Source organism: Hoplias malabaricus, chromosome 12 (genome assembly GCF_029633855.1).
Source record: "Hoplias malabaricus isolate fHopMal1 chromosome 12, fHopMal1.hap1, whole genome shotgun sequence".
NCBI classification, from domain to species: domain Eukaryota; kingdom Metazoa; phylum Chordata; class Actinopteri; order Characiformes; family Erythrinidae; genus Hoplias; species Hoplias malabaricus.
Genome location: NC_089811.1, coordinates 6,291,881 through 6,419,628, shown reverse-complemented (window position 1 = coordinate 6,419,628; position 127,748 = coordinate 6,291,881). Strand labels below are relative to the sequence as shown.

General features: G+C 41.0%; 5 protein-coding genes across 7 annotated transcripts in view; 3 read left to right on the top strand and 2 right to left on the bottom strand.

Annotated features, from left to right (window-relative positions):
- Positions 1 to 6,809: 6,809 nt before the first annotated feature.
- mstnb (myostatin b) lies at positions 6,810 to 10,015 on the bottom strand. The gene is made up of 3 exons (XM_066686693.1): positions 9,518 to 10,015; positions 8,698 to 9,068; positions 6,810 to 8,252 (listed from the first exon to the last, which is right to left on the bottom strand). Exons 1-3 carry the CDS (start codon positions 9,912 to 9,914, stop codon positions 7,872 to 7,874), a joined length of 1,149 nt encoding a protein of 382 aa, XP_066542790.1. The 5' UTR covers positions 9,915 to 10,015; the 3' UTR covers positions 6,810 to 7,871.
- Positions 10,016 to 14,177: 4,162 nt separating this feature from the next.
- Positions 14,178 to 20,988, top strand: LOC136710849 (small membrane A-kinase anchor protein-like). Of its 2 annotated transcripts, none has more exons than XM_066686695.1 (2): positions 14,178 to 14,482; positions 17,466 to 20,988. In XM_066686695.1, the coding sequence occupies exon 2, from the start codon at positions 17,598 to 17,600 to the stop codon at positions 17,868 to 17,870; it is 273 nt and encodes a 90-aa protein (XP_066542792.1). In that variant the 5' UTR covers positions 14,178 to 14,482; positions 17,466 to 17,597; the 3' UTR covers positions 17,871 to 20,988. The 2 variants fall into 2 exon arrangements, with proteins under 2 accessions (XP_066542792.1, XP_066542791.1); XM_066686694.1 differs by having other exon boundaries at positions 14,178 to 14,668.
- A 757-nt stretch (positions 20,989 to 21,745) lies between these two features.
- Positions 21,746 to 63,918, bottom strand: hibch (3-hydroxyisobutyryl-CoA hydrolase). The gene is made up of 14 exons (XM_066686692.1): positions 63,698 to 63,918; positions 62,978 to 63,020; positions 62,723 to 62,854; positions 58,867 to 58,951; positions 58,576 to 58,656; positions 58,440 to 58,492; positions 46,493 to 46,571; positions 35,887 to 36,032; positions 34,658 to 34,744; positions 31,828 to 31,886; positions 24,722 to 24,803; positions 23,278 to 23,397; positions 23,109 to 23,142; positions 21,746 to 22,435 (listed from the first exon to the last, which is right to left on the bottom strand). The coding sequence occupies exons 1-14, from the start codon at positions 63,727 to 63,729 to the stop codon at positions 22,320 to 22,322; spliced, it is 1,149 nt and encodes a 382-aa protein (XP_066542789.1). The 5' UTR covers positions 63,730 to 63,918; the 3' UTR covers positions 21,746 to 22,319.
- On the top strand, positions 58,921 to 75,426 carry pofut2 (protein O-fucosyltransferase 2). Of its 2 annotated transcripts, none has more exons than XM_066686691.1 (9): positions 58,921 to 58,971; positions 65,221 to 65,471; positions 65,755 to 65,899; positions 66,434 to 66,544; positions 66,744 to 66,810; positions 68,136 to 68,261; positions 68,476 to 68,656; positions 69,525 to 69,648; positions 71,544 to 75,426. In XM_066686691.1, the coding sequence occupies exons 2-9, from the start codon at positions 65,285 to 65,287 to the stop codon at positions 71,695 to 71,697; spliced, it is 1,095 nt and encodes a 364-aa protein (XP_066542788.1). In that variant the 5' UTR covers positions 58,921 to 58,971; positions 65,221 to 65,284; the 3' UTR covers positions 71,698 to 75,426. The 2 variants fall into 2 exon arrangements, with proteins under 2 accessions (XP_066542788.1, XP_066542787.1); XM_066686690.1 differs by lacking the exon at positions 58,921 to 58,971 and adding an exon at positions 64,631 to 64,830.
- A 34,131-nt stretch (positions 75,427 to 109,557) lies between these two features.
- The window catches only part of abca12 (ATP-binding cassette, sub-family A (ABC1), member 12), a 62,244-nt gene continuing 44,053 nt past the window's right edge, over positions 109,558 to 127,748 (top strand). The window contains exons 1-21 of the mRNA XM_066685853.1: positions 109,558 to 110,281; positions 110,693 to 110,802; positions 110,940 to 110,995; positions 111,563 to 111,705; positions 111,815 to 111,945; positions 112,103 to 112,227; positions 112,926 to 113,078; positions 113,888 to 114,099; positions 115,072 to 117,444; positions 117,789 to 117,892; positions 119,343 to 119,449; positions 120,601 to 120,809; positions 121,125 to 121,201; positions 121,548 to 121,678; positions 122,584 to 122,754; positions 123,314 to 123,478; positions 124,287 to 124,482; positions 124,976 to 125,115; positions 126,310 to 126,429; positions 126,539 to 126,629; positions 127,388 to 127,567. Coding sequence (XP_066541950.1) covers positions 109,626 to 110,281; positions 110,693 to 110,802; positions 110,940 to 110,995; positions 111,563 to 111,705; positions 111,815 to 111,945; positions 112,103 to 112,227; positions 112,926 to 113,078; positions 113,888 to 114,099; positions 115,072 to 117,444; positions 117,789 to 117,892; positions 119,343 to 119,449; positions 120,601 to 120,809; positions 121,125 to 121,201; positions 121,548 to 121,678; positions 122,584 to 122,754; positions 123,314 to 123,478; positions 124,287 to 124,482; positions 124,976 to 125,115; positions 126,310 to 126,429; positions 126,539 to 126,629; positions 127,388 to 127,567 — 5,650 coding nt within the window. The 5' untranslated portion in view covers positions 109,558 to 109,625. The remainder of the gene's footprint in view (positions 110,282 to 110,692; positions 110,803 to 110,939; positions 110,996 to 111,562; positions 111,706 to 111,814; positions 111,946 to 112,102; positions 112,228 to 112,925; positions 113,079 to 113,887; positions 114,100 to 115,071; positions 117,445 to 117,788; positions 117,893 to 119,342; positions 119,450 to 120,600; positions 120,810 to 121,124; positions 121,202 to 121,547; positions 121,679 to 122,583; positions 122,755 to 123,313; positions 123,479 to 124,286; positions 124,483 to 124,975; positions 125,116 to 126,309; positions 126,430 to 126,538; positions 126,630 to 127,387; positions 127,568 to 127,748) is intronic.

Sequence of the window (127,748 nt, the reverse complement as noted above, 5' to 3'; positions counted from 1 at the left end):
AAGCTGGCGTTTGTAAAATGCATTGTACAAATAAGATTGAATTGTACTGTTATATGCATTGACATAAGGTAAACTGGCCTCCTTCGTGTGCCTACTTCAACAGCTGCTCCCATGGAAGGCCTATTTTATCTCATTCACCATAATGCTCTCTGCGTGAGGCCTGAGGGACTTGGCAGTGCTCTGTGTATGTAAATTGACTGTGTTTCACATGCTTTCAATTGAGTCTGAGTCAGCATTAGGTTCATATGCTATAAGAGTGAATTTGCCATTCATTTGTCCTTGTAAGATAAATAAAGGGTAAGGTCTGTGTAGATCAAGTGCAATGTTTTGTTTGAATTAAATATCGTAATTCAATATTTTAAATTAAAAGTCAGTATACTGCGTAAAAGATATTAAGCAGACGTGTGGTCTGAGGAACACTGATAGTGCGCTAGCCTTGTTCAGCTGTGTCAGCTGGACCTCTGACCAGCAAATATGATAGGCCCAACGGGCCCTGTTTGGTATCAGTGTAAACTTATTCTGCTCAGTAACTGACTCTCCAAGGATCTATGTCTTGATTCAACTGGTGTCCAGTTTACTTAAACGTCAGTGACCATCTTTGGGTTTCACTCATATGTAAGGCATCAGAATTGGTTTTACCTGTTTTGGACAAGGAAACTCGACGTTTCGAAGTCAGATGAGCTTGTGCAAGACAGGACAAGCTGAGCTCTGATAGCATCCATCAAGGTCTGATCCACGTCATTCATAATTTGTTACCTATGTATATTGCTGAGTGCCTTGCTGTCCCTCTGCTGCTGCAACACTGTACATTTCCCTGCTCTAGGACTATTAAAGGATTATCTTATCTAGCCTTGGTTTATCTTACCTTACCTTATCTTCTCTTATAATTCCACAACAACATGCAGTGAATCCTAAAACGACACACATCCAAATTTAAAAACAAATTATTCATCATCTTAATGGTTACAGCCCTTAAATGCATAAACCCCCACAACAATATAAATGCCTTGATTCTTCATTTTAATTTCCCATAATGCAACAACGACTGTTTCTCCATATGACAAGACACTTTACATTCCTGCATATCCAGCTGTCTGACAGGCATAGTGATGACACAGGTGGGGACAGGTTTTCCTTTTTCCAAATGATCCAGGCATCTCTCCATCTCCTCCGAGGAGCATCTATCCTCCATCACTGTCAGTCATTGGCCCAGTGGGACGCTTGTGGTTTATTGCTGTGGACCTTTTCCACTTCAGTCATTAACAAGCCTTGTAAATGAACTTAAGCTTATGGACAAAAAAAATGGTTTGAAATGAGTCATTCCAAACCCTAATGCAGTCTCGAGTTACATATCACTAAACCAGGACACCTAGCTGTCCCTGGCCACAAACATCCGGAAGCTTTACGATGTAATTCATCAAGTGGTGGTTCCACAAGGGTCAATACTGTTTTGGAAGGGGAGGGGGTTGCACCGATTTCTCAACTAAGTGAAAAAGCAAGTGGTGCTTAAGGCAGAACCCGGTGTGGATGCACTGGATAAATCCATCAAGAGTACTGACAGCCAGCCATCAGCAGGTACACATCTGCGTCCTGTGGCCTGGGGCTCATGGCTTTTTATTGCTTTTCATTGCTTACTTTGGATCGGAGTGGACTTACTACTACAGGAGTACACCTGGCTCTTAAATCACATATTCTTTAGTTAGGGAGGTGATTACTACATTGCAAAAGGTATGTTATGTCTGTGATTAAGTGGCATGGCGAAAGAGAATGCAGAGCACCTGCCTTCGCTCTGAATTCATCTAAAACAAAATCTATTTGCCGTGTGGAATATGGTTCAAAATCTCAAACACATCCAATACATTCTTTTTCTTCTTTCTTTTAAGTTAAAATGTGTGTGTACTTTACTTAATTGCACACTTGTCAGGTAAGATGCCCCTCAGTGCAAAGAGGATCCTTTTACTCCCTTACTCTTTATGAATGAGCCATACCTTTAACTCATTAGAGCAAACAAATGCTTCTCCAGGTGTCTACAGTCTCTCTCAGTGCATGTGAGTGTTAGCTTGAGGCTGCAGATGTCTGGGAGCAACTGGCATCTGTCCTTCTGCCTCTTTTTCATGGTGTTTTCCCTAATCCTCTAACCCAGGTCCCCTGCAGACAGCACGGATTTGGGGAATCCTGCAGGCTGAGATGAGCTTTGTGTATATCCCCATGGACCGTGCTGTGCTCCGGAGGAGCTTCCCATTTTCTCACACTCACTTCCTCACCTGTCAGCCTTGGAATGTGCTGGCAGTGGTAGGCGCTAGCAAGATGCAAATGCCTCTTTCCATGCGACAGATGTAACAGCGCTCAACGCGTCGCTGCTGTTCCTGTTTATCGCGCCCCGCTCGTCTTTAACTGGCACAAAAGTGAGTGAGGAAAGTCAAACGTACAAGAAAACAAATCAATCATGTTGATGCTGGACATGATTCATTCTATGGGCCCACAAGAGGAGGATTAAGTTAAATGCATAATTTTGAGATGTCCCTTTGTGTAATGCACGGATGTCCTGTTCCAGTCCTTGAGGGCCAGGTTCCAGCACACTGTGCTGATTTCTGAGCACTAACACATCAACTAAAATTAGGAATGAACTGATTGGTTTAAACATTGGGATGTTTTAGCAGGTGGCGGCACGGTGGTGCAGCAGGTTAGTGTCGCAGTCACACAGCTCCAGGGACCTGGAGGTTGTGGGTTCGAGTCCTGCTCCGGGTGACTGTCTGTGAGGAGTGTGGTGTGTTCTCCCTGTGTCTGCGTGGGTTTCCTCCGGGTGACTGTCTGTGAGGAGTGTGGTGTGTTCTCCCTGTGTCTGCGTGGGTTTCCTCCGGGTGACTGTCTGTGAGGAGTGTGGTGTGTTCTCCCTGTGTCTGCGTGGGTTTCCTCCGGGTGACTGTCTGTGAGGAGTGTGGTGTGTTCTCCCTGTGTCAGCGTGGGTTTCCTCCGCGTGACTGTCTGTGAGGAGTGTGGTGTGTTCTCCCTGTGTCTGCGTGGGTTTCCTCCGGGTGACTGTCTGTGAGGAGTTTGGTGTGTTCTCCCTGTGTCTGCGTGGGTTTCCTCCGCGTGACTGTCTGTGAGGAGTGTGGTGTGTTCTCCCTGTGTCTGCGTGGGTTTCCTCCGGGTGACTGTCTGTGAGGAGTGTGGTGTGTTCTCCCTGTGTCTGCGTGGGTTTCCTCCGGGTGACTGTCTGTGAGGAGTGTGGTGTGTTCTCCCTGTGTCTGCGTGGGTTTCCTCCGGGTGACTGTCTGTGAGGAGTGTGGTGTGTTCTCCCTGTGTCAGCGTGGGTTTCCTCCGCGTGACTGTCTGTGAGGAGTGTGGTGTGTTCTCCCTGTGTCTGCGTGGGTTTCCTCCGGGTGACTGTCTGTGAGGAGTGTGGTGTGTTCTCCCTGTGTCTGCGTGGGTTTCCTCCAGGTGACTGTCTGTGAGGAGTTTGGTGTGTTCTCCCTGTGTCTGCGTGGGTTTCCTCTAGGTGACTGTCTGGGCATGTCTAGTGTCGTCATAATGATCCCTGAAACAAGCTTTCAGTACTCTTGCATATATTTTGTGAATTAGTACATAGGACTATCCCTCCAGAAGTTGCTCTTGGTTTGTGAGCTATCCCTGGTGTTCAGGCTTAATCCACAAGTTGTAAATGACAAAGAACGTTAAGACTAAAGGTCCATTGGCCAGGTTTTCAACAGGAAAACAGAAGAACAATTCTCATTGGCTGTTATGCTCATTCAGGCATCTATGATTGAACGGCAGAGTTTATTGTATACCAGACTTGTTCTGTATTTTGTGAAGATAACTGGCTAGTGTGGTTTCACTGTGAATGGCAGTGAATGGAATAAATCTGATGGGATGTGTTTGCTTCTCACAATGATAACATTGATTCTCAAATCCAGTTCAGGGTACTCACTGCTGTACCCTAATCCAATGAATTGGAGTTGAGTTTGAGTTTGGCAGTTACCTGCTGAGCTGGATTAGGTGTTTTGGGGCACTTGGAACTGTGGAAGGATTTGGGTACCCAGACATGGGTTTAACCCTCCTGAAAGTTACAGAAACAAACCTTGCCTCAGCTTTTAGATGTGATATCATCCTCTGTAACACTGTTACACTGGGTAATGCAGCTTGTAAAACGAGGTATATAACATCTACAGGAACTTTATAACATTCCAGTCCAATTGATAAATTCACTCATTTGCAGCTATAACAGTTTAAAAGGGAAGGCTTTCTACGCGATTTTGAAGTGTGGAAATTGTGCCCATTCATTCACAATGCCATTTTTGAAGTCAGCTACTGGATGAGAGGCCTGGCTTGCAATATCTGTTTGGTGAGGTTGAGGTCAGGGTCCTGTGCGAACCACTTATGTTCCTTGACACCAAACTCACCCAGCCATGCCTGTATGGAACTTGCTTTGTGCACTGGGGCACAGTCATGGTGGATCAGAAAAGGGCCTTCCCAAACTGTTCCTACAAAGTTGCAAGAATACGATTTTTCAAAATGTCTTGGTTTGGTGAAGAATTAAAATGTATGTATCACTTGAACTAAGTGGCCTAAGCCAACCATTGAACAACATCCCCAAACATTACCCCGTCACCACCAAACTTTACATTTGGCACAATGCAGTCAGGCAGGTGACTTTCTCCTGTCATTTCGCTAAACCAATGTACACTTTCATGCAGCTGCTCCTGTTGCACATTTTTTGTGCTAATGTTAATGCCAGAGGAGGTTTGGGACACTGCAGTTTATGAGTCTGCACAGCATTAGTGCCTTTTGCTGTAGGACTCTGCAACCCCTCTCTGTAAATTTACTTGGTCTGCCAGTTTGTTCTGTCATTCCTAAAACCTCCTAATTTTTAATAATGTCATTTACAGTTGATCATGGAATATCTAGTAAGGAAGAAACTGTTTTTCTCTATTATAGTATCATGCTAAAATTCAGTGAGTTCCTAGGAATGACTTATTCATTCATTCATTCATTCATTCATTCATTCATTCATTATCTGTAACCCTTATCCAGTTCAGAGTTGCGGTGGGTCCAGAGCCTAGTCCTTCACAGGGCAATACACACACACACACATTCACTCACACATGGACTATGGACACTTTTAAGTTGCCAATCCACTTACCAACGTGTGTTTTTGGACTGTGGGAGGAAACCGGCGCACCTGGAGGAAACCCACGCGGACACCAGGAGAACACACCACACTCCTCACAGACAGTCACCCGGAGGAAACCCATGCGGACACAGGGAGAACACACCACACTCCTCACAGACAGTCACCCGGAGGAAACCCACGCGGACACAGGGAGAACACACCACACTCCTCACAGACAGTCACCCGGAGGAAACCCACGTGGACACAGGGAGAACACACCACACTCCTCACAGACAGTCACCTGGAGGAGACCCACACAGACACAGGGAGAACACACCACACTCCTCACAGACAGTCACCCGGAGGAAACCCACACAGACACAGAGAGAACACACCACACACCTCACAGTCACCCGGAGGAAACCCACACGGACACAGGGAGAACACACCACACTCCTCACAGACAGTCACCCGGAGGAAACCCACGCGGACACAGGGAGAACACACCACACTCCTCACAATCAGTCACCCGGAGGAAACCCACGCGGACACAGGGAGAACACACCACACTCCTCACAGACAGTCACCCGGAGTGGGAATCTAACCCACAACCTCCAGGTCCCTGGAGCTGTGTGACTGCGACACTACCTGATGTCACAAATGTTTGTAAAGGGAGACTGCATATCTAGGTGCTTGATTTTATTCGCCCGTGGCAATGAGACTGAATGATGCACCTGATTTCAGTAATGAGGAGGTGTGTCCCAATACTTATAGCTTAGGGACCCTAAACTATGAAATACCTCCACCTCAACTGGGGGCATCAAACAATACAATGTTGCATGAGCTTGTACTTAAAACTGATGCATTTGTACTACATTTTCACAGGAGAATACGAGTTGATATCCCAACATGTTTTTGATACCCAGTGTTCAATGTCAGCAGAATAGGGAAAGCAATGTTATTGCTCCAGGATCTTTAATCTCCCACAATGCTGTTCATTTCTGTGCATGTCCCACCTGGTTGCCATGGCTGCTCTCCAGCTCACAGCAGGAAAGGAAGTGTATCTCTGCAGTTCTCATTTCGCCCTCTTCTGGCCGGAAGTGAGGACCCGTTCCAATTAGCCATGCTGTCAAAACATTCATGTGCTAGTTCTTATTCCAAATCTGTGCTGTAAAGGTATTTGTTGGTTGTGCTGATCTGGGCTTTTTTTTAATTTTTTAAATTGGTCTTACATAACACCGCTTCTCACTCCAATAATGAGGATGGAACACTTGGTTTCTAATGGGAGCTAAGATTAAAAAACAAACAAACAAACAAACAAAAACAATGAATGTTTCCAGATAAAACTGAGATTATCCAAGTAAAAGAAAGTAGCAGTATCTATCTTTAGTCTGAGCTCAATCTAAAACCCTTCAGCTGTGAAAATGTTGGTTGCTCATAATTTGTATACCAAGATTTTTGTTGTTTCCAGGCCAAAGACTGATGTGAAGCAGCTTTAATCCCAAGCCCCTCACATATAAACAAAAGCAGGATACCCTTTACTGAACATTGACAGTGATCTCCCAGCATGCCATGGGCTGACATAACAACCTGAACAAGTCAGAACATCAGAATCCGCATGGCTTAAATGCTTGACCTTTGAATTTACATGGGATTACGAGAAATAATGCAGCTAAACATATAAAGCAAGCACCTTTATTTGTTTTAACAGATACATAGATTTGATATTGTACATTTTTTGCTAATGTGCCATCTTATACACGAACTAACAGAGGTTAAAAAAGGCGACTGTTAATGGAAACAATGGCAAGTATACAATGCAATTAGCAAACATATCAAAATCAGTTTTTACAATATTTTTTAGCAACCAATTCTTTCTATTGGTCTGCCATAGTGCAAACTGTATGGTTTGAAGACAGAGACTTAAGTGACGCGGTATTAACATTCATACTTATTTTCAATAGTTCTCTGTCTTTAACACATTTCAACGTAGAGACTGCATTCAAAAGTGCCAATGGTTCAAGTCCTCCTGTCCAGTAATACTGATTTTCAATAACAGTTCAAGTGTATAGGGCAGCTCGAACAGTTGAGTAATGAGAAGAGCTACACGATTAACAATTAAATCAGATTGTGCAGTGTGTTCTGTGGTTTGCTCTGTTGTACACAAAGGCTTGTTTCAGGTTGCCTAACTCTTCAGACGAGATTTCAAGCTTCCTTTTCTTGTTTTAAGAGTCCTTGAGTCCCTCTCTGTTGCTCTTGGATACATTTTCTTAAACAAGCTCACTGATATTGTCACACAGCTGTTGTAGCAAGAAGAAAACTAAATGGATATTGTGGAGAATGTTTGTGTAATACACTATTTGTTTGCGTCGGTGACTGTTCTGAGAGAGAAAGAGAGAGAACATATAAAACACAGCTCCTAACATCAAACAGGTGAATGCTTGTCAGAGAATGCCTTCATTGAAGCTCGATGTCCGTTCCCAAGTCCAACCGGCGTGACATTCCTCCAGTACATCCATGTGACCTCTGACCCCTGTTGCCGACATGTAACGATTGAGGGTAAAGAAGAATGGATAGAAGTCAGTGAAAGTGAAGCGGAGCTCTGTGAACGGATGAGCATCCTTGCTGCTATTCTGGTTCTATTGCACAGTGTTCTTTTCTTTTGCCAAAAGCACTGATAATGGTGGTCTGGTGTTGTGGTGGGACGTCCAAGGGGAAAGGGTTTTGTTCTTTTGAGACGGAGTCCTGCCCGGGGAAGGCCTCATGAACAGCCACAGCGGTCCACCACCATGGAGGGGATCTTGCCATAGATGATCTGCTCTTTGCCATTGAAGTATAACATATTGATGGGGGACATCTTGGTGGGAGTGCAGCAGGGGCCGGCGGTGCCACGAGGGTTGGCCTTGTTCACCAGGTGGGTGTGTGGATACTTCTGCAGGTGCATGTAGTCACACTCCCCTGAGCAGTAGTTGGCCTTATAGCGCTTCGGAGCGATAATCCAGTCCCAGCCAAAGTCTTCAAAGTCCACCGTGAGGGGGTACCGGCAACAGCGGGACTCTGATGAGTTCTCGTCACAGTCCAGACCTGACTCTCTCCTGGAACGCTTAGGACCCTCTGAAATTTTTACTTCCATGAAGGGTAGCTGTCATTGAAAAAGCAAAGGTTTGATTTTTGAAGGAGATTGACTGATCTTTTATAGAAAATAAAAGACAGGACTTGTGTTCCCCTCAGAAATAAGTCTTTTAATCCCGTATTTTTTGTTGAACTTAAAGCAGTCTATTCAAACTATCGATGGGTGTAACAACAAATCGACCCATACATTCAAATTAGATTTGCTCCAGTGGCGCTTAACACATAGCGTCATTACTCAGTTATTATTCTTAGTACGGTTCATAAAGCACATTGTCCATTAACCACTGTATCGTACAGCAACTACTTGGATAGTAGTTATAAGAAATGTACTTATGAGAGTAAGTAGTGCAAAGGTTTATGACAAAAATGAAATATCACACTGCTTTATGTTCATATACATGCTTTTACTTACTCTAGATTTAAATGACCTTGAGAGGGAAGCCATAGAAACTCACCAGCCCCTCTTCGCCGACCTCTGCTGAGGTGACAGCCAAGTCATTTCCTTTTGTGTCGTAGGCGTTTATCTCGATCCCCCAGTTCGTCTCTGGCTGCCTCAGCCACACGGTGAGCACCTGCTTGACGTCGATGCTCTGCCAAGACGTGACTCCCGCATTCACGTCGATCTTCAGCGACCTTATTCTTATATGTCTCCTTCCATCTGCGACAGGCATCAGGCGTGAGATCTGCAGGAAGACTGTGGTGGCTTCCTCTGCTGCGCGCAGGTGTACCCACAGCTGCGCCCTCACGATGCGACTTGCCTGGATCTTGGAGCTGAAGGAGAAGAAACAGCATTTGGGTTTTCGGTCTACTTGAACGATGGGATCAGCTAGAAATGAGAGAGAGAGAGAGAGAGAGAGAAAAGATAGTGGTTAGGCAAGTTGCAGACAGCTTGATTGTTTCAGAAACAACACTACTGTGTTATTATAATCACACTTCCAGGGCATTCAGAGCTGTACTCTGTTCGGTACCACAACTGAGCCATTATTAGCTATTACTATACTGAAGCTCTCCATGTGGGTCCCACAATTCAAAGGGAAGCTGTCATCAGGGGAGCCGGTGCGCTTTTACGCACCGCAGGGCCACCATGCGTTGAGCTTCGGTACACGGACTTTCCACTCACCTGGCATTACATATAAAACCCAGTCTTATTAAACGTCCCTATAGTCTTTGTGTTGCTTTAGGTCTGCGGTTTAATGCATGGAAACACCTCCTGGTTCCAAATGCGCGCCAAAGGCACGACGACTCATTTGGACTCAAAAAACAAAGCGCACTCACGCTCTGCGGCCATGGTCATGATTGTCTCCGTGGTGGCGTGGTCATCGTCGTCGTCGTCCTCGATCACGCCGTCCTTGCTGTCGTCCCCGAGCACGTCGTACTGGTCCAGCAGTTGTTGCAGAGGTGGCGCTTTGGGCAGTAGCTGCTTGACCACGTCGCGGCTGATGTTGGGCGCCTGTTTGAGGCGCAGCTTGCTGAGGATTTGGGTCTTGATGGCGTGGAGGCGCAATATCTTGCTGTGCTGCCTGAACTCGCAGGTGGAGCAGTGTGTCTCGCTCTCCTCCTCGGCCGGCGGCTGCTGCTGTGGCTGCTGTTGCGCTGGAGAGAGCTCGCTCTCCACTACAGCGCCCAGAGCCGCCACGAAGCCCAGAGCGAGCAATACCTGCCCCAGATGCATGATTCAAACTGTGGAGTGGAGTGGATATCTTTGTCCGCTTGCTTTTTTTTTCCGTTTCTTGCTTCTCTTTTTTGCAGCGAGCGCGGGCTGCGCCATGCACCGGGGGCACCAGGCAGGTAGGTGGCATGCTTTTTAAACGCGCCAGGCCTTTTTATACCGCTCCCGTCCGCCGCTGCCATTGGCTGAGCCCGGAGACCGGCACCCCACTAAATCTAATGGACGGGAGCTGGACCTTTCTAAAAAAAAAAAAAAAAAAAAAAAAAAAAAGAAAAAAAAAATCCTTAAAGACACAGAATCAATTGTGATCATAGGAACACGTGCGCGGTGTTTGTTGCGCCTTTTATTGCACCAGTCATGGTTGCTGAGCATTTGCATGTAGGCAGTAAGTGGCAGTGTCTATACCACAATGCATTTATACAGTTTTATAATGTTTTTTTCCCGGGTACTTTTATAAATGCACTTTTTTAGACCCATGCGTTCCGTATAAAACCCCATGGTGAACTGTTTCTTCAGATTAATTGAGTAAGTGCAATATATCCCAGTAAACAAGGAACGTCCCTGGACGTTCAAAATAGGTTTAAAAGTAGTCTGTTAGTCAAGGACATGTTTTAAACGTCAATGGACGTCCAAAATCCATCTTAATAAGTTAGTTAAGTGGTGACCAATCGATAACGTCAGTGGACGTCCAAAACGCGTTTTATACAAGTAATTTATTTCGGGACCAATTAATAACGTCAATGGACGTCCAACATACGTCTAATAGTCGTCTTTTCAATGTCTGTGTTTGGACGTTTTTTTCATTTTCAACCTTAAGAGAACGTTGATTAGACGGCAGTCATTACGTTATTTCAACGTTGAATCAACGGCTAAATGTTTACTGGGATGGTGTGCAGCAGAACAGAGAGGGCTATTTTACTGCAACAAGCTGGATATTGCTACAATAGAAGAATCATTTTTGGTGTTCTGTAGAACTTTTTTATTCTATTATTATATTTAATGAAGCTGCTACTTAGAATCATATACAACACACTTCCCTTCATTATTAAGAATAGGCTCACTATGCTAATCTTTACATATAAACCTCATAGAACCATTTAAGAAGCCTGTTTTTAGGAGTTTACATTTGTCTTTTCAGTCCAGATATTAGCAGCACACTACAGACACAATGTGTAAAAAAAGATTTAAAAAGAACCAAACGTTTGGACGCCTCTGGTGAATGACAGTTGTCTGTTTGTTCACTGAAAGGTGTTGAACCGGAAATAATAAAAACGTACATTTTTACCTTATTTATTTCTAGTTATACATTTATACTACTATGAGTATAGTATAATTAGAGTTATTTACACCATTTGCGTTTATTACATAAACAATTGTGCATTACAACATAAGACATTAGAGGATATGTTGACTTTCATTTAGAAAATCAACAAAACACACAATGTACGGTACCATACGGTACGTAGTTTAAGCAAATACAACCCCTACGTCATTGCTGTAACAAATGCACATGATGTGGTGAAGAAATCTGGAGTCTTTGTAAATGTCGAATGAAAGCAGAGGATGTTCAGTTCTGACTTCACTATAAGATCACTGTTTGGTGTGGCATGCGTCATTTTACGTTTGCACACGACACATGAGACACGTTTATGGGACTGTTTTGTACTGATTATGTTACGAGGTTTTATAACACAAGGCAGGCTGCCATCTACTGGTTACAGCAAGAGGAGCAAGCAGAGAGCGAGGGAGTATACAGCTGATCTGGAGCTGAATGAATTTCATATTCAGATGCAGGACAAATAGAGCAGAAGGTTCTTTCATTCATTCATTCATTATCTGTAACCCTTATCCAGTTCAGCGCCGCTGTGGGTCCAGAGCCTACCTGGAATCATTGGGGACACCCTGGAGGGGGCAGAGCAGAAGATTGTAAGACTTATATTTATATCACATACTCTTTGTTTTGATGTGAAAAGTCAAAACTATGTGCAATGATAAGAACTATATACCTATAGAGGTTAATGCCTCTATAAATACATCACATTATTTTTAATTAAATTAAATTGAAGGGCAACCAAGTCCTGTGATGGACCGGCTCCCTGCTCCCGATGATTAAAGGTAGGCTCCGGGCCCATGATGAATGAATGAGTGAGTGAGTGAATTAATGAATGAATGAAGGAATAAAGGGTTATATATTTTCTCCTCTGACATTTCTTCTTAAGTCTGTGGTATTAATGTGTATCTTTGTTGCAGAAACAGCCTGTTCTCTTTCGTGTGATTAGTACTGGATCACAAATGCCACTCCAACTCATCACAAGAGTACTGAACACATCAGCATTGGGTGGACCATTATATTATGTCCAAACACCTTTAGGACATATATTGTATGTTGCCTGAGGGAAGGAACATGCAGAGGGTTGTATAGAAAAACAACCATAGCAGGATTGTTCACTAGAAATGTTCCTCAGCTCTTTTTCTATTGGAAAGGGTTAAATATGGGCTTAATTATCTGGCTGAAGTGAGAAATCGTGCTATGTTAACTGTTTATTATCTAAAATAAGACTGCATATAACCTGAGCATGGATGTTCAACCATAAGTCGTTCTTGTGTTACTGCCGTTATCACTGTAAGTGCCGGCCTGGTCATAATGACCTTGTTGACCTGTAAGTGGAATATAAGGTCACCTGGGCAATTAAAAGTCATGCAGTTAGACCTAGTAATAGATGACTCCTCATAATTAGTGAATTCCTTTGCACACATCTTATATAACCTCTACAGAATAGCACTGCAACACAATGGGACTATGGTGAGAAGCTGCACATGAGCCTAAAGTTACAATGCTCCATAACAAATATGGGCTAGACGGATATAAAACCCCAAGGAATTGGACTGTGGTGCCCTGCAGTAACGGAGTGGTGTAGAAGTGTTGTTTGTGATTCTGAACTAATCACCCAAAATGAGTACCTGACCTCCCTAAATTTGTCATGGATAAATATCATCAAAAACCTCATGCGATATTCCAAAATCAAGTCTAAAGCATTCCTAGAATATTAGAGGCTTTTACTGGAAGGGGGTAAACTAGCTTTACTCTTGATTTTAGATTAAATGATGGCAGCCTTTGGGCTAAACATAGTACAATAAACAATGGCCTATTGTGGTTTAGAACAATTCATCCAAACACATTTTGTCCCTGAATAAACAAACAAATAAACAAACAAGCATTCTAATGTTTGATTTTGACGGCTTCATTCTTCGCTGCAAAGTTTCAAGAAAAATCACAGACTCTCAAGCTAAATGCAAATAGGATTTGTACACAGAGGTGCATTCAATGTGTCAGGGAAAGTAAACAAAACCTCTTTTGGTGGGTGCTCTTTTTTGTACATTCACCTGCTTCTAGTGAAATGTGCAACTTGTTTTTTTTTTTCTATCAACATTTTACTCTTACTTTACCCTTGTCCCAAATTTTTTAAGTGTGTGACACTCATCAAATTACACAGTACCAGTCAAAAGTTTGGACACACCTTCTCATTAGTCATTGGTGGAATAGGGATGTTCACTACCAGCCCCTACCTCTGCACAACACAAGATACGGACTCGAACACAGTAAGAAGGGAGCGGTTCTACAGATTAACCCTCGACGAGGCCACAGCTGTTCACTGAGAGCCGTTCCAGGTGACGACCTCATGAATACGACTGAGAGAACATCAAACAAAATCTAAATATTCTGGATTGTTTAACACTTTTTTTGATTACTATATAACGCCATATGTGTTCCTTCATAGTTTTAATGTCTTCCACATTCATTTACAGTGTAGAAAATAACAAAAAAACAAAGATAAACTATTGAATGAGAAGCTGTGTCCAAATTTTGACTGGTGCTGTACATTCACAACGCTTGTTTTTACTGTATTTAAGCAGAATACAATACGCAACCTTTTTATTTTAGGGAATTTTGTATTTAAATCCCAAACAAACAAAATTACTACGTTATATTATATCCTGTATGACTCCCAGAACGTGAAAGAAGTGTCACATTTAATCCAGTCTAGTCTTCATGGTGAGTAATAAACAGCATGTCATCCATTACACAGATTTACACCCACCACATACTGCATGAGCTGGCTGTGTTTTTTAATGGACTCTAACATGATCCTCAGTTCACCTGGAATTACCTCGTTACGGCAGTGCCTCGGGTAGGCCGCCAGGCGGCGCTGTTCACTAAATAACGCTCCACCGTCTGGAGCAGGGACCGTGGACGTTGCAGTAACCCAGTTTTCCAAACGCGGTTCGCCTCTCAAATACTCGTTTAGACTGAAAGACTACTGGTGTCTGCTCTTCAGGCGCGCGCACTGTCCGCTTCAGTACGCGGCGCGTGTCTTTAGGAGACTACACCGAGTTGAACTGAACTGAAGGGTGTAAACTGCGCGTGGAGGACCTGGCAGAAAGCACGCTCTCAGAGGCGAGACGTGGAAACAGAAGGATGATCTCCGGGATGCTGTGAGTGCCGCAGGAACTTTGGAGAGGCTGAGGGCCAAAGTGCGCCTTGAAATCAGAGCGAGGATCTCGGCGCTGCTGTAAGTTTCTAAAAGAGATCTGAAGCTTTCACGTGAGAGCGAGGAGATCCCCACTGTGCTGCTGATAAGGACTAGAAAACACAATACCCCTCCGATGAGTGTTTACACGTGAACGGAGCCCGATAAGGCGGGGACGGGACGGTGGTATGTTTGTGTATTGCCGTCCTCCTGCGTGTCAGTCAGCAGGTAGGTACCCAGTCTGACCATTAAACATGAGATCAGGTCCAGTCTGATTCATGTCTCGCTCTGTGTTCTTGACTAATGCGGATTACGCTGTATATGGAAGGTCTAAACGCGCACTGTTTTTGTGCGTAACGCTGACCTTGAAGCTCTAATCGCACGTGCTCCAGTCTGCGCACTTCGCTACATGAACGTCGCGGGTTCTCGCGCACGTTGACTCCACCAGTCCAGGTCCAAACACCACCAGGTACTGCAGGCATGTCCGTCATTTCAGAGGTTCACCTGTTACCGCTTTAAACGTGTGGAGAGGACAGGTGTCTGACGTAAACAGCACGACCCCTGGGCAGCGTTGTTAAGTATTGTCTGTATTAGGAAACACGGAGGACTCAGTAAAGCAACACGAGGATGTCTGCAGTTCAGTAAAGTCACTAAATAATCCATTCTTTTACCTGATTGAACACTGATCATTAGGATCTCCACTCTATGTAAGGTCCAGTTTATTACTGAGGCTGTGCCGTGTTCAGTGAATCACTAAAAGGCAGTAGGATGTACAGTGAAGTACTGACATGACAATGTTAAGGTCTACAGCATTCAGTAACTGTCCCACTTTAAGCACACCATAGTTCATGACTCCTTCCCTTTATCTACACAGTGCCACATGCACACTGCAAGGTCAACTGATAAGAGATATGCACACAACCTGTGCTCTGGAGTTTCAGTTTCTCACCTGTAGCTGTGGATGTGTTTTAGTCGTAAACATCAGAGCAGCTGACGTGGCCTCATACATAGATCAGAAAGTTATTAAACCTGGTCACATGACTATAGAGTCAAAGGTATTTGAAGGCTATCTATATTTGTCAATTATTGACCACAGTTCTTCATGCCATTATAAGATATTTTATCAAGCTGTAAGTGCACTCTGGTCATCAACACTCTAAACCATTCTAGTCCATAAGGAATATGCATCCCAGTAACACTGGGAGTCTACGCAGAGAAGCCAGCTTTCAGTAAAGTGTAAGTGGCACAGTGTCTTGTTTCAGTTCACTCTGTGGTGGTTTAGGCAACAGAGTTTTATAGTTACAGTCATACAATCCCAGTTATTGCTATACTTGATGGTCCACATTTCCATCAATTATCACTTTCATCACTCTGATACATGTCTCTTTGAATGGGCAGACGTGCAATGTACTACGACCACATTGATAAGTGCTTGTAAAATGAAGAGTGATTTTGACGCAAAAAGAATGTATATCAGACATGTTGTCGGTTCACAGATATATATATAATTTCATTTAGGAATGCATATGAAAATCTGATCTATGATGGAGGTGGTCGGGGATGAAAACATGCTGAGGTGTGCCATTGTGGTCATCTCCTATTCTGTTCGTTTACAAGTTACATTAGCAATCCCATTGGACTAACAGGCCTTACCCAGTAAACAAGGAACGTCCCTGGACGTTCAAAACAGGTCTAAAAGTAGTCTGTCCGTCAAGGACATATTTTAAACGTCAATGGACGTCCAAAATCCATCTTAATAAGTTAGTTAAGTGGTGACCAATCGATAACGTCAGTGGACGTCCAAAATGCGTTTTATACAAGTAATTTATTTCGGGACCAATTAATAACGTCAATGGACGTCCAAAAATACGTCTAATAGTCGTCTTTTCAATGTCTGTGTTTGGACGTCTTTTCAACTTCAACCTTAAGAGAACCTACACTTTCAACCTTAAGAGAACGTTGATTAGACGGCAGTCATTACGTTATTTCAACGTTGAATCAACGGCTAATTGTTTACTGGGTATTTTCATTTGAACTGTTTAGTTCTTTAATTATGAAATCAAGTCAGTTCTGATTTGAAAAGATCCAATTTGAGTTCACATTGCTCTGAACAAACCACTTCTGTTGTTGTGATGGTCAAAATGAATGTGTTAACTCAGGTTAACGCAACACAGGAGTTAACGCATTACACGTTAACTCCTGTTAGCAATGTAAACCCTGTGTCGCTAATGCTGACTTCAGAAGGTAGAATACATATTTTTTTGTTTATGCCAGAATATTTATTAAATATAATAATGCAGTCCCAGACACACACACAAACACAGAGCTTTTTAGCTTTACGCTAACGTTATTAATTCCATTGTACTGATCATAGATTAATTTGTTTATTTTACATTTAAATATCCATTACCCAAAGTGGTTACCCAAACCACTTCTGTTTAGTGATGTTCAAAATTAATGTGTTAACTCAGGTTAAAGAACACAGGAGTTAATGCATTACACGTTAACTCCTGTTAGCAATGTTAACCCTGTGTTGCTAATGCTAACTTCAGAAGGTAGAATACATATTTTTCTGTTTATGCCAGAATATGTATTAAATATAATAATGCAGTCCCAGACACACAAACACAGAGCTTTTTAGCTTTATGCTAATGCTAACATTAATTTCATTGTACTGATCATAGATTGATTTGTTTATTTTACATTTAAATATCCATTACCCAAAGCTTCAGTCTTAAAGAAGGTACAGTGCATTTAATCCTGATTAATTGCAGCAAACTGTGTGATTAATAAGTTAATTTATTTTAATCAAATTAAATCTGTACAAAAATGAATACACAAAATATCTTAGCGTTACCTCATCATCATCTGGTGTAACACTGGATTTACCACAGCAACAAGGACAGAGGGGCCAATATGTTCAAATGAATGGCCACCCTCAAATAGGTCCAATGGTGAAGCATGTGTTTACTTAGTCAAGGGAAGATTGCTAAAATCAATCACTGAAAGTCTTCATCTTCTTCAGGCAGGGAGAAGACGCCTGTGAGTGAGTTTCATGGATCATTACTTGGAGTGCTTTGACGACTACTGCTAACCACAACATCTCTCACTGTCTTGCCCATCCCTGCTCTCTACCCAATGCTACATTATTCATATCATGGGATGTGTCAAATCCAAGAACAGGGATCCCACTCAGAACTCCGGCTCGTCGGAGAGGGTGGACGTCAGGCCGGGCAGGAAGAGAGGAGACAAGGCCGTGCTGGTTTATGCAGAGACCGCGCCGGCCGAGGACTCGCCTCGGGTCAACCCAGTCCTACTGGACTATGCCCAAAGGCTGTCCGAGGAGATTGTGGCACGGGCCGTGCAGCAATGGGCAGAAGTGGACAGCCGCTACAGCGACATACCCTACATCGAATGTGATGTCCCGTAAAGGCCGCTAACGGCGGCACTTAAACACACGGCTTTCCCATGGTCAGGAGAACTGCTTGGCTTCAGACGCAGGCAAGTGGAGTAAACTTTCAAGAAGGACCCCTGTTGGGTGACAGGACACCCTTTTGAAAACATATCATTCATACAACCATCTGCCTGGGAAATGTCAAGGTGGCATTATTCTGGCCTGGTCAGCTGTTCTTTCAATAGAACTGCTTTCAAAGCACCAGTATGCCTCTGTATTTTTGTCTTTTCTAATTCTTTTCTTTATCAGTGCATCGTGTCATATCCAGAGCGTGGTCTTTTAATTGGTGAGTCTAGGCAAATGTGCAGAGGCCAAAATGATGCTTCTCCCAGGGATGCTATTAATAGGCCTTTCTCTTTGGTCCCTTGCTTTCATCATAGTCTGTGTGTTTGCTTGGAACTGCAGGAACCCGATGAAGTAATGCATTACATTTATTTGATCCCGATGTGTTTGCAGTTTGTATGTGAATAAAATATATTACATCAACGTGATTATTTCTACTAAATGTGTGCTGAGGTAATATATTATATTCATGGAGACATGCACAGTACTAAGCAAAGGTTGGAGACCACACTTTATTTCCAGTCAAAAAGGCCATTGTGCACAAGGTTTTCATTTTTCTGTATCAGAAAAAAAGGCCAAAAGATGTATATCAGAAATCCTATAAGTCTAATATATCCAATGTATCAGGAGTTAGGGTTTTTGTTCTTGTAACAACTTCCGTTATTTCTAGTTTGTAAACTCAGGCTCTGAGGCTGATAGTTCATTGTCCACAGCGTTCTTTTTTATACATTTCTCTTTCTTACCCATTGTGAGATCACCATATCCTTTCAGACCCATGGCGTTGAGTTGCCTTCTCACAGTGAAAGGATGGAATGAAACACCTGTGGGTTTTCTCAGATATGAAGCTTTTGTGTGAGGTTTCTCCAGTCACTTTAGATGCTGATTATACGACTGGGACAGCTTTGGAGGTCTAACATGTCTTGCAATGTTGTTTGAAGCCTCATTTGCTCCACTTTTTATTAAATCATTATTATTTTGAACTACTATTTTTCTTACAACTGTTTTTCATTGATTACTTATTACTTGAATTTTCCCCTTATCTTTATTGATGTTAAATATTTTATTAATTTTACATATTCTTATAAATATCTCTTGAAAAATGAACACTTTTTACTAATAGCTGTTTTGACTGGAAATAACACCAATGAAAGTTGGTTTCTTTTGGATGGTGCTGTACATTTGGATTCGTTCCATTATTTAATTGGATAAATTTAATGCATCACTTATTCAGTGTGTTGCTATTACGCAACATCTATGATAAAGCCGGGGACATTCGCCAAACCTTGACTAAGAAGACACAAATAACACTAGTGAATTGGAGCATGGGGATAGTTAATTAAGGATCTCATGAAAACTGAGACCAAATACTCTAAAGGGAGAATTGCTACAGCAGTATTAATGTAAGCCATTAGGTACAGGACCTGCCCGGTGCTTGTACACCATGATGTAATTGTTTTATAAGAAACCAACTTTTAAATATATTACTGTTATTAGATATATTCACCCTTGTGTCTTGACATTTTACCGGGTGTCTAGACCAAATAAAGCTGATGGCTGGTGGAGGAATCTACTGCTGTAATGCACAGATTGCTGCCGCTCAAAATATGCAAACCTCAGAAGCCATGGCATGTCAGAGGAGAATTCATGCCAACTTAAAAATAGCGTTGTGCTATTAAGACTGCCGAACTACTAGCTGACATCCTTTAGATATGGGACCACACCGAGCCAGTGTCCTTAAGAAGGGTAATACAAGCACAACCTGCTCTTGTGAGTGGGATTTTTGGCACGTTCTTAACAGAGTATGCCATGATGAGTACACCAAGACCTTCAGTAACCAATTTCCCTTTAAATGCAAATGATGTCTACACAAACTGTGAGTGTTTTGAATCAGTAGAGGGCTGGGATTCGCTTAAGAGTACTTTAACAGAATTATGCACATATCCAAATATTTACAAATCCCTATTTACCAGAATAATCACAAAAACTCTATCCTCACTGTTTCTAAAGCAGTATTAAAATGTAAATAAGTGGCCTTTGGGCGCAGCAGACCAACAACCGAAGTTCTACCCACCCTTCCATAGGACACTTCTAGTCAAAACAACCCCACAGAGATGAGCTGGGATCCAGGTCTAAGCAGTGCAAGAGCACAGTTTCGTTCTGATCCCGGTTAATCTCCTGGGGGTATTTAACAAACAGGTTTTCTTAGTTTAGCTTGATAACTTAAGCCAACCTTGTGAGTTATCTAGTAGAAGTGCCCCTTACCCTCTGTCATTCAGCTAACTGACAATTCCTGTCTCATTCACAAAACCTATGTAAACCTTCTACAAGTAATAAGCTGTATGGATTCGCTTAAGTTTTTTTTTTGGGGTGGAATATTCATAACAACAAACCATCAAGAAACAGCCCAACTGTTCATGTCTAATTTTTGGTTTTCCATTCACATTATATCAGTATGCAGGTAAAAAGCCTTCAGTCTGAATATTAAAGAGAAAATCTCCAGATTTTTCAAAATCCCTGCATAAATCTGTTGAAATGTGGGAAAAAAAATAATTACGAAGTTTATGTTCAATGTTCCATTAAAAAAGAAACTTGCCAAACCTTGTTTTTTTGTACAGTGATAAGAACATGGAGTAATGATATGTGTGATACATACATTTATTTATTAACATCCACCATTGAACCTATAACTGGTAATGAATAAGAGTAAAATCATGGTTAATTTGAAATAATATCTTCTTATCTCATAAATATAAAGGAATGTCATGTCTGGCAGCATATTTCTTATGATTTCATATGTTCATGGCTAAATTCACCACTGTAAGCTCATGTAGAACAGTGCATTTCACACCACTATGAGCAGCATTGCATACATTATGCATTTCATTATGCAGAATCTTTAAAAACAAAGTGGCTCTCCCTTTAAATCCCAGCTTCCTGCATTGAACTGTGAGCTTTCATCTACCTGATCAACAGTACATTTACTGGTGCTTTTGCAAGTGTGTTAAATTAAGACTGAAACAGTTTACAAACCCAAACCCTATCTGTTGTATCTGTGGTTAATGGTGAACTTTGTAAATAATGCAAAGAGATAAGGAAACAAAGGAGAAAATGACACTGATGGATAAAGCCATTGCAAAACCATATGATACCAATAAATTAAGTCAATGCCTTGAGGTGTGGTTGTCAGCCTCCTGTTTCGTAATTGTTTTGCTGATTCGTTTGCTGCCTTTAACTCAACTAGACACAGAGGGACAAGCTATAATCAGGTGGTGAAGAAATCTCTACTAGAAAGAATTAAAGCAGTGCCCTGCATTTTAAACATGGCATTTGTAAAAGTCAAAAAAGTGCCTGTTTTGCAGCCCTTACTTGGGTGTGTTAGGTTAGCCCTGGCCACAGTGGACAGCAGACCTCTGTGCTGGTAAATCAGTCATTAGATTAGCAGCTCTGTTGCCTGCCAGAGGAGACGTCTAATTGACTCTGTGGAGCAATTCATTTCTAAGCTGTTTGTAGACACGGGATTGGTATAGCATAGCAGATAACACGCTTGTTCTCCACATGTCAGGCTAGGGTTTGAGTCCCAGCTTGGGCAGCAGCACCACAATACACAAATAATGCTAACACGGTGTTAGCCTAGCTCTGTAACATGGTGGAGTCATCACTATGGACGAGGAGTGGGTTACAAATGTAAGGATTCATGGCAAGGGGAGTATTATTTTCTACACAGAATTTACAAAAGAACATTTGAAAATAAACATGTTAAAATATTTAATAACAAACATTTAATCGCATTATTTTTCAATCAAATCAAAAAGGCATTAATCAAAGGCATTTTTAAAAAAAAGAAAAACTATGTGGTAAATGTGATGTAATGAATATTCTGTTATTTATCTAATGTTCCTAATATTAATGGCTCTTTGGCCAGTTACAGGAGACAAACATAACCACTAACATTAACACAGTAAATCACCATGTCAAGGTTAGACTGTTCGGATATAAATAACATTTTTTTTTGCATTAGTGCTGTGTTTTTGCCAGGAATAAAGTAGTGGGTGAAAATTATGATTGTACTGAACAATTACAAAAGAGGCCACAATATGTGAGAAAGGACCAACTGCCATAGATTTAGTTTATTATTATTATCCCCACACAAAACCCACACAGTCCTCAAACACTTCAAGAAATCAGCATTATTCTTTTAAATCCTAGCTCAGCGAATCTTTACCTTGTCTCAGAGGAGAGGTTGTGTTGGCTGTAAAGGCCCGCCTGACATTTATTGCGCATATCAGCTCTTTCTATTCTGAAAATCTACAAAAACAGGACCGCTCAGATTTTGAAGAGAACTTTAAATGTCTGGTTTATTGTTCACAATTTGAGATCTCTCTCTCCCAGAGATCTGAAGCTTTCTTCCACCAGCTGCTCAGTGACTTCCGCAAGAGTCGATGGCTTCCACTTTGGATTCTGGTCCTTATCAATTAACACTGTAATCAAATGAGAAGAGGTCCTTATTGACACAAATGCACAGTGCCCCATAAAGTTAGAATCTAAGTAGGATTCTGTAATACCCCCAGTCTGTGGAATACTTCTAAATGAAACCAAGCCAAATAATGTAGGTGGGGCAATAGGACGGGGTAAAACATTATTCATTCATTCATTCATCACCTGTAACCATTTTTACAGATCAGGGATGTGGTGAGTACACAGTGATACAGCATAAACACACATTTTCAAGGCAGGGAAAAGTTGTAATAAAAGATTACAGAGTATTATTATCTTAATAAATTGTAAAATATGTTTCAGCAGGATCAGGGAAAGGACATTTTGATTTCATTCATTCATTCATTATCTGTAAGCTGGAATCATTGGGCGCAAGGCGGGAATACACCCTGGAGGGGGCACCAGTCCTTCACAGGGCAACACACACACACTCACACCTACGGACACTTTTGAGTTGCCAATCCACCTACCAACGTGTGTTTTTGGACTGTGGGAGGAAACCGGAGCACCTGGAGCACCTGGAGCAGGAATCGAACCCACAACCCACAACCTCCAGGTCCCTGGAGCTGTGTGAGTGCGACACCTGCTGCACCACCGTGCCGCCCCATTTTGATTTCAATTACATTTATTTTATTGTTGAAGGAATGGGTTTCTTACCAGCTCTCACTCCCTCATAGAAGTCATGTCCTCTCTACAAAACAACAACAACAAAACTAAATTGTTTCGTAAAGTATTGACATTTGCATAAATGAGAACAAAACAACAATCTGTATTTTACAGCCGCATTTGGTCAAATATAGAGGAAATATTCTGTCTTTGTACACACCATACAGGACTGGCTCAGTCTGTACTCCATCACGAAAACCTCCTGAAGGCTCAGACTGGCTCCGGCCTGCAGCTGTCTGAAGGTCAGCTTCAGCGAGGTTGGAGACATCTTAGCCAAGGTCTACGACATCAGAAAACATCAAGAAATCAACAACACGTCCTTTAAGGTCTTAATAAATGTGTTCTTACTCCAAAATAAGTCTGACGTTCTTCCATAATTTGAATGTGCTTTATATTGCGTAAAAAAATCATAATAAATGGACCAATAGAAACGTTCTGAATCCAATTGGAATTAATTATTTAAAAGCTTGCTATACATGAATTGGCCTTTGTAAACTCACTGTAAACTAGCCTCAATCTCTTTTCTTTAGCCTAGATGCTCATTCACACAAATGAAATCACTGTCACATGTGCCTCTGATGCATTTTTAATTGAAGCTGGAAGAAAAGGAATTTCTCTCAATTATTTATGAGGCCATAGGACAAACACAGAAGGAGTGTCTGACTGAAAACCTGCCACAGAACATCCTGAAAGCCGTCTCCAGTTTGACAAGTTCGCGCAATAAAAGCGCTTTGAGATGCAGGACACATCAGCTTGTCCAGATGAGGAACACAACGTCCCTGTAATACTGACTGACCTCTAATGCAATTGAAGAGCCATTACGCAATGAGTGTTTACACACAACAAAGGGCTTTCGATTGAAATAGGAGCCCACACCCATTTCCAATAAATAAAACTGTCATGGTCATAATCATAATTATCACAGCCATTCTCACTGCCCTCATCAGCGTTGTTATGATTATACATTAAACAGAGTCATCAATGTGATGATCACCGTCATCCATTTCATTCATTATCATCATCATCCTCATTATCAGAATCATCACAATGATTTTATAACTCCTGTGTAGCTGTAGGAGAAAATGCCAGTAGAATAAGTCTAACCTGCTTAAAGGCTTATGTGCTGCTATGACTCTTGTAGTGAGACTCAAAGACATCACACCCACACACTCTTCAGTGGTTTAGACTCACATTTGCTAATCATTTGCTAAAGTGGCTGTGTTTGGTGGATGAATGCAGTCCAAATTGGAATCGAAAGGAACTGGCTTGATGTGATTGATTTTTGTCAGAACAAAGCTTAATGGAAACACTGAGTGAAAACTCATTCGTAACGAAGGTACAGTAATTGCAGCGGAGCATATTACACCAAATAACACTAAAGTGCTGTACTTTACGCTGTAAAACATTAAATGCACGACAGAAAATATTAAAGTGTTGTTAGACTCTTGGTTTTCATCTTAATATCAAGATTAAAACGAAAGCAGTGATTCTGATCACATGTAGCAGTTGGTGGAGTGGACAAAGATCGATGTGAGACAAACTATTTTCACGGGGCCTTTCACTACTGAACATGAAGATAAATGAAAGTCTGCCTTTAAACCTACCTCTAACTGTTTCTGTGCAAAAGCAGAGCCATCCTTCTGCAGGTTCTCCAGGATCCCCTCAACACTGTCGGCTTTAAAGAGCCTGAAACAGAGACCATGCCAATGAAGAGTAGGAATTGATTTTAGAATATTTAATGATTATCCTATTTACTACAGTAACCGTTGTATAATTATTTCCCAGTGGAAGTGAACAACTCATTCTAAAGCCTCACTGCACAAGTTACAGTGGGAGAACATGTGGAGATATAGCTGTAATCAGAGCGATCTATCCATCCATCCATTATCTGTAACCTTATCCAGTTCAAGGTCACGGTGGGTCCAGAGCCTACCTGGAATCATTGGGCGCAAGGTGGGAATACACCCTGGAGGGGGCGCCAGTCCTTCACTGGGTAACACACACACACACACACTCACACGTTCACTCACACCTACGGACACTTCTGAGTCACCAATCAACTTACCAATGTGTGTTTTTGGACTGTGGGAGGAAACCGGAGCACTCGGAGGAACCCCACGCGGACACGGGGAGAACACATCACACTCCTCACAGACAGTCACCCGGAGGAAGCCCACGCAGACACAGGGAGAACACACCACACTCCTCACAGACAGTCACCCAGAGGAAACCCACGCAGACACAGAGAGAACACATCACACTCCTCACAGACAGTCACCCAGAGGAAACCCACGCAGACACAGAGAGAACACATCACACTCCTCACAGACAGTCACCCGGAGGAAACCCAGCAGACACAGAGAGAACACACCACACTCCTCACAGACAGTCACCCAGAGGAAACCCAGCAGACACAGAGAGAACACACCATACTCCTCACAGACAGTCACCCGGAGGAAACCCACGCAGACACAGGGAGAACACATCACACTCCTCACAGACAGTCACCCAGAGGAAACCCACGCAGACACAGAGAGAACACATCACACTCCTCACAGACAGTCACCCGGAGGAAACCCAGCAGACACAGAGAGAACACACCACACTCCTCACAGACAGTCACCCAGAGGAAACCCAGCAGACACAGATAGAACACACCATACTCCTCACAGACAGTCACCCGGAGGAAACCCACGCAGACAAAGGGAGAACATATCACACTCCTCACAGACAGTCACCCAGAGGAAACCCACGCAGACACAGGGAGAACACACCATTCTCCTCACAGACAGTCACCCAGAGGAAACCCACGCAGACACAGAGAGAACACATCACACTCCTCACAGACAGTCACCCAGAGGAAACCCACGCAGACACAGGGAGAACACACCACTCTCCTCACAGTCACCCAGAGGAAACCCACGCAGACACAGAGAGAACACACCACACTCCTCACAGACAGTCACCCAGAGGAAACCCACGCAGACACAGGGAGAACAGACCACTCTCCTCACAGACAGTCACCCAGAGGAAACCCACGCAGACACAGGGAGAACAGACCACTCTCCTCACAGACAGTCACCCAGAGGAAACCCATGCAGACACAGAGAACACACCACTCTCCTCACAGACAGTCACCCAGAGGAAACCCACGCAGACACAGAGAGAACACATCACAGTCCTCACAGACAGTCACCCAGAGGAAACCCACGCAGACACAGGGAGAACACACCACTCTCCTCAAAGTCACCCAGAGGAAACCCACGCAGACACAGAGAGAACACACCACACTCCTCACAAATAGTCACCCAGAGGAAACCCACGCAGACACAGGGAGAACAGACCACTCTCCTCACAGACAGTCACCCAGAGGAAACCCATGCAGACACAGAGAACACACCACTCTCCTCACAGACAGTCACCCAGAGGAAACCCACGCAGACACAGGGAGAACAGACCACTCTCCTCACAGACAGTCACCCAGAGGAAACCCACGCAGACACAGGGAGAACAGACCACTCTCCTCACAGACAGTCACCCAGAGGAAACCCACGCAGACACAGAGAGAACACATCACACTCCTCACAGACAGTCACCCAGAGGAAACCCACGCAGACACAGAGAGAACACACCATACTCCTCACAGACAGTCACCCGGAGGAAACCCACGCAGACACAGGGAGAACACATCACACTCCTCACAGACAGTTACCCAGAGGAAACCCATGCAGACACAGAGTACACACCACTCTCCTCACAGACAGTCACCCAGAGGAAACCCACACAGACACAGGGAGAACAGACCATTCTCCTCACAGACAGTCACCCAGAGGAAACCCACGCAGACACAGAGAGAACACATCACACTCCTCACAGACAGTCACCCAGAGGAAACCCACGCAGACACAGAGAGAACACACCATACTCCTCACAGACAGTCACCCAGAGGAAACCCATGCAGACACAGAGAACACACCACTCTCCTCACAGACAGTCACCCAGAGGAAACCCACGCAGACACAGGGAGAACAGACCACTCTCCTCACAGACAGTCACCCAGAGGAAACCCATGCAGACACAGAGAACACACCATTCTCCTCACAGACAGTCACCCAGAGGAAACCCACGCAGACACAGGGAGAACACATCACACTCCTCACAGACAGTCACCCAGAGGAAACCCACGCAGACACAGAGAGAACACATCACACTCCTCACAGACAGTCACCCAGAGGAAACCCACGCAGACACAGGGAGAACACATCACACTCCTCACAGACAGTTACCCAGAGGAAACCCATGCAGACACAGAGTACACACCACTCTCCTCACAGACAGTCACCCAGAGGAAACCCACACAGACACAGGGAGAACAGACCATTCTCCTCACAGACAGTCACCCGGAGGAAACCCACGCAGACACAGAGAGAACACATCACACTCCTCACAGACAGTCACCCAGAGGAAACCCACGCAGACACAGAGAGAACACATCACACTCCTCACAGACAGTCACCCGGAGGAAACCCAGCAGACACAGAGAGAACACACCACACTCCTCACAGACAGTCACCCAGAGGAAACCCAGCAGACACAGAGAGAACACACCATACTCCTCACAGACAGTCACCCGGAGGAAACCCACGCAGACACAGGGAGAACACATCACACTCCTCACAGACAGTCACCCAGAGGAAACCCACGCAGACACAGAGAGAACACATCACACTCCTCACAGACAGTCACCCGGAGGAAACCCAGCAGACACAGAGAGAACACACCACACTCCTCACAGACAGTCACCCAGAGGAAACCCAGCAGACACAGATAGAACACACCATACTCCTCACAGACAGTCACCCGGAGGAAACCCACGCAGACAAAGGGAGAACATATCACACTCCTCACAGACAGTCACCCAGAGGAAACCCACGCAGACACAGGGAGAACACACCATTCTCCTCACAGACAGTCACCCAGAGGAAACCCACGCAGACACAGAGAGAACACATCACACTCCTCACAGACAGTCACCCAGAGGAAACCCACGCAGACACAGGGAGAACACACCACTCTCCTCACAGTCACCCAGAGGAAACCCACGCAGACACAGAGAGAACACACCACACTCCTCACAGACAGTCACCCAGAGGAAACCCACGCAGACACAGGGAGAACAGACCACTCTCCTCACAGACAGTCACCCAGAGGAAACCCATGCAGACACAGAGAACACACCACTCTCCTCACAGACAGTCACCCAGAGGAAACCCACGCAGACACAGGGAGAATAGACCACTCTCCTCACAGACAGTCACCCAGAGGAAACCCACGCAGACACAGGGAGAACAGACCACTCTCCTCACAGACAGTCACCCAGAGGAAACCCATGCAGACACAGAGAACACACCACTCTCCTCACAGACAGTCACCCAGAGGAAACCCACGCAGACACAGAGAGAACACATCACAGTCCTCACAGACAGTCACCCAGAGGAAACCCACGCAGACACAGGGAGAACACACCACTCTCCTCAAAGTCACCCAGAGGAAACCCACGCAGACACAGAGAGAACACACCACACTCCTCACAAATAGTCACCCAGAGGAAACCCACGCAGACACAGGGAGAACAGACCACTCTCCTCACAGACAGTCACCCAGAGGAAACCCATGCAGACACAGAGAACACACCACTCTCCTCACAGACAGTCACCCAGAGGAAACCCACGCAGACACAGGGAGAACAGACCACTCTCCTCACAGACAGTCACCCAGAGGAAACCCACGCAGACACAGGGAGAACAGACCACTCTCCTCACAGACAGTCACCCAGAGGAAACCCACGCAGACACAGAGAGAACACATCACACTCCTCACAGACAGTCACCCAGAGGAAACCCACGCAGACACAGAGAGAACACACCATACTCCTCACAGACAGTCACCCGGAGGAAACCCACGCAGACACAGGGAGAACACATCACACTCCTCACAGACAGTTACCCAGAGGAAACCCATGCAGACACAGAGTACACACCACTCTCCTCACAGACAGTCACCCAGAGGAAACCCACACAGACACAGGGAGAACAGACCATTCTCCTCACAGACAGTCACCCAGAGGAAACCCACGCAGACACAGAGAGAACACATCACACTCCTCACAGACAGTCACCCAGAGGAAACCCACGCAGACACAGAGAGAACACACCATACTCCTCACAGACAGTCACCCAGAGGAAACCCATGCAGACACAGAGAACACACCACTCTCCTCACAGACAGTCACCCAGAGGAAACCCACGCAGACACAGGGAGAACAGACCACTCTCCTCACAGACAGTCACCCAGAGGAAACCCATGCAGACACAGAGAACACACCATTCTCCTCACAGACAGTCACCCAGAGGAAACCCACGCAGACACAGAGAGAACACATCACACTCCTCACAGACAGTCACCCAGAGGAAACCCACGCAGACACAGAGAGAACACACCATACTCCTCACAGACAGTCACCCGGAGGAAACCCACGCAGACACAGGGAGAACACATCACACTCCTCACAGACAGTCACCCAGAGGAAACCCACGCAGACACAGAGAGAACACATCACACTCCTCACAGACAGTCACCCAGAGGAAACCCACGCAGACACAGGGAGAACACACCACTCTCCTCACAGATAGTCACCCAGAGGAAACCCACGCAGACACAGGGAGAACAGACCACTCTCCTCACAGACAGTCACCCAGAGGAAACCCATGCAGACACAGAGAACACACCACTCTCCTCACAGACAGTCACCCAGAGGAAACCCACGCAGACACAGGGAGAACACACCACACTCCTCACAGACAGTCACCCGGAGGAAACCCACGCAGACCCACATAAGTAATATATCAGATGTGAGTCAGTGACAGAAATCAAGAGAGCCCATAACCTTGAGTAAAAAAGCCTACTACGAAACCACAATTTTTCCTGACCAATATGCAACTGTGATTTAAATTTCATTAACTAAACCCCAAGATGTTGTTCTTTGCCAAGAAGACAAGCACATACATCTACAGGGGTTGGACAATGAAAGTGAAACACCTGGTTTTAGACCACAATAATTTATTAGTGCGGTGTAGGGCCTCCTTTTGCGGCCGATACAGCGTCAGTTCGTCTTGGGAATGACATGTACAAGTCCTGCACAGTGGTCAGAGGGATTTGAAGCCATTCTTCTTGCAGGATAGTGGCCAGGTCTCTACGTGATGCTGGTGGAGGAAAACGTTTCCTGACTTGCTCCTCCAAAACACCCCAAAGTGTCTCAATAATATTTATATCTGGTGACTGTGCAGGCCATGGGAGATGTTCAACTTCACTTTCATGTTCATCAAACCAATCTTTCACCAGTCTTGCTGTGTGTATTGGTGCATTGTCGTCCTGATACACGTCTTCATACATTGTCTACCCCGTGTATATAGGGATTTATAATGCAATAATAATGAAAGCTCATGATAAAAAAACACAACAGCAGTGATATGAATATTAAACTCAGTAGTTCAGCCCCACTATGAAACAAATCAGTGGAAGCATGCACCAATGACCAATGCAGCTGTTCACTTTGACCTCTGTGCCCTGTGGTAGACAAAACGAACATATGGAGCGGAATTATTCATCCCACTCACGCAGTGCAGTGTCTCCCTAATGCATCATCGTCGCTCCTTATATAACACTCTGCATGGGTCGGAGCCAAACAGGTAAATCTGGAGTTTGTTTGCTCATTAATAGTTTGTTCCGCAAAATGCAGGGAAGCCCCCGAAGCAGAGATGTTGTGATTGTTGGGCAGTGAAACAGAACTGGGTTCTGGAGCTATGCTCTCCAATCAGATGGAGCTGTAGTGAGCTGATTGCTGTGCCTTTGATCAGATCATGAGCTGGAGACTAGTGCTGCCTCCAGGAGGAATTAACTCCATCTTTTATGACTGAATCATTTCCATCATGTGTCTCGGTTTAACCCTTAAAACCTACAAACGTCACAGCCGCGATTACTCAAAGACTCCTCTCTCACAGATCACTGAAAACATCAATTCAATATTTCTTCTGAAATGTTTTCTGACCTCCTCTGCTGCAGCAAGAGTCTGTACTTTCCACTAGATGTTGGAGCAGTCCTCTGAAGATTTGTATGAAATCAGATCAGCCATAAGAGCATTAGTGAAGTCAGGTACCAATGGTGGATGATTACTTCTAAATCACAGAAATCGACTAATCACTTAAGCTCAATCGCAGCTAATCCACAGCATGCCGTTTTGTGTCACGTTCTTCTATAGAGGCTGTCCAAAATCTGTGTTCACAAACAAACATGTGTACAGTGGGTGCACCTTTAAACTGTAGTTTCTACCAATGTTCTGACACATAGGGCACTGTCAACTGAAGTATTAATACGTATAAGAGGAGATATACTATGATTAACGAAGCGAATCTCCACTGGGTTCCCCCCAACTCACGTGAATCTTTAAAAGCTTCTAAAACATCTTGTTATACAACGAAGAGATTCACGTCTCATCATTTCCATTTGTAAAGGTGCATTATTATTACATTATTAAAAGCTGCTCTTTGGTTTCTCTGCTATTTTGGTGCAGCAACATAAGAAGTAGACAGTGCGATTTATTGGAAGGGTTCAAGCGGGGACGTGTTGAGGTTAGGTGAGGGTTTAACTTTACCGGTCAATGGCTTCTGTGTGCTGCTGCAGGGAAAATGACTTCTCAGCATCCAGGGTACTCTGAGGACAGGACACAATAGTCTCTGTTAAAGCCAAACTCAATTACACACAGGAATGTACTTAAGGACAAGGTTCCACAGTAAATGCCTCCCAATTTTTCAGTGCCTCACTGAGCATATAAGCTTGTGTGTGTGTGTGCAAGTGTGTGTTTTCCTTCTGTCCTCTTTGTCCTCTTGGGGAATATTTAACACTCCATTCAGCAGTTCTTGATCTTAGTGCGAGGATGACAGACTGACCCAAACATGATCTTTGCCAAAGCTGTCAGAGAGTGTCATGCGGAATAGAAAAAAAGCTTCCTGTAGTCAGTCTCGCTCGTGCTATGTGCTTGTCTTTGCATATTGAAGGCATCTTGATCTAAATGTGTTTGTAAAATGCACAATAAAACAAGCTTATTTTCTTCTCTCTCTATCTTTTATACCCATTTTTTTTTACATTTTCAATTCTCTTTCTCTCTCTCGACAGAACCAACTCACAAACTTCTGTTCTCACTGAGACAGACAGTGTGATAGCCATACTTCATATGTGTAACTGAGGGTACTGCCATTTATAAACCAAGACAACACAAGCACAAATTACAGACAAATACTTTACAAGAGGATTTACAAGGAAATAGCTTATTAACTTCTAATGGAAATCAGGGTAAAACTGTTTAATCCCAAGTCAATTTAGAGAATTTCTATTTGCTCATTCACCATGATATTTTCACACAACATGAAGGAGGACAGCTGCTGTGTACAAATGAAGAATTAAAAAATAAAATGTACATACAATTTTTAATTTGCAATGTTTTTCAAAGTCAAAGATCATGACTGAGATCAGGTCCTGACGACACTATAGACACTGGATAGTGCTCCAGAGGACACAGTTCCATGCTTCATAGCTCAGTCCTGGGGCATTTTTTAGCCCTCTAGCCAATGCATCGTGTGTGGGTCGTCTAAAACATATAAGGGCTGTCCAAAAATATATGGACATGACATACCGCAAATCATATATCTTTCCAAACCATAAATGTATTAGTTATTGGTATTGTTTGTTGATACTGTGTTTGAGGTGGTCATGTAATGGCTGTCAAATTTAAGCATACAACTTTTTCACAGTAATATCTTTTATGAGGTACCTGCTACTTAGAGTTATTCATATTTTTATCACATAAATATTAACTTACAAATGCTTGAAAAATACTTGGGAATCTGCTCACCATATATTCCTTCACTACTCAAAGATATCAAACAACATAGGTGCTAAATAAAGTCCTCCCTCAGAACAGAAGCAGGGCTGGAAATATGATAAAAGTGTATCATGTTTAATTCTAATTCTGGAAGATTCTGAGCTGGTAAGGAGACTGTCTGCATCAGCGAAATGACGCAGTACGTGTGTGAATGCTAATGTGTTTATAGTGAGTATGAAAGCCCTCATTTCCCCTGCCAGCTCTTCTGATGGACATTTCTGGAAAGCTGTATTACGTAGGAGACGTTATGACTCAGAATAGTCCCCACTCTGCATCTCCTACTCTTCTATACACATACGTACCAATGCAACACGCACTAACACACCACCACCACCATGTGAGTGTCACTGCAGGGCAGTAATTTGTGCTAAGAAAAAGGAAGACAAGAGTCCTGCTGTCGGTTGGATATTTTTGATTGGTGGACTATTCTAAGTTCAGCAGTGACACATGGGGCTTTAAAAACTCTAGAAGCCCTGCTGTGTCTGATCCACTTGTACCAGCACACTCTCACACACCACCACCACCACCACAACAGTGTCACTGCAGCGCTGAGAATGATCCACCACCCGAATCACACCGGCTCTGCGATGGTTGTAGGTTCTCTGAGGAACAGGCTGAAAGAAGGCAAAGTATACAGCGCAACCGATGGGCTACAGTCTGTAACTGTATCAGTGGGGCTAAGTTAATAGTGCTAACAGCGAACTTGCCCTGCCCTAGACACACACCATAAGAAAACCAGTAAAAACAAACGGCTGTACTTTGAGCCTTCAAACAACTAAAACAAATCACACTGAGAAGTTAAACAGATACAGTCAAAGAAGCACATTTACACTCTGAATACTATACATTCAAACTGCATTGGTTCACGATTACAGTGATTCTCCATTGATGCTTCTACTCTGTAGATTTATTAGATTGAACAGTGTGGAAAATTCCATAAAGTCTGAGAGTGCTCCCGAACACAGAGAATGAAGGTGAAATTAAATTGACATCTACAATGCCTTGCTTTTGAGAAGCAGAAGTTAATGTCCAGGAAGAAACATTTAATTAATTACTATAAAAAATGATTAATTTTGATTGGTTAGCATTTTATTTTTACATTATTAACCATTAAAACCATTAACCATCTTGTTCAGCTGTTCATTACGTAGCCACAGCTTACGCATTTTATCTGCTTTCAAAAGGCGCAATATTTTTCAAATGTAAAAAAATTAATAAATTGAGTAATCTCATGTGATAACTGGACCACGTAACAAGTTCAGCTCATTCCTTCTACTTGAACAAGGAACATGGGTTGAAACAGAAGCTATTCTGTTGTTGTCTTGGGTCTCTGAGGCACTGGCAAAATAATGTTAAATTATATAATTGTCAAACATAACCTGACATTTCCAGTTAAAGGGGAGTGGTCCCTAAAGCTCTGTCAGTGATTGTACTTTAGTATCACAGCTCTGGGTGGAATGTGGCATTGAAATCACAGCTGGTGATGCACAGAATTTAGATGTGATCTGTTTAGGAAGTAAACAATTGAGCCTCTGTTCTGTACCTGCTGCTGATAGGAATCCAGGACCTGAGCCACGTCACTGACTGAGGGAGACCTCAGGTCCACCAGGTCCTTCTCAAGGGCAACAATCTGCAAGCAGAGACACAGTGAATAAACAGTTCATATCCGGACAAAACCAAGAACAGATATGGCAGCCTACAGGTTATATATAAATATGTACCGCAAACCTACTGAACAGACTAAGGATGAATAACACTTCACCACCAAAATTTAGTGCTATATACACATCGAAACTGAGTTTTTATAGGGGCAAACTTCAAATGAAGGCCTATGTATGTTTTGTGCATCACCAGAAAGATGATAACAAATAAAACCACAAATTATACACTGTTTTGGGATGTGACATAGTGTTTAATTGCTTTTATGCTGTGGTTTATAAATGATTTTATAACCTGAGGTGATATTTTTATCTGTGTTCCCTCTCCTACTGGTCAGTGGAGAGCTGTACTGGAGGCGTTGTCATGCACCTCTCTCTCTCTGCAATGCTTCAGCTGGTTCACAAGCCAGAACAAGGCTACCTCCTGCTGCCCCACCCACGGCCCACAGACTGACCAGAAAACACGTTGCATCAGGGGCCCCTCCCTTTTCTGTTCCCATTTGCCCAGCAGGAACTAACTGAAGGCCAAAATCTGAAGGGGATGAGGTGGTCCTTTAAAGGCAACTCAACTATCCCACAGATAACTAGTGTATATCTTTGTTTCGTCTTTCTGTACACTATAAACTTGTTTTACTTGTTTACTTCCATTAAATTATAATAATATTTTCATTTACTATTATATAATTAATTGCAATGTCGTGTCCATTGATTCTGGGTGGGCTCCGGACCCACCGCGACCCTGAATTGGATACGCAGTTACAGACAGTGAATGAATGAATAATGGCAATGTCACTTACATGACATTGGTTTGGATGTCGAAAATCAACCAACCTTATGGTGAGGTTGTCAATGGACTAGCAGAGCATCAATAAAAGTGTTACCAAGATATCAAAATTTAATTCTAATAACAATAAACTATTGTCTATTCTACTTATGAATACAAATGTAAAGCTTAATATCTGTACTTTCCTCATAAATATATTGGCTTGTTTCAATAACTTATGAGTAAAAATGAAAAATTAAACAACTGCAATGTCTAAGGGCTGTAATATTTTTTCTCAATCTCCATGTGAATATCCCTAACAACACCACACCTATTGTCTATTATGTATACCTTCTCGGATTGAACAAAGTGTGTGGCCACCCCTGCTTTCTGAACATCTCTGCCTTTGAGCCGAAAGCCAGTTAGGGCCAGGAAAAGCCCCAGCTTTCCTTGCAGCCTTGGGAGGAAGTAGCCACCACCAACATCAGGGACCAAACCTTGAACACAGAAAGAGAAAGAGAAAGTTCATGTTCATCATGCAGTTGAGCTGTGTATTCAGCTGTGCTTCTTCCTCACTTCCAATGCTTTGAGAAGCCTCTATAAACACAGTGGATATCACTACGGATACTATTTATTCGGCATAATACACACAAAGACCAGAAATACTTGTCCTCGTCGACTGGGTGTTTATAATCAGTGTACACAAGCTCTCCCTCAGTCGCCACTTTTGGACCATGCCCAGGGAGCCAACTCCTAGACTAGACAACACACTTCCCATACACATTTCCCATAATACGGAAATTAGGATTCATTTCCTCTCTCGAGTGTCTTGCACTTTTGGTTAAAAGCACAGAGAGACAAATCAATCCAATTAAAGGCAGGAAAAGACTATTCCAATACGACATAGAGCTACAGTTTTAATCAGAACTATTTTTCTCACTTTAATCAATTTCGTTAAATAATTTATTTGAGTTTTTATCAGAGAGTAGCATTTGATTTACACAATTCCCAAGCATTTCCAAATAACAGAATCCTGCCTTTGTAATACTTCATCATAGCATTTCTAAGGTGTCATACGGCATATGAAATTCCTTATGTCTGAATGAATAATATACAGTTGTTGTATAAAATGTTATATGTCATAATGCATATTAAACACAGCATGCTTTTTTTTCTCTGTTAAATATTACCAGTCAAATATATAACCTCATGTGTCACAGAGCTGTGTTTTCTAAGCAGTAGTGGCTGTAAAAATGGCATTCACTCCCTTTCACAGCATGAAAACCAAAGCAGACTCTAGATCCCCCCCCCCCCCCCGTTGGGATTAGACCTGACCTCATTTCAGGCTGCAAATGTGAAATCATAAACGCAGATTGTTGGCGTAGTTCAATCATTTCCTTCGTCTCACACATGCATGGTTTACAGACACAAATACCCTTTAATCCTCAGTTGGGTGGGCAGTTATGGGTTAAGTTGTTGGGGGTAGGTTAAGGTTACCTTGGCTTTGGGGGAAGGGGAGGGGGAGGACTTGTCCTTTTCAAATGTCCAAGACTGAGACAGCTTTGCTTACCATAACTTTGGGGTGGGCAATATGCCAATTTGTTATTATTATCATCATCATGATAATCTGCCAGAGTGTGTTTTTCTATTTTTATATTCTGGTTATTATCAGTGTTTCTACAACTCCAAACAAATGCAGCATAATATATATCCAGTTCAGGGTCGTGGTGGGTCCAGAGCCTACCTGGAATCACTGGGCGCAAGGCAGGAACACACCCTGGAGGGGGCTTAGATTACTTTGTTTCACTTATTAGATTTCTCCTCTTTATTAAATATTTTCACAAGCCGTAAGTAAAAGAAAATGGCTGGGGTATTACATTCCAATTATATCTAAAATCTGAAGCTCATACCTTCAGCTGAAACATCTGAGTCAGAGCTATATTTGTAAAATTCTGGACACGGTGCAGAATATATTGGCGAGATCAGACAGAGTTATTATTTGAATTCCTTTTTTGCGAGTGCTCCGAGTACAGTTAAGAGGCGACAGATATCTGGAGGCACGGGAGACATCAGCAAGTATGTTTAGGGGGAGTAAGACGAGCTGAGACTGAAGGGTGGATGAAACTGAGAGCAGTGGGTGGCTCACATTCTTTGCGTTTCATTACGTCACATGTTAACATTTGGCTAGTGCTGAATATCTCATGACCTGGAACCACATGACATTTCACCGGTCTTTCACTATCACTGTGCAGTTAACTACAGCTGAAAGCTAAGGGCTGAGGGAAACATGCCTCTCTGAGTAATTAGAGATTACCCTAATGCCCTCCCCCACATTTGGTTTGGTGTAAGATTCAGGACAGACATAAGGACCCACTGCCTTATCCAGCCACATCATATATAATCCCACTTATATACTCAATAATCAATCCATCCATCCATCCATCCATACTTTTCAATGTGTACCACCTACATAATGTTATGGCTGAAGGATAACTGCATGTTAACATCTTAACGTCATGAAGGCAAAACCATAACAGTCAGCTCAGAGCTGAACCTTGCAGTGAACCTGACCACAACCAAAGAGGATTAGTACTCCAGGCAAGCCCTGCACACACATCTTAATAGCATTAACAGCTTATGGACTTTGGGCATTCAGACTGCATACAATCACTTGCTCGCCCATGCACAAGCACACAGAATTATTGTCGCTGTCAAATTGTCATAACAACATATATAATACCATTCTATACCTCTGAAATCTTAATAACACAACTGTATTGTAATATAGTAATGAATACTGTGTAAAATACCAGTTGGTCTCAGCACGGCCCAATACGTCAACTCAAAGTCACACAGCATAACTGTGTGGAAAACACAGGTGATTTCTTTTTCATTAAAAGGCAGTTGTACAAAGGGATGGTCTTCATTGCAATTAAGCAGAAGCACAGCGGATTCTACTTCTTTAGTTAATTAGTCTCAGACCACATCTACTCTGAGATTTTGCTCCCTACATTTTTAAAAATATCCCCTACCAGAAAAATATAAACAAAATCAAAACACCAGGAAGCATGAGGGAAACGGGTTTAATCCCAAATCACTCCATACCCCCTATGGTTTTAAATAAAAATGCCCATATGGCCTGATGTGGTATGGTCTCATATCTGGGGGCTATTCCCATGCACATCCTATACTACACACTCATACACTCAGACCCAGGCATGCATGCAATAAAAAAAAATTTAAATTATTGTATTATTTAATTCCAATAACAATGCTGTCAAAACCAACACACAAATGGAAATAAGTAAATACACACCCCACAACTCTCAGTCTGTACCAAGATGCTTAAACTGTTCGAAATGATTAATACAAGGAAGGTGTCAACCAACTTATTTTTTTCCAGACCACAATAGAACATGACAATTTTAAGCCATGGAAAATGTGAGGGGGTTGATGAGCGAGGACCTCCAACCCAGCACAATCCTTCTCTTAGGGCTGGGACTCCAAACATAGCAAACAGTGGATAAGGATTCTTATTGCAATCAAAAATTTCTGACCAAAATCTGTCTAGCTTTGGACAAACCAAAACATAAGAAAAAGGGGCTGTTCCAGCACCAACAAGGACAGGTTCTCTAATCTGGAATTGCTCACGTATGCTCTATGGGGGTCAAACTTTTCTAATGAAAACAAGCACTGTAGGCAATAATCATATGACATATGTTATATTTCGACCTATTAAGTTAGCGATATAAGATGTAGGCCTATAGATGTGTGCCGTACATACAGGCTTCATTCAAAACACATTCGAAGAGCAGCAGCACTTCCTGCTGCTCTGTGCTCCTCAGGGAGCTCTTGCCCACTTCCTGAAGTGAAGGACACTCACTGCTGCCTGGTTGAGAACACCACAAGGCCTTTCATTAAGACACAGCAGTGCATTCAGCTGCTATAACATAACTGTGTGTGTGTGTGTGTGTGTGTGTGCAGAATTGTGGTGGAAATGGAATACTCTGTCTCAAGGTTCAGCTTTCTGAGAAAAGTGCAAAGTAAACTGAAGAAAAAAGAAAAAAGGAAAAAGAAAAAAAAAAAAAGACAGGATTTGCTCTCAGGAAGACGTTACTTTACAAGGTAGAAAGTAAGTCACTGTGGTAGTATCCTCAAGAACTATCTTTGATTGGGAAGAACAATTTTACCATATTCCATTGTGATCATTTTTAAAGTTGTGCTGAGTCCATAAATTTTACAATGTATATTTATATATACAGGGGTTGGACAATGAAACTGAAACACCTGTCATTTTAGTGTGGGAGGTTTCATGGCTAAATTGGAGCAGCCTGGTGGCCAATCTTCATTAACTGCACATTGCACCAGTAAGAGCAGAGTGTGAAGGGTTAATTAGCAGAGGGTAAGAGCACAGTTTTGCTCAAAATATTGCAATGCACACAACATTATGGGTGACATACCAGAGTTCAAAAGAGAACACATTGTTGGTGCACGTCTTGCTGGCGCATTGTGACCAAGACAGTAAGTCTTTGCGATGTATCAAGAGCCACGGTATCCAGGATAATGTCGGCATACCACCAAGAAGGACGAAATGCATCCAACAGGATTAACTGTGGACGCGAGAGGACGCTGTCTGAAAGGGATGTTCGGGTGCTGACCGGGATTGTATCCAAAAAACATTAAATCACAACTCTCCTGTTTCCACCAGAACTGTCCGTCAGGAGCTCCACAGGGTCAATATACACGGCCGGGCTGCTGTAGCCAAACCTTTGGTCACTCATGCCAATGCCAAATGTCAGTTTCAATGGTGCAAGGAGCGCAAATCTTGGGCTGTGGACAATGTGAAACATGTATTGTTCTCTGATGAGTCCACCTTTACTGTTTTCCCAACATCAGGGAGAGTTACGGTGTGGAGAAGCCCCAAAGAAGCGTACCACCCAGACTGGTGCATGCCCAGAGTGAAGCATGGGGTTGGATCAGTGATGGTTTGGGCTGCCATATCATGGCATTCCCTTGGCCCAATACTTGTGCTGGATGGGCGCGTCACTTCCAAGGACTACCGAACCATTCTGGAGGACCATGTGCATCCAATGGTTCAAACACTGTGTCCTGAAGGCGGTGCCGTGTATCAGGACGACAATGCACCAATACACACAGCGAGACCGGTGAAAGATTGGTTTGATGAACATGAAAGTGAAGTTGAACATCTCCCATGGCCTGCACAGTCACCAGATCTAAATATTATTGAGCCACTTTGGGGTGTTTTGGAGGAGCGTGTCAGGAAACGTTTTCCTCCACCAGCATCACGTAGAGACCTGGCCACTATCCTGCAAGAAGAATGGCTTAAAATCCCTCTGACCACTGTGCAGGACTTGTATATGTCATTCCCAAGACGAATTGATGCTGCATTGGCCGCAAAAGGAGGCCATACACCATACTAATAAACTATGGTGGTCTAAAACCAGGTGTTTCAGTTTTTTTGTCAAACTCCTGTATATATATATATATATATATGAGATGGTTGTGGTAGTCTACCTGGTCTCGCACAGCTGCTGAAGACTTGTCTGTGGATTTCAGTGAAAGGAAAACTGCAAAACTGCTTTTCAACATTTGGAACAATCTTTTGCAGGTCCTCAAAAGCCTACTGGGATTCACCAGAGTTTATGAATAATACAAGAGTGCATTGGCAGACACTGTTACTTCTCCCTAAATGGTCCTAACAATTATGAGGTGCTTACAGAACAGGCTCTTTAAAAGCCAGTATCCATCATACATGTATTTTCACCCATCATATACAGCCATATACTCCTGTCCTACTCAGCTAGAGGACACTGCAGCTGCCCAGTAAAGACTACAAAACTGTTCATTATATTTCATAATTCAACCGATATTCAGTTTTATTATTCAAATTTCTGCATAATTAACATGTTACAAAGTAATCAAGTCATTTAAAATGGAAAATTACTCCAATACAGAGGAACTAGCTTACTCAATTTACATTTGTGGAGTAATCCAATTTCTGCGAAGTAGAAAAAATATATTTTTTAATTTATTTAACGCATATTTGGACTTTTAAAACCCTCCAATACATTAAATCATTCATTGTCTGTAACCGTTTATCCAGTTCAGGGTCGCGGCGGGTCTTAAGCCTACCCGGAATCACTGGGTACAAGGCAGGAACACACTGTGGAGGGCAGGGCAACACACAACATTCATTCACACCTATGCACACTTTTGAGTAGCCAATCCACCTACCAACATGTGATATTTGGACCGTGGGAGGAAACCAGAGCATCCAGAGGAAACCCACAAGGACACAGGGAGAACACACCAAATTTCTCACAGACAGTCACCTGGGGCTTGAACCCACAACCCCATGACCCCATTTCGCGGGGGATGCGTTCCAAGACCACCCGCAAAAAACGAGGGATCACTGTATAGCTAAAAACATTGGTACTATTATTAACATTTCATATAAATCTCAGAAAACACACATAGATTAACTGGTGCTTTTGGATAATACATAAACTGACAATATTTATATATACAATGACTGTAAAGAAACTGATATCTTGGGTAAGTTTATCAATTATTTCACCTAAAACCAATACAAATAACTGCTTCCATCTCATTAATTTAACTAGGTAAACATTTTCCAAAGATCCTAATGAGGGAACGCATAATACAGAGGGAGTCATACAATGCCATCTTAAAAACATGGATCTTAGCTTGTCTTCATTACAATTAATTTATTTTTGTGCATTTTGCAGAACAAGGACTGATTTACTGCTGATATAGCAGCTGAAAACCAAAGAGCACGATGGTTACCTCACAATGTTTGCTTCTTTTGTAACTTATCTCTAGTTCTGTTGTGTCATGCACTACAGTAATGTCCTATTTGAACAGACTAGAATGGTTCATTGCAGTTATTTTGTCGTTGTTGTACTTGTGCGTTTTCTAACAATCAAAGAACACATCCTGCAGTGATTCGATGTTCTGTTCAGCAAGCAGATCGCATCATTGTTTTACACTCCTAGTCATGGCACATTTAACACTTTATAATATAGTGTTAGTCCAAGATGCTCTGCCCCCTTGAAGTATACAGACTAGACTATCAGTTGAAATGAATGGATGGTGCTGTTATTTGTCATTTTACAATGTACAACAAATATGTCTTCTGCATTTAACCCATTTGTGGTAGTGAACACACACACACAAACACTAGTGTACTAGGGGCTGTGATCACACACCCAGAGCAGTGGGAAGCCATCCCCGGTGCCTAGGGAGCAGTTGTGGGTTCGGTGCCTTGCTCAAGGGCACCTTAGCCGTGGTTTGAGGGAGGAGGACAATGCCATTCCTTCACTCCCTTTGCCCCCAATCGCCGCTCATGGGAATCAAACCAGAAAAGGCCTACATTTATTAAGCTCAATGCTATTTTCCCGTTAGCCAGCTTTGCATATCCTGACACAGCGACATTTCTGATGAAGTCATATCAGCTAGAAAACATTTGTGAAGCTTTCAGCTTTTAAAGATTATACAAGGGTTTAATCTGAAGACTTATTTCTGCTATTAATTTAGTTCCATCCATTCATTCATTCATTATCTGTAACCCTTATCCAGTTCAGGGTTGCAGTGGGTCCAGAGCCTACCTAGAATCATTGGGTGCAAGGCGGGAACACACCCTGGAGGGGGTGCCAGTCCTTCACAGGGCAACACAGACACAGACACATTCACTCACACACTCACACCTACGGTGACTTTGGAGTCGCCAATCCACCTACCAACGTGTGTTTTTGGACTGTGGGAGGAAACCGGAGCACCCGGAGGAAAGCCACGCAGACACAGGGAGAACACACCACACCCCTCACAGACAGTCACCCAGAGGAAACCCACACAGACACAGAGAGAACACACCACACTCCTCACAGACAGTCACCCAGAGGAAACCCACACAGACACAGAGAGAACACACCACGCTCCTCACAGACAGTCACCCGGAGGAAACCCACGTAGACACGGGTAGAACAGACCACACTCCTCACAGACAGTCACCCGGAGGAAACCCACGCAGACACAGAGAGAACACACCACACTCGTCACAGACAGTCACCCGGAGGAAACCCACGTAGACACGGGTAGAACAGACCACACTCCTCACAGACAGTCACCCGGAGGAAACTCACACAGACACGGGGAGAACACACCACACTCCTCATAGACAGTCACCCGGAGGAAACCCACGCAGACACAGGGAGAACACACCAAACTCCTCACAGACAGTCACCCGGAGCGGGAATCAAACCCACAACCTCCAGGTCCCTGGAGCTGTCTGCTGCACCACCGTGCCACCTATTAATTTAGCTGAAAGTCATTAATAAACTAGTAAATTAGACCATGTGTGATTATGAAGAACGTACAAGCTGTTTTCGTTTGACCACTGTATTGACATCACACAAGTGCTAAAAATAAAATCTGTGGGTTATCAATACGAATGTCAGTAACATCATCCATTCTTGTCAATGCAGATAAACGGGGTGATGAAATTAACCAGAATCTCTGGTGATAGCCAAAAGTCTGGCGTGTGAGACTAATGCACCATCAAGTACTAAAATACGGCAGGGCATCATGCTGAATTGTATGCCACTGAGCATTTCTGAGCAGCTGGAAGCTGTGAGTGCTGAGAGCTTTGCGTAACTGACCCCAGCTGACAGGTCCTGAAAGGAAAGCACGCTGAGCAGCCGTCTGAGGGGATGGATTGGCAAAGGGCTCGGCTTCCCGCACCTTTTAACGCTGGATTGATTTGCTGCGGAGCGCACATGGCACATTCCTTCCACACACAGAAGGAGCCTGCTGCTGCCGGCTATGGGCTGTTTTTAGCATGCCACACTTTTCCAAACAAGCATAGCCAGCTGACATGTGCCCCCTCCTCCCCAACTACACCCCCTCTGTACAGTTTCCACATAAAACTGGGCTGAGATAAATAGGCAGCAGGGGAAGGGGGCTTATGAAGAATCACTGTACTAAAGAAAGAGGACAGTGAAAACAGGGCTGGCAAAGTTGTATTAACGCCATTACACAATTTAGGAAGCACCACTAATTGATTTCATTCATCCCGGGCTGAAAGCCATCTGTAGGTTTTGGTAAATTACCTACAGGGAAGGATTTGCTGATGTTTTCGTGAGAAATCCTGATTGCCCATCAATTGTCAAACCTTGTTTGCGTAAAGGCCCAATGATCCTGAGTTTAAAGAATGTAAAGACGGCTAAAATAGGTCCTAAGACCTAGAAAATAAACACTTTTCAGCCTCCCTGTTGGCACAGCTGTAAAATTTGGCTCAATTAAAGTGCTCATGAGCACACACACACAAATTAGTACACTAGGGGTATTGTACACACACCCCAAGAGCAGGAGACACACATCCCTTGTGCCCAGGGAACAGTTGGGGGTGAGGTGTTCAAGGGTGTTTTGAGGCCGTGGATTGAGGGAGAAATCTTAACAACTGTGGGAATCTACACCAGCAACCTTCCAGACACAAGCCTGATTCTATAATCTGCCTGAGACTGCCTTTAAAACCTGGTGATGCCCCATGCATCCACGGCTGAACGTCCAAGAGACTCTGTTTAATTTACATCAATGTAGTCGAAGGAGTGAATGAACAGTGCTGTCCTTCTCCCTCAATCCATCCAAGGAACCTAACCCTCAACAGTTCTCTGGGCATCAGCGATGGCTATGTGTGTGTGTTTTGTTGTATTTTTGCAATATCAAATAAATTCATTCATTTATTCTCTGTAACCCTTATCCAATTCAGGGTCGTGGTGGGTCCAGAACCTACCTGGAATCATTGGGCGCAAGGCGGGAATACACCCTGGAGGGGGTGCCAGTCCTTCACAGGGCAACACACACACACACACACACATTCACTCACACCTACGGACACTTTTGAGTCGCCAGTCCACCAACCAACGTGTTTTTGGACTGTGGGAGGAAACCGGAGCACCCAGAGGAAACCCATGCAGACACAGGGAGAACACACCACACTCCTCACAGACAATCCCCCGGAGCGGGAATCGAACCCACAACCTCCAGGACCCTGGAGCTGTGTGACTGCGACACCTACCTGCTGCACCACCGTGCCGCCCTATATCAAATAAATGCACATTAAAAAAAAATAAAAACAGATAGCAACTTAATAGAAAGGTAAATGCTGACTTTGGTGGTGTGTTAGCGTGTATTGGGCTGGTATGAGTGGATCAGACACAGCAGCGCTGCTGGAGTTTTTAAACTAGTCCACCAAACAAAAACATCCAGCCGACAGCATCCTGTTTCAACTGATGACAGACTAGAAGACGACTAGATGAGCTACTGTCTCTGACTTTACATCTACAAGGTGGACCGACGATGTAGGAGAGTCTAACAGAGAGGACAGGGAGTGCGTCTGTAGTGCCAGTCTAGCTCTGACACCTTTGTATTTAAATCAAATATTACTGTGAAAGCTAGAGGAAGACTATCATTTTCTGCTTTACTTCATGTTAACCCTTAAAGTGCTGCACTACTGTATTATTTAAAAAGAGAAGATGTATTCACATTCCTACCACGCACATATGTGTGGGCTGACGGTTCTTCATAAACCAGATGAACTCTGAGTTAACCTGCACAGTTCAGCACAAATAGAGCCAACCTTGTACTGCTGACACCCCACTAATCCTACTGTCTAAGGTTTCCAAAAACAGACCCCTAACACAACACAGAAAGAGTGTGGCTGGGATGATTTTGATGCGTTTATAAAGACCATAGTCTCTAACCTGCTGCCTCTGATCTAGAACTACACTGTGCTGTTCAGCTGGGCTGTTATTGCTGGATGGACAGTGATATGTGGGCACTGTCAGGTTGTATGCATTATTAATGTGCTGGGGGCTCATTGGAAAGACAGTAAAATGCAGGCCACTGTGGCTCTCACCAATTGCCGTCTCCGGCATCGCAAACAAAGTCTTCTCCGTGGCTACACGGAAACGCCCATGGACTGAGAGACCTACACCCTGCAGAGAGAGAGAGAGAGAGAGATCAAAATGCTTTCAGTATGCAAAGACAAGCACATACAAACCCTAAAACCTCAATAGATATAACACACAATATTCAAAGATATAACACATTAAGAGATAAATAAGTCCCCTGCTGATACTGAGGTGGCAGACAGAACTGGGAACAGTTGAACCAATGTTCAGTCCACTACACTTTTCAATGTGAGAGCGGTTATTTAAGAGGAATTAGATGGTGACTGGGCATAAAAGGTCAAGGGGAGGAAGCCCTACAGAACAGCTATGCAGAGCTGGACTGACCAGCTCCACCAAGGAAACACCCTCTCTCACTCTGCACTGTTGCCATAGTAATGCAGGAGGAACTGTGGACTTGATGAACTGAATGTGAGTTGTCTGAGACTCAATGTTAGGACATTCCTACCTCGAGAGAGAGAGAGAGAGAGAGAGAGAGAGAGAGAGAGAAAGAGAGAGAGAGAGAGAGAGATGTAAAATGAGTCTAAGCAAGGATACACAGGTATACAAAATGCAAATGATATGAATGTGTGTGTGTGGGTGTGTACAATTTTACAATATATACAATGACAGACTGGTCCATCTGTGGCTCTGCATGCTTTGTTAGCCACATTTCACTGCACTCTGTTCTGCAATGGTTAGGAACCCCCTCTGGACACCTATAGCGCAGGTAGAGTTTTGGTAAGGGACTGTTAGCCCAATAGATCAATAGCTCATCCAACAAAAATATCCAGCCTACACAAAACTGTGCAGCAACAGATGAGCTACTCTTTTTGACTTTACATCTACAAGGTTGGCCAATGAGGTAGGAGTGTCTAACAGAGTGGACAGTGAGTGTACACAGTGTTTGAAAACTCTAGCAGCCACTGCTGTGTCTGATCCACTTATACCGAATTAACAAGGACTAACATACAACCACCACATGAGTGTCACTGCAGCACAGAGGATGATCCACCAGGCAAACTATATCTGCTCTGTGGTGGTCCTGAGAAGGCCCTGACTATTGAATAACATGTTCTTTATTTAAGCTTGGGCTTACCATGAACATGTTTTGCCCATATGGCAAACAGAAGCAAGAAACAAAACGTATGTATAAGTATACAATTTATTATGGTTTTGCAATGAATGAACCAACAGAAATGCACTTAATACAAATGTAATTCCTCTAAAAAGTTATTATTTTTCTCCTGAACGTTACTGTTTTGGAGATGCAAGGTTGTGTTCTGACAATTAGGCTCTGCATCTGCATCAGTAAAATAGGCAGTATATTTATTAGTTGCAAATACCGCCAGCAATTCAAATATTAGCATGATACTATCATTCACTATTGTATATAATTCATGTAGGGACTTATTGTGCTATGTGGTGTATACTTAGCTGTAACCCTTTAAGAGTGGTGGTATTCCAGTGGTTTGTGTGGTGAAGTTAAACACAAAGCCCTGCCTCAACCAGCATGGCAGCCTAACAAACACCACCCCCCTGCTTCACACATGCTGAGGAAAGGTCAGGACGTCTTCTTAGTGGCCTCCCAGTTCCATCTCGCTGATAGTAATAAATAAACTTCACCAAAATAGGAACAGCTCACAACAGAGTCACCCCAGGAACATCAGTGGTGTGACCGCTGGCCGGGGTCACAATTTACTACCATTTCTAACTGTACAGAGCTATGTGTGGGGTTTAGATGATGTCAGACTACTGTTAAGAACCACCGTTCTTCTCTTGCTACTCTCTACATACAACATCATACTGCACATCACAGAAAATAAAATTAAAAATACTTCACTTAGACGGTAATTAGGCACTAATTCAACAGGGAAATGTGAATTTTATAGATGACTAAAACATACCACTGCCCTACGGATTGGCTTTGCTGCGGCATGGAAACATCACTTCACTGATAACTTACATTTCAGAGAAGGAGAACTACTTTATGAAATTTTAAGCCAAATCGGAGAAAGAGTTTAGACAGACAGTTGCTATAAAACATTATTTTCCAAGATTCTGTTCAACTCTCAGAGTGCAGGGAAAAAGGGTCTGATTATTTACCCTGTAAACAGGTGGAAAAGAATGAGTAAAAAAAAAAAATATATATATATATATATATATATATATATATATATATATATATATATTACTTATGCCTGTAGTCTCTTACACGCTAAATCAAAACATGAGTGAAATAACATGATTACTGAAGCATATATATGACCTCTGCATGAATAACTGGGTCAGAATAGCACAGTAATTCACTGGAGTCTAGTGCACCAATAGTTTCCTATTAGATCCTATGATGAAAATGCTAATATGGTTAATAGAGGATAACAGTTTTTCTTCTCATTATGCAACACAGTGGAATCATTTAACCCACTCACAAAATTAGGCATAGGGCTTCTGAGCGTTGCGAGAATCTCTCCAGTGCAGGGAGAGAATCAGTGTATGAGATAAATATAGCCACTTTTCCCATCTGTTAATTTTAGTGCTGCACTCTGAACCCAGACAGTCAGTTTGGCACCCACGCCAAAAAACGCCAAAAAACGATGGGTAGTACTTCTATTTACCCAAGGATTCTTACGGGTATAAGCAAAGAATTCCTGCCTGAATGGGAAACTGAACCCTCATTTGCCATGTGGAGAGCAGCGGTATTACCACATTTTTTGTTAATAAATGTAAACTTGGCTCTCCCGAGTGGTGTCCAAGAGAACACAAAAAGGCCTTGCTCTCTAAGGGTGGGGGGATACAATGCACCCCCTGTTGCCTCTCTCCCGCCATGTGACATGCACACTGCAAGCCAGCATGGATGTCTTGTTGCTGACATCATAGATCTGGATACTTAGCAATCCTGTCCAAGCACATTTAGCTGTCCAGTGGTGTTGCATCACTGTTAGTTTAAAAAAAGAGGCACTGCCTGGTTTCAAATGTCTCAGATGAACCTGGTGATGCCCTCACCCTCCCAGTGTGGTGGCATGTGGCATTGTATATGACTGAAAGCATACTAGCTATCAGAACTTACTATTGGGGCAAAAAAACTGAGATTAAAAGTTTGCAATCTATCTTTTCTGCTGCTTTGCATAACTGCAAACAAGGCTTCCATATTAATGCTCAGCCAATAGTAGACCTCCAACACACAGTCAGACTTGCAGTTCACCATTTTAGAGTGGTCATCAGCGGGTCACTTTAGGACACAAGTCCTTGCCCCGTCCTTCACACTGTCCACAAACCAGACCAGAGAAACAGTGTAATGATGATGATGATGGGCACACTAACTCAAAACACCTGCAGGATGATGACAAACAGGTGACCTCATGAGAAAGAGCTACATATATATGCTGCACATGAACTACTAAACTACTGTCCTAAGGGTGGCCTTCCCTAATAAACACTAATTCATAAGTGCAGCGCAGTAGATTCTGATTACGCTCACAGTCATCATAGTTGTTGTATTTACTTTTTGCACCTATCATAGTTACCTCATTGTAATTTAATAGTTACCTTTTGGTTTAACAAGCATTTTAATAATAACAAATAATAATGATAATAATAATACATTTCTGTAGGAATACATATAGAAATGTACAATAAAATGTAAAAAAAGAAGATATTTGGCTCAAAAAAAGAGAGCCAAACATCACTGAAAACATTTCTCTCTGCAGTGTGATAAACAATTGATGTGCACTTCAGTGCCAAGCAAAGCAACATTCCCATTAAAGAGCAGCCTGCTAAATTGAATTGATGTGTGTGCACATGGCAGGAATAATAACACTGCCAGAGGAAGATAATGACAGCACTAAACTGGAGAAGTAAACGAAGGGACAAAAGGACCCAGTGCTTCTTCAGAAAACTGTGATGAAAAGACAGTAAACAGAGCATAGGTTAGTTCCACAGCGACTCCTTCAAAATGGCCGACATGGTCTTAGTAATCCAAACATTAACCTTTATTAGAACCGAAACTCAATTATTCAAAAACCTATCCATAGAATAGATAGATGGAGCATATATACACATTACCTCAGCTCCACTGATCTTACAGGAGGACTTTGTAGTTCTACAATTACAGACAGGCGTCTGTCTGTTGCTCTGTATACTTTGTTTGCCAGGACCACTACAGAGCAGGTCAAATTTGGCTGGGGGATCATTCTCACTGCTGTGTTGGTGGATGTAGGAGTGGATCAGGTACAGCAGTGCTGCTGGAGTTTTTAAAAACGGTGTCCACTCACTGTTGACTCTATTAGAAAAACCAACCTTCTTGGAGCAGCAGACTGTAGCCGTCTGTAAATCTAGAACTACAAAATCTTCCTTTATCGTCAGTGGAGCTCAGAAAATGGACAGCGAGAGTGGAAACCAGGAGGAGGTCATAATGCTACGCTTATCTGTGTTTAACAAAGTGGCTTGATTTGTGCAGAGAAACAGTCCTGAGCTATTTTAGCCCTGACAACACACACAGAAGTTTTAAGCACCTTGTAAACATAATATATCAGTTAAAGTAGTTGTTTAGAACAGCAGGTAAAAGTTAAGAAGAATGGAGGAAGTTGGATGTAGAGGATAGATCTACAGGAAATCCCATAACACTGAAGAAATTGTTTCTTATGACTGCGACAACTTATTTATTACCTATGAATGTGTAAGAAGCACTTTAAGCACTAAAAATTTTGAACTAATCTGACTAAGTATTTGTGAACATTAATGTAAGGTCTAACGGTCCCCAAACTAAGAACTCCCTTCTGACTTTATGTAGTTTTCCTGGAGCAAGACAGGTGTTCTTTTTATAAGAGCATGCCACTGCAAGACCAGGACTGTACAGGATCAGAGTAACAGGGCTGTTCATCGCAAAATATAAACGTCCTAAGTTTATACAGCTGAGCTTTTAAGTCTCTAAAACTCTAAAAGTGACTTTATAAACATTCGAAACTTGGCTCCATCCATCTTCTCCATTTATCTTCCTCTATGCCCTGCCCACAACCTCGGAAACTCTTACTGGTTCTTTAAGATATTTGGCTGTTGGTAAGCACAAAACTCTGCTTTCACCAAGCCAGACCCCTCTTTTCCGTGATGGAAAATACCACCCAGAGAGCAGAGGATTCTTATCAGTAAGACTGATGTGGAAAATAAATTCTCTTCAAAATATTTTACGAGTTGTCTCATATGATACCCATCTCCCAGCTGCACATTTGGAAAGACTTTATTACAGAGATGAGATTTCTTCCAACGGGATTCTCAGTGTAACATTCGATTAAGTGGAAAAATGAGCTCATCCTTTGTGGAACCCACTATTGTGTCGAGCCTTAAACAACATTGAAGACATTTTGTTTACAAACGAGATGACATCTTCATGTTCAAAGCTAATTTTACACTTTCCAATGCCAGTAAATATTGCAGCTAGACATCTGGAGCATATCCAAGAGTCAAAATATACAGCAAGTTTTTAAACGTCCAATCTGTAATTTTTAAATTTTTTATTTATTTTTTTTTTAAATCGCAAACAGTATTCCTAATCATTCATTCATTATCTGTAACCCTTATCCAGTTCAGGGTCGCGGTGGGTCCAGAGCCTACCTGGAATCATTGGGTGCAAGGCAGGAATACACCCTGAAGGTGGCGCCAGTCCTTCACAGGAAAACACACACTCTCACATTCACTCACACACTCACACCTACCGACACTTTTGAGTCGCCAATCCACCTAGCAACATGTTTTTGGACTGTGAGAGGAAACCAGAGCACCCGGAGGAAACCCACGCAGACACAGAGAGAACACACCACACTCGTCACAGACAGTCACCCGGAGGAAACCCATGCAGACACAGAGAGAACACACCACACTCCTCACAGACAGTCACCCGGAGGAAACCCACGCAGACACAGGGAGAACACACCACACTCCTCACAGACAGTCACCCGGAGGAAACCCACGCAGACACAGGGAGAACACACCACACTCCTCACAGACAGTCACCCGGAGGAAACCCACGCAGACACAGAGAGAACACACCACACTCCTCACAGACAGTCATCCGAGGGAAACCCATGCAGACACAGGGAGAACACACCACACTCCTCACAGACAGTCACCCGGAGGAAACCCATGCAGACACAGGGAGAACACACCACACTCCTCACAGACAGTCACCCGGAGGAAACCCATGCAGACACAGGGAGAACACACCAACTCCTCACAGACAGTCACCCGGAGGAAACCCACGCAGACACAGGGAGAACACACCACACTCCTCACAGACAGTCACCCGGAGGAAACCCACGCAGACACAGGGAGAACACACCACACTCCTCACAGACAGTCACCCGGAGGAAACCCACGCAGACACAGAGAGAACACACCACACTCCTCACAGACAGTCATCCGAGGGAAACCCATGCAGACACAGGGAGAACACACCACACTCCTCACAGACAGTCACCCGGAGGAAACCCACACAGACACAGGGAGAACACACCTCACTCCTCACAGACAGTCACCCGGAGCGGGAATCGAACCCACAACCTCCAGGTCCCTGGAGCTGTGTGACTGCGACACTAACCTGCTGCGCCACCGTGCAGCTCAATGCAGATCATTTTGATCTTTATTTAAAAAAATATTACAAACTTATAAATAATCACTTTAGGCAATGAAAGCCACTTGGTATTGTGTAAACGCACAACAGCTCTTTCATACCGTGAAGAAGAATTACTAAATAAAACAACTTATTTCTCTAAACAAACCACTACACCTTGTTGTGAGCAGGCAGTACCCCTCTTTTAAAGCTGAAGTTTTAAAGCTGTGTAAACACCTCTTGTGTTTACACAGCAAGACAGTTAACCAGCCTCAGTGCAGCAGTTAAAGGCAGCTGTTCATACGGCAGGTAACAGCAACATTTGCATTTGCTATTTCACACTCCAGGATCATTACAGCGTCTGCCCCATGGTGTTGCTCACTAATTACCTTTCATCATATGGGTATCATCATCATCTCAAATCAATAGTGAGTCAGTAAACCTGATGAATAACTGCACTACATTAACTCACTCCTACTCAGATCAAATAAATAAACTAAATATAGCCTTTTCAACTCATGCCTGAAATTTCTGTGATAATCTGAGCATAAACAAACTAAACTCACTGTAGTGAAGCCAATCTACAGCATCAGTCAAAAACTGCATACCTGTGAAAGATTTTATTTAGTTCAAATATTTTCCAATTTTTATAACATTAGTGATTATAAACATAATAAAAAAGACTACGTGGAGCCGTGTACAATGATACTACGATGAGTAGACTTGAAAAAACACCATCTACATTGACACTTTGCATTCTAGAAAATTATTTAAATTTTATGTGTTTGGCCAATAAACTCATACAAAAATACACCTAAAGACTTCATTTTTAAAAATGGCCTTTCCAAATGGTTTAAGCTGAAGATACAGAGGAGAAATACAATCTCCATTTAAATAATAAGCAGGTGTTTTTGTTCATATTTAAAACATAAGACGGCACTTAACACTGGGTGTGAAAGGAGGAAACCCACGCGGACACAGGGGGAACACACCAAACTCCACACAGACAGTCACCCGGAGGAAACCCATGCAGACACAGGGAGAACACACCACACTCTTCACAGACAGTCACCCGGAGGAAACCTACGCAGACACAGGGAGAACACACCACACTCCTCACAAACAGTCACCCGGAGGAAACCCACGCAGACACAGGGAGAACACACCACACTCCTCACAGACAGTCACCCGGAGGAAACCCACGCAGACACAGGGAGAACACACCACACTCCTCACAGACAGTCACCCGGAGGAAACCCACGCAGACACAGGGAGAACACACCACACTCCTCACAGACAGTCACCCGGAGGAAACCCACGCAGACACAGGGAGAACACACCACACTCCTCACAGACAGTCACCCGGAGGAAACCCACGCAGACACAGGGAGAACACACCACACTCCCCCGGAGGAAACACAACACACGTTTCCGAATGGTTTAAGCTGAAGATACTGAGGAGAAATACAATCTCCATTTAAATAATAAGCAGGTGTTTTTGTTCATATTTAAAACGTAAGACGGCACTTAACACTGGGTGTGAAAGGAGGAAACCCATGCGGACACAGGGGGAACACACCAAACTCCACACAGACAGTCACCCGGAGGAAACCCATGCAGACACAGGGAGAACACACCACACTCTTCACAGACAGTCACCCGGAGGAAACCTACGCGGACACAGGGAGAACATACCACACTCCTCACAGACAGTCACCCGGAGGAAACCCACGCAGACACAGGGAGAACACACCACACTCCCCCGGAGGAAACACAACACACGTTTCCGAATGGTTTAAGCTGAAGATACTGAGGAGAAATACAATTTCCATTCAAATAATAAGCAGGTGTTTTTGTCCATATTTAAAATGTAAAAAGGCAACTTAACACTGGGTGTGAAAGGACATGGAGCTGTCAAGAAGCCATTACTGAACACAGAAGGAGCAGAGAAAATATACAGCCATGCACACACCAACTCAGAACAAGGTTAAACTGACACAAAAAAACAATCTTCCAAAATTCCTTAAATATTAATATAAATTCCACAGACTGTGCCAGGAACTATTCCCAACGCTTAGGTCCAAAAAGGGAGAAGAAATCTCACACCAGTTTCTGATTTCAGAGATTACTGCAGCCATTAAAGAACAAAAGTATGATGCCATGAAAGCTCCAAGTCATGAACCCAGAAAACATTCATCTCTAACACGACAGACGCTACGTAAACGCTTGTTCTAATGTGCAGGGTTTGAGGCTAAAAGGAAATTCTGAACTTAAATCATTCTTGTTGAGTGTGCCCACATGTGTTAGTCTCCACATTTTTTCATGCAAAATCTCTTCTGACCAATGCTGGAAATATGCAGAGGAACCAGGCCCAAGACAAGCCCATGAGGAGTGATGGGAGGGAGATGTTTGGCCTCATCTTACTCAACAATGAGAAGGATCAAAGGCATGCCCCTCAGCTGGAGCTCTGACACCCTGCGGTCTCTTCCAACACCCTGCCCAAGACCTTCATCAATTCTGTCATTCCGTATATTCCTATGGGGTCGGAAGTTAGAATAGAGAACCATCCTTATGACTTAGTGAATGTCAAATATTTATAATTTAGATGTTGTATGGGTGGTTGGTACAGGTAGTGTTGCAGTCACACAGCTCCAGGGACCTGGAGGTTGTGGGTTCAATTCCTGCTCCGGGTGACTGTCTGTGAGGAGTGTTCTCCCTGTGTCTGTGTGGGTTTCCTCCGGGTGACTGTCTGTGAGGAGTGTGGTGTGTTCTCTCTGTGTCTGCATGGGTTTCCTCCAGGTGACTGTCTGTGAGGAGTGTGGTGTGTTCTCTCTGTGTCTGCATGGGTTTCCTCCAGGTGACTGTCTGTGAGGAGTGTGGTGTGTTCTCCCTGTGTCTGCGTGGGTTTCCTCCGGGTGCTCTGGTTTCCTCCCACAGTCCAAAAACACACGTTGGTAGGTGGATTGGCGACTCAAAAGTGTCCGTAGGTGTGAGTGTGTGTGTTGCCCTGTGAAGGACTGGCGCCCCCTCCAGGGTGTATTCCCGCCTTGCGCCCAGTGATTCCGGGTAGGCTCCAGACCTGCCGCGACCCTGAACTGGATAAACGGTTACAGACAATGAATGTATTAATGTATTGTCAAGTCGGTCCCTTCTGAAGAAAACTGCTGCTTCTACATTTACCCCCTTTGATTAGAAAAACTGAAAAAGAAACCATGCCTTGGCTGACATTTGGGATAGTCAGGAAAACCAGGCAAAATTTGAATTTTCACAAAAGTATCACCCCACGTCCTGTAGCAAACCTGATAAATGAGGAGGAAATAATACCGTGTTCTGGAGAGGAGGCCTGCTAAAGGTCACCTGAATGTTCATGTTCCTGGAGAGATGAGCATAGGGTGCACCGACCTGAGAGCAGCCAGAACTCTCACAGAACCTCAGGCTAAAGACGCTAAAGACAATTCCATCTGCAGCCAGTGACCCAGGATCACTCTGTCCTTTTTATGCCCTATTCTTTAAAAAAGAAAACCCTGCTCTGGATCATAGAGACTTTTCTGCTCACGGCCAGTTAAGTGACCCCACCAGCGTCAATATCTGACACACTCAATCATATACTACCTGCCATTTAGAGGCCACCGATGTTAGTGTTTCTGTTCTGAATCATTAGCTTGTGCTTCTCATTAGCAGAGCTTTATTTGCTGCGTCCAAAGGTATATAAGCCCTGTTCATGGCGTAATGCACTATATAATCTCAATAGGCAACAGGTAGTGTATATACAATAACACACTATACCCACAATGCTGTGTCAGTGTGCTATTTCAGCATTGATTTGTAACAGGGCTGGATCAGATCATGTAAATAATTACTTTTGATCATTGGTTTGGGAGGGAAAATGATAAATGAAATGATTAAACATTTCTAATAGAATCAATTCAGGAGTAAACTGTAAATAAATGTAACATTATTAATAACACAAATCGTGATAAACCTGTTCTCTACACCCTACTCTAAACATATTTTGTAATCTATCCTAAAATAGGCATTTCAGAACAGGAAAATCCAATGCGCCCCCAGGTCTTCAGCTCAAACAGTGTACAAACAAATAAAGGCAAAGTCATGTTTCAGTTCAAATTCCACATGAATCTCAGAAAGGTAGGAAGGAGAAAAGGGGGGGAAAAAAAGAAAAACAGCCAGCAACATGTTCTGTGGACGTCATTCGGCCTTCTGGCCAATCAGAGGGCAGAGAACCTCCAATTCATAACAAACCGAGATGTTTGCAGTGAGAGAAGCTCGCTGCTGCCACCTCCTGGAATATCTACACAGCACAGGTCTCACATCTGGGGGGGATTAGGGAGGGTTTATGAGTCACCACACATCATGGATGTCACAATATGGAGCGATCTAAACAAGGTAAATTACAATGTAGTAGATTTAATATTGCACAAGGACGACAATACAGATATTAGACATCTACGTCTAGAGTTATGATTTGTGGTACATCACGAAGCAGGCCGTTAAGATAAGCCTCTCTTTTAGTTGGAGAGGGATTACAAGAGACAAACTGCAGCAAAACAGAAGAATCCTGCCTAAAATCCCTCAAGCTGCTGCCTTAAATCTCAGACACTGCGCACAGACTGCCATCTAGTGGAAGTAACTACAACAAACATCTGAAACTCTTCTGCTTTCCCAGTAAACATTTAGCCGTTGATTCAACGTTGAAATAACGTAATGACTGCCGTCTAATCAACGCTCTCTTAAGGTTGAAAATGAAAGTTGAAAAGATGTCGGACACAGACATTGAAAAGACGACTATTAGATGTATTTTGGACGTCCATTGACGTTACCCAGTAAACATTTAGCTGTTGATTCAACGTTGAAATAACGTAATGGCTGCCATCTAATCAACGCTCTCTTAAGGTTGAAAATGAAAGTTGAAAAGACGTCCAAACACAGACATTGAAAAGACGACTATTAGACGTATTTTGGACGTCCATTGACGTTATTAATTGGTCCCGAAATAAATTACTTGTATAAAACGCGTTTTGGACGTCCACTGACGTTATCGATTGGTCACCACTTAACTAACTTATTAAGATGGATTTTGGACGTCCATTGACGTTTAAAATAAGTCCTTGACGGACAGACTACTTTTAGACCTGTTTTGAACGTCCAGGGACGTTCCTTGTTTACTGGGTTTGGAGTAGGCTGCTGACCACTTTTAATTGCCTTAAAAATGTTCTTGCCCAACACCCCACCCCCAACCCCAGCCCCTTTTCAGCGATACACATGTTCAAAACCATATTTAAAATAGTACTCACTCCTCCCATTGTAATTCCATCAATAAGGGCCACGTATGGTTTTTTACAGGTACCTAAAAATCACAAACAAAATTAAATAAGATCAGATCAAAAACCAGTAGAACTGACGGCGAACAAGTCAAGAGTTATTCTGTACCTATCGCATTGTTCAGAATGTACTCCTCACGGAAGAAGTCTTGTGCTAAAGAATCTCCTGCTTTGCCAGCCTCTGTGACAGCTAGAAACACACAGACAACAGAGTAAAAACATTCCCTCTGCATCACAAGTGTTCACAACATTTCTGCTCCTGTGCTTCACGAAAATAATTAATATATTATGATCGCCAAGCATTAAGATGATAAGATCTTTTCGGACTCTTTAATCAAAGAATATTTGTGCGAGTCTGGGTATATAAACACATCCTATTGTAAGCTGCAATCACATGTACCTCTGATGTCGCCTCCAGCACAGAAAGCTTTGCCTCCAACACCTTTGATGATCACGATATCAGTCTCTGAATCCTTCTCCCATTTCTGCAGAAACAGAAACACAGGTGAGTGAATAAGTGTAAGTGAGTTGCATAAAATGCAATCAATATAAAAAAATGTTTATCTTTTGTATTTACTGTGATTCTTTATAACTTTATACAAACACCACACTTACACATTCGTTTATTCATTCATTCATTTTCTGTAAGCACTTATCCAGTTCAGGGTTGCAGTGGGTCCAGAGCCTACCTGGAATCATTGGGCGCAAGGCGGGAATACACCCTGGAGGGGGCGCCAATCCTTCACAGGGCAACACAGACACACACATTCACTCACACGGACACTTTTGAGTCGCCAATCCACCTACCAACGTGTGTTTTTGGACTGTGGGAGGAAACCAGAGTACCTGGAGGAAACCCACGCAGACACAGGGAGAACACACCACACTCCTCACAGACAGTCACCCGGAGGAAACCCACACAAATACAAGGCGAACACACCACACTCCTCACAGACAGTCACCCGGAGGAAACCCACGCAGACACAGGGAGAACACACCACACTCCTCACAGATAGTCACCCGGAGAAAACCCACACAGACACAAGGAGAACACACCACACTCCTCACAGACAGTCACCCGGAGGAAACCCACGCAGACACAGTGAGAACACACCACACTGCTTACAGACAGTCACCCGGAGGAAACCCACGCAGACACAGGGAGAACACACCACACTCCTCACAGACAGTCACCCAGAGGAAACCCACGCAGACACAGTGAGAACACACTACACTCCTCACAGACAGTCACCCAGAGGAAACCCACGCAGACACAGAGAGAACACACTACACTCCTCACAGACAGTCACCCAGAGGAAACCCACGCAGACACAGGGAGAACACACCACACTTCTCACACACAGTCACCCGGAGGAAACCCACACAGACACAGGGAGAACACACCACACTCCTCACAGACAGTCACCCAGAGGAAACCCACGCAGACACAGGGAGAACACACCACACTCCTCACAGACAGTCACCCGGAGGAAACCCACGCAGACACAGGGAGAACACACCACACTCCTCACAGACAGTCACCCGGAGGAAACCCACGCAGACACAGGGAGAACACACCACACTCCTCACAGACAGTCACCCGGAGGAAACCCACGCAGACACAGGGAGAACACACCACACTCCTCACAGACAGTCACCCAGAGGAAACCCACGCAGACACAGTGAGAACACACCACACTGCTTACAGACAGTCACCCGGAGGAAACCCACGCAGACACAGGAAGAACACACCACACTCCTCACAGACAGTCACCCGGAGGAAACCCACACAGACACAGGGAGAACACTCCACACTCCTCACAGACAGTCACCCGGAGGAAACCCACACAGACACAGGGAGAACACACCACACTCCTCACAGACAGTCACCCGGAGGAAACCCACGCAGACACAGTGAGAACACACCACACTGCTTACAGACAGTCACCCGGAGGAAACCCACGCAGACACAGGGAGAACACACCACACTCCTCACAGACAGTCACCCGGAGGAAACCCACGCAGACACAGTGAGAACACACCACACTGCTTACAGACAGTCACCCGGAGGAAACCCACGCAGACACAGGGAGAACACACCACACTCCTCACAGACAGTCACCCGGAGGAAACCCACGCAGACACAGTGAGAACACACCACACTGCTTACAGACAGTCACCCGGAGGAAACCCACGCAGACACAGGGAGAACACACCACACTCCTCACAGACAGTCACCCAGAGGAAACCCACGCAGACACAGTGAGAACACACCACACTCCTCACAGACAGTCACCCGGAGGAAACCCACGCAGACACAGGGAGAACACACCACACTCCTCACAGACAGTCACCCGGAGGAAACCCACGCAGACACAGTGAGAACACACCACACTGCTTACAGACAGTCACCCGGAGGAAACCCACGCAGACACAGGGAGAACACACCACACTCCTCACAGACAGTCACCCAGAGGAAACCCACGCAGACACAGTGAGAACACACCACACTGCTTACAGACAGTCACCCGGAGGAAACCCACGCAGACACAGGAAGAACACACCACACTCCTCACAGACAGTCACCCGGAGGAAACCCACACAGACACAGGGAGAACACTCCACACTCCTCACAGACAGTCACCCGGAGGAAACCCACACAGACACAGGGAGAACACACCACACTCCTCACAGACAGTCACCCGGAGGAAACCCACGCAGACACAGTGAGAACACACCACACTGCTTACAGACAGTCACCCGGAGGAAACCCACGCAGACACAGGGAGAACACACCACACTCCTCACAGACAGTCACCCGGAGGAAACCCACGCAGACACAGTGAGAACACACCACACTGCTTACAGACAGTCACCCGGAGGAAACCCACGCAGACACAGGGAGAACACACCACACTCCTCACAGACAGTCACCCAGAGGAAACCCACGCAGACACAGTGAGAACACACCACACTCCTCACAGACAGTCACCCGGAGGAAACCCACGCAGACACAGTGAGAACACACCACACTGCTTACAGACAGTCACCCGGAGGAAACCCACGCAGACACATGGGGGAACACACCACACTCCTCACAGACAGTCACCCAGAGGAAACCCACGCAGACACAGTGAGAACACACCACACTGCTTACAGACAGTCACCCGGAGGAAACCCACGCAGACACAGGAAGAACACACCACACTCCTCACAGACAGTCACCCGGAGGAAACCCACACAGACACAGGGAGAACACTCCACACTCCTCACAGACAGTCACCCGGAGGAAACCCACACAGACACAGGGAGAACACACCACACTCCTCACAGACAGTCACCCGGAGGAAACCCACGCAGACACAGTGAGAACACACCACACTGCTTACAGACAGTCACCCGGAGGAAACCCACGCAGACACAGGGAGAACACACCACACTCCTCACAGACAGTCACCCGGAGGAAACCAACGCAGACACAGTGAGAACACACCACACTGCTTACAGACAGTCACCCGGAGGAAACCCACGCAGACACAGGGAGAACACACCACACTCCTCACAGACAGTCACCCAGAGGAAACCCACGCAGACACAGTGAGAACACACCACACTGCTTACAGACAGTCACCCGGAGGAAACCCACACAGACACAGGAAGAACACACCACACTCCTCACAGACAGTCACCCGGAGGAAACCCACACAGACACAGGGAGAACACTCCACACTCCTCACAGACAGTCACCCAGAGGAAACCCACGCAGACACAGAGAGAACACACTACACTCCTCACAGACAGTCACCCGGAGGAAACCCACACAGACACAGGGAGAACACTCCACACTCCTCACAGACAGTCACCCAGAGGAAACCCACGCAGACACAGAGAGAACACACTACACTCCTCACAGACAGTCACCCGGAGCGGGACTCGAACCCACAACCTACAGGCCCCTGAAGCTGTGTGACTGCGACACTACCTGCTGCACCACCGTGCTGCCGAATTCATTTAAATATATATAATTGTGAAAAAACTATTTATTTGCAATGGCAAATTTAAAGTAATTTCCTAAACAATATGTAGTACTTACTCCTTTTGACAAAATTCAAGGCAGAAGGATCAAGAAATAATAGTTTAGACAAGAGACGTATACATTTCAGGAAGAGGACCATCCTATATCTTAAGAAACCACAGAGACCCCTGTATTACATGATTTAAGAGAAACTAAACCTGAGGTGAAAACCTCCTCTCACCTTAAGCTGAGGGTAAATCTGTCGGATCATGTTGAGGGTCAGAGCATTGAGAGCTTTGGGTCTATTCAGTGTGATCACTCCTGCATTACCCACTTTCTCCAGTAAAACCTCTGTAGATGCAGTACTGGAAACCTAGCCAAGCAGACGGAACAGATTATGATAAGAATAATTATCATTTTTAAGAAAATGTGTGTTATTTGTAAATCAAAGTTACTTTTCCTAAAATATTGTGATTGCGTTTGCTCATACGCTCACCATGTGCGCTTGCATTTTTTGCAGTCTGTAGATGGACCTCAGGCTAAATTGGAAAACACACAACAATGATTTATCAAAGTGTATAAGATCAAGCCAAAGGATATGATTTGACATGGCAGTGTGTTTCTGAACAGATTCACAAAGCATACATTTATATCTACTCTAGAACTAAAATTGGGATTTACTTTTATTTTTAGGAAACAAACCCCAATGACGACTAAATAAATAAACCCCTGAATCTATCCAGGTTTTTTTTTTTTTATCTGAAATCAAAAGCATTAATGAGGTTGTCCCTCCTTTTTGCAGCTTCAGTAACAGTGTTGAAGCATTGCTATGAGGATTTGATGGATATAGCCACAAGAATATTGGTGAGGTCATGTTGGATTATTTATTCTGGAACTGGAAGAAGTCCCACCACTGCAGAGAACACAATTCCACTGATTCTCAGCACAGTGCTTGAGAGAGTGATACACATCTGTCTGAAGCTTGACACTGGGCACTGTGACCTTAGGGTGCCCCAGAGCGTCCCATTCAGCGCTTTTCTATGGAAATTAATACATCTATGTGCACACAAGGCGTAGAATGAACACTTAAAGTAACCTTGCTGACATCACTGATTAGAACATGTGTATGTCTCTCTCTAAGGTTAGACGCACCAGACAGCAACACGATTTCACCAGAATTAACTGAAATGAAGTACAAGATACAAAAACACCTCACCTCAGTGCACTCTTCAAGACCCTTAAAGCCATATCTGATGAGTTAAAACCTATGAAATGCTTCAGTAACTGCTCAGTGTATATATAAACCAACTGCAACACTCTCCATGAGCTCCGGTGTATTCTATCAAGGGGCACTACAGAATACAAAAAAGGTTATGTCTTTATTTGTTTCATATTCCCTATACAGTGCACTAAGAGAGTTATATCCTGTTTGGCTTTTAAACGGAAAAAGTGTACTATCGTCCATTACTGACTCATCAAAAAACGTTGCTGCTTTGTGTTAGGTATGTGTTGCACTGTTTGGATGTAGGAGCCATTATTTTATTTCCTCTTGTGTGCCCTTATTAGAAAGTAGGGCGCCATTTGGAACACAACAGCTTTCCCGCGCTGAAATCACTCTACACTGCCGCCTACAGCACAGGATGTGTTTTTGCTGCTCAAATCTTTCTCAATAAATAGTATTTATTATTTACAGAAATTCAGTAAGTGTATAATCTTTTAATAACTCTTAATTTTTTGTAAAATATTAAAAATAAGAGATATTTAAATACAGTTTTGTTGAACAGTGTCAATGGGCAGCAACGAGAAAAGAAGATTTGTACACACGGATTAATTCAAATTCAATTCGGTTATTTTAAAATAAAAATAAAACAATAACAGACTAAATAACATTAATGTATATCTGCTTAGTCCGCGGAAGTGTCTGTGTTTTATATTGTTGTGTTCAGAGCTGGGGGGTTAAACAGCTGTCAGGATTTTGTGCTATAAATGCTACAAATATATTTACAAAAAAAAATAAAAAATTATATGAGAAATGTATACTTGAAAATAGAGACGCGCACTTCTACTTGTAGCAAAGTAAAAGTCCTCAAAAAACTGAAAGGGAAAGGGAAGCAGCATTGGCTCGTTGCTAGGCAACTGCAGACGCGGGATTCTTCCGGAAGTGCGTGTCCATACAGGAGTGATGGCGGCGCGGCCGATGGGTTATGGTCTTTTTAAGGTTTATGAGGTTTTATTTTATTTGGCGCTGCTCTGTTTGTTTACCCGCACCGCACTGGGATCAGAGCTTGGTGCCTTCAGCGCCGGAAAACCCACCTTCTCTGCGGTAGCGGCCACAGCTCGAGATGTTCGGTTAGTTTTCACACATAAACACACAACCAATCATTAACACTACCGTTATATTTAATGTTAATGTTACAGCTGCAGACTTTAATATTGAGGTTACACTATTTCGAATCATTCCAATAAAAAGCAGGAGAATCCATCATCCACCAAAGAGGGGTCATTGCTCACCACGTTGTGGAAATTTTGTGGGTGAATTGTCAGTGAAAGGTGCAAAAGCCAGCACCTGTTATGGTGTGGATGTACATCACTGTGCATGGCATAACTTGCTTAGGTGTGATATGGAAGTATGCATTGTGGCTTTTTTGGGGGAACTACAAATTATATTTTGTCCTTTCTTGGGTGCATAGTAATGATAATAAAGTTGCTTTTGAATATGACTTTGATACATATCTGCAGCTACCTTCTTTATGACGTGAACCCTCCTGAGGGCTTCAACCTGCGGAGAGATGTGTACATCCGCATGGCATCTCTGCTGAAGACCCTGAGGAAGCAGGGCGACTGGGTACTGGTTCTGCCTCCGTGGGGACGTCTGTATCACTGGCAGAGCCCTGACGTTCACCAGGTGCGGATCCCCTGGGCAGAGTTCTTCAGCCTGACTAGCCTGCAGGCCAATGTTCCTGTTGTAGAATATGAAGAGTTTATTGCAGGTAATGGCCTATCATAGATGCGATGCCGAATTACAGCAGAGGACAGAAAAGACTGCAAATGAGGTTAATGATTCAACATATGTAATATTTAAAGATGTAAACACAAATATATAGTTATTGTAATATACATGTCTGCAGCAGATTGGTCATAGATGCACATATTGCAATAAATAGAATTATACAACCCCCCTCTTTATAACCGTGTTTCACAAACACTCTTCTGATGCCATTTTGTAATGTTTTCTAACTACACATTTGTCCACTGTGCTGGGCGTTACTCTAGAGTCTGGTGGGCCATTCATTGATCAGGTGCTGGTGCTGCAGAACTATGCTGAAGGTTGGACTGAGGGGAAATGGGAGGAAAAAGTGGATGAACGACCTTGCATTGACCGCCTCATGTACACAAAAGATAAACAAGGCTACTACAGGTACCCACCCCTGTGTTAAATTTGTATACGAAAGTTTTTAAACACATCATTTGCTTGTCAATAAACATTTTTTCTTGTATTTACAAAGCATGTAACAGCATATTTAATAAATAGTAAAGAAACAAAAAAGTAGTAGTTGGAGCTAGTAAAAAATGTATTATTGCTAAATTTTATACATTTTTCCATTTATATTTTATGTAACTTGTATTTATTCTAAGTTATATTGCTGCCAGGATAGTTTTAGGTTGTCATTTTAAGAGCTGGCCAAGGACTACAGATGAAAATTAGCATTTTGGCTAACACTGGCTTATTTACAAAAATTCCCAGTTGATTAACAAGCATTGTCCCTGTCAAATATATAAATAAATAAAGGATAAATAATGGTTTAAATGCCTTTTTTCAGTTCTGAATATATTTACACAGTAATTAAATAGAGATTTGTTCTTTTTTGTATTAGAAATATATATGAAAAGCTAAATGCTAAGTGTAAATAAAGCATCTCAGAAGAGCTCTATAAATTCTTGCTCCCTCTAGAGGATGGTTCTGGGGTTACGAGGAGACTCGAGCTCTCAACGTGAGCTGCGTATCTGCTCAGGGCCATGCCTCCATATTAGCCCCTTTCCTGCAGGAAAACATCACAGCTACGTGAGTCACCAAGAAAATGTTTTAGTTTACAGAAGTCTAAGATTTTAAGCCTGTTTTAAAGCCTCATATTAAATGGAGTGCTATCAAAAGTTATCAAAGTGCCTGACTGTCTTTGTGTTTTTAAATGAGCTGATTGTGTTTTGCAGTTTCTTGCATTCGTAAAATAGCTAAAGATAAACAATCTCTTTTTTTCCCACAGGTCTGTGTTGTTGGACAGAGCTGAAACTGTCCTACATGATCATTACGCAGGAAAAGACTACTGGGATGTAAGTTTGTTGCTGGATAACACTCTTTAAATGTTTATACAAACCACTGTGTGTGTTAGATTGATATTTGTTAGCAGAGATAAACAAATCTGCTTTATTTAAATTTACAATTACTCAAGTGTAGAGTACTAAACCCTACATACTGCTAATGCCCTACAACCCCAATTTGGCCGTTGTCAAAACCACTCACACCTTCATTCTTGCCCATTTCTACTTCTATGTAAACAACAGCTTCATGGAACCGTCTGTTCATTTGCTGTCTAATATACCCCATCCCTTGCCAGGTACCACTGTAATGAGGTAATAATTGCTCTTCACGTCGTCTCTTGGTGGTTTTCAATTGGTGTAATTCTGTTTTGACCTACCTGGAGGTTGTGGGTTCGATTCCCGCTCCGGGTGACTGTCTGTGAGGAGTTGGTGTGTTCTCCCTGTGTCTGTGTGGGTTTCCTCCGGGTGACTGTCTGTGAGGAGTTGGTGTGTTCTCCCTGTGTCTATCTGGGTTTCCTCTGGGTGACTGTCTGTGAGGAGTGTGGTGTGTTCTCCCTGTGTCTGTGTGGGTTTCCTCCGGGTGCTCCGGTTTCCTCCCACGGTTCAAAAACACACGTTGGTAGGTGGATTGGTGACTCCAAAGTGTCCGTAGGTGTGAGTGAATGTGTGTGTGTGTGTGTCTGTGTGTTGCCCTGTGAAGGACTGGCGCCCCCTCCAGGGGGTTGGAGCAAAACATCTGTGCCCCTTCTTGGATCTGTGAACAAGTATTAAATAAGTATTTATTTACGAATCTATTTTTGACGGCCCTGAAATCTTTGTTTGTTTGTATGTATTGTCCTTCATTCAGTTAAATAAAGTGTACTGGCGGAGGATATAACGGCAAACGTTTTGCTGTTGTTGTTTCATTTTTTTAAACAAACAAACAAAGTATACAAAAAGGGCCAATTTTATCCCAAATTTATAAGACATTATATGCTTTTATATTTGTGTTAAATTTCAAGTAAAATACAATATTTTTCACCCCAGGGAATGTATTATCTTATTTATATTTATAAATATAAAAGATATCACTTGTTGTTGGTTGTTCAAACATTTGCGTATGACTTCTGGTCAGTTCAGGACCCACTACAACCCTGAACTATATCAACTTTTACAGACAATGAATGATTAATTAATGTATGCCTTGTTTAAGGCTGAATGTGCCGTTTTTATATAAATTGTAAATCTTTTCAATAAAATTGTAAATCCTTGGAGAATGTAAAATCTGTTGTAAAATGAAGCTGTTACCTCTTCGACTGTAGGGGTTGAAACTACTGTTTTTTCTCCCTCTGTTACAGACTCGCCGCAGTATGGTGTTTGCCAAGCACCTGCGCATTATTGGGGACCAGTTCAGAGATCAGTATCTCAACTCCACTGATGAAAAAGATCACACCCTGTACAATGAGGACTGGACTCGTATGAAGGTAAACGCCTCATACAGACACTGACAGGATTATCAGGCATTTCATCATAGTAGTATGGATTCATGATACCCCCATGAACTGATACTGTAATAACTTGTGAAACTGTTGTGTAATGGTGCTCAGAACAGACAGTAGAAGGTGCTGTTTGATCTGGGAGAAGGGTAATTCAAACAGTGAGTGAATACACCTGCCTCTGATTGACTGTGTGTGGCAGGCAAAGTTGGGCAGTGCGAGGGGAGGTCCGTACCTGGGGGTCCACCTGCGCAGGAAGGACTTCATCTGGGGCCATCGAGAAGATGTACCCAGCCTAAAGGGGGCGGTTAAAAAGATTCGCAGTCTTATGAAGAAGAACAAGCTAGAGAAGGTGTTTGTTGCCACTGATGCTGATGAAGAAGGTAACTGCCCAGAACAGGGCAATAGTGATTGTCTGGATTTGTGAAGTCACATTTAACCCACAAGGTCCTTAATGTTATGCAAAAAGCCTTATATACCCCTAAAAACAGTGCTCTCCTTTAGTAGTGTTCTAGGATGTTGAGCTGTCAGAACAAGAGCTGCTGCTGGCTTCTGACCATAACTCTATCTGTATGTGAAGATAAAAGTACTAGAGTCCAAAAGAATTTAACCAGTAGTGACAGTGTGTATTATTTTACTGAGAACATATAACTGAGTTCCTTATATTGAGACGTTTGAGCTGTTTGATTATTATGTGTTCTATAATAAAACTTACACTGTCACCAGTATTTAGCCAGACGTTTCTGCTCTGTGTTTAAAAATAGGGATGCACTGTAATATTAGAACTATGCTGGCATCAGCAGATATTATTGACAGATGGTTCAAACTGATGTTAGTTTATACATTTATTGTTGTAGACTATAGCCCCTTTTGACTAAGCTGTGCAAATGTCCAGAACTGTAGTTTATTTCACTGTATTTGTTACGCTGAACATTTGTTATGCTAGTACACACATTTTGGTGGGGTTTCCCACACAGAGATTAAGTCACAATTCAGTATGCTGTGTAGTCCAGGACTAGGGTAAATCCCCTTTTTGGAAACCACCCCATACTGTCTACACTGGTAGATGTGTACGTGAAAAATGTTGTATATCTGCAATGGTCCACAATTTCCGTATACTTGCATGACAGATAGTATTCACATCACTGTCTATAATAGCTTGAAAACATACCTTTATTTTGGCAAAGTTATAACAGCCTCTCTACTGACATCTGACATATATTATTCTTAGAATTGTATGTTTGCTTTCAGAAGTGGCAAAGCTAAAGAAAATGTTGCCTGAGATGCTGCGGTACGAGCCCAGCCGAGAGGATCTGGAGCTTCTGAAAGATGGAGGTGTCGCCATCATTGATCAGTGGATTTGCGCTCATGCCAGGTACACTGCCAAATCCTGACTTTCCTCACATTCTGCTCAAAGTGACACTCGGGTGTTAGGATACCTGGTCTAATACTATTATCCATCCATCCATCCATTCATTATCTGTAACCCCTTATCCAATTCAGGGTCACGGTGAGTCCAGAGCCTACCTGGAATCATTGGGCGCAAGGCAGGAATGCCAGTCCTTCACAGGGCAACACACACAGTCACACATTCACTCACACACTCACACCTACGGACACATTTAAGTCGCCAATCCACCTACCAACGTGTGTTTTTGGACTGTGGGAGGAAACCGGAGCACCCGGAGGAAACCCACGCAGACACAGGGAGAACACACCACACTCCTCACAGACAGTCACCCGGAGCGGTCCCTGGAGCTGTGTGACTGCGACACTACCTGCTGCGCCACCGTGCTGCCCCATACTATTATCCATTTCTTTGAATTTTATTTTGGTTCTTTGCACTATGCACCACCTAACTATTGGGATATTTAATTGGATTCAAATGGATTTTCTGTGCTCTTAGGGAATTGGAGAGTCCAATCATTTCCAGTTATGCATTTCAGTAGATATGTGTATGTATACTTTTATGTGTATTTATATTTACACATGTTTAATTTTATAGGCAAAATGTTTATGACATTATCTTGCATTTGTTAAATCATTTGAATGCCTAAATGGTTTAATTCCCTCTTTATGATGGGAGGCTTGTTGTCAATAAGTTTCTTTTCCTTTTGCTATATGTGTGTTGATAGACGTTGTAAAAGTCATTTGTAACTGCCACCGTGAATACTAATACCCTGAATGCTCAAAATTCCTTCCATGCTGAACTGGAAAAACCAGCCCCTTATGAACTTTAATATACTTAGCTGACCTGTTGTCTACTATCTCACGTGTTGCGGCATGTGTGAGAAGTTTTGTATGGGAATGTCCAATCTTGTTCAAATTGGCCTGACTTGGCTAAACAGTATATTACATACAACTACAGGCAGCCATTACCTAAGAGTAAAAGAAGCTATTTCCTATTTGAGATAGGAAGGCTGAGTCCTCTCGACAGGCAGGAAAAATGGAGTTGGGTGGAGTGAAGGAACAGCACTGTTGCTTCCCTCAACTCTGGGTTGATGTGCTTAAACCCCTGGGTGCAGGATGGTCAATATGAATATGAGTTTATGTTTGTGTTGGGTACTTGTAAATTTAAGTTTAGCTTTATGAACCGCCTCTCACCACCATGTGTATCATTGCTCTTCCCTTCTGTCTTATTTTTGAGTATATAATGTTATCACAAATATTTAATGTTACTATAACACTTCAATATCCTTTGGAACAATAAAATGTCACTAGCATAATTTGTGGGTTCAAAAGTATTTGGAAAAATGTTCCATATATAAATATGTTCATGGTGAAAGTAAACAGCTTTTCAAATAGTTTTTTTGGTAAATTTTTGGATTTACTTTTTGGATTTTCATGTTTTTTCAGTTCTGTTATTGTTTAAACAAATTCTTTGCAAACATCTAGTTCAAGTTCAAGTTCATCTAAGGATGATCCTTCAGTATGTTTCCACTTCTGACTTCATGACCCAATTAAATTCTGCAACCTTACTGACACCATTGTTAGAAAAATGGCGCAAGACATTAAGAATCCACCTTAACGTGTTTTATAGTAGCTTTATTGTCCTCTGACTGGAATACTGCTGTAGGCATATTTCCTAATCGGTTTCATGTTGAGTTTTGTTCAGTGTTTTACAAACGTGTTAAATAGTTTACAGATGATGAAATGCTTATTTTTCAACTACTGTATAGTGTTGGGTAACAATAATCTGACATCACTTGTATCCTCACATCGACAAATGTCTTTAAAATAATTTCTGTTTCTTTTTTTTCTTTTTCCTAGGTATTTTATTGGGACATCAGTTTCAACCTTCTCCTTCCGGATCCACGAGGAAAGGGAGATCTTGGGCTTTGACCCTAAAACCACATATAACCGTTTCTGTGGGGACTCAGAGAAAGAATGCGAACAGCCAACACACTGGAAAATAGTGTACTGACTGCTCTATTGCAATGCAAAGTGCCAAACACAATTCTCCAAAGCGTTGTATTTTATTGTCTTGTATTCTGTTCCATTTCAGGAGCAAGAATGATCAAAGGATTACTGCTCTACAGATGCGTTTTCTGTGGTTTTGTACATTTAGTTGTTAACAGTTTATTAAGAATGCCACCAGATTTATATAAAGTCCAGTGAATAGCCTTTTCCTTGGGGTCAGGCCTAAAAAGCTGCTATCCATCATTTTAATATTAATATATGAATTTATTTTTTTGCTTGGTATACAGTTTGGCAACTCCCCAGACACGTTTCCTGGAACAATATTTTTGTTATTTTTTTGCTCAATGAAGCCACTTGATCTGAGTTTTTTCAGTATTTTCAGTATTATCTTCAGTTGTGTTCTTTGGGTAATTTTAATTTTTGTACAATAAGGAGCTCATTATGCGTTCTGAAACATTTACCCTCACTTTGTTTACTCTCATGATTTGAAAGTATTCTTCTACATACTTCCTCAATTTTTCCTTTTCTGTGCCTTTTGTTTTACATTAGTTTTTTGTAAATGAAAATTTTGCATTTGTGTTAGGCTTGGTGCGTTTGGATATGAATAAGAAAACATAAGCCAGATGAGATGTAAATATGCCAATATCTCATTATAGTACCACTATTCTCAGGCATGTTGAAGAATGAACAAAGATAAATTATATACGCAATCATTATCCATAATGTGATAGTGTTGTATCTCAGAGACCTCAGTATTTCTACAGTTTGATTCTAAACAGTCGTTAACAAGTTATGAATTTTTCGGGGGACATTTCTTAAATTTGATATAAACAGTTTCAGTGATTTCAAGATTGGACAATACCTTTGCAAGACCTAGCGGACTGTCCATGTTCGATAAATATGCTTCTTTAAGACACGAGACAAACAAAACTCTTGTTTAAAATAAAAAAAAAAAAAGTAATTACATTTTTATTTGATATATATTTGTATAAGGCCGCAGGAACCTGGAGGTTGTGAGTTCGATTCCCGCTCCGGGTGACTGTCTGTGAGGAGTTGGTGTGTTCTCCTTGTGTCTGCGTGGGTTTCCTCCGGGTGCTCCGGTTTCCTCCCACAGTCCAAAAACACACGATGGATTGGCGACTCAAAAGTGTCCGTAGGTGTGAATGTGTGAGTGTGTGTGTTGCCCTGTGAAGGACTGGCGCCCCCTCCAGGGTGTATTCCCGCCTTGTGCCCAATGATTCCAGGTAGGCTCTGGACCCACCACGACCCTGAATTGGATAAGGGTTACAGATAATGAATGAATGAATATATTTATATATAAACTCCCCACACATACACACAGTCACTTTCCTTTCACTAAGCTCCACTGACCATACACAAGCACTTTGTCCTTCAACAATTACAGACTGTAGTCCACTTGTTCAGATTCTCTCTGTTCTTCAATGGTCAGGACACCCACAGGGCTCCACTCATACCATCACAGCACAACACCATGGTGTCAGTGTCACTGCATCTCTAAGATTGGTCCACCACCCAAACCTTTCACCCTGGTCTTCAATGAGCATCCTCAGTGGAGCTGAGAGAATGGGCAGTGAGTCTAGAAACTAAATTATGTTATGGCTGATCAGTGTGTGTATGCACGCATGTTTATTTGAGTGTTCTAAGTAGTTTAATGTTAACTATATATTCTGACACTGAAATAGATGCCCATTTTTGTTTGGAATTCAATGAAAGCTGTTCTTGTATGATATAAGTCCTGTTAACAGTATTATGGTGTGTGTGAACAGGATCACATTTTAATATGCAAATTTTAATCCCAAAAATTTTCCAATTTTTTTTTTCCTTTGTATTTCTGTGACCTTACTGTGACCGCTAAACTTGGTGTTACACCTGAAAGATGTACAATTTTTTGTGTATTTCTTGTTAATGTTCTTTTTTTACTGTTATTCCTGAAGTTGTGGTTCTTGTGTAAGATGATTGATATCTACACATGAAGTTAGCTGTAGACTGCTTACATGTGCAGTAACAAAGCCTCTGCTGTGGGTTGTTTATCTGGTTTGCTCTAAAAGTGCAATGCCCAAATTGGGTGTATCATTTTACAGCAGTATTTTGCTCTCAAAGAAAGGGGCATGACTAGATAGTATCTAATCCTTCATTCTGTTGAATGAGGCCTTGTCCACAGGGATATGTTTAAAACAAATGTTTTTGTCTCTGTTTTTAACCATTTGTTCGATGAAAACAACCTTCTAGGTCACTGAAAATTGAGGTTTTATCCAAGGTGGGAAATTTTTCGTGGCCGAACGAAAAAAACCCTAGATATTTTTGGAAAAACATACATCATACAGTGTGCCTGTCTCTGGCTGAAATGCAAATAGCTCACTCCCTATTGAATTACATAAGTCATTGAACTATAATATACAGGGTAAGTCAAAAGTTGCAGGACACACTTTTATTTTTTTGATATGTGACATGATCACATTCCCATTGGAAAAACTTGCCCTTGTTCCAGTACGGCAGTTTTCAAGATGGCAGCCATGTACCAGACATAGCCTAAAAGACAGGCCCCCTCATCCATTTCTCGATGGGGTATTCAGATAAAAGGTTGTCCTGCGACTTTTGACTCACCCTCTACATACAGCTAGCACTTGATTCCAGATTTCAGAATGATTATTTATAAATACATGTTCTATATATGAACATACGTGTCAAATGCTATTGGCTGATATGGAGATTCATTTGAGCAAAACATCGGAGCACGTTTGATATTGGATTTTTAGTTGTACAACACCTGTATCAGAATATTTGAAGTTACACAGATAATCACTTTTAGAGTTTCAAACCTGTAGATGTTTCTTCCTCTTCCACAAATACAACTTAACAGTGGCACATTCACAAATCCATTATTGCAGGTGTAAAAAAATCCAATTAAATAAATAAATAACAAAAAACTGCACCAAATATTTGGAGTAGGACAAACCAGGACTCATTTTGGCATCTGTAGAGCCAGGGGCAGGCACTGTGCAGAGATCAGTGAGGGATTCTGACCAATCAGAGGAAGAAACAAGCACAAAGCTGGTATGTTTTTCCATGGGTTCCTGCTCCATTTTTGAGGGTGTTTTCTGAGATGTCCATATTTTCCTTTGTTTAACCACTTAATTAAATCCACGACATCCAAACCAACGTCTGAGTGGAGACATCTCTGGTGGAGGATTTGCTTCTGTCTGCAGTCTCTAGTGTGGAGAAGTTCACATTTCTTCCTCTGTTCACCTTGAATAATGTCCATCTCGACCAATCACTGTTGTTGCTGTCTGTGTCAGTGCAATGCGTTGTAACGTTAGTTTCTTTCCTTTTTTATTGTCCTGTTTTTAGTGTCTGTAAAATTTGTTGGGTTTTTGGTTCCTTTCTGTTATTCTCATGTTTAATAAACTGCCATCTTTGCACATCATCGCTGTCCAATTAAAAACATGTATCTCCAAATCTGTAACAGTAACAGGAAAAATCGCTAATTCCAAGTTATTTCTGAGTGTTTTTATTGGTTCATAAATCCTGAAATCTTCACACAATGTGAAGGACAACTGTGTGCAAATGATGTAGAAAACTAACAATCGACAAAAATTGAGATGAATGTTTTTAATTAGACAGTAATGATATACATCTGCCAACTCATTTGCTTTACACCAAACCCTGACAAATAGGACATAGAGTGCATATCTGAGGCTTTTAAACAGTAATGAGTTTCATGGGTTTTGCAATTTTTATTGTCCTTTTTTTAATAAAGCAAATACTAGGCTTCCCAGTGGTGGGGTCTGAGTGTGAATTGTGCTAATGCAGTGTGTAAACACAATTACTTCACATATTTTATATGTTGTTTGAAACCTTGGTACCACTTGGTACCAATAAGACTACATTTATAAAGGGTTATAAATCCATCCATCCATTATCTGTAACCGCTTATCCAAATTAGGGTCGCGGGGGGTCCAGAGCCTACCTGGAATCATTGGGCGCAAGGCGGGAATACACCCTGGAGGGGACGCCAGTCCTTCACAGGGCAACACAGACACACACACATTCACTCACACACTCATACCTACGGACACTTTCGAGTTACCAATCCACCTGCAACGTGTGTTTTTGGACTGTGGGAGGAAACCGGAGCACCCGGAGGAAACCCACGCGGACACGGGGAGAACACACCAACTCCTCACAGACAGTCACCCGGAGCGGGAATCGAACCCACAACCTCCAGGCCCCTGGAGCTGTGTGACTGCGACACTACCTGCTGCGCCACCGTGCCGCAGGGTTATAAATGGTTTAAAAATATGTTTAATATATGGTAATTAATTATGAATATGTGGAGGTGAAGAAGGTAAGCTGAAACTTTAGAATGTGAATTTTTTTTTTCATTTATTTTTTTATTTTTAAAATTTTTTTCATTCAATTTATTTTTTATCATTTACATTATCATCATTGTCTAAAAAAACATCCTATCGGAGGTTAAGTGTAGTCTTATTCTACCGAAAATTTTAATATTTTAAGATTGCATTTACTGACTTGAACCAGCCAAGCTGTACATTCTATCTCCTTTTTACAAGTGTTTACAGTATCCCACACAGCACTGCAAACCTGAGATAATGAGATTGTTTTAGAGATTTATTAATTATAGTAAATAAGAGCATGGTCAAATATTTATGTGTACAATTTAAATGTGGGGCGGCACGGTGGTGCAGCAGGTAGCGTCGCAGTCACACAGCTCCAGGGACCTGGAGGTTGTGGGTTCGATTCATGCTCCGGGTGACTGTCTGTGAGGAGCGTGGTGTGTTTTCCCCGTGTCTGCGTGGGTTTCCTCCGGGTGACTGTCTGTGAGGAGTGTGGTGTGTTTTCCCTGTGTCTGCGTGGGTTTCCTCCGGGTGACTGTCTGTGAGGAGCGTGGTGTGTTCTCCCCGTGTCTGCGTGGGTTTCCTCCGGGTGACTGTCTGTGAGGAGTGTGGTGTGTTTTTCCCGTGTCTGCGTGGGTTTCCTCCGGGTGACTGTCTGTGAGGAGTGTGGCGTGTTCTCCCTGTGTCTGCGTGGGTTTCCTCCGGGTGACTGTCTGTGAGGAGCGTGGTGTGTTCTCCCCGTGTCTGCGTGGGTTTCCTCCGGGTGACTGTCTGTGAGGAGTGTGGTGTGTTCTCCCCGTGTCTGCGTGGGTTTCCTCCGGGTGACTGTCTGTGTGGAGCGTGGTGTGTTCTCCCCGTGTCTGCGTGGGTTTCCTCCGGGTGACTGTCTGTGAGGACACAGACACAGGGAGAACACACCACACTCCTCACAGACAGTCACCCGGAGGAAACCCACGCAGACACGGGGAGAACACACCACACTCCTCACAGACAGTCACCCGGAGGAAACCCACGCAGACACAGGGAGAACACACCACACTCCTCACAGATAGTCAGGACTCGAACCCACAACCTCCAGGCCCCTGGAGTTGTGCTTTTTCATTGTTTTTATAAATATATTTGATAATTTAGTAATTTCAAATATTCGTCCTCACATATGATTATTTAGGAGCACTATTGTCTATTTTATGTGTGAGTGTTACAGGCTAATTTCCCTTTTTTTTCTTCCTGTGATCATTTTGGTAAAAGATCTCTCTACACAATTTCTCTATTGTTTTGTCCTTTTTGCATAGTGTCACATTCTTGCCTGTAAAAAAAAAGTGTTCATGGGTGTATTTTTAACTTTGTTCTCTTGGGTTGTTTAACTTTCTCTTTATGTTTACACAAATACCTTTTAACACACTGCCATATCAGCAAACCTGGTTGGTGTATATGGTAAAACAAAACAAACAAATAAATCTTCAGGTAGCTCTAGCCTAGAAAGGTTTCTTGGAATGCAGGCAATGCTTTTTGTTTGTTTAACTTGAAATATTCAATGATCACTTTCGATGATCCCAGCAGTTGATGCATGACTGTGAAATGTTATTAATTCACTGATGGATATTTTGTCTGTTAATCCTGACTGTAAAAGGGAAACCCGTGTTTACGTCTGTGTTTTAAATGTCAGATATCTACATGTATTTATAAATACTTTTTAGTTTTGTCTAGAACCTAAGCTCATCATGCTCAGTGCAAAGAGGACTATACACCTCTCATGGGTAAAGCTCTTCACAGAACTGGGCTGTGAGGCCATTATTTTATATAAATTTATTCATTCATTTTTATCCAATTCAGGATTGCAGGAATACTGGGCAGGAACACACCCTGGACTTCGCACACTCACACCTCGAACCTGCTTAGGCCTCATGCCGTCAAAACAGCTGAGTCCTCATTCGAGTCAGACATACATCATACATTTTCACTGTAATAAAAATAATAATGAAATTCCATAAATGGCAGATTCGAGTTCTCAGAGCTTTGCCGAGAGCTGAGGAGTGTTTGCTTTGTGTTTTCTTTTAATTTGCCGAATGCTTCTCTTAACACAAACATTTTGTGTTATATGAAAATTTCAGTACATCAAAATATGTTCCCAGGAGCTTTATATTGTATTTTATTGACCTTATTAATTAAAATATTTCAAACTTCATGCAAAAAAACTAAAACTAAACAATAACAAATGTTAGAATAATGCCTGGGATGTATACTTTAGTAGAACATTTTGACATTTGTATTCACTGTTCACCAATGTGTGTTCCCTCAATAGCCACAGGTGTTGATAATGTAACAGTGCTTATTTAACTGAAAAAAAAAACAACAGAATCTCTCTCTCTCTCTCTCTCTCTCTCTCTCTCTCTCTCTCTCTCTCTCTCTCTCTCTCTCTCTCTCTCTCTCTCGTGCCTCCAAATATCTTTCTTTGCATGATTCCACAGAAGAACCACTTCTGTTTTCATAAAACACTCAGTGTGTGGAATAGGGAAGTATAGATGTAAATGTGTTGTGTGAGTATGAGTTGTTTAACCCCAATAAAAGGTGTTTAAATATAGCACCACAGTATTTCAATTTAAAGAGATATACTACAAAATATATTTGGTAGCATACAGTACGTGGAAACAAACACGAGGAATATTTCTATTTGATAGTTTACATTTTTCACTGCACCTATTTTAGTAGAACAGGACTGATTATGTCTAATATATTCATTCATTCATTCATTCATTCATTCATTCATTCATATTCTGTAACTGCTTATTTAATTGTGTTTTTCAAATATTGACAATATTACAATATTCTCAGAAAAGCTAATTGCTAATGTGAGACAATGTATCATGACATGTACATGATAAATATTATCATTTTGCCAATAAAGTACAAATGGATTACTCCATTTTGTGTTTGTAGTTCAACGTATACCGGCTGGTCTATACAGGATGTGGAGGCCTTTAAAACTTTAAAAGTGTTCTTAATATTTAGAAATCTGTTTTATACATGTATTTATTTATTTTAAAAATGTCCCTAGCATTTCTTTAGAGGGCAGCATGGTGGCACAGCAGGTAGCCTAGCTAGCAGGGTCCTGGGGTTGTGGGTTTGAGCCCCGCTCTGGGTTACTTTCTCAGAGGTGTGTTCTCCCTGTGTCTGCGTGGGTTTCCTTTGGTTGTGAGTGCATCTGTGAAGCACTGGCACACACTACAGGGTGTGCTCTCACCTTGCAGCCAGCGATTCCGGTTAGGCTCTGGACCCACCACACCCCTGAACTTGTTAAGGGTTACAGACAATCAATGAATGTTTTTTAGGGAACAAATATTAACTTGTCTATGGAACAGAATCCATTGTTTTTGTTGTTTTGTTGTTGTTATTGTCCAATGGTTACAAATGGTTTACTTTCTTTTACAAAAAGACATACACATAAACATGCAATAATGAATTAGTAAAAACTGGCTGAGCAGGTAGGGGGAGAGAGAGAGAGAGAGAGAGAGAGAGAGAGAGAGAGAGAGAGAGAGAGAGAAAGAAAGAAAGAAAGGGAAAGAGACGCCCATTGTTTGTTATACCAACAGTCTAAAGTGAATATGTGAGCTCAGTATTGGCTAATATCAGGTTTCAGTCACAGACGTGTGAAAGTTGGAGACTCTTATACATATTTTAACTCTCTTAAAGAAGTTTTTCTTTTGTTATTTTCGTCATTTCTGCTGTTGTTTTACATTGAATCAAGTGGCTGTCTCATATGGGGAGCACCTTCTACTAGGATTTATCCTGGAGGCAAAATGCTTTCAATTCATCGCTTGTGTTATATTTGATAACAACTAATCAACAGAGAAAAAAGTAAGGCAACTAAATTTGATCCATTCACATTCACCTTATGTGATACTGTTTTATTAGATGAGTTTAATGTGTTTCAGTAATGAAACTCCTGGACCATGTGGAGTTTAGATTCTTTCTGCTAGCTGCTAATAAATCACAAGTTGAAATCATCCACGAATGAACCAATTAACATATTATGTATATTATTCACTAATAGTTAGAATTACATCACTGCATTTTATATATTGTTATACGGGTAAATTGTATGTAATTGGAGATTATTTCAGTAGTTTATCTTCACAATATTAGTGTTCACTTTTATAAAATGTCCCTATCTGCATTTTCTTAAGCTGTGTGTAGGTTTTTGTGAAGTAATGTAGGGAAAGAGAAAAAAATCGTAATTGTAAATTAAACAGTTGTAATGGTTTAATGTAAATCTAGAGTTTTTACCTTAAAAGGACTTATGTAAATTACCTGTTTATTCAAGACATTTCTGAGTTTTCTTAAACAAACACAAGAGTCTGAGATATATGTTTCCTAAATTGTTCTTGGTTTCAGCTATTACAACATATCAAACCTACCTACCTCCTTTATTTATCATTTGTTATTTTGACCCTAGGCGTGTTAACATCATTGCATCCTAGACAAAAGGTTTTTGTTTATCTTATTAAGATGCTATCCTAATAAATCTCTAAATTCTGTGGACAATTCTCCATTTTAATCATTTTTTTGGCCTAAATAATGATCAGAAATAATAGAAAAAGAAAGAAGTAAATATTGCAGGGAAAGTAAAAAAAAAACAACAACCAAAGAAAAAACAACAATAGGGCTTGTGCAATGTAATCTCCTTCAGAAAAAAAATCTAAAAAAAAAAAGAAACATATCAACTAACACAAACATAAATGAATAATTGTGTTTACCTGTAGATTTAAAGTGATTTAAACATCAAACTCCTCACAGACAGTCACCCTGAGTGGGGCTCGGACATCTGCTTCATCACTGTTCCGCTCTATAGTTACAGTAAATACAAATATATATATATATAAAACAAACAAGTTATAGAAATAATTTTTTCTATAAAGTAGTAGGTGTGAGTTGAGTTTGAAGAACAGCGTTTTGTTCAGATTCTCCTTGATCGCCTGAATTTGTTAAATCAACAGCACACATTATTTAAAATCATTATTTATTAACCAGAAAAACTAGGTACTGGATGATAACCTCAAATAATTCGCACTGCCACGAGGAGAGATTTGGAAAAAGTTAAACCAACACATTCACTCAGAATCCCACACTCACTGGAATAATAGGATTTGGATTTATTGTAATGTTGGGTGTTATAGAAATAGAATAGACTAGAATAGAATAGAATAGAATAGAATATTTGTCGAATAATAGAAAATAGAATAGAATTATTTGTTGTTTGTTTGTTTTTTAGCAAATAAACACTTACTGCTCAGATAAATAGTTTTTAATTCTCATAATCTCGGGTGCCTAAACTTTTGCGCAGTACTGTACATGTAATCATGGACGTCGTTAGATCTGCTTTAGTGGGGCTATAGCGCCCCCCCTAAATGTTGTTTTTAATTAATGTTAGCACCGTGTCCTAGAGAAACTACACTTTATTCTCCCTCAGTACTAAGCAATTAATCCTATGACATTTTGACCAATTAAACCAATTGAATTCGTAAATTTTAAAGGCCCACTGGCCATCAATTTAACCCCTAATCTGTTAATCAATGCTATGCCAAAATAAAAATTTGTTAATGCTTTAACAGTGAATATGAAATTAGCCCCACCTCGATCTCCTTCCATCCCTCTATACTTATTTGCAGCTTGTAAGATCTATCCTGCAAAATACGGTTACTTTGGTTTATGACGTGAGAAACTCAGGAAGTTTCAAAGCAGAAATCATGGGGCTGACTGTTTATTTTGCACGATACTTCTTTTAATGGATAAACAACACTCAAAATGAAGCACAAACAACACTCCCATTGTAACATTAATCTGAAAATGTACATTTTTTAGTTGTTCCTGTTTCACCACATTTTTGTTCACAGTTTCCATTCCACATGATACTTCTTTTAATGGATAAACAACACAATGCAGTCATGTTTTTCACTTAAGTGGGTCTTTCAGTAAGAAAGACCCCTTGCCTACAGTTCCACACGTTCTGCGATGACTGTCTATGAAGAAAAATTTCAGTGAGGACAACACTCAAAATGAAGCACAAACAACACTCCCATTGTAACATTCATCTGAAAATGTACATTTTTTAGTTGTTCCTGTTTCACCACATTTTTGTTCACAGTTTCCATTCCACCTCAAATAGTAGTACAGCACATATCCTCTGTCTTTTTACTCAAACTATTGAACTTTTGAACATTTTATTTCCACATTAAATCTCCTTAAGTATATTTTGTCTGAAGTCAGAAATAAATCTCTCTGCAGACCAGCTAGTGGGAGGGTATGGAGAAAGGTTAGTCTCAAAATACTTGACAAAGGTGTAGATTATATTCAACCAGTTAGATGCAAATCACAAATATGTTTCACTCTTCACAAAGAAATATACCCCACTCTGTGTCTCCTGGGGTGTATTCCACAAAGCAGGATTTCTCAATTAGCCACCTAACTTAGGCTAAAGTTGAGAATGGTCCAATAAGAACTTCCTTCAGCTCTGTTCTTATTGGACAGGTTTGATTTGGGCTTAAGTTAGCTGGCTAACTGAGAAATCCTTCTTTGTGGAATACACAAATTTGTACAAATGCAATTATGAATACATGTCTTTGGATATCATAGATATATCATATTTTCTATTTGAAAGTAAAGGTATTCTCTCTGCGTCTGTGAGAGTTTCCCTCAACTGGATATGCGGTTACAGATAATGAATGAAATTTGCATTTGTGGATCAAATATCATGAAACTTTACTTTCCATGGGTCAATAACATGGTGCCATTTTTTCCTTAAATGTCTTTAATTTGCAAAGAATGTCTGACACAGTCTTCTGTCTCTCCTCTATCTTTGGTCTAGGTTATTGTCTCTTCTCTGATGGCAAGATTCTTCAAGCAGCTGAAACTTCTTCTTTGGAAAAATGGGCTAGGTGTCATCAGACAGCCAGTGAGTTCTCTTAAAACAAGGATGGTTCACACAAATTTTGTCAAAAATAAAAGTTATTTCCATTTTCTTTTTTCACTGATCATAAAGAAGTACTGAAATACTGAGCATTGAACTGAAGAGGTTTTGTGTGATATTATTCTCAGGGCTGGTCTCTGGTTCTCATCATTTGGCCTCTGGTGATCTTCATCATCTTAGCCGTCACCCGTTTAAAGTTCCCCCCAGTCAGCAAAGACTCCTGTAAGTTTGTGATTTCATTAATCAGGTTCATCATTTGTAAACGAACAGAGATCTGTACTGAAATCAGACAGCGCTGGACGAAATTATACTGTCACTGTAGATTTTACATGGAGCCTGATAATTTGCTCTTGATTATAGTTTCTCACACAGAGAGTTACAAATTTGCATTGCCAATATGTCTGTGTTAGTTTACAGGTTTTGTTTGGCTTGTTTTCTTAGGAATAGACAAGAAACAAACAAATACACAAACAATCAAACTAATAAACTAATAAATACAAATCTTATCAAATTATGCAGTAAACTACACTTCAACAAACATGGAAATTTTACAGGAAAATTGATAAGATTTTACTATTTTTAAATTTAAATAAATAAATTAATTAATTTTTATTTTTTTGTCTATTCCTAATGGCTGGTCCATCACAGAATTGTGTAAATGGTGTAAATGCAAAGTAAATTCACCAGTGTTCAATCAACGCTATTAGTGTTAAATTAACATTGTTAGTGTAATAATTTAACACTCTCAGTGTTTAGCTAACACTAATAATGTTGATTTAACACTGGTGAATTTTCTGTGTGGCTGTTGGTATTTTCATTCATCTTTTTTAAAAAAGATGAATGACATTCATCTCAAATTTGGCTTTGAGTCTCCGTAGAAATGTTAGAAGATATAGAGAGGTCTGGATTTTGCTAATAAGGTCAAAGGGACAAGAAATTAAATGTTGGTATTTATAGCCACATATATCAAGGAACAACATGGTACTGTATCTGAAAACCAAGTAATATATATATATATATATATATATATATATATATATATATATATATATATATATTATTTCTCATTTATCTGACCATAACTGTGGTGTCTATGGCACATTCAATACAGAATGTATTTGTTCCTTCATTCCCAAATGTATGAGTTCTTCCCCATTTACTGTTAATGAACAATATGTCTGTTTTTTTTCTGTATTGAGTAAGCACAATAGCACATAGACCAAGCTGTAACGTGACACCACCAACTTTTCAGTACTGAATTCAAGAGTATATTTGATATCTCATTCATACACTTGAAATAGGTTTGTGTCATGTGATCCAGCAGGAAATCGGTATCTTATTTAGTGACACCTAATCCTAGATAACAAGTCACATAATGATGAGCTGTACTGTAATCTGGAATATGCATAATAGTGTTCAGTGTTTACTATACTTTGCAGTCATGGTGGTTCTTTCCACTTATTGTTTTCAAATATATAGCAACAGGCCTAAAAACAAGTTAGGTGGTGCATTCTTTGTACTGTTGCTCCTGGGATCCTGCACTGGATTCCACTGAGATATTGTTCTTAGTTATGGTGTTGTTGACTCATGATAGATTTCTCTTGGGTATCAGCATGCTTTGTGTGATACTTTTGCTCTTTTGTTAACATCTCGTTTTGGTTGAGATGGATTTCCCACATAGGCACCGTCTGGAGAACTTGTGTCAAGATATTTCAATGCTAGCTGGTCAGAGGTCAGTTTAATGTCAGGACTGAACAGGTGTACAGACTTAAAAGCCAGGGACCTCTACACAAGTCTTGATAAACAAAAGCAATATTTGCTTTAGTGGAAAATGTATAGTTACTATTGAACATAGATACCAGTAGGCTTCCCCTTGAACAGATGGGAGGGGTATGAAAGTAGAAGCTCTTTTGTGGAGCAGTGCTTTCAGTCTAATGTCCCAGATTTCCCTCCCTCTGGGGTTGTTTTGTACGAATGAAAAAAAAATCATCCTTCTAAGAAGAGAAGGATTTCCAAATAGTCTTCGAGTCTAGCAAGACAATACACTTTGTGAATTATATACAGTTTGTTTGAGTTACACTTAGGCTTAGGTGGTGGATTATTCAAGCTGCATTTGTGAGCAGAGCAGAGCAACTCTGAGCTGGAGCCAATCATCCACAAGTTCATCTACTGTTAGGAAACACATAATTGGAATGAACAGTGACCAGGTTTCAGCACAGTTCAATGTGATCATCAAGTACAGGTGCTAATTGAATAGTGGTAATAATGGTTTGTTTGGGGTTATTTGTTTGTTTATTTTGTTTTGTTTTTAAATGCAGCTACTTTGTAATGAAACATTATGAAATGTTTCATTACAAATTGCATACTAAAGAAAACTTAAAAAAATGTCTTGAGGAAGATCTTAAGAAAATAAATGAGACTATCATAAAACAATATTTAAGAACTTCTTAAAATTTTTGGGGGATTTGCATTTAAGAGGTTTCTTACGAAAGTCTTGTTTCTAAGATCCTTCTTTTTTTCCACCATGACAAACATAACAATATTACAGCCATTCAAAAAGACACATCTTTAAAGGATGTAATAACAGAATAGATAAACACTGTGTGATGCCAGAGTAATGATGGGATTGGTGTATAATGTTAGAGCTGCTTCCCTCAGGCAATTACAAAGTCACAAGTCGAGCAACAACACATTCTACACCTGTCTAGCACATCAAACCTATACTGATGACAGTTTTCAAAACCAAAACTGTGTGTAAATCAGTAATGGACACTGTCCCCACAAACCTGCCTCCCTTTGAGGATTAGGTGTGTAGCAACATGAAATTTTATTTATATTATATTACATTATATTATATTATATTATCAACTTCCTTTTTGCAGTTAAAAAAAAACAAAACAGCAAGGGCATTTGTTTAAAAAAAGCACTTGCACAAATCTTTATAAATATATATAATATAACATATATATATATATATATATATATATATATATATATATATATATATATATATATATATATATATATATATATAAATAATCTTTATAAAAGAAAACAAATGAAATGTAAAATAGTGTAAAAAGTTCACTTATGACATGTTCCATGTGTGTATGGTATACTAGTTTAATTTGGCTCCTAGTAAATGTAATTAATGTAAAGAATGTTTGTTCTCATTATCAGTCAAAGATATCTGTTGGTATCCAGGGAAATCACCCTCTCATTCATTCCCTATCTGATCTTGTGTTCTGAAAGTATCACGGTCTGCTGCTTTTACTGTTGTAATATCTAATGTCTGTCGATGAAAATCATTTGGCTGTTCAGGTGTTTCATGTATTGTGTTATTTGAGACATTTTAGAGACAGCTGAAGGGGGTCCTAAGAGCACAGTAATGAGTTTGTACATAATATAGATTCATAGGAAACCAACAAATGTGAAAAACCAGGGATGTAAGTTAATATATTTTATTAAGTTAGATAATGTATATAATATTGCTCACGCACTGCCAGCAAAGTTCTGGATGGTCTACAAACAAGAATGTGAAGTTTTAAACACCCATTTGGAGCAAGGTATTTCTTTCACCTGTTCAGATTGAGCACTTAGTTTGGAGTAGTAGCTTTTTTTCACCTTGCTCTAATAACAGGTGTTAATCATATTAATTACATGCAGCTGATAACAAAATGGATGAAAATCAAACTAAGCATTCAAAAAGTTTGGTGAATAAGACTTAAAATGGGAGATGGAGGAAATATCCAACAGAAAATAAACCCCTCACAGATTTAAGTGAGCCATTATTTTGCTCATGTAGAAATTAACAGTACTGCAAGTACAATCTCCACTTTTATCCGTGTTAGAATTTACATTATTTATAATAATTCTGCTATTTAAAGGAATTATTTTCAAAGTTTACCTAAACTGTACTCAACTCTAAGGTGACTGTGAGGTTTTTCTAAGGTTAAGAAAATAGGTAAGAAACTTTTTATTTTAAGCAATAAAATATATCTTATATTTCTTATAAAGGCACTTTTGTGAATCCAGCTGCTGATCTTTTAGTTTCCGTAATGCTGAGATAATGATAAAGGAGTTGCTATAACTTTATAACTGTACTGAATGGAGCTATTTTAAAATGCGTGTTTAAAAATGAGACTTTGAGTTTGAGTTGTCTGCCTCAGTGGAAATCACACATACTCCACAAAGTTTTAAAGGTTGAACTGGCAATTGACTTTTCTTCCAGCCCAGAAATGTAACCTTTTAGTCTCTACAGCAGTAAAACAAAACAAGAAGTCAGTTCCCTCAAGGAGCGTTGAAATGTAACTATTGTAAAAGTGTATACATAAACATAAATGTTTCTGTGAATACTTGCATTTTAAGGGAAAGACTTGACCATTTTTTTAAACAATGTAAACCTCAGATATTACTGGTCAAAAGTAACTTAGTAATTCACTGGCATTTATTTAAATAAAAGTTTTTGCACATTTTGTATGTTAACTCAAGTAGCAGTTAAGATATTTATTATTTACAAAGTTTCCAGTTAACTGATATCCCCCTTGATCGTATGAATGTTTCGAATGTGTTTGTTTATTGAAAATCACAGTACAATACGTGAAATCTCAGTAAATACTGGACTGGCACTAGGAATGATTTGGAAATCGATTTGGAGTTGAACGAACATATTCACATAGAGTATATGGGTATGTTTTTATATTCTTAACTTGCAATATGTATTATTATTGTTACCTTTTATTATTATTAACATAATACAAAAAATAACAATAATTACTAAATTATTAAATTGCAAATATTTTAAGGGAGCAAAGAATTTCGTTTCATGTGAAGGTTTCAGGAATAGGATCATTATGCAAATGGTTTTATGCATAAATGAAAATTATGATGCACAAACTCCAGTCCCTTATAGAATAATGACTATATATAACTAGGTGAAATGGTTCAGCAGCTCTTTGATGTTTGACCATGTCTTTTGTGAATGTTGCAGTGTGTGATATTAGTAGGCAGGGCTAGGTAAATTAGATTCAGCTATTCAGAACAGGAGGGTTGTACATGTCTTTTTTCCAGGGGTTGGGATAATGTATTCGTTGGGCAACATTGAAAAAAGTGATGGAATTGTTGTACTGACAGATTCACATCAGCACAGATCCTTTGATTATGGATAAACACAAGGCTAAACATGTGAAACCAGTACAACAACAGTACGACATGCAAATGCACATGCGTGAAAACAGTGACTACTCTTATCACAGTACAGATCGACTTTTTGATGTAAGGCTCTTCTGGCTGTATCTCACTTGCTTTAGATAGCAATCAGCGTAAGAGCAAATCACGTTTAGGTTTTAGAATCAAAGAAAACAAAGTTTGATTATAATCAAATAATTTACATGTGCATATTGAACTCATACCGGTGGTATTTGTTAGAGCTACATCTCTTCAGAGCATTTCCACTGCACAGCCCAACTCTAGAGGGCTTTATACAAAAAAAAACGCCTTTGTGAGGTGCCGGATCCCAGGAAACATCTAAAAACTGAAATTAATTTGTATTTTATATTTTTATTCTTGTATTTATTATCTTTTAAAAAGGAAATCCTTCTGACTGTAAAGCACCTTGAAATACCATTGCATGGTATTTATATGATGTTTAGAATAAAGTCAGAATTGAGAGAAAAATCTCAGTATAATTCAGAGAATAAAGTCAGAATATTTAGAGAAACACTGTTTGGGTTATTATTTATGTGGGTTGTGAAAGAAGCAGTCAGTGATCAGAATTATTTATTAAATGCATCCACACGACATGACGACTAAACCCTGTCAGTGCAGCCCCTGACTGTGATGCATACGGCTTTAGTTTATTGTACAAGTCCATGAGCCATGACACGATAGAGTCTCGTGGACACGCCGGAGTTCCACTCGCTCTGGATCGATCATTTTCGTGATCATTAATTTTATCCTGTTCTTGCACCGATTCAGGGTTTAAATACTAATCACTAATCTGGTCCTGATGAGGAAGAGGACTAAGCTTTTATTCCTGAAATTTATACCATAGTATGACTTTAGCAACACACAATTCCACAATTACACTGTGGTTGTGTCTGCCCCATTATACATGCACCGAATTATTGCGAATTTAATCTCAGAATTATTCCGAGATTTTCTCAGAATTGTTCTGAGATTTTTCTCAGAATTATTCTGAGATTATTTTCAGAATTCTGACTTTATTCTCTGAAAGGTTTTTTTTTTTAATGCCGTTGCCCTAAAACTTTGTCGTAAGAATCACCTACTGCCGGAAAATAAACATGACTGACACGCAAAATGACTAATCACAAGTCTGCTATTTTGGCATGAGGTGTAGAAGGAGGCACATAGCCAATCAGAATACAAATTTTCTTGCCATTTTTAAGGGTTCAATAAAGGCTGCTTAAAGATGAGTTTGGGCTAATTTTTTGTCAATTTCATGCTGATGTTATAGTATTGTATTAAATTGAATTAAAAGAAATCTAAAGAGTAATCATTTTATTTATTGAACTCTAGATAATAGAAATGTTGGACATATAACAACAGAAAATGTTTAGTCATCTTTCTCTTTAGGTGTAATGACTTCATGTTTCAAGTTATGCTAACTCCTGTTCTCATTACACATTACTTAACTAGTTTATAGTATTCTGTTACTTCATTTTTTTAAGTAAATACAGCTTATCTGGTCTAACATTGTAGAGCATGTAATTTCATTTTATGCCTTTCAGTTGAAATAAACTCTGTACAAAACTGAACACATGTATTGACAGTGAGTGCACATTTACGTAGCTGAATTAACTAATTACAAAGGGTGGACATATATATTTACTTGTTCTCTTTTGCAGGCTATGTGGCCCCACGGAACCTTCCGAGTGCTGGCTTTTTCCCCTTTCTACAGACACTTATGTGTAACACTGACAGCTCCTGCAGCAACAGATCCTACCTTTCAGACAAGACATCTCGGCAACGCAGAGACACAGACTCACAAAGGTACAGAGTAAAACCCCTGTCCTCATTTCTCCCATCTTTCTTTCCCTCTTTTTGGCAGCCATTTGGGCTTTTTTAAAATCCCCAGATTTCTTAACAATAAACATCTCTTTTCACACCCTGATTTAGCTAATAGCTAATATAGATACATTATATACTGTGGCAATGACTGTGACAAACCTGGATGAAGACACTAGAGGCAGGAGCAGCATGGCCTTCTGGCCAATTATTAAGGCATGCAAGTATGATTAAACTGACAATCATTGTCATTTGACATCACATGGCCAAAAGTTTTAGTATCACTCTTTATCTTCCTCCCCTCAACTTATACATTATACTCAGCTAATACCGTCCAGCTTGTCCTTTACCAGGATTCTCCCAGTAGGACTGTAATGGCAGGTAATCAGTAGAGACAGAGGGAATGAGAGGAGTCATGTGGTGAAAACCTCACCTCAGCCTGTGAACTTTCACCATGCCCGGTCTCCCATGTGGAAGTTTTTTCTTCCTTCCATGGCTCCGTTCCTCACCTGGGAGCCAAGGCATGGCAGATGGTGTGGTTGTAGCCACATATATGTAGAGGAAATTGTATACCTTGTTCAGTTTATTGGTCATAGTCTTGACTAAAGCCTTAGCTTAGTGTATCCATAGTTATATTTGACCTGTCTATGCGGTGTCATTGTCCGAGGTCACATGGTTCACTGTGATCAAATTTAGGGTCATAGAATTAGAGTTCTTTTGTTGAGCTAGGCGGGCACTTTTCTTTTGAGCTGGCTACAAAGGACCACTTAAACTAAAGAGTCATGGAACGTGTATGCATCGTTATGAGTGACACCAGTAATAAAATACTTAATAATGAGTAAGTAACTAAAATATATCTGTATTGCTCACTGAAAACAAAAGTATTCTAGGGTTCCTTTTCAATCACTCTGGTTCCATGATATTTCGGTTGAGTACTATGTGATTTGACATTTCCACAACCAGTTCAACTTGTATAACCCCAAAGACCTAATAATGCAGGAGAATTCTCAGAGGCTTTGGTTACAAAGAAAGAGGCGACACACCTTGACAACTCAGCCACTATTCACATTCATAATAACACGTTTTTAAGTCTATTCATTTATTGCCCTAGAGTAACCCTTGATGAACTCTTGTCACTTTGTGCATTAGGAAATGCCATCAGGAATTTTAATCAGTTTAGTCATCGTTAAAAAAAACATGGCATATTCTTCTTTTGACTGAACCCAACATATCTGGGTATGAGGCTTTCTTTTCTAAAGGGTATTAAGTAATTAGTAAAGGGTATTAAAAAGGAAATTATGGTTTAAGTTTATTCGTTAGCATAGTGTCAATAAAAAAAATCAAAAATTTAATCTGCAAAAAAAAAATAAAAAAATAAAAATTGAGAGGTCTATTAAATACATTCATTCAGTTACAGTCCATCCAAGGTCACCACACACTCACATATTAAAAACAGCCAATCAACATATTACCGTGTGTTTTTGGACTGTGGGAGAAAACCAGAGCACCCTGGAGCTACGCTACATGACAGCAACACATGTTATCTCCCCAAAACAAATACATTTTGCTTAATCTTGATTAAACTATATTTTAATCAAGATGTCTGTATGTTCTGTGACAGATTTCTTGTGATAAGTATGCAGTGGCATATTTTGCTAAGGTATTTAATCAGTATAGAACATAGTTTCACCCCTGTTTCATGCACTGATACTCTTGGTGGCATCTTCACTCTTGTCAAGCAAACAACTTGTGCCTAGAACTGTCCATGTGAAGGACAGTCCACACCCATAATTTCTTTGTCTGTACTGATCTTTTTTTCGTCACTCTGTTATCAGTCAGTCAAATCTCTGTCCCTTGTCCCCTTAAGAAACATCAGTATTTACGTAGGCGGCTTGTTACAGAAGAATTCTTGTGAACTGCTTATGAAAGTATTTTTGACAGATGCAGGTTGAGTGTTTGTTTAGTACAAAGAAGAATAGCATTTTTACATACATCACTCAGCCATTAAATAGCAGCTAGGTCCAATGCTACATATTTCAATCAAATGTTGATGGGTTTGAATATTTCCCTCTTGTAGTACTTTTACTCACTCCTCATTCTAAACTGTTGAGTAAACAAGAACATTTGAAATGTTAAAATGTTTTTAGGTTCTACATTTACGAGATGCAGAATCTACACATTTATATTATAACAATTCATATTATTTACCATTTCCTTTTGCTGAATTTCATTACATTATGTTGCTGTTTTGCTTGAGATTGATCACAACGAAGGCTTTCATCCATCCATTATCTGTAACCGCTTATCCAATTTAGGGTCGCGGGGGGTCCAGAGCCTACCTGGAATCATCGGGCGCAAGGCGGGAATACACCCTGGAGGGGGCGCCAGTCCTTCACAGGGCAACACAGACACACACACACTCACTCACTCACACCTACGGACACTTTCGAGTCGCCAATCCACCTTGCAACGTGTGTTTTTGGACTGTGGGAGGAAACCGGAGCACCCGGAGGAAACCCACGCGGACACGGGGAGAACACACCAACTCCTCACAGACAGTCACCCGGAGCGGGAATCGAACCCACAACCTCCAGGTTCCTGGAGCTGTGTGACTGCGACACTAACCTGCTGCGCCACCGTGCCGCCCCACAACGAAGGCTTGTGAGCATTAATTTGAGACCTAAATGACTTAAGAAGTCAACAGTGTAGCTGTACACCTCTTTTCCTGTGCTGATAGATGACGGATGTTTCACTGCAGTTCTATAACTTACTTAGTACAGTTTTTGGGAAGGTGTTTTACATTTAACAGACACATTATTTTACTTAAGTATGGATGTATGCAACTCAACCCACATCTTCTTTATCATCTCCTTTGCTGCTTAATCCATTTCAGGTCGACCCACATCTGCCTACTGTAAATTAACTTGATTACTCAGTTAATAACAATCGTAATACATTACATTTATAAAGCACTTTTTAAGAAACCAAAGACGCCTACATTTTACAGTTAATATGGACATATAACAACGCAGGAAAATATGAATTATACATAAAAACACAAAAACCAACATTCATGGTACTGGGAGGTTGAATGCAAAGGAAAAGTTGTGTGTTTTATGCTGGATTTGTGGTAGAAGAGAGTTCTAGAGGCGGGCAGCAACTCTGGAAGAATAGAAGAGGGACTGAATAGCCAGAAGGTTGAGATGGCTATGATGGTTACACACAAACATATTGTCATCATACAGCCTAAGTATTCCCTCTTCTCTCTTTTTATCTCCCTCTTTCAGTTCATCATTTCTACATGATGAATTACCCCCACTTTTCCACCTACAAAAAGGGGGCCTGGTCCATGCCATCCTGAAAAGAGACACATCCAACCAGTCTCAGGTCCTGGAGCTGTGGGACAAAATGCTCAGTATGTATATCTCAGTACTGTGTCACTTCTCTCAAATAATTCAGACCGATTTGTTTTGTTTTCATTCCAATACTCACGACTCAATAACAAGCCCTACATAAGAACAAATTAAACATGCGTGTTTCATCTTAATGAAACATGCATGTCATTCTTTAGGCAAATTATCAGAAGAAACAAACAACAAAGCAAATCCCCCGCCCCAATCAAAATAGTCCTGTTTAGAACAACTGGTTTGAGCAGCTTGTTGACAATGAAAACCTGTTTACTCCAAAATCAAAGGCTCTCATTAGTGAGGCACAAAAAGCAGAAACTGTGGTTTTTATCATTTGACTTAGCTTTCATTCTTCTAATTTTTTTCTAGATTTTATCAGTACCCTTTTTTTTTCTCTGTGCTTGTAAACGTGAGTCCAGTGTTGAGATTAGACAGAGACTCAGATGGACAGACAGGACAACTCTAAAGTGTCTACTGTCTACGTCAGACACAGGACAAAATCATTTTATACCTTGTTCTCAGAGTTTGCCGAAACCAAAATATTGTCTAGGTTGTCTTTTATTACATTTGGGTTGTTAAGAGTCTCAGATCACCAAATTCATGTTCTAGTGCACTCAGTAGATTTATTTATTTTTGTTATGAAAATAATATCTTAGGATTATTATGGTTTTATATAAATGTATTTTTTTTATCGTTAAAGTCAAACAAGTAAATTTAATTGCCCACATAACCTGTTGTGGTTATCCATTTGTTTTTAAAGATTCCAACACAGGAGCCCCATCAAACCTCAGCACATCCTTCCTAAATGCAGTGAACGACACCATGTTGGCTGATCAGGTTTGTAATAAAAACATGTTGAACCATAGCCTTGATGTTATCATTCTTCTCTGTAGCTCAACAGTTGCTGAATATTTCTCCAGGGCCATATTATATACTGGCTGTGATCTCTATTCTTTTTTCATTATAAATCTGTTACATTATGACAACGTTGGTAATCCCTGTATGTGCTTAATTTGATATCTGTTTGACCTTTGATTAGAACTTTAATAAGGTCACATTTTTGTTGTTTAAATTATTATGCTATGACTCTTGACCCATCTCCTGACAGTGTTTCATTGAGCAACACAGAATATTCATCTGCTACTTTATGAGAAGGATATTATTTTTGTGGCACAGCTCTGTGTAAAATTGCACCTACCACTGAACAAATCGGGACTCAAAAGCATGCGCACACAAACACACACACGCATACACACAATACGCAGCCCTTTGTGAACATGTGAATATGTAGAGGTTTTGTAGCCCACTTACTTGAGCATTTATTTAGAACCTCTTTGGTCATAGTGGCTTCTGAAAATAGTTTGAGTTTATTTTTTCATTTCCCTCCACTAGGACATGCTAATTGACATCCTGGACTCGGCACACACCCTAAAAATATCCTTCTGTGAAGTCTACATGTCCATCAACCAGTCTCGCACAGACCAGCTGACCTCTGCATTGGTCAGGTTCTGCCAGTCCAACGACACACTGCTGGAAGTGTCCCTCTCAACTCTCAACGAGGTCAGGATACAGTCCATAAACCTACATAGTTCTTAAGTATATTACAATAAGCAATTAACAGTAGGATAAAATGAATAAGACAAAAATGAAAAAGCCAAACAAATTGTGCTGAAAAATTCTAAATTAAATATATTGATTGAAATACATGTTAGAAAGTTTGGGCTGGTGAAGAGTATAAAGAAATGTGTTGTGTAACAAAAGCAGCGTGCTATGTTGTCTTTGTGTATAGCAGCAGTAATGTACATGCAGTCTGAACAGAAGAGTGTATACATTTCTTTAAGCTCCACAGTATTCATGTTGCATCTGTCCCAATGATTGAAAACCCTTTGACTTATTTGTCATCACTCTTTGTGACAAGCACACCCTGTAAACCAAACAAAAATGCTCCTGTTTCACAAAAGGTTTCTGAATGTGATATATGATGATTCCATACTGGAATATTTACGTTAAAAGAAAGTAGTCTAACAGAGAAGGGAGCTGTGGAAAATGTCACATACCACGTGAATTAAGTCATGGGAATCTCAGCCTCTAGATTCTTTTCAAGCACTTGCTGGAATGAACCTGTATTGTTTGTGCACTTATCTATGTTTGGGTGTGTTTTCTGGCAGATAATAGCGAAGGTCATCCTCAAAGATCCAGTGCATGTCATTGAGTCAATTGAGAGGGCCATAATGGGGATGGATCAGCTTCAGAACCAGAGGTCTGTTTGGGAATTTCTGCTGGGGCTGCCCGATCTCTTACTGTTCTCCCCGGATCAGTGGAACATCGTGTCTGTAGCTAAGAGTCTAATGCAACTGAAGGGGTGAGTGACTCAAATAACTGTTTAAGGTGATCAAACACAGTGTGCTATAATTCATAAAACACACAGATCAACCATAACATTATGACCGCCTCCACGTTTCTGCACTCGCTTTCCATTCTCTCAGCTCCACTGACCATACAGGAGAACTTTGTTGTTCTACAGTTACAATCTGTAGTCCATCAATTGTTAGCCTCCTACCTCCCTGTTCTTCAGTGGTCAGGACCTCCACAGGACTCTCACAGAGCAGGTCTGATCGGGGTGGTAGATCAATCTCAGCGCTGCAGTGACACTGAGGTTGTGGTGTTCTGTTGCATGTGGCAATAAATGAAAAGTTGAACCATTTGAGGTGGACTTGAATGTTAATGTTGGTGGAAGAATATCTTCAGAAATTCCTCAAATTAAGGTGGGGGAAAACTCTTAAATATAATTACAGCAACATTTAACGTGCAACGGAGAGCACTGCACCATTTAAAGTGGAGCAGAGGGTAATTCCGTAATTTGTAATTCCGTCTAGAATTTTATTTTGTTGGATGTCAGAAATAAAACAAAATGAATAAAACATCACATTTCTACAGCCACGCATGTATTTACAACGTAATTAGCATCGGTAGCTTGTTAGCCTACTTCTCAGTTTTCAGGGGCTCCTGTGTAGTGCCCAATCTCACCTCCCAGGCATGATTTTTCTACCCTAGTTTTAAGGGTCCTTGTGGACTGAAATCAGGACAGTGGTGAGATTATGGTTTTGTCACTGCACCATGTTTCCTCTGACACAAAATGTTACATGGTACGTGTCGGGCTGGTAGAACTGCGTCTGGGAGCGTGTTGCTTTGGCTGAAGCTGCAACTTCGACTTTTTCAAACAGCGGTAATTGCTGTAACACATTCAAACTGTAATGCTAACCTTCAGGAATTTTACAGTGTTTTTTCTTGAAACCGGTAACCGTTTTTATGCCTAATGTGTAGCTTTCTAGCTTAGAAGTCGACCCACCTTTCAAACACACATTTAAATATTAATTTACATATTTAAAGTAACTTATTATTTTACTTAAATAATGATAACTTTGTATATTTGTATATTTTTATTTCTATAGAGCTCTGAATTCAATTCAAAGCAGTTTCCCACAAGCTAATATATCTTTGGGCATGCTGAACCCAGCCATTGATGAAGGCACTGACATCCTCAACTACCTCCGTACATGGGAGGGTAGACGTAAGTGCAACAAGCATTGCATCCCTAGGCTTGTGTAATATTCATGTGTCACTGATTATGTTTAACAATAAGAAATGTATTAATGGTTTTAAAACCAGAAGTTTAGTGATTGCATTTTGTTTGAGTGCCATGACCTGTCTCTGTCTTAGTTTTTTCTTCACTATGTAGTTGATTTATCATGCATTTCTTTTATTTTCTTTCGTTTACTTGTGGGTCAGGTCCTTGTGTGTCCTCTTACCATGCCCCACACCTGTGAGCGGTAGTTGTCATGTGACTGAGCTCACAGGTGCTGCCTATTGTCCGTCAATATCTTGTGCCTTGTCTTTGATTTATCTGTCGTTTTCTGTTATTTTCTCACATTTACGCTGCTCATCTTAAGTGTACTATCTCCTTACTCTCTTTTCTGTTTACTAAAGCTTCACCTTGTATTTGTTTTCATCTCCTTGCCCCACACATCTGTTACAGAGAGGCCTGACAGAAGTATCTGTGGTCTGGTAAATCATACAGGTTTTACAGTGCTGCCTCTTTAAAATGCATAATTTAATATACAGTAGTTCTTGACAATAATTGAGACACTAAACTCATACAAGAATTGGTGTTTTTTTATGTGGTTGTCTGCTACTGATAGGCTGTAGACTAGAGTTGTGCACCAAAATCTAAATCTTGTTTCACATCTCACATTTCTCTCCATCCACATACACAAACACACACTCTCATACAGAGCCAGCTACTAATACATGGTTAGAGAAGAGGGCTAGGACTGCAAGGTTGTTGGTTTGATTCCCACGACCGACAGGAAAATTGGGGGTGGTGGGAGTGAAGGAACAGCACTGTCCTCCTCCCTCAATCTACAGCTGAGGGGCCCTTGAGCAAGACACCGAACACACAACTGCTCCCCGGGCACCAGGGATGGCTGTCCATTGCTCTGAGTGTGTGTTCACAGCCCCTAGTGCACTAGTGTGTATGTGCGTGTTCACTGCCACAGATTGTATGTTGTAATTGATTGTATGTTAATTGTATGTTGTAAAATAATGGCATATTTTCTATATTATATCTTCCAAGCTCTGTCTTCTTGCCTCTCTTGCTGTTATTTAAATTACTCCTCCAGCTTATTAGTGAATATTACGTAGGAAACATCTTAGGATCTGGTGTTTGGCTAGTTAGTGTATGGTCACTTAGTGTCAGTAGGGGCCTTTAGTTGGAGCTCATGCAGTCATGAAGGAAATAGGAGGTAGTTTATTGTGTAACTATAATAATGTGGATGTACAAAGTTATGCAAGTTTAGAGCCAGTCTAGTTTTAAACTTAAAATACTCCTTGAATAAACTTCACAGAGCCAAGCTAAAGGTATTCATATCCTCAATCAAACAAACAACAATTACATGTGTAATTTAAGAAGCTACTACCTCTATAGTTTATACGTCTATAAAAAATGTGCAAGCAACTAGATAGTATGACATTTAAATTCCCCAGCCACAACATAAATGAAAAACCTTTAGACTCTGCTAACACAAACTGAGTTACTTTTACAGTTCTATTGTGACCCTTAAATATGAATCAGAAAGATGAAGTGTAATTGTGCACAGAAAATGATATAATTTAAATAATTTTGATAGTTTTATCACGTTAATTTTATTCTAAGGTGATTTAATTTAAATGGCAAACTTACAAATAATACTTTAGTTATAAAATCATATTTTATAACTAAAATCTAATTATTTATATTACAAATGTTAAAATATTAACACCATTTTATCTGAGCAGTAAGTGTTTGCTAAAAAACAAATAAACAACAAATAACACCCAACATTACAATAAACCCAAATAACATTATTCCAGTGAGTGTGATATTCTGTGTGTGAATGTGTTGGTTTAACATTTTCCAAATTTCTCCTTGTGGCTGTCACGTAGTGGGGTGTAGGGGAGTGTCAAAATGGTCAGAGATATAAACGGGAATGGAGGTAGTTGCAGGAGACTTTTAATGAACACAACAAGGGAAGTAAACAGAGAGGCTAGGGAACTAGACAAAGGGGCTAAACACAACGGCTAGAACGCTAAACACAGACGCTAAACACAAGGGCTAAACAAGATGGCTAAACAGAGCAGAACACAAAGAAACTAAACAAGAACTTAACATAAAGGATAAATACAAAGCAGAGAGGCTAAACTATGAACAAGAAGGCTAAACACTTAAGAGCGAGGCTAAACACAAAGGCTATAAACATAGAACCAGAACATAGCAAGAGCAAATCAAAGTAGCAGTAAAAGTCTTACAAATCCTGTTGCAACATATGTTCTGAAGCCTAGAACCTGTTGTGGAGCAAAGTGAAGATAAAAACCTTATTTATACCCTTACTGTTCACTCATTTTTTTACCACTTCAAGAATAAGATGTCAACTATTACTTATGCAATATTGTATTACTCTATTATACAGTGAACAAAACCAGTCTGAGAGCTTGAGGATATGTAAAAATTTGGTTGGTGGTTTCGGTTGATGGTATTTGGTTTCACCATTGTTCTTATTTTACTTCTTTTTCATCTCTCACATGTCTTGAATTTTTTCCAATCCCACGCAGATGCAACAGTCTCCCTCGTTGATGTGCTGATGCCAATAAACCAGTCTCTAATTAGTCCTGAAACTTACAAACTGATCCAAACAATCCAGATCCCCCTGGATAAGGTACAACAACTGTACTCCACCCTCCTTATGAAAGTAATAGTAACCTGCTTAGTTACCTAAGGTTGAGTGGTGCTGCCAAAGAACCCATTCACTTCTGTAAAGAACTAGGTTTGATAAAGAGATGTAATTAATTTTAATGGCTCTTCACATAATGTAGAGGCTGTTTACCAATTTAAAGGCCTTTTGTAAAATCTGTAAATTATGTGGTTTGACTCATGTTTCATTTAAAAATAAATGATCCATAAAAAGAAATGTTTCTTTCTGAGACCTTCATTATGCACATACAAACACTCTTGCAAATACAAATGCATTTTTGAAAACATATTTTTCATTTTTCTGAAGGTGACAGTGCTGTTCAACGAAGAAGCCTTCTTCGTCCTCCTGTGTTCCAGAATTGGTAGCATCCGTTGTAACAGATCGCAAATTGATATGTTATATGGATGGATAAGCCAAGAAAAAGTTGCTCTGCAGGTACGTTCTAGTTAAACCAGCTATTGTAGATGCATTATATATCTGTCCCTACTGGTTTGTATTCTTCAGACTTAAGCTTTATTTCTAGGGTGAATATTAGAAGATTTTTTTTCTTCATCTGATTTGTTTGTGAGACAAAACTCTCAAATTCCTTATTTGATACTGCAATATGTGGCATACATGCTATTTTAACTTTCAATATTAGCAGAGTGCTGCTTTCTACACAGAAAAGTAAGATCCAATTCAATCCTGGCAAAAATGTTAACTCTTCATTTGGCTTGTAGCATAATTAGGATTGTTATTTGCCCTGGATTGGAGCTTTTGTCTGGTGATCTAAGTGAAATTGGTGACCACTTTCAAGGTTTTTGAAGCCATCATGCAAATTTCAGCTTTTATTCATTAGTAAGACTTTGTTATTACTATTAAAAGACAGCGTACTAATATTAAACTCACTTGTTCTCTTAACAGATGTTGCTGGCCTGGGGTCAGTCTGCAGCCCCTGAAGACTTTGCCACACTTAAAGTCATACTGGGCAAATTTCTGGGTGATGGTCCATCATCTGGATCCTGGAACAGCAGCATGAGCCAGGGCAGCAGCGACTGTCAACCACAGAACATTCAGGACCAAACGTAAGCACCTATAGTCCACAGATTATATGAGTTAGAATTTAACCAGTTTCATAAAAAGACCTCCAGACCCACTCTTACCCCACTCACACAGCTCCAAAATCAACATTAGGCTCATCAATGGGATTCTGGACACAACATCACTTACTATAAGCTATATGATGAAACTGAAAATGTAGCTAAATGCTTTTTGGTTGAAATGTCGGCCTACAACATTCTTTTATGTTGAAAATGTCTGCCTCAACATAATTTTACTGCTACCTGAAATGTACTGATGTCATTAATACAGCTTGAAATGGCTCTTTTAGTTTCAAATCTTAATACTTACTTTTAATGCATTGTGAGATAGGCTGGAGCAAACATATATGGATTATTGGAGCCTCAAGGTCTGGGTAACACATTTAATTTCACCATATTTTCATGTCTCTTTTGTGTCCTTTTATAGATTTCTAAATCTTGCCAACATTGTAGTAGACATGCTGAAAGGGATGCCTGGCGGGAACTACATTAACAGATTTTTGATGGGGCTCGATTCCTTGATGCAGACTGTCACAGTAGCTATGGAAACACATATAGGTATTCAATTCTATATTTGGAGAATACAATAAATACAGCGGGACGGCATGGTGGTGCAGCAGGTAGTGTCGCAGTCACACAGCTCCAGGGACCTGGAGGTTGTGGGTTCGATTCCCGCTCTGGGTGACTGTCTGTGAGGAGTGTGGTGTGTTCTCCCCGTGTCCACGTGGGTTTCCGGGTGCTCCGGTTTCCTCCCACAGTCCAAAAACACACGTTGGTAGGTGGATTGATGACTCAAAAGTTTCCGTAGGTGTGAATGTGTGTGTGTGTCTGTGTGTGTCAGTCCCCTGGAGGGGGCGCCAGTATTCCTGCCTTGCGCCCAATGATTCCAGGTAGGCTCTAGACCCTGAATTGGATAAGCGGTTACAGATAATGAATGAATGAATAAATACAGCTAATCACAGGTTCCTGTGTATGATTTGAAAATGCAAATGTACTGGTGCTTTGTCTTGCAGAATATGTACAGGTCTTGCAGGATGCTCAGAGGCTCCAGGCAAGACTCCTGCCTCCATTGCAGAATCAGACTGAGGCTGATGCCTGGGTCAGTCGTTTCCTGGACTCTTTTGTGCGGACTGTGATTAAGGTTAGTCTGCCACAATGCAGTGAACACAAAACTCTTTATTTTTTACTTTGATTCTTTATACATTGACTTACCCTAATCGAATTCTTTTCATTTCATTTAAAAGGCTTGGCTGGGACAAAATGATTGCCCTGACTTCGCTGCTTCCTGGATCTGGATGCCTGAAGGCAGCTTAATAGATCCTGATTTATGGACTTCAATCATATGTCCTGGAAATCGATCTTATTTGGAAGATTTGTTGAAAGCAAAGCTGACACCTCTGTTGGAACAGGTATATGCATGCAGAATGTTGACTCTAGTATAGTCTAGTATTAGGATACAAAGTTTTATTTGGGAAAGTTTTGCCATTGTTTGTGCTGAACATCTGTATCTACATTGCTTTTGTTATGATTTTTCTTGTGCAGTTGAATCAGTTAACCAATGTGACTGAGGGCCTTTTGGAATACAACGCTACACCTTGTATGATCCTGACTGATTGGTACCGGCTATACAACACTTCACTGATGTACAGACCTTCACTAGAGATTGTTGGTGAACTGGGACAGGATTACATTTCAGTGTGGATGTCAAACAACACCATTGATTGGTCTGAAATCCTTAGGAGCAGGTCAGAAATTCACTGTACATTGTATAATCAGTTGCGAAGATATTGATGTACTTTTTTGCTTGTCTATTGACACATAAATTATTTGTTTTTTTATTTACTAAGAACTAGATAACGTTAATTATAAAAGCTGAATGTTTATTATATGTTTGAATATAACATTAAATAATTGAAGATTGAACTTCATGTTGGTTGCTGTAAGTTGTTGAGCTCTGCTTAAGGTAGAAAGAAATAGTTAACAATTTAAGGTGTGACTAAATCACTTATATAATTATATATAAGAATACAATTAAAGTGCTGTTTAAAAAGGGAACAGAGCACTGCACCATTGTGGCGAGTTTGTAAATCTGACTAGAATGGGTATTTTTTTTTTCGCAGACAATATCTTGTTGGACAGTGAAAATAAATAAACTAGCACATTTCTATAGCCATACGTGTTTACAAAAGATTCAGCATCAGTAGCCAATTAACTTTTGAGTTCCTTAAGGAGTCTTAAAGAGCTCTGGTGTGATCTCACCATCCTGTCCTGATTTTATCTAATATTTTCTGCATTTTCCTGAAGGATCATTTTAAATTTCTATACATAGGTTGGAAGAATTGTATTCTCAAAACATACACTCATTCGTTGCTTTGCCATTCAGGGGTCCAGAAAAGCTTGAGGATTTGGTGTCCATTCTTCAGTATAGCTCTCAGTGGTCGTCTATGGAACCATACTTCAACATTGCTTACTGGATTCTGACCTTTCAACCTAATGTTTCTGCACCACCAAACTGTGAGTAAAACCACACAGAACATACAGACTTGATGACACTGACTCTAGTTATGCAATGGAGAGACTAAATAACAAACAATGAACATCTTGCACAGAATCAATACAAATGTCAAATATCATATGTAATAGTACGTATAGACAAACTATTTACTATTTGAAAATTGCAGCATGAAATATTACTTGGTTTAATATATAATATATAGTCCCACAAGCCACCACAGATGTATTGCCTAAATATTTATATATAGATAAAAAAATCCTGTACCCAGGTTATTTTGCTTCCAATCGCACTGTTTGTCAAACTGGATTTACATGGAAGAGGTTCATTCCACTGGTTGAGATGTTTCTTAATGAAGTTAGCAGAGATCCAGCCGCAATATTGAGGTATGTGTGATTCAGACTCTTTTATGCTATGATTGCCGGTATTCTGTTCTGTAGTATATATCATATATGGAACCTAAATGACAGAATTGAGTGATGTGCTTAACATTGTTGCACATACTCTAAGGTTGCAAGAGGATATACAAAAATAAAGACCAGGCAATTTTTTTCACTACCTTTAGGCCTATTCAAGGAGCAGAGGTTTTGCTGCAAAGCATCTACAGGGATACCTACATGGATATCATAAAAGACTTCCTCAACAGTTCTGGAAGGTTCCATGATAGCGGGTCAGCAGAGAACATTTTGTTGAATCTTACTTCTCTGGTGGAAAAGAAAATTCAGCTCCTCTCAAGCCTCACATCCATTAACCAGCTAAATGACAAGGTCTTAATAGACATCTTGAATGATATTCTTGATGTCTTTAACCTGGGGCAATTGAAAGAATTATGGTCAGGCAGCTCCCAGAACACAACTTTCAGCAATGTGGTTATGAACATTCTGCAACTTCTAAAGTCAAAATCTATCGAGACAATTAATGGCGGTCACTTTGCAGTCCTGGATGCCATTTTGCACAAACTCGGAGAGGTCCTGCCTCCTGAGCAGAAGATCCAATTTGAAAGTCTTCTAAACAACACAGATGCACTTTTGAGAGATTTGGCAAATTGTTCAGTTGCTCATCAGTACTGTTTGGCTGACGTACAAGACGCCTTTCTGGATCTGAACTTAATAGCTGAAAGTTTAAAAAACAGAAGCAATCTCACCATCCCAATATCACCCTTTGATAATATTACATTATCTGTGGCTCGTGATATTCTTTACTTTCTTCTGCCTTGGAATGCGACAGCTTCTCCTGAATCTGAATTGGACAGTGTCTCTAGGATCTTCCAGCTCTTGACCAACCTGATATCAAATCAGACAACAAACATTGCCAACATTGAACAAGAACTGTACAACTTAAATCTCTCCAGTTCTGATCTGGAGCAAGTTGTACAACTATCTCAGTCTCCGTCATTACACCTATTACTCAACAGCCTTAATGACATTTTTAACACCTCCCAGTGTTTGAATCTACCCACCCAGAATATAACATCTTTAAGATTTTTAAACTCCAATGAGACTGAATGCATTCTGAGGCTTGTTGAAAGTGCTTTAGGTTTCCTTCAGGTCATTCCTGTCCCTAAAGATTCTCAAGCAATTATCTCAGCTTCTCTTCGTGCTGTATATGAGCAGGTGAAAAAACTGTGGAACATGTTTAGCCTGGGATCTGGGCCTCTGATTATATCAGAAGAGGTTTTGACAGCAATCCTACAGAATGTCACAGAAAACCTCCTATATCTCAATTTGGACAATGACACGTTGGCCTTGATCACCAATGACCTCAATATACTGGAAGAGCTTTTGAATGTGACATTGCATGAACAATACCCATACTTCATGATCAACTCTACATACCTTTCCCAACATGTATCTGCACAGAAGATATATGGAGACATAGTTTTGTGGTACCTAAACAAATTGCGGAATGCTACTACTGCAAGTGAGTTTAAACAGTTGTTTAACTCCTTAATTGAACTAGCCACGTTGGAGGCCACAGCCAATGCTGCTCTATTCAATTACTCTACACTAGTGTCTAACCAGATCCAAGGCCTGATAGATAATATACATCTTCCTCTCGATGGAGCAGATCTGAAAGATATCAGAAATGTAGTGATCACCATACTGCAGGGTCAGCTGCAACTGACAAAGATGAACCTTGAGATTCAACAAAACTTTTTTCAGTTAATAGGTCAAGATAATATAACTCTTCCCCTAGACATTGAAAGTCAGATTATGAACTACCTCAACCAGACTCAAGTTTGGATCCAGAATCCACAACTGTCAGTGATTATTAATAAAATCTTTGAATGGAGCAATGACAACAGACAGGGGCTTGACAATGAGACACCACATAATTTGTTGCTGCGCCTTTTTACAGAGCTAGACGAAAACATTCAGCTGCTCTCCAGTTTGAACTATACTGACCAGTTTGACAGTGACGTCTTGCTTCATTTTTTGAATGACATTGTGGAAGCCCTTGGCCTGGGAAAACTGGAGGTACAATGGTCAAACAGCACTCAGAACACAAACCTCAGCACTGTGGTCATCAATCTTCTTCAACTCCTTACACCAGAATCCATCCAGACACTTAACAAAGAGGGGCAATTGGCAGTCATTTATACCATCTTCCGTGTACTTGGAGATGTCATACCCCCTGATCAGCAGATCCAGTTTGAAAGTCTACTTAACCAAACACTTGACCTGATTACAGACTTGGCCAACTGTTCCACTAATGGTCAAGACTGCCTGTCTGAAGTTCCAGAGGTTTTTGAGACCTTGTCTTTTCTTGCTGAAATGATTGATATGGGATCTGATGTAAATTTCACAATAATACCCATCCAGGGCAAAATGAATCTGTCTGTGACTGGTCAAATTCTAAACCTCGTTCTACCACGGAACATTTCGCTGACCACAGTCAATAATATTCTTCATCTTCTTGAGCAGTTGTCTGCTTTGCCCAGTGTGAATGTCTCTAGCATCCAGCTAGCACTCCTAGAACTCAATCTAACCATTAATGACTTGGAACAGTTCGGCAAACTATACGGGGTATCATCCTTGCCTGTGATACTATCAAACCTCAAGGATATTATCGACATTTCACAATGTATAAATGCTCAGTCCCAGAACATAACATCTCAGATGGGACCCCTAGGGTCAAGTGAGGCACAGTGTGCTCTGAGGCTTGCTGAAGGAGTAATTCGTTTCCTTCAGGTGATACCCTCATTTGAAAATTCCAAGGCAAATCTGTCAGAAAAACTCCTTATGATATTTACTAAGGAGCTAAATGACAAGATCTTAATAGATATCGTGAATGACATTCTTGATGTCTTTAACCTGGGGCAATTGAAAGAATTATGGTCAGGCATCTCCCAGAACACAACTGTCATCAATGTGGTTATGAACATTCTGCAACTTCTAAGGTCAGAATCTATCAAGACAATTAATGGCGAGGGTCAGTTTGCAGTCCTGGATACCATTTTGCACAAACTCGGAGAGGTCCTGCCTCCTGAGCAGAAGATCCAATTTGAAAGTCTTCTAAACAACACAGATGCACTTTTGAGAGATTTGGGAAATTGTTCAGTTGCTCATCAGTACTGTTTGGCTGACGTACAAGACGCCTTTCTGGATCTGAACTTAATAGCTGAAAGTCTAAAAAACAGAAGCAATCTCACCATCCCAATATCACCCTTTGATAATATTACATTATCTGTGGCTCGTGATATTCTTTACTTTCTTCTGCCTTGGAATGCGACAGCTTCTCCTGAATCTGAATTGGACAGTGTCTCTAGGATCTTCCAGCTCTTGACCAACCTGATATCAAATCAGACAACAAACATTGCCAACATTGAACAAGAACTGTACAACTTAAATCTCTCCAGTTCTGATCTGGAGCAAGTTGTACAACTATCTCAGTCTCCGTCATTACATCTATTACTCAACAGCCTTAATGAAATTTTTAACACCTCCCAGTGTTTGAATCTACCCACCCAGAATATAACATCTTTTAGATTTTTAAACTCCAGTGAGACTGAATGCATTCTGAGGCTTGTTGAAAGTGCTTTAGGTTTCCTCCAGGTCATTCCTGTTCCTGAAGACTCTCAAGCAATTATCTCAGCTTCTCTTCGTGCTGTATATGAGCAGGTGAAAAAACTGTGGAACATGTTCAGCCTGGCATCTGGGCCTCTGATTATATCAGAAGAGGTTTTGACAGCAATCCTACAGAATGTCACAGAAAACCTCCTATATCTCAATTTGGACAATGACACGTTGACCTTGATCACCAATGACCTCATTATACTGGAAGAGCTTTTGAATGTGACATTGCATGAACAGTACCCGTACTTCATGATCAACTCTACATACCTTTCCCAACATGTATCTGCACAGAAGATATATGGAGACATAGTTTTGTGGTACTTAAACAAATTGCAAAATGCTACCACTGCAAGTGAGTTTAAACAGTTGATTCACTCCTTAATTGAACTAGCCACGTTGGAGGCCACAGCCAATGCTGCTCTATTCAATTACTCTACACTAGTGTCTAACCAGATCCAAGGCCTGATAGATAATATACATCTTCCTCTAGATGGAGCAGATCTGAAAGGTATCAGAAATGTAGTGATCACCATACTGCAGGGTCAGCTGCAACTGACAAAGATGAACCTTGAGATTCAACAAAACTTTTTTCAGTTAATAGGTCAAGATAATATAACTCTTCCCCTAGACATTGAAAGTCAGATTATGAACTACCTCAACCAGACTCAAGTTTGGATCCAGAATCCACAACTGTCAGTGATTATTAATAAAATCTTTGAATGGAGCAATGACAACAGACAGGGGCTTGACAATGAGACACCACATAATTTGTTGTTGCGCCTTTTAACAGAGCTAGACAAAAACATTCAGCTGCTCTCCAGTTTGAACTATACTGACCAGTTTGACAGTGAAGACTTGCTTCATTTTTTGAATGACATTGTGGAAGCCCTTGGCCTGGGAAAACTGGAGGTACAATGGTCAAACAGCACTCAGAACACAAACCTCAGCACTGTGGTCATCAATCTTCTTCAACTCCTTACACCAGAGTCCATCCAGACACTTAACAAAGAGGGGCAATTGGCAGTCATTTATACCATCTTCCGTGTACTTGGAGATGTCATACCCCCTGATCAGCAGATCCAGTTTGAAAGTCTACTTAACCAAACACTTGACCTGATTACTGTCTTAGCCAACTGTTCCACTAATGGTCAAGACTGCCTGTCTGAAGTTCCAGAGGTTTTTGAGATATTGTCTTTTCTTGCTGAAATGATTGATATTGGATCTGATGTAAATTTCACAATAATACCCATCCAGGGCAAAATGAATCTGTCTGTGACTGGTCAAATTCTAAACCTCGTTCTACCACAGAACATTTCGCTGACCACAGTCAATAATATTCTTCATCTTCTTGAGCAGTTGTCTGCTTTGCCCAGTGTGAATGTCTCTAGCATCCAGCTAGCACTCCTAGAACTCAATCTAACCATTAATGACTTGGAACAGTTTGGCAAACTATCCGGGGTATCGTCCTTGCCTGTGATACTATCAAACCTCAAGGATATTATTGACCTTTCACAATGTATAAATGCTCAGTCCCAGAACATAACATCTCAGATGGGACCCCTAGGGTCAAGTGAGGCACAGTGTGCTCTGAGGATTGCTGAAGGAGTAATTCGTTTCCTTCAGGTGATACCCCCATTTGAAAATTCCAAGGCAAATCTGTCAGACAATCTCCTTACGATATTTGAGCAGGTAATGAAACTATGGAACATGTCAAGCACAGAGCCTGACCCTTTCAGTGTGACAGAAAATGTTTTGCTCAATGCTCTGCAAAACATTGAAGAGAACCTTCAAAACTTCAGTTTGGACAATGACACCTTGACCATGATTAGGAAGAACCTCAGCTTATTGGAGGGCATTTTAAAAGTTGCAGTATATCAGCAGTATCCATACAACACAATCAACCAAACAATGTTGTCACAGCAGGTGTATGCTCCAAAGGTATTTGGTGACATTGCACTTTGGTATCTGCAGAGACTGGAGAATGCAACAAATGATGAATCATTCAAAAACCTTCTAAATCTATTTATTCAGATAACAGAAATGCAAATAAATATCAGTGCTGCTCAGGCAAATTTCTCCATGTTGGTGTCCAATCAGATCCAGGACTTGAACAATCATGTGCATCTTCCTCTGGATGAGGCAGATCTGAATAAAATCAGCAGAGCAATTGCAACAATATTGCAGGGTGAACAGCAACTAATAAAAATGAACCTTGAGATTCAAAAGGCTTTCTCTGACTCCATTGATGTCCCCATAAACATGAGTATAATTGATGGGATTGAAGCTGAGATCAGGAAGTACCTCAATTTGACACAATATTGGATAACAAACCCACAACTCTTGGCCTCCTTGGCCAACATAATCCAGTTTAACAACAGTTATGTAGATTTCACTGTCACTGGTAAGAACCTAGAGCAGCTGATCCAAGCAGTGACTCCATTCCTTACTCCAGAGGAGCAAGCCTACCTTGGGAATATTGAACAAGTCACAAATGCTCTGAACCAGGCCCTGCAACTGGCCGACACGGATGGTGGCCTGCAAAGTGAAAACTTCACTAAAGCTGTCATGGAATCTGTAAGGGTGGTGTTGAGTAGCGTCCACAATGGATCCCTTCCTTTACCTGGATCAGCATTTGACGATATCACAGCAGCACTCCACATTTCACTCCAGCTGCTTCTGAACAGTAACATGAGCAACGGCCAGTCTCAGGACCTGCTGGTGCAAGCTGCTCTAAGGGCAAAAGACTTTTTCACTCTCCTAGTACCAGAGTCTGCTGATGTCATTGTTCCAGCCGTCAACAACATCATATCATACATTAACATAACATCTCAGCCAAGAGGACCTGATGTATGGAGTGAAATGTGAGTAAACTGGTTTATTTACCCAGTTCTGATTATTTGTTTGTTTATTTGTTTTTTACTTATTTATTGTAAATCACTGGCCATTGGGTACCTCTGCCCTCCACATTTTAGTGCTTTTACTACTTAATAAAACTTATCCAGATAATCAACTTATGGTGAGATAGGATATTGCCGTAGGGAGCACATGAAAAAGTACAAGAAAGGAGATGTTCCAGGAGAATCATAAGGAATCATAAGGAATTATCGTTCACAAGTATTCAGGAAAATATGGTTTACAATTTTTAGTGTTGATTTCAAAAATGTAAATATTCTAGTAATACTGAGATATGTTTTTAACATTTTAAATAAAAATTAAGGATAAAAACAACAAATCTATTTCAAAATCTGCATAATTTGTTTAATTTTTTTCAGCATTATGGATGTGGTGAAAGGACTCCAGGATTCTTTGCCTCCTAATAGCACGGCCTTGCCCTATATTTCTGCTCTGCAGCAACTCATCTTTACCATCAACTCTCAGACAGGTGTGTGTTTTTTTTAAAAATTATATTCAGGTAATCTGTTCTACTTTGCAGTTTTATTTCTTTTGTTTCTTTTCTATATAAACTGTATTGCATGTGGTTTTATGCTTATCAGAGTTTGTATGGTTTCGTATTTACAGGCAAAACAAACCAGGCAGACTTGAATCTTAGCAACCTTGATGATCTCACCAAACAGGTGAGGTAGTTCAGTGGTTCTTTTTAATAAAAATGGTTTTAGATACAAAAGTCCTCATAGAACTGGCTTGCAACTCACTCATACATACAGACTCATTTTCATTTCATTATTAGCCTAAGATTCTCCATAAGGTAGAGCCTCAAAGACATTTTCTTGTTCTTGTGGACATCAGAAAAACTTTTTTTGCTTGTAGACATCCATGGAAAAAATGTATTTACTCATAAAATTAATCCTTAACATTTTTTTCTTAATTTACATGGTCTTTCTACTGACCAATACAGACTTGTTTTATATTGCTCTCGATAGTCCAAGGAAATGCAATTATTTTCTCAGTGACATTCTCTAGACATTTCTGAGAGCCATGGTGTTTGATTTTTTTTATGTTTTAAATTTTTTATTGAATATTTTTTTGGTTTATAGGACACTTTAAATTCATAATACTATTATATCCTTTATAAAGTTATAACCTTGAAATGTACCTAATAAAAGTGTTGTTTCTGATGTTTGTTCAGTACTACACACTGTTGAATAAATCTAAGAAAGTGTGCATTTCTTTGGCTCCCATAGCTTGCTGTTTTCCTGGATAGTGTAATACCACTCCTCCCAAATGACCAGGGTTGGACACCTGACACTCTCCAAACCTTAACAGAATCAATTCCAATCCTTGTTCAGATTCTCACAATGAATGCTGACCATCAGACCTTTCTAAGGTAAGAGACGTGTTGTCAGCTCTTGGTGATGTGGATAGTTACAACACTGTGCAACAGTCCCCTTTCTCATGACTCAGCAGTTCATACTTAGTTTATGTTTGGTGAATAGGTTGGAGAATACAACAACTGCTCTTCTGTCAGTCCTGAAGAACACCTCGGTGTGGGACACCCTGCCTTCCACATTAGATGTGGTTAAAAAAGTCTTGGATTCCATCGTACTGAGCGTAAAGACCCAAACGAGTAACTATAACCTCTATGAACTCTACTTATCGTTTTGCTAGTAATACAATAATTTGTTCATTACTATCTTCATAACATGTCCAATAGAGGCATATTTAAATATACTCCCTCAATGATCAGATAAACAGACAGTATTGTTTCTCTAATCTGTTTCCAGATGTCATCAGCACACTTTCAGATTTCTTGTCAGATGTGCTCTTGGTTATGAAACCCGGAAATGTGTCCTTCATCTTCAGTGAATTTCCACGAGCATTCCTGTCCACCTTAGAACTAACTCTAAAGGTCAGATCTACATTCATTTCTATTTTGGTAAAACTTTTATGCTTATCATGACGCATAGTTTTCTTATAGTGAGGAGGATGTAAATACACAAAATCAGAACCAACTGTTCTTTTTAGTTCCTTTGGAGCATGAATATCCCTTTAAGGGACATTTTACAAGAATTTCTTTGTTAACACAAGACCCAGTTTTAAAAGCTTTTGTGTCTCCAGTTATCTGCAAAGGGTTTGAAACATGACACAGGTAAAACAACACTAGTCTTACACAATATGCTGATGGATAATAGTCAAGCAGTCTGCTGTAAAGTTATGTACTTTGGTGTTGTTATGTTGTGCTTTCTTCTGTCTGGGGACACAACTACGATTGCTCATAAATGTGGAGAAAACAAAATCCAAATATTGATAGTTACAAATTAAATTATACTAGTTTTAATCAGATTTCAGTACATCATTTAACAGACATATATGGACAGGGTGCAGGTCGTAATTTGCTTGAAGTACTTCCTAGTCAGTTGTCCCCCAAGCTGTCAAGTGTGTATGTTTTCTGCTAGTCCATAAAAGTAAGGTTCTATTCTGGATAATATACTAAAATAGATTCTGTCCCTGTCCTTAGTTTTTCTCACATTTGTTATCTATTTTGTAAAAATGCCATATCAGCGTATTATCCTTACACCTGACGGTGATCTTGTGACTCTCCTTTAGGCTGCTATGAATGGGCAGGTGTTGAATTGCAGTGACGTGCAGATACTCTGGGAGACCTTCAGCGATGCAGTGGGGCTAAACAATAGTGTGTTTACTGTGTGGTGTAATACCCATCTTTTCCCAGTCCTGGAGCCTGGCAGCCAGAATAACACGGTGGGACATGGAACACTTACAGATGAATAAAAGTCAAATATAGACATAAAAATGTACTCTTGGTTAAGTTCATAAAAAAACTCTAAAATGTGAGCAGAGATCATTGTCAGCTCCAATGCTTATAAAAGGAGGATTTTCACAAATCTTTTTCAGAATTTCAGTGTAATTTAGTGGAGCCCTTGCAAAAAAGAGAGATGTCTGCCTTAGAAATAGAGATAAACGATTTTTCAGCATGAGCATACATTTAAATGTTGAAATAACACTACTACTAATAATACTAATTATTATTATTATTATAATACATTTCATTTATTTATTGAAAAAGCACCTTTCAAGATACAGACAATATACAGAGTAATTAATACATGAAATGTTTTAGTAACTGCTTTATATTAAATAGAGGGCATCAAAAAAATGTCAGGTCAGGCTTAAAACTGTGTAATAAAAATTCACTTATTTCATGCTCGATGGTTGAGATGTAAACAAAGCTAGTCAGAAAGGTGCTTTTTAAAGAAAACTGCTGATTGCAGCTTCCTGATCAGACAAACACATGTTTTAAAGTAATAGTGCGTATTTTACATAATCTAGAAATACTAAAAAAAAATAAATAAACATGGCTTTGGTCCATAGGCTTTTGGTGTTTTCTTTAGGAAAGCCTTTATGACTCAGAGATATATTCTTGGTGCAATGACAGAAATGAACCACTAGATTTCACTGTATACTTAGACTAGAGCCATTGCCAATTTTTATTTTCCCATGTGTTTTCCATATCTGCTTTACATTGCAATCATCTTCCCTGCTGTACACAGAGTGTGGACCCCCAGTTACTGAATGTCACCATAGAAGACATTGTGAACTCTCTGGAGAATCTTTACTGGGCCATCGGTTTTGAGTCTATGACCCTGCAAAAGCTGTCACAAACCCTTATGCAGAATATCTCTTCACTTAACCTGTCACTCTCAGATGTGGGAAGCCAGGTTAACTGGAATGGCATGTTCCTCCAGCTACTGGAACAGCAAAGGTAATAAGCACTAATGTGTTCACTACATGTTTACCGCACGTTCGGGGCCACGATATATAGATCATTTCCGTGAGAATCTGATTGCCACAAAAACTGGATACTGATGGATGCTTAGTTGTGGCTCACAAAAACCACTTCAGCTCCTTCGCTCAGAAAAACACACTTCCACTGCTCCACAGTTGTTACAATTAAAGTAGATTATATCTAATAATTCAATGATAATTTAAAAAAATGTATCTAATTATAATATACAAGATAATAGTGTGCACACACACATACAGAATCATGCAGTGAGATCTCTACTGTATTCAAACGTAGAGAAATAAGTTGTGGCAATATGTTATCACAGTTTACTTAGAGATATAGAATTATCAGCTCTAGACAACCTATACAACTGGATTCATGCAGACAAACACAAGATAGTGGGATAATTACATTTGCATTAGGGTTAATTTATTCTGTTCGACTCCAAGCCTCAAAATTGGCCAGAACAGATAAAGCAGCTGGTATTATTCTGTTATCTGTGTTTCCCTGCTCTTAAATTGATTTTGCTTTGTGTACCCATCTCAGTAATGAACTCAGTAGTGATATGAATCGCATTATGTATATCTTGGCAAATCAATCAATTTTGACTGCGGGAACATTTATACGCTGGGCATAGATCATTGACCGCAGCAGAAATTGTCCAAGTTTATTATAACATCTATACAAGTTTTCTAGCAATAAAATAGGTGACTTGATGAGTAATGTATTACAACTTTTTTATATTGTAGAAATTGTAACAGTATAAAAAAGCTTATCTACGTATGTGGTACTTTTGTACGTTTATATTGATTTTGCTGTTTGTACAGAAAGCAGGGAGATTATATTCTTTTAACATTCTAGCAGTAGATATAAAATGTTAAGCCTTCTGTTTTTTTTTTAAATTGTTGACTGTAGAGCTTTAATATATTTATGTCTCTCATTTACCAGTTCATCCCTTTTCCAAATGGCCTTGAAGAAGCTTGAACTGGAGGAACAACAGAGCACACTGACCTTGAGGCCATATGTCCTGGCACTGCAGAAAGCCACAGAGTATTTCCTACAGGATGGATACTTTAATCAGAGTGTATTACCAACTCCTCAGATTGTCATGCAGGCTGTGGAAATTGTCCTCACTGCGATGAATGTCAGCAGTGACGCTATAAATGCGTTCTTAAATAGCGACATCTTCACTACACCTTATGACTTCTCCACTGATGTACTCATAAAAAATCTTATCATGAATATTATTGACAAGAAACTGCTGGGAAACTGGCCTGTGATCTATGACCTCCTGAATCAATTCATATATGTAGAAAACACAAGCCTCCTCTTGGAGAAAGTCACTGAATTTGTTAGCTGGTACAACACTACTGAAGACAATGGACTGGACTTAGCCATGCAGATCTTAACCAAATTGTATGACATTGTGAAAGCAGTACTGCCAGGAGCCAGCGGATTCCTTGCTCCTATCTCATCATACTCCAACCTCTTCATTGACCTTACTGGCAATGCCTTGTATTTGCTGAGACAAATCACTAACACAAGCAACCTCTTTGGCCCCATAGACACTTATCTTAGTCCACTCGGCCTGGGACATAGGATACAGGGTATTGTATTACAAAACAGAAACCCCATAAAGAAGAGAGAACCTATAGATGATTTCTTAGACCTTATCAATGTAGATTACCAATCCTTAGCTCAGACCCTTTCAATCCCGCTCAGCTCTGAAGAAATTTGGGACACTATGCACATGTTCTTTGCTAACCCTGACCTTGCTGTTATACTGAAGGGCATGTCCAATAGTTCGGATCTGGACGAAACCATTGATACATACCTCGGTGTTCTGTCAAACTTGACTCTTCCAAGCAATGGGCAAAACTTTATAGAGCTGTTCATGCAGATCAGCAACGGAGGGTGGAGTCTGAATAATATGGGACCGTTGGCAGAAAGCTTGGGCAGAATGTTTGGCTTGCCTTTGACATTTTCTGAGGAGCCACCTCTGGGAATAGCTCACAGGGTTGAACAGCTGGTCCAGCAATTCACTTCTGCCATATCATCTATTGTCAACCAACAAAATAATGACACTGATCTTGCATTCTTCAAAGCCATGGATGGAATTCTATTGGAGAATCTTCCAGATAAGACGAATATCAGCTCTCAGATCAAGTACCTCCTTGAGAACATAACCACAATTATTAAATCAGGGTCACAATGTGAACTTATACCATTTATGCAGGCTATAGATCAAACTACTGATGCTTTTATCTCCCTCCTACCTCCTCAGGAACGTATATGTTTTAACATCTCAGCACAGATGATGAAAGCTCTTGCATTGCTTGTGTTAAAGCCAAGAGATTTTCAAAATGTGCTTTTTGCAGTTAATGAGATTGCTAATGCCCTGAATAACACTCTAACTCTTTCTGGTAATACCACTCTTCCAAATGGGCAGCCTGTTCAGGAGATCATCTATCCTTTCATACTGAACAGTGCCTTGGGCACCGAAATCTTGTTCAATCTCTCTGTATCTAACTACACTTTTAGTAGTGACCAAGAACGGGACATGGTTCTGACAGAGACATTTGATCAGATGACCTTCATCCTCCCGGTGGAAGTACAGGTTTACCTGCACCCTCTGAAGTCAGCACTCTTCTTTGCCCTATCAAATGTATCAAGCACATCCCAAATACCATCTGAGTTCTTCTATATCTCCCAGCAAGTTACCATGTCACTGTTGGCATCCCTAAACATAACGGAAAATCCTGCACAAATAGAACTAGCTCAAGTCCTGTTCACTGTTTCCAATGAAGTATCCACAGTCCTCTACGAGAGCCTGATGGCAGGTCCTTCCTCCATGCAACTTCCATATGTGCTGAGCTCTCTGAGAGAGGTCATAATGTCCTTCTCTTCATCACTGCCCCCAGAAAAACAGAAATACTTTAATATTTCTCTCAACTTCATGGATAGTGTAGCCTTTGCCCTAAACCACACCATCAACAGTGGGAACATAAAAGATGCGATGATCCTGTTTTCTAGCACGATTCACAACCTCATTGTCGCAATGCCAAACGTTAGCACGGACACCTCAAGGATTGTTTCTGACCTGGAAGACAACCTGCAAATGCTCCTTATTGCTCTTACCTCAGGTCAAGGCCCACTAGCTCAAAGCGCTAACGTAACTCAACAAATCCTTCTAACCATCCAGAAGTTCCTCAGCCTGTCAAACAACAGCTCAGAACAGGATCTGGCCAGACTGCTCCTGAAGGCTGCTGAGATGAATGCTAAGCCTTTTCTGATGATGAACAACACAAACTGGGCTGACAAGTAAGTTCCTGAAGTCATGCTACACTGGCAATGGTTATGAGGTTTTAACAAAATGAGGTATCTCTCAGGTTAATTGATCTCCTCTCATGTTTTCTGCCTGCTTGGCATTTACCCTGAATAACTGCTTACATCTTCAAAAGCAACACAGATCCAGGAGTGAGAAGAGAACTCATTTGGGTTCACGGAAATAAATTAACATAATTGATCCTTGCTTGTCTCATTTTTAGAATGCCGTATGCACAAATGGCTGTAGAACATTATGATTGAGTCAAGCAAAGTGAAAATGCTGAAAAGCATTTTTATTTAGTTAATATAACACATTTTTTTTATTCCCCCCCACCCAGCCTGCCACTGGTGCTGATGAACATTGCTAACAACCTCCCAGATAACCTCCAGTTTGGTCCCTTCAATAAAACCATCCTCAGAAGTTTGGCCAACGAATCTCCAGGTACATGAATGAATTAGCTTCCTCACACACTCAGTATCTCTTTTCATTCAGATTTGCATTAAAGCTCTAACTCATTCTCTGCAGCTACATTTAGCAAATTTCATTATGTCGTAATGGTATACGACCCATTTTGTCACATTTAGTTCTGTTTCTATACACCATATCTCTGCATAATACTAATTTGTCTAGCATGTAAAGCGCAATCAGCATGGGCACACTGTACATGACTCAGCCACTTGATTTCTCCAAGGACTAAATCTACTTTCATGGTTTCTGTAATCCCCATATATCTTAAAGAGCATGTGCATATAGTGCTTCATTGTTTTTCAAAAAGAAAATTTTATATTATGCGTTGGAATATCATACACAATAGGCTTAATGTCAGCTTTGGAAAATACTCCATAGCAAGCCAGGAGGCGGTCGGCCAGACTCCAAAATAAAAAGAGAGAAAGATCCTCAGCATCCTTATGAAATCTCATTACTGCAGTAAAATACTATCACGTCTCTTTTTCTTTCCCTTTCTCTTCAGATTCAAGCCTTGAGCTCAATCCTTCTCTCAGTTTATAAAATTGGTCAAACATATGCACTTCCATATTCCGTTAATTAAAATGTGTATTTAAAAATCAAGACCATGCCTTAAAACAAATATATTATACTTTTATGTTCTAAAAATTATTTTCCCATTTGCTACGGCATGGATGCTGCTGCACTGCTCCGGGGCCTGGTTCTCAGATGGTTCAGTTTTCCTTTCAGGTCATTGTCTGTTGAAAGTTCTTTATGTTCTTCCTGTGTTGGCCATGTAGCTGCTGGGAGTTGTGATGGTCAGTGTGCTCATAGTCCCAGTCCCAAATCTTATACAAATGTAATTCTAAAATGATGGCTAGTGGCTAAAATAAATATATTTTACATCACATTTGGTGCTAAAGCTAAAGAATAGATCTGTTACTGGTTAAAGATTTGGAGTAAAAAGGGAAAATACTGCGCTGGGACTTTAAGATATGTTATTGACTCATTTAATTTTTTGTTTTACAGTTTCATAAGTTTAGTGTTCTCTTCCATTTCTTGCTCTCCCACAATTCCTATAAACGATAAGCCACTTCTGAAGAATTATCAGCGTCCTCTACTTCATGCTGTCGTGCATTATCAGTACCACAGTCCTATTAAGGGAGATATCACTTTCGTATCTGTTTTTTTTTATACTGCTGGAGGTTTTGGAGATACAGAGGCGTGCAACAGCACAGAGTTCATGTACTGGCCTGTTGTCTTCAGGGGATTCTTTTAGCACGTCATTTGGTGCTCACTGCACAGTGAAGTTGCTCCGAATGTGGGGTTAGATGGTAGTAATGGTTCCTGGAGGGAGTTTGGTTTACTCTTGTTGATGTGATACGTGATTTTGTGTGCTGTTGTTTTCACTCTATATCTCTGTTTCTCACACGTTCTGTTTCCACAGAAAACTTGAAACTTCTGCTTGATTTGGCAGCCACTGCTGCTCAACTGCTCTTCTCCAGCTCGACAAATGACAACATCAGTGTTTTACTGGACCAGTTTCAGGCACAGGTTAGTATTCGAAGTAGCTAATTCATAGTCATACCCTAGAGCCTATATTTATATACACCTTCTAGATCTTAGGTTTTTACACTAAATATGCCTGTCACAATAACCCATTTTTCTGGTCTATATATTATCCCACAAATATATGCTATACATTTTATTATTGTCATGTGGCACAGTGGTGCAACAGGTAGTGTCGTTGCCACACAGCTCCAGGGACCTGGAGGTTGTGGGTTTGAACCCCGCTCCTGGTGAAGAGTGTGTTCTCCCCGTGTTTTTGTTTGTTTCCTCCTGGTGCTCTGGTTACCTCTCACGGCCAAAAAACACACATTGGTAGGTGGATTGGTGACTCGAAAGTGTCCATGGCTGTGAATGTGTGACTGTGTGTCACCCTGTGAAGGACTGGCACCCCCTCCAGGGCGTGTTCCCACCTTGCGCCCGGTGATTTCGGGTAGGCAAAACAAGCTAATAGGAAACACAACAATATTAATCACTTTATATAATTTGCCAAAGTAAATATCACGTCTTTAACAAAACAGTTGGGCGGCACAGTGGCGCAGCAGGTAATGTCACAGTCACACAGCTCCAGGAACCTGGAGGTTGTGGGTTCGATTCCCACTCCGGGTGACTGTCTGTGAGGAGTTGGTGTGTTCTCCCCGTGTCCGCGTGGGTTTCCTCCCACAGTCCAAAAACACATGTTGGTAGGTGGATTGGCGACTCAAAAGTGTCAGTAGGTGTGAGTGTGTGAGTGAATGTGTGTGTGTGTCTGTGTTGCCCTGTGAAGGACTGGCACCCCCTCCAGGGTGTGTTCCCGCCTTGCGCCCAAGTAGTCCAGGTAGGCTCTGGACCCACCGTGACCCTGAATTGGATAAGCGCTTACAGATAATGAATGAATGAATGAACAAAGCAGTTTTGAAGGGGATGGCATAAAATATTCAACTTGTTATTTAAAGCTGTTGTTCCCATCCCTGGTCCTGAATAGGCACTGCATAATGTAGTCTTCTCCTTGCTCTAAATTGCAACCTGGATGGCTTCCAAGTGGAAGGCCATAGTCCTTGTAGGCCCCTCCTATAACTATGTTCCTGATTCAGTGCTGTATTGGTGATTTGGGATGTAATCTGGAGTGCATCATTTTCCTGGCTTCGCTGATGTTGCAGGTGTGTAGCCTGGAGGGAATTTACTCAGTGCAGAAGATCAGCCAGGCTCTGTCTCTCAGCCCGGGTCTGCTTTGTCATACTGCCATGCCGGTCATCCAAGCACTTCACATCATCAGCAGCAGCCTCATGAACCAAAGCAGTGGAATCTATGGACGGCTCTTAAAGTCCTTCGTTGGAGACATCACTACTTATGACATCGGTGTTAACTGGTATACACACATTAAAATGTATTGTCCTCATTCAAATAAGATGAAAAAGACCAAATATATTGGCTCTTGTGTTGCTTTTATGAGCAGCGTCTTAGCTTTTCCGTCTTAAGGTATTGTAATACACAGTGTATGCTATGAAGCAACATACATTAACTACTGTTACTTATTATGTAGCAGCTATGTTATGTATCTATGAAATGTTGGTAAAAATATGATGCTTTGCTTTTACTGTACAGCATACATCTGTCAGAGCTGAGCACAACCTTATTTCTAGCATATTTCTGTATGTACTTACTGGATGTTTAATCTTTTTAGGCACTCTCTTATCTCCACCTTTCTGGGCATTAACAGCAGTGCTTTGGGAAACATTGAAATCAACATGACCTCTCCAAGTAAGGAGCCACCATCACTCCCAGCATCAGGGACACTGTGAATGAACCAGTTCACAGCAGCAGTTCACTGAAATAGCTTTGCTTACCAGAAAAAAAAAAATCCACCTCTACTACAATCTCACTTTAAAGACTGACTACATCTGCACTGAGGTGTTGAAATGCCTTTTTGTTTTTGTAGTAGTACTGCTAGACAGTGTCTCTGCCGCCTTGTCTTATGTACTATTTGCACTCTTCCTTTCAGTGGATTTTGTAATTGAAAGCAACAAAGCTGAAGGCATATTTGAAGTACTTTCATGAAGAGTGTTGTATAATAAGCATTGGTGTGTGCCTGTATATGTTTTGCCAGGTGCTGTGAAGGTGTCTGACTTGCTAAGGAACAAGACACTGTTTGTTGCGGATGTCATTCACTACACCAATATATCTTCAAATATCATAGAAACACTGATGAATACCTCTCTACCCACAAGCAACCTTCAGGTGCCTTACAACACACACAAAACACACACACGCACACACTCTGCAAAGCACATTACAGCAACAATGGTATGGTGTTTTATACAGAAGTCCTCATTTAATACCCATGATCCATATGTGAAAAACACATCAACGAGAGTTCTCATTATTTTGCATATAAGCTGACCTTATCACACACCAAGTCAATTTGGAAACACACACAACCCCTATTCTTAGACAAAAGGAAAGTCTAACTGTCCGACACGGTGACGGGACTGTCAGTGTTCAAAAGCTTTTATTGTACAGCATGTGCTTTGTAATATACAATCCCCATTTACAATGCGACTTGGCTCAAGGCGAGGCTGAAAATGTCATTAAAACAGTCTCAAGCATCTGATCTCACAGACCTCCTAAAATAATTGGTGAAGGATTCCTTCTTCGTAAAGATTTTAATTGTATTTTTGCTCATGCTTTGAGTGGAAGGGCTACACAATGTATTCTTTGTTAATTGTTATCACAGCATTGGGTACAGTTAAGTGATGTGCATAATTCAGAGAGAAGTTTCATTATTTAATTTCAAGTACAATTTGGCATCAGTGCTGAAGTTTGGAGGTGTAGAAAAACGTCCTTGCAGACGTCTTTGAATTTCACAGTAAGATTTGTAGAGGCAAGGGTTGGAAGAACTAAATACTAAAAAGAATCGATTCTTTTGCTGCTAAGGCTTCTGTATAGTTTTCTATTTGTTTCTTGACACTGAAAAACGTACAATTATCTGGCTTTAAATTCCTCTTTTACGCAATGTAGTCTCTGACTTTTGCTCTGTGATATGTATTTTGGCATAATATATTGTCCAATTCACATAGTTCTAAACAGTGGTCAAATTTATGTTACTTATCAGAGCTATGTTTTCTTGTGTCTCTTTGCTGTAGATCCTAGCTTGGCTAACTAACCTGCAGTACTGTTCTGACCCATCTGTCTTACAACTTGACCCAACTTGGGAACAAAGCTTCATTGACATTTGCTCCTTGTATTCCCGAGACTGGTACAGTTTGACTGTACTTTTTGCTCAGCACATCAGCGTGGAGAATGCTGTGTACAAGGTGAAGTCCAGAGCCAAAGGATTTAGGCTTTTCCACTCATTAACATAATGTCTTCTGATATCAAATCATATGTGCTATGTTTACACTTTTATGAAGATCATTTCTACATTAAGCAACAGGTTGTTTTCAGGGGTAACCCATGGATACATGCAAAGAATAAACAGTAAAGAATGTACAGCAATATTCAAGTAATACAGGTCTTTTTTTGTAAAAGATACTAGAAAGCCCCACGGCTTTGTACATACCACATTGTTAGGATAATAAATCCTTCTAATAACTTGAAGGTACAGCTGCTTTCTTTACTGTGTGCTGAAGAGGCTCTTTTTAATTCTGGGACAGACTTTGCAGAGAGTAGTTGTTTATTGACTGTGGAACAAGTGAGGCAAATGGCTTCAGAAAATCTCCAGTTGTAATCACTTAAATGCTGATAGTGAGGAAAATAAGACAGCAAATAGTAGTGTTTCTCCTTCAGCTTTGTCGATTTCTCTTCTTGGCTGACCAGCTGTATGAACACCCTTCATTTTGCCAGGGTTGCTAATCCTTGTTTTTCTCATTATAGATGCTGTTGTCTAGTGAAATCCAGGGCATGGTTAGCTTCCTGATGCAGGCGTTGAAATTTTTTACCGACATTATGAGCAAGCTAGCACCCGCCCTGAACCGACTGCAGGAATATCTGACCAGTTTCAGCAACTTGAACCTAATGGCAAACTCTGAGTTCCGAAATGTGAGTCCTTTGAGATTTTATGGACAGGTTTCTTTTGAAATAAAGGGAGCACTAAAGTTACTGTAGCTACTGTTCTGGGAAGTCTGTAGAGTAGATGTTGGTGCGTATCTATGAGGATTTCATTGCAACAATAAATATATGGCACGAGTCATAGAGGGATAATGTTGTAACTCCAAATTCTGACAGTGTCAAACTGATCGATACTCTCCAGATATGACATCATCCAATGCCGTGATCAGAGAGTATCCACCACGGATTCCCTCATATATATTCCCTCATAGTTTGAGATATCTGGGTAGAATCATCTCCAGATTTTTGGGTAACTTGCGCAGTGTTAGTTCTGGATCCCAAATGACTATAACAAATGACACACAGCTCCACAGCCCAGTATTTTTTGTAGCCAATGCTATGTATTTTAAATGATATACAATGTACAGAATTATCACACTGGAATCTTTCTGCTTAGTGGAAAGTTTATGCTGAAATATGATCTTGCTTCCTTCATGGTTTACATTTTTGTTTGTCATAGAAATGAATCTTAACCACATTGCATGCACATGAAAACTGCAAAGAATTGACCTGCATGCATTTAATCACAGTTTAATTATTTTCTGACATAGACTGATGATTGATAATAATGACAATGAAGCATGTGAAGTTTTCACTTTAACATTCCTTATGTTTTCAAATCAGATATGTATTCAGCACCTGTATGACATCTGTCTTCATCACTCCTCCTTTCTTACTATTACACTCTATTTCTCTTTCTCTCTCCCTCTCCCTCTTTCTCTCACTCACACTTCCTCAGTTGGTGAGGGCGAAGCGCTCAACAATCTCCAGCAAGGCCACGTTTGTCACCATCTCCCGTGCCATGTGTAAAAATGGCATGCTGTCTCTCTTCGGCCTGTCCAACATTCCCAATTTCTTCGATTCCAACCCTTCAATCAAGGACCAGAAAACCATGGATGAGCTCATCACAAAGTTCAAAATACCTCGGGATGCCAGTACGAAAACACACACATTCTTAGTGCGGTGAATCTGCTGAAAATCAGTAATCAGACAATCCAGTAACTGATCTGCCAAGTTGGCTGAGTAATGGATGCATCAAACTGTGTGCTGCTTGTGTGCTGTGATTCATTTGAATGGTTTTCTCACTTACTTAACCACAACATTTCAACATGCTCATTAAAATGTTGGAACACTTGTGCCCTTGCTGTGAAACATTCAGAGAAACAACAGGTCATTCTCATAAAAATGGATTGGCTAATAGTATTATAGTCAAATGTGTTTTGTATGTGATTTCTGTTCTTAAGATAAATACTGAAATCTGTTTCACATGCTTTGCACATTTGACTGAAATGCATCGGTGTAAAGACTGCTTGTGATAAATTGGTAGCAAGATTAATTTCTGTTAATATTCTGTTTAAACATCAACAAGAAAATATCATTTGTACTGACAGCAAAAATAATTTTGTGTTTTTGTGTGCTTTTGTCCAGCTCCATTTTGCAGAAACTTCTACCTGGACATGGTGAACACCACTGGGGGCGCTGTAGCCTGGGCCTTCCTAAAGCCCATTCTGCTGGGACAAGTACTGTACTCTCCTGACACACCCCTGACCAGAACCATTATTGAGAAGGTAACAGTTCAGTACTCTTTTGTGTGTGTGTGTGTGTGCATGTGTAGTGTATGTGTAGTGAAAACAATGATGTTGACTGTTGGGCAAAATGACCAGATGAATTTAGCTGACATTAAATACCAGAAAAGTTTTCCTTCTCATGTAAAGTTATTGTCTGGTTACTTTCAGAATATGAATGTGTGATAATAAATTCTATAAAAAATTAAAGCCAAGCTAATAAATAGCAAGGGCGGCATGGTGGCGCAGCAGGTAGTGTCTCAGTCACTCAGCTCCAGGGTCCTGGAGGTTGTGGGTTTGATTCCCGCTCCGGGTGACTGTCTGTGAGGAGTGTGGTGTGTTCTCTCTGTGTCTGCGTGGGTTTCCTCCGGGTGACTGTCTGTGAGGAGTGTGGTGTGTTCTCCCTGTGTCTGTGTGGGTTTCCTCCGGATGACTGTCTGTGAGGAGTGTGGTGTGTTCTCCCTGTGTCTGTGTGGGTTTCCTCCGGGTGACTGTCTGTGTGGTGTGTTCTCCCTGTGTCTGCGTGGGTTTCCTCTGGGTGACTGTCTATGAGGAGTGTGGTGTGTTCTCCCTGTGTCTGCGTGGGTTTCCTCTGGGTGCTCGGGTTTTCTTCCCACAGTCCAAAAACACACGTTGGTAGGTGGATTGGCGACTCAAAAGTGTCTGTAGGTGTGAATGTGTGTGTGTGTGTGTGTGTCTGTGTTGCCCTGTGAAGGAGTGGCGCCCCCTCCAGGGTGTATTCCCGCCTTGCGCCCAATGATTCCAGGTAGGCTCCGGACCCACCGCGACCCTGAACTGGATCAGAACTTACAAATAATGAATGAATGAATAATAAATAGCATATCAAAAGTTTAACAACAACCTGTAATCATAGTGAAATCATGGTGAAAGCAGTTGATTAAACAAACACATAATGCATAGATACAAAGTTACCGTTTCAGACAAAGTGCACAGTGACTCTTTATTTAATGTACAGCATTGATCACATAGTACTATAAGTGTAAATTCTGTATCTGGCTCTAAGCAAGAGTCAACTGTGACAGTATCAGAAATAGCTACTAAACAGGCTACTAAAACATTAAACTCCCTCAGGCACAAGAGTATACACAACCAGACAGAAACACATACACAAGCACAGCCCCACACAGACACAATTCCTCCATGATTCTATTTTCGTTGTCTTGTTGTGTCTGGCAGGCAAACTCCACACTGCAGCAGTTTGGTGACCTGCGAGTGTACGCTGAGGACTGGCTGCAGTCATCTTCCTTTCTTATGCAGTCAGCAGAGCTCCTGAATAAAACCCTGCCGATACTCCTGGTATGAACTGAGAAATCGCTGCAATGGCCAGCTCCAGCTGTAAATCACATAGGACCTATGCATATATATATACACACCACATTTCCTCTTGTGCTCTGTCTGTTTGCAGAACTCCCTGCGTAATCCTTTTGTCCAAAACTTCATAAAGACGCAGACTGACATTGATGTGGTTCAAATGCAAGCAACACTCCAAAACTTTGGTAAGTGTGAACGTGACACTTGTTGTTTACAGCCCTATAGGATCTTAACCTGCTATGTGTGTGTTATAGACACACAATTCTGTACTGAACAGCATGGATAGCGTAATACTGTGTTAATATTTTGGGTGAAATATAATAGTTTGCATGCAAATAGAGGTTTTCCACAGAATACACACATGTTTATGAGCTAGAAACTAACCTGAATCTGAGTATAAGCTGAAATTTAAGCTAATCTTTACCATTTACCTTCACAAAGCTGTCATTTTGTGCCTTCTACTAACACTTATCCTCTACTTGAATAGGTTTTCAATCTCCTTTCCTACATAAACATGTAACATTACGCTGTAAAGGGTTTTATTTGTCTGTATCAGCTGTCAGTCATTTGAGAGTAATTTATTTAGAAGGCCAACATATTTTAAAGTGCTTGAATCTTGGTGTGACTCTTCGTTTCAGCCTGCGTTTTATATATAGCTTGCTGTTTATTTGAAATGTTTTTTTTCTATGAAGCTTTCAATGTTACCCCTTGATGCTGAGCAATTATGAGCAATTAGAGCTCTAATTGTTAAATGGAAATTATCCTTCCCCCAGCAATGTAGAAATGGCAGCACTCGTGGAAGCATTCCCTTATTCCTATGCTTTAAATACTCTTTTCTTTATTGGAATTAACTAGACAAATGAATATGGATCTTTGAAAACAAATGTGCCTGCACTCTTCTGTGGCTCTGGTTTTGAAACTCTTTTTCTTTTTTTTCCCACAGCGAACCTGACAGAGATGCTGCAGCAGAATCAGTTAATCGTGCAGCAGATCAGCACACTTTCCAGCCTCATGATGAACCTCTCAGCTTGCGTCAATTTTGACCGGTACCATGCCTACAATTCCACCAACGATATGGATAAGCAGGCAGAGAAACTGTCCCAAAATCGCGAGCTCTACGCCAGTGAGTCAACATCACACACTCAATCGTTCTAAATCAGTCTCAACTTTTTGCTCTTCACTCGTCAGGTGAATGATACTCAGGACCGAGTACATCATAGACTGAAGTGCCTTTATCCTGTTAAGCATGTTTAATACTTCACCTAGCACTTAAGTTCCTAATTCAATGTGATGTTAGTCTAGTC

What these genes read in the sequence shown, in the direction of transcription:
- pofut2 (XM_066686690.1), top strand. Translation starts at nt 64,664, where the DNA reads ATGGCGGCGCGGCCGATGGGTTATGGTCTTTTTAAGGTTTATGAGGTT. An exon ending in GCCACAGCTCGAGATGTTCG is followed by an intron (nt 64,831 to 65,220) that starts GTTAGTTTTCAC and finishes ACATATCTGCAG; the next exon opens with CTACCTTCTTTATGACGTGA. An exon ending in TGGATTTGCGCTCATGCCAG is followed by an intron (nt 69,649 to 71,543) that starts GTACACTGCCAA and finishes TCTTTTTCCTAG; the next exon opens with GTATTTTATTGGGACATCAG.
- LOC136710849 (XM_066686695.1), top strand. Translation starts at nt 17,598, where the DNA reads ATGGGATGTGTCAAATCCAAGAACAGGGATCCCACTCAGAACTCCGGC.
- mstnb (XM_066686693.1), bottom strand. Translation starts at nt 9,914, where the DNA reads ATGCATCTGGGGCAGGTATTGCTCGCTCTGGGCTTCGTGGCGGCTCTG. An exon ending in CATGACCATGGCCGCAGAGC is followed by an intron (nt 9,069 to 9,517) that starts GTGAGTGCGCTT and finishes TCTCATTTCTAG; the next exon opens with CTGATCCCATCGTTCAAGTA. An exon ending in AGGTCGGCGAAGAGGGGCTG is followed by an intron (nt 8,253 to 8,697) that starts GTGAGTTTCTAT and finishes TTTCAATGACAG; the next exon opens with CTACCCTTCATGGAAGTAAA.
- hibch (XM_066686692.1), bottom strand. Translation starts at nt 63,729, where the DNA reads ATGGCTTTAAGGGTCTTGAAGAGTGCACTGAG. An exon ending in TGCTGGAGGCGACATCAGAG is followed by an intron (nt 58,657 to 58,866) that starts GTACATGTGATT and finishes GTGTGTTTCTAG; the next exon opens with CTGTCACAGAGGCTGGCAAA. An exon ending in TGGATTCCTATCAGCAGCAG is followed by an intron (nt 31,887 to 34,657) that starts GTACAGAACAGA and finishes TCCTGTCCTCAG; the next exon opens with AGTACCCTGGATGCTGAGAA.